Genomic DNA, 144,179 nt, shown 5'->3' with positions numbered 1-144,179 from the left:
ATTTTTTTTAAAGCAGAGGCCCTAGAGAATAAATTGGTGGGTTTTGCAATTTCTTATGTCACACGGTATTTGCTCAGCAGTTTTTCAAACAGAATTTTCGGGGAAAAAATACACTTTTTTACATTTTGGTGCAAAAAACACAATACTTAACTAAAATTTTTGTAAAATATAAAAGGTGACGTTACACAGAGTAAATAGATAACAAATATGTAACGCTTCACCATTGCGCACGCCTCTGCAACGGCGTCAAACAGCGTAAATTTTACTATTCATAGGCGACGCTCAGGTTCCCACTTAAGATTTACAGAGAAGGTCTAGTGCTATAATTACTGCCCATTATCTGACGTTCGTGGTGATACCTCACATGTGTGGGACGATCGCTGTTTGAGTGCATGTGGGAGTGACGTGCGCGTTCGCCTTTTAGTGCTAACATGAGGGGGGAGTGGGCGCTTTATTTTTTATTTTTTTTTATTAATTTATTTTATTTGTTTTTTATTTTTACACTGTTGCTTTAATTTTTTTCTTTTGATCACTTTTATTGTGGCCACAAGGAATGTAAATATCCTTGTGACAGCAATAGGCAGTGGCAGGTCCTCTTTATGCAGAGATCTGGGGTCTATAAGACCCCAAATCCCTCCTCTGCCCTTAAAAGCATTTAAAAGACCAATATCTGTGTTTTTGAATGCTTTCGATTTTTTTTTTTTTAACCACTTCAGCCCCGGAAGGTTTTACCCACTTCCTGACCAGGCCATTTTTTGCGATACGGCACTATGTTGCTTTAACTGACAATTGCGCGGTCGTGCGACACTGTACTTAAATTAAATTGATGTCCTTTTTTTCCCACAAATAGAGATTTGCGTTTATTTTTTGCCCTATTAAAAAAAAGACCAACAAAGAAGGGCAACAAAGCTAATAAAGGGTCTGGAGGATCTTAGTTTTGAGGAAAGGTTGCGAGCACTGAACTTATTCTCTCTGGAGAAGAGACGCTTGAGAGGGGATATGATTTCAATTTACAAATACCGTACTGGTGACCCCACAATAGGGATAAAACTTTTTCGCAGAAGAGAGTTTAATAAGACTCGTGGCCACTCATTACAATTAGAAGAAAAGAGGTTTAACCTTAAACTACGTAGAGGGTTCTTTACTGTAAAAGCGGCAAGGATGTGGAATTCCCTTCCACAGGTGGTGGTCTCAGCGGGGAGCATTGATAGCTTCAAGAAACTATTAGATAATCACCTGAATGACCGCAACATACAGGGATATACAATGTAATACTGACACATAATCACACACATAGGTTGGACTTGATGGACTTGTGTCTATTTTCAACCTCACCTACTATGTAACTATGTAATGTTGAAAAAAAATAATTTTTTTAAAATTTCTGCTTTAAAACATATCCAAAAAAATGTATTCTGCTACTTATTTTTGGTAAAAAAAAATCCCAATAAGTGTATATTGATTGGTTTGCACAAAAGTTATAGCGTATACAAACTACGGGATAGATTTAAGGACTTTTTATTTTATTTTTATACTGGTAATGGCAGCGATCAGCGATTTTTAGCGGGACTGCGACATTGCGGCGGGCAAATTTGACCCTAAGTGACACTTTTTGGGGACCAGTGACACCAATACAGTGATCAGTGCTAAAAAAAAATGCACTGCTCACTGTAAAAAATGGCACTGGCAGGGAAGGGGTTAACACCAGGGGCAATTGAAGGGTTAAATGTGTTCACTGGGAGCTGCTTTCTAACTATGGGGGGGGGGGGTTCCACTGGAGGAAAAGAGAAATCATGATTCAGCTTAGCTGAAACATGAGATCTCTCTTTTCCTCCCTGACAGAGCAACAGTGTGCTTTGTTTACATCGGCACACCACTGCTCCGGTTCTCTTCTGAACGATCGGCGGGTCCCGGCGGCCATCATGCCGCAGGCGGGCCATCCTGCCGCAGTAAATGTACATGGGGCGGTCCGGAAGTGGTTAAAAATGGCGCCTTGACATCCAAGTAAACCAGAAGTGATGTCAAGTTATCGCTTTCTGGTTACCATAGCAGAGAGGCGATCCCGGCTTTGTTCAGCTTCCTGACCGGCTGATTGCTTGGGTCTCCCAGTGGGATGGAAAGCAGTCCAGCAGCTAGTTAGCCACTAGGATTGCTTTTACGAGAGCAGGCTGCCGTCTCTGAAAAATGGTACCAGGATAATGCCTGCAGCTGCAGGCATCATACCGGTATAACCACCCAAAGTCCAAAAGTGGATAAAAAGCAGTGACATAATTTTTTGCACAGTTTCTTCTTAAATCCCCGGGCTCTGGGAGGAGGGACCTCAGAAGCGGCGACGTCACTTCCTGTTAATGTTTGTTACTGCTCACAAAGACTACAAATCCCATCATGCCCTGGGATTTAGAGTCTCGAGTGGGCAGGACCATAGGTGTGTGTTCTGCAGATCATAGTGTTCTACTCATAGAGCTCTGACACCACCCACACTCTTCTCTTAGGGTGCTTTCACACAGAGGCGTCGTATTTTTAGCTGCGCTTTACCATCATTTTAGCGGCGCTATTCGGCTGCTAGCGGGGAGCTTTTAACCCTCGCTAGCGGGCGAAAAAGGGTTAAAACCGCCCGCAAGGCGTCGCTGAATCAGTTCGGCCCCATTGATTTGGTATACACTGCTCCTACAGCGCTGCAAAGATGCTGCTTGCAGGACTTTTTTTTTTCCGTCCTGCAAGCTCACCACTCCACTGTGAAAGCACTCGGCCACCCACACTGGAGTAAGGCTACTTTCGCACTGAGGCGCTTTACAGGCGATACAGCGCTAAAAATAGCGCCTGTGTAGCGCCTGTAAAGAGCCTCTCCTCTTATTCCAGTGTGAAAGCCCGAGTGCTTTCACACTGGAGCGGAGCGCTTGCAGGACAGTCAAAAAAGTCCTGCAAGCTGCATCTTTGTATTCACCGCTCCTAAAGCGCCCCTACCCATTGAAAACAATGGGGTAGCGCTGCCAAACTGCTGCAGCTGCGCTTTGCCGGCGGTTTTAACCCTTTTTCGGGCGCTAGCGGGGGGGGTTAAAACACTGCTAAAACGATGGTAAAGCGGCGATAAAAATAGCCGGGGCCCGACCGCACCAGTGTGAAAGTAGCCTAAGAGGAGAGGCTCTTTACAGGCACTATGCAGGTGCTATTTTAAGCACTGTAGCGCCTGTAAGGGGTCTCAGTGTGAAAGCAGGCTTACTTTCACATTTTGTGGGTGTGACTACACCATACATTATCCCCACAGTGCTGGGTTTTGATGTGATGACATTTTCATAACCTGCAGGCACTAATGTAGGGGGGACAGACCAGGGGTCTCCCGGCTCAACAAACACAGTCATGCAACACTGTGGGCAAATCAGACCGGGCCGCTTGCTTTACTACAGACTACAGAGGGGAATGAACAAGACCGGTGGCTGGGGGCATATCAACAACCGGTATTGTAAACAGGATATGAGGAGAGTAGAGGGTCTTTCATGCATTAGGCCGGGTTACCCCGCATCCAATTCGCATGACAGGAGACTGTGACCAGCTCTCAATAAAGCCGGTTTACACATCTCCGGGGCAGCTTTGGAGCGGATTGCACAGGGGTCCTGTGTGTCTTTGGCTCCATTTCAGGCCTGAATTCAGGCAAAAATTTGGGCCTGATTTGTCTCTGACACAGAGAACAGGGACACACCGGACTGCTGCTGTGAGCCGCACCTGTGAACTCAGCCCTAAAGTAGAACTAAATGATTATTTTTTTCATTTGAGATAGCCCCTGGCAGTTGTTTTTTGCCATCTGTGTCCTACTGGGGAGATTCCCCTTCACTTCCTGTGCCATAGCCCCAACAGGATGTGAGAGGAAATCCCTCAAAAATGAGGGAACTCCTGGTTGTCACAAGAACTAGTGCCCCCTTCAGAAGATTTTCCCTCTGTTCCTGTTCTGGTGACAACCCAAGATTTGGGATTTTCTTTCAATCTTTGTGATAATGGTCTCCTGGACAAACAGAAAGGTTGAATCTCCTTAAAGGAGAAGTACAGCCAAAGCTTGTTTGGCTGAACTTCTCCTGTGGATCACAGGAGTGCAGTTCGTTCTACACTCCTGTGAGCCGTTTTTGACATCACAAAGCCGGTTCAGTCTCAGGCAAGATCGCGACAAGTCGGGATCCGCCCACATGCCTGGACTGGCAACAGACTTAGCCTCTCAGATATCCGCTGGGAGCCTGAGCCGGCCGCTCCCGCCCCCTCCACAGCTCAGCGCTCCAGTGAGTCACCAGCTCTCTGCTCAGGGAGCCCTGAGAACTAAGTGATTGGCAGTGTTTGATCACTCGGTTCTCAGTGTTAGAGCCGGTGGGGGTAGGGTGCCCACGTGTCATGGATTGCCCGGGACATTCCCGCAATTAGCAGGTCTGTCCCAGGTCCCGGGCACCTTCAGTCCCGGAATGAAACTGATGCAGCCGTTCGCGATATTCCATTGACTGCCGAATATCGATGATGTCATCCGGCCGGGCCAGCCCAGTGGTGTAGCTTGGGGTTGGGCAGCCCAAGTGACTTCTTCCAGGCTCCAGCCCCTATTATCACCATACACCTCCAAGGAGGCAGACTCCTCAGCACCCGGGTCTCCCCCCGCCCAGGGACTCCAGTGGTCCAGCTTGCCCTGTCCTCCATGATTCCTAAGGTGTGTGCCACAGGCAGCCCGTGTGTGAGTGAGAGGGGCGATGCTCAGTGCAGGCGAGCGTACAGCGGCTGCTGGCGGAGTTCCCGGCCTGCGGGGGATACCGAGGAGCGATTGGGGGGGATTGGGGGGAGTGAGCTTCCGGCCGGCGCTCCAGACTCTTTCTAGGCGCTTACCATTGATTATCAGCATGTGAGTGCTTTTCTTTTTTGATTTTATAATAAAGTTAGATGATTTTACACTATTGGAGCTTTTCTATTTTATATCACATCCACTCTGTTGAGAGCTCGATGTCCCATTTCCTGTAAATGTGAACACCTCCATCACGGCACCAAGGCCCTTGATGTCCCATCCCAGTGCCAAGCTTCGGTCCTTCAGTGGTGACCCGGATTATCATTTAAAACAGTTTACTCTGACCCTCTGTAGTGGGGGGTCATGAGTTTCTAGTAAGCGGCCAGTCTTTATATATGGTGGTGGATCAAGCAAGCACTTTGCCTTCATACAGCAAGATTTCAGTTCAAATTGATTTTTCATTAATCACTTGGGTGACTCATTTATACTGTATACATATGGACTTTTTTATTTTTCACCATTGCATATGAGTAATGCATACTTGATGGACTATTAACCTGTTATATATTCAGTTCATATTTGTGTTTTCATTTCATTATATATTTTTATAATATATATATATATATATATATATATATATATATATATATATATATATATTCACTAATAAGGTGGATTGATGATCATATGTACGGTCACTGGTCTCCCTCTTACTGCGATTCCATTTTTTTTCCCGACTGGGGGGATAGCAGTCATCTATAGATGATCTTCATGGAGTCCTGGCCTGGAGTGGTGAGTGAAATCCACCGATCTACCTTATGTTTGTGTGGGGGAGTAGTCATTAGAGTGAGTAGTGCAGGAAGGAGTGTAGTGGACCGGGGGGTCAGGTAAGTCAGTGTAGTGGGCAGGTGGGTCAGGGTAGAGGTCAGGTAGCTTATTGTGGTCAGGTAGCTCAGTGTAGTGGGCAGGTAGGTCAATGCAGGGGTCAGTGTAGTGGGCAGGTAGGTCAGTGTAGTGGGCAGGTAGGTCAGTGTAGTGGGCAGGTAGGTCAGTGCAGGGGTCAGTGTAGTGGGCAGGTAGGTCAGTGTAGTGGGCAGGTAGGTCAGTGTAGTGGACAGGTAGATCAGTGCAGGGGTCAGTGTAGTGGGCAGGTAGGTCAGTGTAGTGGGCAGGTAGGTCAGTGTAGTGGACAGGTAGGTCAGTATAGGGGTCAGTGTAGTGGGCAGGTAGGTCAGTGTAGTGGACACGTAGGTCAGTGTAGTGGGCAGCTAGGTCAGTGTAGTGGACAGGTAGGTCAGTTAGTGGGCAGGTAGGTCAGTGCAGGGGTCAGTGTAGTGGGCAGGTAGGTCAGTGTAGTGGGCAGGTAGGTCAGTGCAGGGGTCCGTGTAGTGGGCAGGTAGGTCAGTGTAGTGGGCAGGTAGGTCAGTGTTGTGGACAGGTAGGTCAGTATAGGGGTCAGTGTAGTGGACGGGTAGGTCAGTATAGGGGTCAGTGTAGTGGAGAGGTAGGTCTGTGTAGTGGACAGGTCAGTGTAGTGGGCAGGTAGGTCATTTTAGGGGTCAGGTAGGTCAGTGTAGTGGGCAGGTAGGTTAGTGTAATAATCAGGTAGGCACTTGGATCAAGGGACTTACCCAGCAGGAGCGCAGAAGCCGTGGTCACCAGTAAGATCTGCCCATGCTTACGCTGTGTGTCTGGGGTCCTGCATGGCAGCACATTTCTATATGTCAGCCGGCATCTCTAACGGCCGGCTGCCTCTCACACAGTGCAGAGCGGCTGAACACGCCACCTCCTCCCCCCTGGTTGTGATGCTTTCCTGTACATAAACAGGAGGAGAGACAGGGCTCTTATATGCTGCATTGCTCTGAGGTCTGTGATAAACATACAGCTTACACTAATGAAGAGGCACTGATAGGCAGCACTGATGAAGAGGGACTGATGAGGCTGCACTGATACGCAGCACTGATGGGCAGTACTGATATGCACTGGTTGGCACTGATGGGCAGCACTGATGACGTATGTTGGGGCTGCACTGATTATCAGTGTAGATGTCCTTAAAGGGAGTGCTGCTAATCTCAGCTTGTTACCTGCATAAAAGACAACTGTCCACAGAAGCAATCAATCAGATTACAATCTCTGATCCATGGCCAAGACCAAAGAGCTGTCCAAGGATGTCAGGGACAAGATTGTAGACCTGCACAAGGCTGGAATGGGCTACAAGACCATCACCAAGCAGCTTGGTTAGAGGGAGACAACAGTTGGTGCGATTATTCGCAAATGGAAAAAACACAAAATAACTGTCAATCTCCCTCTGTCTGGGGCTCCATGCAAGATCTCACCTTGTGGAGTTTCAATGATCATGAGTAGGGATGAGCTGAACTCCCACCGGTTCGGTTTGCATCAGAACATTCGAACGGACCGAAAGTTCACGCAAACTTTCAAACCCCATTAAAGTCTATGGGATTCGAATGTGAGAAATCAAAAGTGCGAATTTTAAAGGCTAATATGCAAGTTATTGTCCTAAAAAGGGTTTGGGGACCCCGGTCATGCCCCAGGGGACATGTATCAATGCAAAAAAAAATTTTTTAAAACAGACGTTTTTCGGGAGCAGTGATTTAAAGTGAAAAAATAAAAGTGAAACATTCCTTTAAATATCGTGCCTGGGGGGTGTCTATAGTATGCCTGTAAAGGGACGCGTGTTTCCTGTGTTTAGAACAGTCCCTGCACAAAGACATTTCTAAAGGTAAAAAAGTCATTTAAAACTGCTTGCGGCTTTCATGTCATGTCTGGTCCCAGCAATATGGAAGAAAATCATTGAGAAACCCCCCCAGCCCATTATCAGCCCCTTTGGGTCTTGTATGGATATTAGGGGAAGCTCGCACCCAAATAAAAAAAAGGAAAGGCGTGGGGCCACCAGGCCCTATATACTCTGATCAGCAGTATACAGGCAGTGCCAACAAGACAGGGACTGTTGGTTTGTTCTTAAATAGAATCTGTTTGTAATTTTGAACTAGTACATTTTTTTACGTGTAGCTCCAGCCAAAAAATCTATTTTTAAGCTTTTTGGAAAACATAGGGAAGGGTTATCACCCCTGTGACATTTGTTTTGCTGTCTGTGCACCTGTTCAGAAGATTTCACCTCACTTTCTGTCCCAATGACAATTGGATTTTGAAAATTTGGTGGTTTTAGGGAAACAAGGAACTCTTACAGGAGAGATTTTGCCTTCCTAGGGGTAGATTTCATCTCACTTCCTGTTGTCTCTTTCCGTTTGCAAGTAAGAGTCGTTTGTAAGTTGGATGTTTGAAAGTAGGGGCCTGCCCTATATACTCTGCAGAAATTTGGGCCTTAGGTTTTGGTGTTGCCACAACACTGTAAGCCCTCACAGTTACTCTTGGTGGGCGCAGGAACGGGCCCTGCTGTGAAATATTAGATCAAGAATTGTAATTACATGCCCCCGTTAAACAGGGGCAGAAAAATTGGGCCTTAGGCACTGGTGCTGGTGCCACAACACTGCAACCCCTCACAGATACTCTAGTTGGAGTGCAGGAATGAGCCCTGCTGCAAAGTATTGCATCAAAAATTTTAATTACACGCCCCTGTTAAACAGGGGCAGAAAAATTGGGCCTTAGCCACTGGTGGCAGTGCCCAGAACCAAAAATGTTCTTACAAGCTATCAGCATGAACATTAAGTAGGAAGAGGATAGTCACTCAGCATACCAGGATAGTCACTCAGCATCAGCATAGGCAGTCTTGAAGGGATCTCACATTAAAAAAAAAGTTATTCGGTTACATCAGGATCAGGTGCTTGGTAGCTGGTGATCCAAGACTGATTCATTTTTATGAAGGTCAGCCGATCGACAGATTCGGTGGACAGGCGCACTCTGTGATCGGTTACAAAGCCTCCAGCAGCATTGAATGTGCGTTCCGAAAGAACGCTGGATGCAGGACAGGCCAGTAGCTCAATTGCATACTGTGCAAGCTCTGCCCAGTGATCCATCCTCAAGACCCAGTAACCCAGAGGAATTTCAGTGGGAAAGGTGTCCAAGTCTGATCTTGCCCCTAGGTATTCCTGCACCGTGTAAATCAGACCCTGGCGATGGTTGCTGGAACCGATCATACCTTGGGGCTGCGGACTAAAAAAATTTGTCTGAACGCATCGGTCAGACGGCCACCTTCTCCACTGCTCCTTCTGTGACTGACCACAGCCTCAGCAACACGTTTTCCAGGAGGACCAGGAAATTGTAACCTCCCAGGCTCTGGAAACGCGTTGCACAAACCTTTCTGCAAGGCCTCCCGAAGATGTTTCATCCTCTGCTCCCTCTGCGATGGCAAGATGAGGTCCGCAACCTTACCCTTGTAACGTGGATCAAGGAGGGTTGCCAGCCAGTAATGATCCCTCTCCTTGATACCACGAATACGAGGATCCTTCCGCAGGCTTTGCAGGATCAGGGAGGCCATGCAGCGTAGGTTTGCTGAGGCATTCGGTCCGGAGTCCTCTGGGTCACTAAGGACGACATGATCCTCAGCCACCTACTCCCAGCCACGTACAAGTCCATGGGTTTCTTCGGACTGTAAATGATCCCTTGAAGACTGCTGCTGATGCTGAGTGCTAGGCTCCACCTCCATGCTGACACAATCCTCCTCCTCCTCCTCCTCTTCCTGTGTGATCGGCAGGCACGCAGGAACACTGTCTGGATAAAGGGGGCCTTGAGAGGTAAGGAAGCCCTCCTCTTCCTGCCTCTGTTCTGCCTCAAGTGCCCTGTCCATTATTCCACTCAGCGTGTGCTCCAACAGGTGGATAAGAGGGACAGTGTCACTGATGCATGCACTGTCACTGTTCACCATCCTTGTGGCCTTCTCAAATGGTGACAGGACAGTGCATGCATCCCTGATCATGGCCCACTGTCCTGGTGCCATAGTCACATAGGTACTCATTGATGGCCCTCTGCTGCGTGTGCAGCCGCTGTAGCATGGCCAACGTTGAGTTCCACCTGGTGGGCATGTCACAGATTAGGCGGTTCTTGGGCAGGTTAAATTCCTTTTGGAGTTCAGCCAGCCGAGCACTGGCATTATATGACCGGCGGAAATGCACACAGACTTTCCTGGCCTGCCTCAGGACATCCTGTAAGCCCCGGTACCTGCCCAAGAACCGCTGCACCACCAAGTTAAGGACATGAGCCAAAGGGCACATGGGTCAGTTGTCTCTGTCGGAGGGCGGAGAGGAGGTTGGTGCCATTGTCGCAAACCACCATTCCTGGCTTAAGCTGGCGTGGCATCAACCACCTCTGAACCTGCCCCTGCAGAGCTGACAGAATCTCTGCCCCAGTGTGGCTCCTGTCCCCCAAGCACACCAGCTCAAGCACCGCATGGCATCTTTTTGCCTGCGTGCTTGCATAGCCCCTTGAACACCTACGGAGCACTGCTGGTTTCAAGGACAAATCAGCACAGGAAGAGGCCATGGAGGAAGAAGAAGAGGAGGAGGTGGAGGAGAGAGGTGTGGCAGAATCACCACTAGTAGAATTTTGGAGGCGTGGTGGCGGAACAACCTCCAACACTACTGCACCCTGTCATGCATCCTTCCCAGCTGCCAGAAGAGTCACCCAGTGCGCGGTTAAAGATAAGTAACGTCCCTGTCCATGCCTGCTGGACCATGAGTCAGCGGTAATATGCACCTTACCGCTGACCGCCCTGTCCAGCGAGGCATGGACATTGCCTTCCACATGCCGGTAGAGAGCCGGAATCGCCTTCCGTGAAAAAAAGTGGTGTTTGGGAACCTGCCACTGAGGTACCGCACATTCCACAAACTTACGGAAGGGGGCAGAGTCTACCAACTGAAAAGGCAGCAGTTGAAGTGCTAGAAATTTAGCCAAGATAGCATTCAACCGCTGGGCATGTGGATGGCTGGGAGCGAACTTCTTTCGCCAGTGGAGCAACTGAGGTAGGGAAATCTTCCTGCTAGAATCGGACGTTGGTGTACCGATAGCAGATTTCCCGCAAGTACTTGGCAGTGGCACACCTAATTCTACACCTTCATTCCTCTCAGTGCAGGTTTCTGAGAGAACTGAAGGTATAGTGGGGTTGGAGATCCCAGCTGATGAGGAGGAGCAAGCAGAGGTCCGCCTTGTTCTTTGGTGTGGACCTTTTAGGTAGTGTTGCCAACGGGCTGCATGGGAGCTCGACATATGTCTGATTAAGCATGTGGTGCCCAAGCACTTGCTGTCTAGCCCATGCTTGATACGCTTCAGACATATGTTGCAAATAGCAACGGTGCAATCTGCTGCACATGTCTCAAAAAAGGCCCACACCGAAGAACTTTTGGAATAACGCGTGGAGTCACCAGCGCCCTGCACTTGCGGAGCTCTGCGGTGTGATGCAGTCGGGTGGGCATCCTGCCTCGTTGGAGATGTGCCTCCCCCTCCTCCTCCGCCTCCTACTCCCCTCTCCTATCAGGCACCCACGTAAAGTCAGTGAGCTCATCATCCCCTCCCTCCTTATCACTGGAGCAAACCTGGCAGTATGCTGCAGCTGGGGGAACATGACTGCCAGTTTGTTGTCCTTCTTGGGCAACCCCTTTCTCTGGGCTCACGTTACTGCCTTCCTCAAGCTGGATGCCATCATTGGAGCCTTCAAAACACTGCGCATTCTCCTGCAGCATGTACCAGACACTGTGGGCGAACAGTTCGGGGGACTCCTCCGGTGGGGCTAGGGAAGGAGTAACTGATGATGACCTTGAGTCCAAGGAATAGGCCGCTTTGGCACCTGCATTGGCAGCCAAGGTAGCCTGGGTGACAGAGGATGAGGAGGATGAGGACGGCTTGGTCATCCATTCTACCAACTCTTCGGAATGTTGTGGCTCAACTGCCAAGAAAAAGGACAAACATGCCTCACGGCCACGTGCTGAGGAGGATGCACCGTGTCCACGACCAGCACTGTTGCCTCTAGACACAGAGCCTGCTTGCCCTCTTTTATTGGCCTGTGACTGTCTGCCTCTCCTTGTTGGCCTTCCAGACATACTATCTTTGATGTATTGGAATAGGTACACAAGGAATGGCCTGCAGTGAGATGTAGCTGCACAAAGCTGGGATGTATATATATACTGATTATACTGCAGCTAGCTGAATCGCCTGGCTGCCTGTAGTATTATTAGAAAGAAAACACCAGCAATTGTCTGCAGTTAGCTTTAGTTGCACACTGTTCCCAGAATACAGTACACTAATATAATGCAGCTAGCTGAATTAACTGCCTGCCTTAGGTATTATTAAGAATAGAACACCAGCAATTGTCTGCAGTTAACTTTAGTTGCACACTGCACAGGATACAGTACACTGACTGAAAATACTGCAGCTGCCTGCCTGTAAGTATATTAGGAAGAGAACACCAGCAATTGTCTGCAGTTAGCTTTAGTTGCACACTGAGCGCAGAATACAGTACATTGACTGAAAATACTGCAGCTGTCTGCCTGTAAGTATATTAGGAAGAGAACACCAGCAATTTGCAGTTAGCTTTAGTTGCACACTGTGCGCAGGATACAGTACACTGACTGAAAATACTGCAGCTGCCTGCCTGTAAGTATATTAGGAAGAGAACACCAGCAATTGGCTACAGTTAGCTTTAGTTGCACACTGTGCGCAGGATACAGTGCACTGACTGAAAATACTGCAGCTGCCTGCCTGTAAGTATATTAGGAAGAGAACACCAGCAGTTGGCTGCAGTTAGCTTTAGTTGCACACTGTGCGCAGGATACAGTACACTGACTGAAAATACTGCAGCTGCCTGCCTGTAAGTATATTAGGAAGAGAACACCAGCAATTTGCAGTTAGCTTTAGTTGCACACTGTGCGCAGGATACAGTACACTGACTGAAAATACTGCAGCTGTCTGCCTGTAAGTATATTAGGAAGAGAACACCAGCAATTGGCTGCAGTTAGCTTTAGTTGCATACTGTGCGCAGGATACAGTACACTAACTGAAAATACTGCAGCTGTCTGCCTGTAAGTATATTAGGAAGAGACAGGGGCGGACTGACCATTGAGCCACTCGGGCACTGCCCGAGGGCCCTGGGCCACTAGGGGGCCCCATCAGGGTTGCCAGCCTCAGTAAAACCAGGGACAGTATGTATAAATCTGTGTTTTTTTACATCTGTCTGTGTATACTGTGTGTACATGTATGTGTATACTGTGTGGCCCCATAATCTCTGATTACCTGGGGGCCCCATAATCTCCTATTGCCCTGGGGCCCCATGAGTTATCAGTCCGCCCCTGGGAAGAGAACACCAGCAGTTGGCTGCAGTTATGTTTAGTTGCACACTGTGCGCAGGATACAGTGCACTGACTGAAAATACTGCAGCTGCCTGCTTGTAAGTATATTAGGAAGAGAACACCAGCAGTTGGCTGCAGTTAGCTTTAGTTGCACACTTTACGTAGGATACAGTACACTGACTGAAAATACTGCAGCTGTCTGCCTGTAAGTATATTAGGAAGAGAACACCAGCAATTGGCTGCAGTTAGTTTTAGTTGCACACTGTGTGCAGGATACAGTACACTGACTGAAAATACTGCAGCTGCCTGCCTGTAAGTATATTAGGAAGAGAACACCAGCAGTTGGCTGCAGTTAGCTTTAGTTGCACACTGTGCGCAGGATACAGTACACTGACTGAAAATACTGCAGCTGCCTGCCTGTAAGTATATTAGGAGATAACACCAACAGTTGGCTGCAGTTAGCTTTAGTTGCACACTTTACGTAGGATACAGTACACTGACTGAAAATACTGCAGCTGCCTGCTTGTAAGTATATTAGGAAGAGAACACCAGCAATTGTCTGCAGTTAGCTTTAGTTGCACACTGTGAGCAGGATACAGTACACTGACTGAAAATGCTGCAGCTGCCTGCCTGTAAGTATATTAGGAAGAGGACACCAGCAGTTGGCTGCAGTTAGCTTTAGTTGCACACTGTGCGCAGGATACAGTACACTGACTGAAAATACTGCAGCTGCCTGCCTGTAAGTATATTAGGAAGAGAGTGAGAAATGAAACAGCGAGTACCACAAGAGGTAACACCACATCCCAGATAAATGTTAATAGAGAAAAATGACTTTATTGGTGTATTAAATTTGCAATATTCAAAACATATTAATTCAGAGATTATATTTTGTTAAAACAGAGAACTTTTATTTAACATAATTTAAAAGATTGTATAAGATCAATGAATATACACAGATTTAATAAGGTGTAATAACGCATTATGATAAGAATACCACTTTTCTCAACATGTTTCGCTCGCTAGAGCTTCTTCAGGAGACTTAGCATGTGGCATCATTGTTGTACTAAAGGTTATATATAGAGAAACAAAAACAAGACAAAACAAAACAAAAGGATCAATTAGTTGATTACACCATTGGTTAGGCATAAATACTTTTCAAACATTTAGGCAAAGAAGGAAAATCATAAATATAGAAATATGAACAATATTAGCTATTTTCCAAACATAATGTGAAAAAAACATGGAATTTTCATTTCATTTCATAAAAATATCGGAGGGTCATATACAACTCATGGCCGTTCGCTATCGACAACTAATTGGGTCAGCTTACCACCAGGGCCTAATTAACAAATCCACCTGGGAATTCCTTAATGTTTCTTTTCCACGCACACCTACTTTGTATGCACTTCCCAAAATCCACAAGGATAAAAAAAAAAAACCCAGGCCGCCCTATTGTGTCAGGAAACGGGTGTTCAACCGAAAAGGCAAGTCAAATGGTTGACGACTACCTAAGACCATTTGTGGAAGATTTAGCTTCCTATTTACAAGACACCAGATAACTTCTCAGAGCCCTTGATGGTTTGGCTTTGCCCAGGGAGGCATGGCTGGTATGTCTAAACGTAGAGGCCCTCTACAACTCCATCCCCCATGAGAGGGGGATTGGGGTTGTAGAGGATTTCATTTCACTTAACAGTGAGGTACCCCCAGCCCACAATCAAATTATCTTGGATCTTTTACGATTCATCTTGTATAACAACGTTTTCATTTTTGAATGCTCCCACTACCTCCAGATACAGGGATTAGCTAGGGGGACCAAATGTGCTCCCTCTTATGCAAACCTGTATCTGGGGGGGTGGGAGTGGGACTTATCTTTCAACGATGACTTGCAGCAGTTTTTTGAATTGATACCAATTTAGAGATGATACATTGACGATATTTTCTTTGTATGGAAAGGATCCTGTGATGATCTATCTCTCTTTTTTGAGATTTTAAAATCAAATCAATACAATCTTACCTTTACTATGGAAACCAGCCAAGAAAGGCTGACTTTCCTAGACATACAAATCTTCATCAATGAAGATAGAACCATAGGTACTACACTCTATCATAAACCCTCAGCGGGTAACTCACTCCTCCACGCCACAAGCTCTCACCCTCCATCCTTGATTACCAACATACCCTATGGACAATATCTCCGTCCTAGGAGGAATCGTAGTGAAAACAACCATTTTGAGCAGGAAGCCAGGGCTTTACAAAATCGCTTAAAACTCCGTGGCTATAGCAATAAATGACTAAAAAGGCTTATGCCAGGGCAAAAAAACAAAGTAGATCTGACTTCATTCATGGCTTTCCAACTTCCAAATCTACTTCCAGATTAAGATTAATTACCAGCTATTCAGGACAATATAAACAAATACGCGACGTAGTGCAAAAACACTGGTACCTCCTCATGGGGGACCCACGTGTTTCTAAACATCTAAAAAGCTATCCTGAAATAACTTACAAACGATGACGATCCATTAAAGATAAAATTGTACATGACCACTATGCTCCAGTTTCCAACACCACCAATGCAAACAGAGGCACTCGACCTTGTCACAAGTGTGGCTTCTGCAGGTATATCCATGCAACACGAAGTATCGCTCTCCCAAATGGTTGTACCTACTTTCCCAAATTTTCAGTCACATGTCAATCGGTTGGAATTGTCTATCTAATGACCTGTGGCTGTAACGCTTTCTATGTGGGAAAAACAAAACGCCCATTTTTTCACTGGATCAGAGACCATGTCTCTCTGGTCTGCAAAAAAAAGATGGAGACACCCATCAGTCGACACATGGGCCTCTTCCATCAATTTGATGACACTATGATGCACTTTGTAGGCCTTGAACATGTTCCTCCCGATGTTAGAGGAGGGGATTATGATCAAATCCTCCTACAACGGGAGGCCAAGTGGATTTCAAATTTATGTGCCCTTCAATATCCTGGTCTCAATGACGCTTTCAGTTATAAGCCATTTCTTTAACCAACTCCATGTATCCCCTTCTCCTCCCCTTCCGCTCCTTCCCCTACCCTCCCCATTTTTATATAATTTTTTTTTTTTAGTCTTTTGTTTTGCTTTATGAACCTTACTTAATATCTATTCAGTTTTTAAATATTAACTTCATGCTAAACTTTTGGTTTATATATATATATATATATATATATATATATATATATACACACATATCAGATGGATATTGAATTAAATGTTCTACTTTATACACATCCAATCTTCACTTTAGTTCATTTTATATAACAATTTAATTTTTCATTTACTAATTATCTGATTTTCTCTCCATGTGTGTGTGTCTCCTCCCAGTTTCGGGCCTCTCCCTTTTTTCCAGTTTGCACATCCGATGTTTTTGCCTCAATCAATGATCTCCGTCGTTTGTGCCTTTTGTGTGTCACCTCGCGCATTTTCTCACCCCCCCCCCGGGAGTTTTTCCATCCTTCCGTTTAGCCTCGGGGTCTGATCCCGTGATCGATATGGCTTTCGATACGGTCTCACTCTCTCCTGTGCCTCTCTGCCCCCCTCCCACCATCTATGGGCAAAGTCATTACCAAAACATGGTGATCAGTGACTATGCGCCATTGGCGCAGCCCTGACGTCCTGTCCTCTTGTGCGGGCGCATGCGCAGTGACACCCTTCTCATGTCCGCGATGCGGCGGTGATATCAGACGCCATCACGCCAGAGGTTAATACAAATACGGGGAACTGTTCTCTGTTTCCCCATCATTACTCTGCTGGACACACTCATGATAAGACGGAGGGAGTCTTCCCTCCTTGGTTCTACTCCATCCAATTTTTTTATTCACTGCTTCACTCAGGTAGGTCTATTTTCTGTTATGACAAAGCAGCCGCCTGATCTTTTTCTATTTAACATTGACATTTTCACTTATCAAATCAACCTTTTTAAATGTATTTATTTTGTTTATTACTATGTTCCAGGGTCTGGTTTAGACTGAGCGTTGCCCTTTCCCTTTCCAGATTTTCCTCAACCCCTGGACCCATTACGCTTTATCATTCCCATACATCCTCCTTAGAAAGTGCTTCTGTCCAACCACCACTGTGGATGTGATCACTGGATATGATTGATTCCATTAACTAACACTGAGGTGCTGAGGTAATTCTCAAAACAAATTCCTTTATTTATTTGAGACACAATTAAATATAATAACATTAAAACTATATGTATGTATATGCGGTTGTACATGTATGTGTATATGACATGTGCATGTATGTATATATATATATAATATATATGGTATCTCTGTCCTCAATTTCATTTTTATTGGTCCCTCTCTTGTTAGCTAGGACCCTTTCAATCCTGACTACCTTTGTATTATCTCTGCAAACGTTTTTGTGAGGCCTTGAGCTACTGGGGGAAGGCCATCCATGGAGTAGAATCCACAATATCTAGGACCTCTAGTTCTGAGTGTAACCCATTGAAATGTATTCTTTTAGGTAAGGTTCTCTTTATATAGCAGTTCATTAATTTGCCTCCATATGAAATGAAAATTCCATGTTTTTTTCACATTATGTTTGGAAAATATCTAATATTGTTCATATTTCTATATTTATGATTTTCCTTCTTTGCCTTAATGTTTGAAAAGTATTTATGCCTAACCAATGGTGTAATCAACAACTAATTGATTCTTTTGATTTGTTTTGTCTTGTTTTTGTTTCTCTATATATAACCTTTAGTACAACAATGATGCCACATGCTAAGTCTCCTGAAGAAGCTCTAGCGAGCGAAACATGTTGAGAAAAGTGGTATTCTTATCATAATGCGTTATTACACCTTATGAAATCTCTGTATCTTCATTGATCTTATACAGTCTTTTAAATGATGTTAAATAAAAGTTCTCTGTTTTAACAAAATATAATTTCTGAATTAATGTGTTTTGAATATTGCAAATTTAATACACCAATAAAGTCCTGAGGCCTAATAAGCCTCAAAGCCCATTTTTCTCTATTTATATTAGGAAGAGAACACCAGCAATTGGCTGCAGTTAGCTTTAGTTGCACACTGTGCGCAGGATACAGTACACTGACTGAAAATACTGCAGCTGCCTGCCTGTAAGTATATTAGGAAGAGAATAACAGGAATGGACCTAGCTAAACTGAATACAGTGTATATAGATAGATATAGATATAGATATATAGATATATACACACAACACCTGGGATGCGTATATATACGCAATACACTGACTAACTGACAGCTGCCTGCCTACTCTATCTAACTCAAATGAAATGACACTGTCTCTCTCTCTCTCTCTCTATCTCTCTCTCTCAGCACGCCGGAACACACTACACAAGGCCGACTGCCAGGCGGCCTTATATAGTTTGAGCCGTGTACTAAATCCCCTGAGGCATAATTGGCCAAAGCCACATTGCCTTTGGCCAATTATGGCTCTCCTTTCTTATGATGATGGGCCAAAGCATGCGGGTCATAGTGCATGCTTGGCCAATCATCAGCCAGCAATGCACTGCGATGCCGCAGTGAATTATGGGCCATGACGCGCCACTCGAATTCGGCGCAAACGGCCCATAATGTTCACAATTCGACGAACGGTTGAACGGCCGATGTTCGAGTCGAACATATGTTCGACTCTAACTCGAAGCTCATCCCTAATCATGAGAATGGGGAAGAATCAGCTCAGAAAAACACGGGAGAATCTTATCAATGATCTCAAGGCAGCTGGAACCATAGTTATCAAGAAAATAATTGGTAACACACTACACCGTGAAGGACTGAAATCCTGCAGCGCCCGCAAGGTCCTCCTGCTCAAGAAAGCACATGTACAGGCCCGATTCAGAGGAGAACTGAGTGAAAGTGTTGTGGTCAGATGAGACCAAAATCGAACGCTTTGGCATCAACTCAACTCGCCGTGTTTGGAGGAGGAGGAATGCTGCCTATGACCCCAAGAACACCATCCCCACCGTCAAACATGAAGGTGGAAACCTTATGCTTTGGGGGTGTTTTTCTGTTAAAGGGACAGGACAACTTCACCGCATCAAAGGGCCATGTACCGTCAAATTTTGGGTGAGAACTTCGTTCCCTCAGCCAGGCAGGGCCGTCTTTAGTATTGATGTACAGTAATCTCTAGCAAACCAATCAACAAGCAGAAATCATATGCTTTGGGGGTGTTTTTCTGTTAAAGGGACAGGACAACTTCACCGCATCAAAGGGCCATGTACCGTCAAATTTTGGGTGAGAACTTCGTTCCCTCAGCCAGGCAGGGCCGTCTTTAGTATTGATGTACAGTAATCTCTAGCAAACCAATCAACAAGCAGAAATCATATGCTGTAACCTCTAGCAAATAATCTGTGAGTCGTAATGTGTGCTGGAATCTCTAGCAGCCAGTCAGTGAACGGTTATAATATGCTGTAACCTCTAGCAACCAATCGATTGAGTCTAGTTGCTGTTTATTGTATCTCTCGGAGCAGGTGCAGAGCGAAATTGCATGGAGGGGGGGACCCAAGAAAATGTTTGCCCAGGGTCCAATCAGTATTAACCGCTTCAGCCCCGGAAGATTTGGCTGCTGAATGACCAGGCCATTTTTTGCGATTCTGCACTGCGTTGCTTTAACTGTCAAGTTCGCGGTCATGTGGCGCTGCACCCAAACAAAATTGACATCCTTTTTTCCCACAAATAGAGCTTTCTTTTGGTGGTATTTGATCATCTGCGGTTTTTATTTTTTGCGCTATAAACAAAAAAAGAGCGTCAATTTTGAAAAAAACACAATATTTTGTACTTTTTGCTATAATAAATATCCCCTTTTTTTAAAAACAAAAAGCAAATTTTTTCTCAGTTTGGGCCGATATGTATTATTCTACATATTTTTGGTGATATTGATTGGTTTGCGCAAAAGTTATAGCACCTACAAAATAGGGGATAGATTTGTAGCATTTTTATTATTATATATTTTTTTTTTATTAGTAATGGCGGCGATCTGTGATTTTTATCGGGACTGCAACATTATGGCGGACACATCGGACACATTTTTGGGACCATTGGCATTTATACAGCGATCTGTGCTATAAAAATCCACCGATTACAGTAAAATTGTCATTGGCAGGGAAGGGGTTAACACTAGGGGGCGATCAAGGGGTTAACTGTGTTCCCTCTCTGTGCGCTAACTGAAGAGGGGATGGAACTGTCTAGGGGAGAAGACAGATCGCTGTTCATACTTTGTATGAACACACGATTAGTCTCTACTCCCCTCACAAGTGTCACAAGCGATCACGGGAGCCCAGCGGTCATCGCGCCCGCCGGGCAGTCGCATTGGCTCCGGGGGGTGAGCAGCTGGCTCATGGCCCCTATGGTAGGTTCATAGTGATATCCGACAAGAACATAGACAGGAAGGGATCACATGGCCCCTATGGTAGGTTCATAGTGACCTCCGACCAGGACATAGACAGGAAGGGATCACATGGCCCCTATGGTGTAGGTTCATAGTGATTTCCGACCAGGACATAGCCAGGAAAGGATCACATGTTCCCTATGGTAGGTTCATAGTGATCTCCGACCAGGACATAGACAGGAAGGGATCACATGACCCCTATGTTAGGTTCATAGTGATCTCTGACAAGGACATAGACAGGAAGGGATCACATGGCCCCTATGGTAGGTTCATAGTGATTTCCGACCAGGACATAGCCAGGAAAGGATCACATGTACCCTATGGTAGGTTCATAGTGATCTCCGACCAGAACATGGACAGGAAGGGATCACATGGCCCCTATGTTAGGTTCATAGTGACCTCCGACCAGGACATAGACAGGAAGGGATCACATGGCCCCTATGGTAGGTTCATAGTGATCTCTGACCAGGACATAGACAGGAAGGAATCACGTGCCTCTTATCTTAGGTTCATAGTGATTTCTGACCAGGACATAGCCAGGAAGGGATCACATGTCCCCTAGGGTAAGTTCATAGTAATTACTGACAGGGCAGGCGCTACCACTAGGCAAACTAGGCAGCCACCTAGGTAGCACTGCCGCCTAGGGCGCAGCCACGGCCGCTAGGGGTGTTGAAAATAACCATCTGAGACCAGCGGAATCACTCAGTAACTCCTCAGAAGGCGATCTGCAGGGGGCGGAGTCTTGTTCCGTCCAGATTAGTGGGGGAAGACGAATGAGGAACCCTGAAGGGCGGAGTTGTATGACGTCGTGGAGGAGGTGGGGTCCGGGTTCAGAAAGAGGATGGAGTGTATGGGTGGTAATGGACACCGACCTCAGCTGTCTGCATAATGACTGTGCCCAGTGTGGTGTATTGTACCGCCCCCCCAACTATAGTGATTTCCGACCAGGACATAGCCAGGAAGGGATCACATGGCCCCTATGGCAGGTTCATAGTGATCTCTGACCAGGACATAGAAAGGAAGGAATCACATTGATCACATTGACCCTATGTTAGGTCCATAATGATCTCCGACCAGGACCTAGCCAGGCAGGGATCACATGTCCCCTATGGTAGGTTCATAGTGATCTCCGACAAGGACATAGACAGGAAGGGATCACATGTCCCCTATGGTAGGTTCATAGTGATCTCCAACCAGACCATAGCCAGGAAGGGATCACATGTCCCCTATGGTAGGTTCATAGTGATTGCTGACCAGGACATAGACAGGAAGGGATCACATGGCCCCTATGGTAGATCACATGGACCCTATGTTAGGTCTATAGTGATCTCCGACCAAGATATAGCCAGGCAGGGATCACATGTCCCCTATGGTAGATCACATGGACCCTATGTTAGGTCCATAGTGACCTCCAACCATCACATAGACAGGAAGGGATCACATGGCCCCTATGGTAGGTTCATAGTGATCTCCAACCAGGACATAGCCAGGAAGGGATCACATGGCCCCTATGTTAGGTCCATAGTGATTTCCGATCAGGACATAGCCAGGAAGGGATCACATGGCCCCTATGGTAGGTTCATAGTGATCTCCGACCATAACATAGACAGGAAGGGATCACATGGCCCCTATGTTAGGTTCATAGTGATCTCCGACCAGGACATAGACAGGAAGGGATCACATGTCCCCTATGGTAGTTTCATAGTGATCTCCAACCAGGACATAGACAGGAAGGGATCACATGGCCCCTATGGTAGGTTCATAGCGATCTCCAACCAGGACATAGCCAGGAAGGGATCACATGGCCCCTATGGTAGGTTCATAGTGATCTCCAACCAGAACATAGACAGGAAGGGATCACATGGCCCCTATGTTAGGTTCATAGTGATCTCTGACCAGGACATAGACAGGAAGGGATCACATGGCCCCTATGGTAGGTTCATGGTGATCTCCCACCAGGACATAGCCAGGCAGGGATCACATGGACCCTATGGTAGGTTAGGTTCATAGTGATCAACGACCAGGACATAGCCAGGAAGGGATCACATGTCCCCTATGATAGGTTCTTGGTAATCTTCGACCAGGACATAGTCAGAGAGGAATCACATGGCCCCTATGGTAGGTTCATAGTGATCTCCGACCTGGCCATAGACAGGAAGGGATTACATGGCCCATATGGTAGGTTCATAGTGATTTCTGACCAGGACATAGCCAGGCAGGGGTCATATGGACCCTATGGTAGGTTCATAGTGATCTCCCACCAGGCTATGGCAAGGCAGGGATAACATGACCCCTATGGTAGGTTCATAGTAATCTAAGACCAGGACATAGCCAGGAAGGGATCGCATGGCCCCTATGGCAGACTTATAGTGATCTCCGACTAGGCCATAGCCAGGCAGGGACCACATGACCCCTATGGTAGGTTCAAAATGATCTCCAACCTGGCCATAGACAGGAAGGGATCACATGGCCCCTATGGTAGGTTCATAGTGATTTCTGACCAGGACATAGCCAGGCAGGGGTTATATGGACCCTATGGTAGGTTCATAGTAATTTCTAACCAGGCCATAGCAAGGCAGGGATCACATGACCCCTATGTTTGGGTCATAGTGATCTCCAACCAGACCATAGCCAGGAAGGGATCACTGTCCTATATATATCTCTATATACTATATCCCCCGTATATACACAGATATAGAGGTGTGACATGTGTACTCTCTGTATATACTATATATCCACTGTCCTATATATCTCTATATACTATATCCCCCATATATACCCAAATACAGAGGTGTGATGTGTGTACTCTCTGTATATACTATATATCCACTGTCCTATATATCTCTATATACTATATCCCCCCGTATATACCCGGATATAGAGGTGTGATGTGTACTCTCTGTATATACTATATATCCACTGTCCTTTATATATATATATCTCTATATACTATATCCACCATATATACACAGATATAGAGGTGTGATGTGTGTACTCTCTGTATATAGTATATATTCACTGTCCTATATATCTCTATATACTATATCCCCTGTAGATACCCAGATATAGAGATATGACATGTGTACTCTGTATATACTATATATGCACTGTCCTATATATCTCTATATACTATATCCACCGTATATACCCAGATATAGAGGTACAACGTGTGTACTCTCTGTATATACTATATATCCACTGTCCTATATATCTCTATATACTATATCCACCATATATACCCAGATATAGAGGTGTGTATGGGTGTAATATTCCTGCTGGGGGGGGTATGGGTGTAATATTCCTGCTGGAGGGGTATGGGTGTAAAATTCCTGCTGGGGGGAATATTGGTGTAATATTACTGCTGGGGGGAACATCTGTGCAGGAAGTTCTTGACGTGCGATGGACACGGCGAGGACTTAGGCTCTGTTCACACCTAGGTGTTCCGGATTCCTGAATCACTGCAAAATGCGGGAGACGCTTGTGATCACCTTACTTTCAATATCACCCCAATCGAATCGTGATTTGTCAGGTGACAATATTGTCCCGTGATTGGGGTGCCATTGAAAGTAACGGGATCACAAGCGTGTCCCGTGTTTTGCAGCAAATCGGGAATTGCAGTAATTCCACCCGCGATCTGAAATGCCTAGGTGTGATCGCATCTTCTTTCAGTTGCTGAGTTCACCTTCTATAGATTCTGGGGAAACATCTTCTTCCTCAAACATTCCACACATTCACTTCATTCTTTATTCCACCGCTAATATATACTCAGCATTGACCTTGTATAGTGCTTTTCTCTCTGAGGACTCCCAGTATTGGAGATGGCGTTGGCGAATCGAACCACTCACCACTGCACCACCAACGCAAGGTAGCATGTCTTTGTAGTGTGGGAGGAAACCGGAGCACCCGGAGGAAACCCACGCAAGCACAGGGAGAACATGCAAACTCCATGCAGATAGTGTCCTGGTCTGAATCTGAAACAAGGACCCCAGTGCTGCAAGGCTAAACCCTAAGCCTTTGTGCTGCCCATATGCGGCCTCTGTTCTCTAAGGCCCACCCCCACTGAGTGGGGTACATCAGTTATGTCCACTTAAAGCGCCTCCAGAAGAAATCGAAACTTATCCTAAACCACTATCCATATATATAACACTCCAACACACACTCAAAGAATAATGCACACCTCCACAACATATACAAACTTATCCTAATCTACAATATATAACACTCCTATAATAAAACAGGCCCAAATAACAATAAAGAGGGGTACAGTGGTCCCCAAATTAGCAACACAATGGAGCTAAATATTTCATTCACACTTAGGTCTCATTCACGCGGAGGGTATGAATCTGTACACCATGGGAGGGCCATGTTTACCGGAATGGGGATGCACAGGTGTTCCCAGCATGTAGGCAGTCCCATTGCTGTCAACTGGGGTGCAGTGGCTGTACCCAATGTGACATCTGTGTGGGTGCTGGTGCACGGCCCCGAATGCACCCAGGGTGCGTCCGCGCAACTGCACCCGCATGGATGTCCTTTTTGGGGTTAACGCAGCCCCCACACAGGGTACAGATTCATACTTCCCGTGTGAGTGAGGCCTTGGACTTCTCCATAAAGAACCTCACTTGGGGGAAGAGTTCTCATTTCTCCAGCAGAGAAAGCCTAAAGAAAGCCAGAAAGACTCCTCCTGCCTCTGAAGACAAAAAGAGTTCAAACCTCCCCTCATAGCCGGTCCAACACATGCCTCAAAAACATACCGGCCTCACACCTCCCCTCATAGCCGGTCCAACACACGCCTCAAAAACATAGCGGCCTCCAACCTCCCCTCATAGCCGGTCCAATTGTCTTGCTTGTCCAAATGTAGATATTACCTTTAAGGTTAATCAAAAATCTAACATTCTAAAGGTCAAGGTAGAACAAGGGGGAGGGGGAGTATGGAAGAGGGAGGAAAGGATGGGGGGAAAGGGAGGTTGGATGAAAGAAGGGGCTGAGGGTTTGGGGGAACCCCCACATCCTTTCCTTTCCCCCAACCTCCCCCCACCCCCCTTTCCTCCCTCTCTCCCTCTTCCATACTCCCCCTCCCCTTTGTTCTACTTTTCCCTTTAGAATGTGATATTTTTTATTTAACCTTAAAGCTTAACCCTAAAGCTTCTGCTGAAGCTGCTTAAAAAGGGAAATAGAAGGCTGATGGGAAGACCCTACGGTTAATGAAGTGGCAGCCGCCACCATTGTAGGAACCTGTGTTGGTACAGCCATACCTGGTCCCTGGGAATATTTCTAAGACTTTTTGTTGCGTCTTCTTCTATGAACAGCAAATTGTCCTGTTTGTCCAACTATATTGATAGCTGGTGATTCAGAAGCTGCAGAAAGGGAAATAAAGGGCTGATGGGAAGACCCTCCGGTTACTGGAGTGGCAGCCGCCACCACTGTAGGGTTCTGTGTTGGTACAGCCGTACCTAGTCCCTGGGAGGGTTCCTCAGACCTTTTGTTGAATCTTCTTCTAGGAACAGTCAATTGTCCTGTTTGTTCAACTATATTGATATTGATTCAGAAGCTGCAGAAAGAGAAATAGAGGTCTGATGGGAAGACCCTTGGGTTACTGGAAACCTGTGTTGGTACCTGGTCCCTGGGAGGGTTCCTCAGACATTTTGTTGAGTCTTCTTCTAGGTGCAGCCAATTGTCTTGTTTGTCCAAATGTAGACATTAAGCTTGAAGGTTAATCAAAAATACCACATTCTAAAGGGAAGGGTAGAGCAAGGGGGGAGTATGGAAGAGGGAGAGAGGGAGGAAAGGAGGGGGGGAAGGAAGGTTGGAGGAAAGAAGGGGGTGAGGGTTGGGGGGACCCCCACACCCCTTCCTTTCCCCCAACCTCCCCTTCCCTCCCTCTCCTTTCCTCCCTCTCCCCCTCTTTCATACCCCCCCTCCCCTTTGTTCTACGTTTCCCTTTAGAATGTGATATTTTTGAGTAACCTTAAAGCTTAACCTTAAAGCTTCTGCTGAAGCTGCAGAAAGGGAAATAGAAGGCTGATGGGAAGACACTCCAGTTACTGGAGTGGCAGCCACCACCAGTGTAGGAACCTGTGTTGGTACAGCTGTACCTGGTCCCAGGGAGGGTTCCTCAGACTTTTTGTTGAGTCTTCTTTTAGGCACTGCCAATTGTCTTGTTTGTCCAGCTACATTGATAGTTGGTGATTCAGACGCTCCAAAAATGAAAATGGAGGGCTGATTGAAAGACCCTCTGGTTACTGGAGTGGCAGCCACCACCAGTGTAGGGACCTGTGTTGGTACAACCATACCTGGTCCCTAGGAGGGTTCCTCAGGCTTTTTGTTGAGTCTTCTTCTAGGAACAGCCAGTTGTCTTGTTTTCCAGCTACATTGATGGTGATTCAGAAATTGCCTAGCACCGGCCCTGCAGGTGACATCAGAGCTGAGAAGGGGCTGAACCCTGAGCTCTGTGCATAGTGCTATCCTGAACCCTGAGCTCTGTGCATGGTGCGAAGCGCGCTAATTACAAAGGATTTTCAGTAGATGGAGTTGGCTTTGTAACGTTCCATTTGCTCTCTGTTTAAAAAGGATTCTCTGTAGATAGGAGTGAGGACTTCGCTTTTGATATAAAGGCCTTCTAAATACTCCAGGTACTCCTGGTCATCCACCTCTATCGGAACCCCTTGGTTTTCATAGGCCATAAATTCCTCTACCGTCATTTCAAAATATTCCGGTTCCGTGAGAATCTGGAAAGAGAAAGAGACATTCATCAGTGTCAGATTGATACAGAAAATGGTGGCAAAGCTTGGTGAACCCAACCCCGAATGTGCAGTAGATTACCCTAAGAGGGATCCTTCAACCACAGCTCCCTCTAGTGTTCGGAAGAAGCACTGCGTTAACATACCTTTTGTGTATATATAAACCCAATAACAAAAATGGCATCTATTCCAGCAAGGTCCTTACATGTGGAGGCTGCATTTGTTTTGTTTCTTTCAGGCTAAGTAAATTTTCTGCAAGTACAGAAAAATACCTGTTAATACTGTCAGAAATGCAGTGACCTTGTAAAGTTCCTGTGGCCTCAGCTGAGTTCTCAAAGTTATCAGCTTTCTCAGCTTCTGTCTGTTTACTACAAAGCAACACCCCTCTGTGTAATGGATATAAGGAGAGGTGAACGTGTTTGTAGTTCTAATCAGGCTAGGGTGACAACACTTCTTCTCCATAGATACCATTAGTCAGTGTTGTCACTCCTTCCTCATAACAGGAAGCGTGTTACTGGTGGAATTTCCAGAATAAAGCGGGTCTAAGCTGTGCACCTGACACATACATAATAATTATCACCAATAATAAACAGAATTTCTTAAGACAAGTCCCCAGACCATGTGATTGTGCAGTGACCACAAAATCACTAATGGGAGAATTCTGTACAAAAATACATATTAGATGCTGCTGAAAATTTCCCTTCCCCAATGGACCCCCCTCCGTTATTCATATACTTACCGGTTTTGGTGTAAATGCTGGGGGTGACGTTCCTTTTTCCACCTCAGCCCAGTCAATCATCTCGAAAAATGGGTGCTTTCTGATGTTACGTACCAGGAATGTCCGTGTTTCTTGGTGTCCCCATAAGAGCTGTTAGGAAGAAAGAAATATGATAAGAAACCCGGAGAGAACAATAACAATATGTGACCCATAGGTGTGCGCAGCCTTTTGCATTAGGGTGTGCACCCCAAAGCTGAAACACACAAGAGTGTGCTTATCTATATGTATATATATATATATATATATATAGAGAGAGAGTGAGCGCAGTTTGGCAATGGAAAGTGTCAGTAGAGCAGTTAACGTCAGTAGGGCAGAGATTGGTGTCAGTATTTTATTTTTATTTTTTTTATTACTTACCATTTTGTTTGTTTATTATTTTTGACACTTTTTTTTATACAATTTTTTTTTAGGAGCCCCATTTGGTGAAATATCAGGGGTCTAAACAGCCCCTGACGTCTCACTTTTGAGACAGAGAAAGGGCACACCCTGTACGCACGCCTATGATGTGACCAATAGAACTCCTCATTGTAATATATGATTCTGGCAGTGACATATTTTAGCTTCCTTGATTTTTCCTGTAAACCCGCCACAATGTCATGATTTGATCAGGTTGTAGCATGGTACCTTATTTGTGTCATGTTAGCTCTAAGGATATTTTGCAATGAATTGTTATGAAGAATGTATAAAAATGATCTTTCTATCAAATCTGCACCAGGGGAGTTCTATATGTTGTCTGCATAAGGAAAGTTCCCAGAAATGGAATGTTCTGTACGTGTGATTGGCTTTTCCAATAAAACACACAGAACATGAAATCAAGTCATACACATCCTCTGCAGTGTGGTATTAGGGGACACAAAGGCTGTTTCTTTCCCTACCCATCCTCTGTAATAAAATTTTCCTTTTTGGTGGTGTAATGTGTAAAACTCTTCTACTGATAAGCACTGATAAGCACACAAGGGCTGCTACTTTCCTTATGACAACACTGAGCCTGCTCAGGAGGGCTAAAAGTAAAGGCAGATCCTTCCACTAAGCAGTCCGTGTGATAAAAGTTTTGCTATGACCCACATGAATGTGTGCTGGGAAGAATGTACAGTTGTGTGTTCTGAACTCCTAACAAGGTCCATATAACCTGGGAAGGGTTTTGTCTGTAAAGAGAAGGTAAAGCTCTGTATACTCACCATAGTTATGAGTTCATTGAGGTGAATGTCCACGCTTGTTGGAAAATCCGGGATCTCGGTTATGATTGACATGAACAAACTTTGACTCTGGTTTTCCCTGATCTTTCTGAAGTGATCCAGGCTGACGGACATCTCATACAATGTCACTCCCAAGGAGTAATAGTCCCCTGTGGTGTGGTATCGGTAATATTTTGTGACCTGTAGAAACACAAGGAGAGAAAAAAGGATGAGAAGATTCCTAGGCCAGGCAGAGGACAGAAATGACTCCATGATGGCATACGTCATGTAGGAAGCCTCCCAGAAGTCCTAAAATTGTGCTAAAATACATCAAACTAAGTCGGAGCTTGTGAATATGGGAGGTGGGGCTTAACATTTATATATAGTCAAAACCTTTGTTTTCTAAGTTTTGGATAGAGTACAGAAGGGTTGAGACCCTTGCCAGTTTATTTTTGCTGTCTGTGGGCCATTGGGGAAATTTACTTTCACTTCCTGTCCCTGAGATTCAAGAGGAAGTCAAAGGGATTCTCCCAAAGTGAGGGAAACTCTACTCTTAGGATCTTGTCCCCAAAAAGGTGTCACCGTTGGAAGACTTTCCCTCTATTCCTGTTCTGGGGAGAGCTGAAACATTTTGCACCCTGCTGCGTTTCTTTATCGCTAACAATGATCACCAGTACACATAAAGACTGTGACTTCCCTAATGAGGACACTAATAAAAATCTGAGAGAGGGTCTAACCCCCATACATTTAGGCTACAGTCACACATGGGCGTTTTAAGCTTCACATCACGTGAAGCTTGTCGCCAAAAAAAAAGTTCAGGAGCTTCTTTTGGGGGAACATGCTTCACGCAATGCGGTTTTGCCACAATTGCAGCACACTTTATCATGTGACAATCTCAGCAGAACCGCACTCTGTTTTTAGGTGCGATTCAAATGAACAGTTTGTGAAATGTGCATTGCGTGATTTGTCATTCACACCTGGGCATTTTGGAAGTCTGGTCATAAAGTATACAGGTGCATCTCATAAAATTAGAATATCATCAAAAAGTTAATTTATTTCAGTAATTTAATTAAAAAAGTGAAACTCATATAGCAGTGACCCCACTCTGTGTATATAGCAGTGACCCCGCTCTGTGTATATAGCAGTGACCCCGCTCTGTGTATATAGCAGTGACCCCAGTGTGTATAGTATATATGTGGGTGACATACATTATATTGCATTACATTTCTCTATTATAGTACTTACCAATGGCGTCCTCTTTTGTGAATTCTGGTTGAGGAAAGGGCTGCAGTCTGTGTGCACCTTCCTCCTCCCCCTGCCCATTTGCCCTTTCCCCACCCCTTGGAGGGGCGGTAATCTCAGGCTGGCAGTCCTCTGTTATGGGGTTTACTCTGAGAAGTACAACGTTTTCCTCTTTGTTGGTGATCAGAGGAAACTTCACATTGTATCTTCCCTTCTTCTTCTTCAATAAAACGCACCCTTTTGGGGGGTAGGTATTATGGGCTGGGTGGTAAAACAATGATAAAACATCATTTTATGTCTGTAGACTCAATTCACAAAACTGTCACACCGCATGAGCTGTTCAATTTTTAGCTCTGTAAAGGTCACATTTCAAATCTGTTGGCTGCCAACCATCAATAACTGACACTTTTTTCATTTAAATTTCATAAACACACATCAGTTATTTAGGGGGGGGGCAGGGGTCCCCTATTTCTGGTCATATAGTATACAAGTGCACCTCATAAAATTAGAATATCATCAAAAAGTTAATTTATTTCAGTAATTTAATTAAAAAAGTGAAACTCATATATTTTATAAAGATGCGTTACACACACAGTGATATATTTCAAGCATTTCTTTCTTTTACTTTTAATGATTATGGCTTACAGCTAGTGACACCCCAAAATTCAGTATCTCAGGAAATTAGAATATTACAAAAAAACAATAAAAAAAAGGATTTTAACCACTTAAGGACCAAGCCTATTTCTGACACTTGTTTACAAGTTAAAATCTGTATTTGTTTTGCTAAAAAATTACTTATAACCCCCAAACAATATATACATAAATTTTTTTTAGCAGATACCCTAGAGAATAAAATGGAGATTGTTGTAATACTTAATGTCACACCGTATTTGCGCAGTGGTCCTATAAACGCAATTTGTTTGGGAAAAATATAATAAAAAAATAAGAAAACTATGAAGTTAGTCCATTTTTTTTTGCGTGTAATGTAAAAGATGATGTTACGGGGGGTGTGTCCAAGATGGCGCAGAGAGCGGTCGCTTGTTAACTCCGCTCTCCTCTCCGGCAGTAACATCCTGAGCGAATCCTGGTGTAAAAGGCTCGTCCTGCACGTCCCTTTAGACGGCTGTTCGGGAGGAAGCTCGGGCGATGCCCGCAGGCAGAAAAGCAGGGTCAAAATCGAACGCTGCCACCCCTGTAAGCGCCCGACACACGTCGTGGCCTACTCCACACGAGGCCTCGCACATGGAAACTCAGACAGACCCGCCGCCTGCGGGGGCCATAGAAGCGGGCTCGGCGGCATTTGAGGCCCTCATGACGGCAATCTCCACTTGTCAGGCTGCTCTGACAACAAAGATAGAACATGTTCAGACCGAGACGGCGCTTATCCGCAGAGATATGGATAAGTTTCGGGAACGGGTGACGGAAGTGGAGAGAAGAGTATCAGACACGGAGGACACCCTGAGAGAACAACATGCAGACATCCGAGCGTTACAAATGAAGGTAAAACACCTGGAGAACAGAGCGGAAGACGCCGAGAACCGCAACAGGCGCAATAACCTGAGAGTTCTCGGCCTCCCGGAGGGGGCAGAGGGAGAAGATCCGGTGGGCTTCATGGAGGGCCTACTTCCATCCTTGCTTCCCCGGGCTAAATTTTCCCCACATTTTTCTATTGAAAGAGCCCACCGCATCCCAGCTACCAGAGGACCCCCTGGGAATCCACCTCGCACCTTTATATTCAAGCTGCTACACTACCGGGACCGGGACACCGTGCTGCGGGCAGCCCGACTACAGGGCGAGCTGAAATTTGCAAACGGGAAATTGCTTATATTCCCCGACTATACGGTGGAGACACAGCGCCAAAGAAAAGCATTTGACCATGTACGAGGCATGCTTCGCCAGAAAGGTATAAAATATAGCATGCTTTTCCCTGCGAAGCTACGCATCCAAGATGGGGAACGTGTCCAGTTTTTTACCTCGCCAAGAGATGCCGCGGCGTGGGCTGAATCGCTACCTAACTGAGCCGCCATATGGTACGTTGCAACTTTTGTTTTTATGTTGTACTGCTGGTCTACACTTCAAGCTCCCAAACCTGAACCTGCTCAATAAGCCCCAAGTAAGAGGAAGTTGTTGCACTGCAGGGGTCTTGACAGCACGACTTTGGCGGGGGTATGGCAGATGCACGCCCTTCCCCCCGTTCTCCTGTATTCCTACGGAGGGAGGTGAGACTATGATTTGAGATTAATTCTTTATCAGGACTGCTCTTTGAACTGATCCTCCGGGCAAACATGTTAGTTCGCCCCCGTTCCTTCGGGGGGGGGGAGTCGGTGGCAGCGGCTCCCCTCTGACTTCTCTAAGTGGATGTGCTCCTGCTATGGCCTTTCCTCTTCGCGGGGTGTCGGTGGGGTTCCGGGGGGGGGTCGCTGGTCATGGCCTCTGGACCCTCACGGTTGCCTCCACCCCTTAATAACAACTTTAGCCGCAGCACACTCCCGCCCTGGGATATAGGAGGTCATGTAACCTGGAGAACTTAACTATCTGCTGTGCGCGGTTGGAGGCTGATGGACAGTCCGAATTCATTGCTATGCTTACAATCCAATCCGGGAACTTTAGCCAGAACCAGCAGTACTATTCTGGGGGGAGTCTCTTGACTTTGTTATGTCAGTATGTTTTATTTACCTCCCCCCGGGTCTGAAGAATGAGCCCCCGGGGATCCGGGTGATTTACACAAGTTAATCCTCCCTTTTTTTTTTTTGTTTCTATTTTTTTTTCTGCCGGACTGTTATACGCATATCGGTAAAAAAGGAAGTGCGCCTTTTGCACACTGCCCTCAAGCTGAGCTAGACAGCTCTTGTTTCTAACTGGGGAGAGATGCCCTCCTGCTGTATTGGGGGATGGGCGGGGTGGGGGGGGGGATTTACCGGCTATCTTGGTCTGCCGTTGCAGACCCTGTGTTGGCCCTATTGTTTAAGTTTGTTTCTCGTTTTTTTCTTTTTATGGTATAAGACAGTACGGATCTTAATTACTAATGGCATTGAACTATGGTATTCAGTCTCCTGTGTGAATCCTGACGGGTCTAAGAGCTGGGTCGTGGAACGCTTTTTGCAAATTGGTCCTCCTAACTTACCCACTAATCATTTAGATGTCTTCCCTTAGGATAATCTCCTGGAACACCAGAGGACTCAACTCACCTATAAAAAGGTCTTTGGTATTTCAATTTATTAAGTCCTACCGCCCCCACATCTGTGTGTTCCAGGAGACACATCTGATTGGTAAGAAGACGTTGTCCCTTAAGAAGCCATGGGTGGGCTACCACTACCACTCGACCTACTCCACCTTTTCCAGAGGGGTAAGCATTCTAATCCTTAAATCGCTCCCTTTCAAGCTCCTTGACCTAGCTCTGGACCCTAATGGTAGATTTGTGGTAATTCATGCGCTGATCCATCATATACCCTGGGTGATAGTGGGCCTTTACCTCCCCCCTCCGGCCTCCCTCCAGGTTTTAAACCAAATTACATCGAAGATAGCTGAATTCTCCACTGACAATGTGGTCCTCCTGGGAGACTTTAACCTTGTCCCGGATGCAAACCTGGACAGGCTGTCTCCTGCTGGTACGACCCGAAGGGGGCTTGCGGACTGGGCTGACACATATGGCCTTGTTGACCTGTGGCGATGGAAATTTCCTCAGGATAGAACTTTTACGTGCCACTCTGCTTCCCATAAAACCTTCTCCCGCATTGACCTTGTCTACGCGGGCAGTCCAGTTCTTCCTAAGGTTCGTGAGGTTAAGATCCTTCCTCGGGGTATCTCGGACCACGCTCCACTCCTCCTAGAGTTGGACCTTTCGCTGACCCCCTCAGACAGACTTTGGAGGTTGTCGAGGTATTGGGTCTCGGACGTGGAGGTGGAACCGAAGTACAGAGAGGAACTGGATTCGTTCTGGGGGATAAATGCGGGTACAGCCTCAGCCTCATCCGTATGGGATGCTTTTAAGGCATTCTCTAGGGGACAATACCAAAAAATAATCATCAAGGTCTGTCGTGCACGTAGGGAGGAACTCACTAGCCTAGAAGCAGAGACATCAAGACAGGAGGCATCATACATTAGATCACCGAATCCACAGGCCTATACCAGGCTGCAATCCCTTCTGCGGGACACTCTCCTGCTGAGGACATCTCTCACGCAGAAGAGGCTCCTGCACCAAACACAAAAAATATTCGAGCAGGGGGAAAAAACGGGCCACCTTTTAGCATGGCTCTCTAGGGAGCAGACAGTGGGAATGTCTATAGGTCAAATCTGAGCCCCAAATAATTCACTACTGTCCACCCCAGCTGAAATTAACAAAGAATTCACCTCCTTCTACCAGTCACTATATACCTCTAGAGTGTCTTACGTAAGGGAGGAACTCACTGTATACCTAGATGGGGTTGACATTCCAACTCTCACCCCAACATATGCTGCTAAGCTGGATAGCCCCATTAAAGTTGAGGAAATATATAAGGCCATAAAAATGATGCAGAACGGGAAGACACCGGGACCGGATGGTTTCCCGGTGGAGTTTTATAAACTTTATGCCGAACAACTTGCCCCTAAACTCCAAACTCTGTTTGCCGAATCACTGGAGGAAACTCGCCTCCCAGACTCCATGCATGAAGCAGTAATAATTGTCATTCCCAAGCCCGGAAAGGACCCCACCCTTTGTTCATCTTACCGTCCCATATCTCTACTTAACGTAGACACAAAAATTCTCGCCAAAATTCTGGCAAACAGACTCAATTCGGTCATTACAGCTCTGGTTCATCCGGACCAGACGGGATTCATGCCTGGGAGGGGGACAGACATAAATATCCGGCGCTTACACACCCATATAGCGAGGGCCCCCTCGGATAGACAGGGAGTGGTGGCCTTACTCGACGCCGAGAAGGCCTTCGACTCGGTCGAGTGGGGCTACCTCTGGGAGGTCCTCGGTAGATTTGGGTTCGGTCCCAAATTTTTAAAATGGCTCGGAATGCTCTACTCCCACCCTACTGCCAGAATCCGCACCAATAGGACACTTTCCGAGGCGTTCACGCTGGGGAGAGGCACAAGACAAGGTTGTCCGCTCTCCCCGGCGCTGTTCGCCCTGGCATTGGAGCCCCTTGCGGCCCTTCTGCGGGCGGATGATTCGGTCGGGGGAATACGTGTGGGTCCCCTGATGGAGAAACTTTCATTGTATGCGGATGACTCCCTTTTATACTTGGCGGATGCTTCTGACTCCCTAAAATCGGCCCTAGCAATAATTGACAAATTCGGTTACTTTTCTGGAATTAGAATCAATTGGAATAAGTCAGTCCTCTTCCCCCTTAGTCCAACAACGCCCCTGGTAGAAACTGGCACCCCTTTAAAATGGACACAGGAACTTAAATACCTGGGAGTAAGAGTAGGTGGGGACTCTGCAGGCTACCTCGACAAGAATGTCTTCCCGCTACATTTACAACTCCAACAGAAATGCTCCACATGGAAATCTCTCCCGCTGACTCCAGTAGGGAGGGGAAATCTTCTAAAAATGGTATACCTCCCGAAATTTTTATATTTTTTTAGACACACTCCCGTAATAATCCCCAAGTCATTTTTTCGGCGGTTGGAAAGCATAGTGGTCTCCTTCATCTGGGCAGGAAAAGCCCCGAGGGTTGCAAAGAACATACTTTACCTCCCCCTGTCCAGTGGCGGCCTGGCATTGCCCAATTTCCAGATGTACTATTGGGCCGCTGTATTGGTAACGGTGAGGTGGTGGTTCGCGCAACCCCAACTTAACCCAGCAGTCACCCTTGAGGCAGCCATAGTGGGCTCCTATGCAGCCCTGACTAATTTACCATACAGGGGAGTAAAGGCTGGAGTCGAAGTTACAGGCCCTATGAGAGCCACCATTCAGGTCTGGAGATCATCCAGAGCAGCCCTCATAGGGGAGTCCTCTATTTCCCCGCACACCCCACTATGGGCTAATCCCATGCTCCCCCACCTCCTGACTATCCCAGACCCGGCAAGTTGGGCCAAAAAAGGGATTGTCAAATTAAAACAGGTTATCCGCAGGGAGGGTATAATTCCGTTCCGGGAGCTGAGACTGACCCATGCGTTGCCGCAAACCTTCTTTTTTAGATATAGGCAGCTACACCACGCTCTTAGAGCACAATTCCCCTCCCAGGTAACCCTCGAACCAGACCCGATAGAACGTGTCCTAATTTCGGGAATGCTAGACAAACCTCTCTCAACTCTTTACATGCACCTCACAGTGGCACACGATGTAAAAACAACCAGGTCAATGGTAAAGTGGCAAGCTGATATCCCCTCTATGGGGGAGGAGGAATGGGAGGAGTGCCTGACAACTTTTATCCCTACTATGATAGCAGCTAGAGATAGGTTTGTTCAACTAAAATTCCTCCACAGGGCATACTACACGCCACAAAGGCTGGCTAACATATACCCAGGACTCAGTCCCAATTGTAACAGATGTGGTGTAGAGGTGGGTTCCTTTTTTCACATAGTGTGGTCATGCATTAAGTTACGCCCTTACTGGACCTCAGTGGCGGATATACTAAGCAACATATGTGGAACCAAAATCCCGCTCAACCCCCTTACTATGCTACTGACTCACTTGGAGGACATAGAGGGAGATCGCTATGTTAAACTCTGCCTTACATACTCCCTATTCTACGCTAGACGAGAAATACTCCTTAGGTGGAAACAAAAGGAACCCCCAACTATAGCAGCCTGGGAAAGGTCGATCAATGGTGTACTGCCCCTGTACAGGCTCACCTACGAAAGTAGAAATTGCCCACAGAAATATGACAAAATATGGTCAAATTGGGTAAATACCTGTGGATGACGCTGTCAGGGGTTTATGGCCCTGGTGGGAGAACGAACATTTGTGTTCCAGATAGTATAAGGGGTTGTGGCCTGCGGATGTAGGGCACCTATCTCTGCTAAGGTTCAAGGGGGCTGGGGGGGGGATAGCAGTCGTACTTCTGCAAAAGTGTTGTTATGGAAGGTGTTTTCTTCCCCCTCCCCCTCTCCCCCCCTCGCCGTCATTCCCTTCCCCCCCCCCCCCCCCCCCCCCCCGGTTGTCCCCCCCAACCCCCCCTCCCACATCCCCTCCTATTCCCGCCCAGTTCTCCAAGTTTCCCCTTCCACCTCCCCCTTCTCTCTGCTGGGGACCTGAGGACGTAATACTATCACCTAGGTGGGAACTTCCCGACCCCTCTGTGCCTCGGTTTTCATGTGTATGATTTTGCAGCTACCCCACCTGTATTAGAATGTGTAAACCTCATAGATCCCTTGGATATCCAATAGGATGTTGTATTAACAACTGATTACCCATACGATGAAACATAAACATGTTGTTGCAAATCCTGTATCTGTATTTAGTGATATTCCTTTGTATAACTCCTTCTAAATTTGTATTGTCTTATTGTTCAATAAAACTCTTTTCTGTTAAAAAAAAAAAAAGATGATGTTACGCCGAGTAAATAGATACCTAACATGTCACGCTTTAAAATTGCGCATGCTTGTGGAATGGCGACAAACTTTGGTACTTACAAATCTCCATATGTGACGTTTAAAAATTTCTACAGGTTACCAGTTTTAAGTTACAGAGGAGGTCTAGGGCCAGCATTATTGCTCTCACTCTATTGATCGCGGTGATACCTCACATGTGTGGTTTAAACATTGTTTACATATGTGGGCGTGACTTGCCTTTGCGTTCGCTTCTGCACGCGAGCACGGCGGGAGCCTTCCAATTTCTTATTCTTATTTACCTTACTTTTTTATTTTTACACTGTTCCTTTTAAAGTTGTAGTTGTGGTTGTATATCCTTTTTGTAAATTTTTACTTACAGGTAAGACTATAATAAGGACTATAATAAGGCTTACCTGTAAGGAAAATGAATATCTCCTAAACATGTACAGTTTAGGAGATATTCACTTTGCATGTGGCCGCTGACGTCAGCACCGCATGCGCTGCAAAGGTCCGACTGAAGGTCCGGCGGACGTTGCCGGACCTTGCCGGGAAGAAGACTCCAGCTCGCATGCACGGGAATGACAACATCGCGGCTCCGGCCACTCACAGTGCCGGAGCCGCGAACCCGGAAGACACGCCGAGGGGAAAACGTCAGCTCCTGCGGTGGTGACCGGGATCAGATGCCTTGTTCTAAGGTCAGTATTTAATAATGAGCTAGTATGCAGTGCATACTAGCTCATTATGCCTTTGCCTTACAGGGTCTTTTTTTAATTATATTTTTTGTTGTGTGGGTATACATCCGCTTTAAGGCCAGAGGCCAGAAGTGATGTTTGACATCGCTCCAGTCCTCCAAGGGCATAGAATGGAGTGGGGGCCATCATGCAGAGAAGCCCGGGAGGCGGCGGGGGGTCACCTCTCCTGCCGCACAGAAAAGTAATCTCATGGTGAACCTGCCGCTGAGACCACTTTTATGTGAAAGAGGACCGCCGGCTGTAAACAAAACTACCGGGGTTATGGCCGCTATGTGCGGCCATAACAACGGTATTTAACGTCAGAATAGTGACGTATATCCACGGTGGGCGGACAATTGCGTGGGCGTGCGACGCTGTACCCAAAAAAAGGAAGTAATTTTTTCCCCAGAAAGTAGAACTTTCTTTTGGTGGTATTTGATCACCTCTGCGTTTTTTGTTGTTGTTTTTTTTTTTTTTTTTTTTTTTTTTTTGGCGCTATAAACAAAAAAAGACTGACAATTTTGAAAAAAAAAAAAAAAACGTTATTACTTTTCTGCTATAAAGCATATTCAATAACATTTAAAAAACAATGTAATTTCTTCATTAATTTGGGCCAATATGTATTCAGCTACATATTTTTGGTAAAAAAAAATCCCAATAAGTCTATATTGATCGGTTTGCACAAAAGTTATAGCGTCTAAAAACTATGGGATATACAGTTCCTTGCAAAAGTATTCACCCCCCTTGGCTTTTTACCTATTTTGTTACATTACAGCCTTTAGTTCAATGTTTTTTTAATCTGAATTATATGTGATGGATCAGAACACAATAGTCTAAGTTGCTGAAGTAAAATTTGAAAAATATATACATAAAACTATTTTTCAGAAATAAAAAAATGATAATTGGCATGTGCGTATGTATTCACCCCCTTTGTTATGAAGCCCATAAAAAGCTCCGGTGCAACCAATTACCTTCAGAAGTCACATAATTAGTGAAATGATGTCCACCTGTGTGCAATCCAAGTGTCACATAATCTGTCATTACATATACACACCTTTTTGAAAGGCCCCAGAGGCTGCAACACCTAAGCAAGAGGCACCACTTACCAAACACTGCCATGAAGACCAAGGAACTACAAGTAAGGGACAATGTTGTTGAGAAGTACAAGTCAGGGTTAGGTTATAAAAAAATATCCAAATCTTTGATGATCCCTAGGAGCACCAACAAATCTATTATAACCAAATGGAAAGAACATGGCACAACAGCAAACCTGCCAAGAGACGGACGCACACCAAAACTCACAGACCGGGCAAGGAGGGCATTAATCAGAGAGGCACCACAGAGACCTAAGGTAACCCTGGAGGAGCTGCAGAGTTCCACAGCAGAGACTGGAGTATCTGTACATAGGACGACAATAAGCCGTACGCTCCATAGAGTTGGGCTTTATGGCAGAGTGGCCAGAAGAAAGCCATTACTTTCAGCAAAAAACAAAATGGCACATTTTGAGTTTGTGAAAAGGCATGTGGGAGATTCCCAAAATGTATGGAGGAAGGTGCTCTGGTCTGATGAGACTAAAATTTAACTTTTTGGCCAACAAAGAAAACACTATGTCTGGTGCAAATCCATCACATCACCCAAAAAACACCATCCCCACAGTGAAACATGGTGGTGGCAGCATCATGCTGTGGGGATGTTTTTCAGCAGTCGGGACTGGGAAACTGGTCAGGGTTGAGGGAAAGATGGATGGGGCTAAATACAGGGATATTCTTGAGCAAAACCTGTACTGCTCTGTGTGTGATTTGAGGCTAGGACAGAGGTTCACCTTCCAGCAGGACAATGACCCCAAACACACTGATAAAGCAACACTTGAGTGGTTTAAGGGGAAACATGTAAATGTGTTGGAATGGCCTAGTCAAAGCCCAGACCTCAATCCAATAGAAAATCTGTGCTCAGACTTAAAGATTGCTGTTCACAAGTGCAAACCATCCAACTTGAAGGAGCTGGAGCAGTTGTGCAAGGAGGAATGGGCAAAAATCCCAGTGGTAAGATGTGGCAAGCTCATAGAGACTTATCCAAAGTGACTTGGAGCTGTGATAGCCGCAAAAGGTGGCTCTACAAAGTATTGACTTTAGGGGGGTGAATAGTTATGCACATTGACTTTTTCTGTTATTTTGTCCTATTTGTTGTTTGCTTCACAATAAAAAAAAAAAAATCTTCAAAGTTGTGGGCATATTCTGTAAATGAAATGATGCAAATCCTCAAACAATCCATGTTAATTCCAGGTTGTGAGGCAAAAAAACATGAAAAATGCCAAGGGGGTGAATACTTTTTCAAGGCACGCTATAGATGATTGTGGTGACTAGTTCCAATAGGTAATGACTAAGCGCTAACATTTGTGCGAAGCGCGTTTACCTCTTTGTCCTCTGCTCCATCTGTTAATCACTTGTCATATGAAGCTTCAATAAAAGGATTTTTGGAAGTGCAACCGTCCAGAATTATTTCTTAATGTTACATACACAGCATGTGAGCTGGGCTAGCACCTGACCTGGAGCGGCTTTTCTTGTGTCATTTCTTCAGTGTTGTCACATGAAAAGATATAATAAAATATTTACAAAAACGTGAGGGGTGTACTCACTTTTGTGAGATACTGTATATATGTTATATAATGCTAATAATAGGTAAATATAGATAGATAGATAGATAGATAGATAGATAGATAGATAGATAGATAGATAGATATAGATAGATATCTCTATCTATATATAGATATATATAGATAGATATATATCTATATCTATCTATATATAGATCTATATCTATATATAGATATCTAGATATATATATATAGATATATCTATATAGATATATTAGCTATATAATGTTAATAATAATATTAGATATAGTTATTTATATTTTATTTGTTGATAATGTACAGCACTGGGACAATAACCTGATGATTATTGATCATTCTGCATCCAGGGGCTGTACTATGTTGCAGTGTCACCCTTTAAATGTTTAAATGTTAGCGGGCAGCCAATAGCAGAGCAGCACTCAGCATAGTTTCCCTACATCTGACCAATCAGCCCTTGCCGTCGAGAGCCTTGGTCACATGTGTACACAGCACGCCATAGGCTGCGTCAATTCAACTCTGTCCCGGATATGACCAATGAGGAGCCCGAAAGATTACGCTCGGCCAATCAGCATCCACGTTTGCCCTTGGCGCGGCCGGTTTGATCGCAGTGCCTGAGGATGAGGGAAGATGGCGGCGGAGCGGTGACCCGGTTGTGAGGGGGGAGGTGGGGGTCACCGGAGCCGCCATGACGTCTTCGTACAATGTGGTGTTGTTGGTGGACGCCGCGGACTCGGCTCTGAAGGAGCGGATGAAACTTCTGTCCCTCCGGCTGCTCAACTACCTGACGTGCCGTGTAGGCCTCGGCCAGGTCCGCTGGAGTTACCGCTTCCTGAACTCCTCAGGCGGCCGCTGCCGGCCCCCCCGCCGCTCGGACCTCAGAGAGCTCGGCCCCCGGAGCTGGGATGAGTTCGAGGAGGAGCTGGAGGCCTGCTGGGAGAGAGGACGGAGCGGCCGGGGATCGACTACCGCCACCTGCCGGGCCGCCCTCACCCACACCGCCCTGCTGGAGACTCTGTCCGACTTCCAATGGGACCGACCGGACATCTCCTCCCCCACCAAGCCGGCCCTGGTGAGAGGACGCCGGGGGAGGCTGATCGCTGTGGATGAGCCGATGAAGGCCGAGCCCCAGGCCGGGTGTCATAACGCCGTGTTCCTCCTGTCCCCCGCTCCGCACTCCCGGGACCAACTCCGCCTCTTCACCGGCTCCGCAGGGGAGGAGCCAGGACTACAACCACTGATGGAGCGACTACTCCCCCGAGGACTGCAGGACATCGCCCGGGGGAAGAGGGTCACCCTGTACTGGATGGACGCTTCCCACTGGACACAGGTCAGAGAATCGGACCCCGCGGTGTACTCCTTTCATAGGGCCCTGCTATACCGCTGTGTACTTCCTCCATTGTGCCATCATAGGGCCCCACGGTGTACTCCTATCATAGGGCCCCGCTATACCGCTGTGTACTCCTATCATAGGGCCCCGCTATACCGCTGTGTACTCCTATCATAGGGCCCCGCTATACCGCTGTGTACTCCTATCATAGGGCCCCGCTATACCGCTGTGTACTCCTATCATAGGGCCCCGCTATACCGCTGTGGACTCCCCCCACTGTGCCATCATAGGGCCCCGCCATACCGCTGTGTACTTCCCCCACTGTGCCATCATAGGGCCCGCTGTATATACCTCTCCTGCTGTGTACCCCCCCCCCCCCGCTGTGCCATCACAGGGCCCCCGCTGCGTACTCTCCCCGCTGTGCCATCACAGGGCCCCCGCTGCGTACTCTCCCCGCTGTGCCATCACAGGGCCCCCGCTGCGTACTCTCCCAGCTGTGCCATCACAGGGCCCCCGCTGCGTACTCCTCCCCCCCGCTGTGCCATCACAGGGCCCCCGCTGCATACTCCTCCCCCCCGCTGTGCCATCACAGGGCCCCCGCTGCATACTCCTCCCCCCCGCTGTGCCATCACAGGGGCCCCGCTGCGTACTCCTCCCCCCGCTGTGCCATCACAGGGGCCCCGCTGCGTACTCCTCCCCCCGCTGTGCCATCACAGGGGCCCCGCTGCGTACTCCTCCCCCCGCTGTGCCATCACAGGGCCCCCGCTGCGTACTCCTCCCCCCCGCTGTGCCATCACAGGGGCCCCGCTGCGTACTCCTCCCCCCGCTGTGCCATCACAGGGGCCCCCGTTGCGTACTCCTCCCCCCGCTGTGCCATCACAGGGGCCCCCGTTGCGTACTCCTCCCCCCGCTGTGCCATCACAGGGGCCCCCGTTGCGCACTCCCCCCGCTGTGCCATCACAGGGGCCCCCGTTGCGCACTCCCCCCGCTGTGCCATCACAGGGGCCCCCGTTGCGTACCCCTCCCCCCGCTGTGCCATCACAGGGGCCCCCGTTGCGTACCCCTCCCCCCGCTGTGCCATCACAGGGGTCCCCGCTGCGTACCCCTCCCCCCGCTGTGCCATCACAGGGGTCCCCGCTGCGTACCCCTCCCCCCGCTGTGCCATCACAGGGGTCCCCGCTGCGTACCCCTCCCCCCGCTGTGCCATCACAGGGGTCCCCGCTGCGTACCCCTCCCCCCGCTGTGCCATCACAGGGGTCCCCGCTGCGTACCCCTCCCCCCGCTGTGCCATCACAGGGGTCCCCGCTGCGTACCCCTCCCCCCGCTGTGCCATCACAGGGGCCCCCGCTGCGTACCCCTCCCCCCGCTGTGCCATCACAGGGGCCCCCGCTGCGTACCCCTCCCCCCGCTGTGCCATCACAGGGGCCCCCGCTGCGTACCCCTCCCCCCGCTGTGCCATCACAGGGGCCCCCGCTGCGTACCCCCGCTGTGCCATCACAGGGGCCCCCGCTGCGTACCCCCCGCCCCCCGCTGTGCCATTACAGGGGCCCCCCACTGTCTGTCCTGTAAGCTTACAGTGGGCAATATCTATAAGCTGACTCCGGGTCACATAAGAACAAAAGTAAATCTTCTCCTGTGAACTCAAGAGAAGTAGGACAAAAATAGTTTCCCCACATTTTTATTTTATTGGCACCTTTAGGCCGGGTTCACATATCTGATTTCCCCGCATCCAATGCACATGACAGGCTCTCAATGGAGCCAGTTCACACATCTCCGGGGCGGCTGAAGAGTGCACTGGAAAAGGGTCCTGTGCTTTTTTTTTTTTTTGGCTCAGTTTCAGGTACAATTTCAGGCAGAAATTCGGACCTAATTTGCACCTGAATCGATAAAAGGGGACGCACCGGACCCTTTGCTGTGACCTGCAGACCCAGGTAGTGTGAACCCGGCCTAAAGGGTCCCTGATTGCTTGCAGAACTGTGATCAATCCACTGTGCATAAAGAAGTACAACCAAAGCTATTTTAGCTGTACCTCTATAGATCACAGGAGTGCATTTCGTTCTGTCCTCCTGTGACCCGTTTTCAGCTGACATTGGGCTAAAGCCTCACTCAGTCTGTCCAGGCTCTGAAAACATCCCGACTTGACAGTCAGGATCCACCCATAAGCCTGGACCGGCACCCCCCCACAGAGCCAAGCGCTCCAGTTAGCACTGGAGGGGCAGAGAGATGATAATTTATAGTCACTGTATTTTGCTATGGGAGAACATTGATCAGCGGTAATTGATCGCTCAGTTCTCAGGGCGCAGCTGGGATCAGTGCTGCAGTCATCTAGGTGAGTGGTTTTTTTTTTTTTTTTTTTTTTTTTTTACTTGGCTATTCCCATACTTCTCTTTTAATTAATTGATCTCTTCAGATTGAATAAAAATGCTGGCATATATTTGGGCAAAGGAGAAAAGAAATAAAGTCTTTGATTTAAGAGCCAATACGTTTTTCCTTCTATATACAAAAAAGGTGTACGTTTAGAATGTATCATTTGCATCTCTTTGCATTGTGGTTAAAATAAAACATTTTTTGACAAGTGTGTTTTTTTTTGTTTTTTTTTCCCATCCAGCACAGGGGTAGGGGTTTCTTCATGGATATGTGTTTCTGAGCTGGAAAGCAACTATAGACCAGGAGTCAACTTTAAGTCCACCCTAACACTAAAATCACTACATCTATAGACATCCACAATCTAACACTAACCTATCTAGCCCTGTAAAGAAGAAATCGGTATACATACCTTTTCTGTAGCCGATCTCATGCTGAGCTGACAGCTGCGGCTTCGCTCTGCAGGCGGGTACAGAGGACACAGCCGACAACTGAAGTCCCATAGAAAGTTTATGGGTGACGTCACTCCCCATTCATTTCACAGCTGTTTTTGGCTGTGTCCTCTGCAGAGCTTCCGCTACTGGAGACCGACCGGCTACAAAAAAGGTATGTAAACCGATTTCTTCTTTACAGGGTTGGATCGTTTAGTGTTCGGTCGTAGATGTCTGTAGATGCCGGGATTTTAGCATTAAACTAGATGTACACTTTAACATAGCATGGGTGTGGCCACCAGTTCAAAATATAGAAAAGAATTTTGCATTCCTATTCCTGAACCTAAACTGGAGTTCCACCCAAAAGTGGAACTTCCGCTTATCCTCACCCCCTCCCCCTCCGGTGCCACATTTGGCACCAGAGGTGGGGGGGGATACCTGTCCCCACTTCCGGGAGACCTCGCTGTGGCGAAGTACATCACAGCTTGGGCCCCTCTTCCCTCCCTTTTTGCCGGGCCCAAGTGAGAGCGCTTCGCGCATGCGCGGTAGAGACCCGGTCGTGAAGCCGAAAGGAAACATTAGCTGCGGTGCCAACATTGCTAGACTCCAGGACAGGCAAATGTCCTATTAAAAGTCAGCAGCTGCAGTATGTGTAGCTGCTGGCTTTTAATTTTTGCAGCGTTGGGCGGACCTCCTCTTTAAAGAGTAACTGCAGTCTGCTCACTTAATTTGTAATAAAAAATCTTTGCCATTCTGAAGCTTCCCTCCAACCACATATTATTTTATATATACTGTGATTCTGTACTTGCCAAATATGCTGCAGAAATCTCCCTCCACTGAGTCTGGTTGTAACCATTTTAATTGTGGGCAGCTGAAGCTGCTGCCTGTTCACTTCCTGGATTTACACAGACACACACCTCCAGCTCTGCAGCTCTCATTGGCCCCCTTATGACTCTCACTCCTCCCCCTTCTCCTTCCTGGCAAACTCTCAGGAGAGTGAGAAAGAGAGCTGTGCATGATGTCATAAGCGTAGGCTTTTTACCAGACAAGAAACAGGAAGTGGGCTGTATAAGGCAGGAAAAAAAAATGTTTTACTATCCAAAGTTTAAAACAACAAATGACTGAAGTTCCTATGATAGATGTCTTAATAGAGTTTTAATTGCTGAGCAAATGCCACTGTGGACAGTATCTGGCAGTTCAAAAATAGTTGCTGATTATTTTTTCTGTATAATAATGAAGAAGCCATTTTCTATGCATTTTTATTTATTTTTTTTTTCTGTTGTAGACTTGGGATTCCTGCGATCATTTTGGATACTGGAAAATGGTGGAATTGATGCAGTTGGTTGGTGGTAGAATGTTGCCCTCTGAGTGTTTGTTGGACTCTACATTCCAGCAAGTATCGGAGAAGCCGTACACTCATGGAGCGCCTTTAAAGATTCCTTGTGATTCTGTGCTGAGCTCTCTAATCGGCAATGATTGTGAAATGAAAATTCAGTTCCCTCAGCAGAATGGCACTTTGTATTTCACAGCAGCTGGTAAGTTTTCTCTTTTCGCTTTCAAATTCGACTGAAATGTTACTATATTGCTTAGTGTTTTTAATGGCTGAAGTTTTTTTACCTTAATGCGTTCTCTGCATTAAAGTGGTAGTAAAGTCCCCATTGTTTATCTGTAGGTACAGTAAATATCTTCTAAACAGTTTAGGAGATTGTTATTAGTAGCAGCCGGTGACCTCACCGGCGCACTGTGCCCTTAATGGACGGCGTCTCTAAATATAAACACAGCTAATGGGGAATAGTTCTAAAAGATGATCCAGCACAGACCATTGTACACAAAAAAAAGATACAAGAACTCCCTTCCAGTACACCTTTTAAGACCCCTTTCACACCGAGGCAGTGTCAGGTATTTTAGTGCTAGAAATAGCGCCTGAAAACCGCCTCCCATTCATTTCAGTGTGACTTTTCACACTGGGGCGGTGACGTTAGAAAAAGTAATGGCGGCAATCAGCGATTTTTTTATTGTGACTGCGACATTATGGCGGACACATCGGGCATTTTTGACACATTTTTGGGACCATTGTGATTTATACAGCAATCGGTGCTATAAAAATGCACTGATTCCTGTGTAAATGACACTGGCAGTGAAGGGGTTAACCACTAGGGGGCGGGGGGGGTTAAGTCACTACTAGGGAGTGTTTTCTAACTGTAGGGGGGATGGGCTAGCTGTGACACGTCGCTGATTTCTGCTCCCGATGACGGAGCAGAGATCAGTGACACTGTCACTAGGCAGAACGGGTAGTTGCTGTTTACATCAGCATCTCCCCGTTCATCCTCTCCGTGAGGCGCTCGCGGGTATCCCCGCAGCGATCGAGTCCGCGGGACTCGCGACCCGGCTCATGGAGCTCCCGGCTGGCACGCACTAGAGCTGCACGATTAATTGTATATAAGATCGCGATTTCGATTTTTCCCAGAATCGTGCAGCTCTAGCGCGCTCGCAATGGCACAGTGGGGAATTCAATGCGACTTACCTGTACACCCATTTGCCCAGCCGTGCCATTCTGCCGATGTACATCGGCGTGCGCCGGTTGGGAAAATGATGGTTAAATGAGGCAGGAACCAAAGGGGTAACCGCCTCCATCCCTATCATTCGTTAAAAAATGGAGAGCAAAGGGTGGGACTTTATATGAAGCACATAGCAGCACCAAGAGAAGTCAAGTGACTGGGAAATAATGTTTATTCATATTGTGTAATCTACATATAAAACTTAATGAGCATATAGCCTCCAAAAGCATTTGATCATATTCAACATAAAGTACATGGTAATCCGCAATCATTTAGATAGTCCGGTATTAGAAGTGGAACCAACAATGGATACATAGTAAAAAAAAATTGTAAAAATGAACATGATTCGTATATTGAATAATTATGGATATAGATAGAACTATGGGGAATTTAAGGTGATCCATGGTGTGATGATGGTGAAGGTGAATGGCTCGACACGCTTTTGTGGCCCCAAAGCCGCTCATCAGGAGCAAAAACTATGGAAAATCTCTAAAACGGAGAACATGGGTGTCCTTTTATGAAAGTGCGGTAAAATACCGCTTTTCAGTTCTCAGGCATTCTCAGAGGAGATCGCTCTCTTCTGAGTGCCTGTTTATGAAAGTGTGTAGATCGCTTCTCATGTTGAGTTGAGGAGCGATCTACAAACGCCGGGAACTCCTGAGAATGGCTCCTCTCACTGTAATCTCGTGTGATATAGCGGGATTACAGTATGAGGAACCATAAAATACAAAAGTTTAACACAAATCAGCACACATTATTCCCCAACATATTAATAAAATAATAAAGTTAAATTCCCCCTACACAATATACATTAACCTAATTATAAAAAAAACATTGTTTTTATCAATATTTAAAGATCATACATGTCCCTATTTAAATGTGAATGGTGTATAGTAAATGAATGTAATGCACATATGTAATGCAGCTATACACCATTCATATAAATGCAAAATACATTTATAATCATTAAAAAAATAATTTTAATAAAGTATACAAGTATAAATATTTATTAATAAATTAAAATAAAATATATTTCATTATAGATAAACATAAAAATTGATAAACTGGTGCGATGCGAGAACACTGCGAATTCGCACCGACTCGCATGTCAGTTCACACTGCCATATGCGAATCGCTGGGGAGTGTCAATACATTGTTAAGGACACCCCCAGATCAGCTTGCATATCGCACTGCGAACTGACAGTTCGGACATGAATCGGATCGCATATGTGTGAACACACATGCGATCCGATTCTGGTCCGAACAGAAAAAAGGGTCCTGTGCGTGTTTGCACCGAATGCGGTGCGATATCAGCCATACTATCTGTACAGCTGATATCGCACCGCACAGACATCGCATGTAATGTGAATGGCAGTGTGCTGCAAATAACATGCGATGCCTGTGCGATGTCCGGCATCGCGCAAGTGTGAACTGGGCCTAAAAGTTAACACCCCCAAATCAGTTCACATATCGCAGTGCGATCTGCAAACTCGGACAGTAATCGAATCGCATGGGTGTGAACACCCATGCAATCCGATTCTGCTGTGGACCAATAAAAGGGTCCTGTAAGAGTTTGGTCCGAGGGCAATGCAAATTTAGCAATACTATCTGTATGGCTGAAATCGCATCGCACAGAGATCGGATGTGATTTTGCACTGCGGTGCGAATCACATCCGATCTCGGACACCGCAGCAGTGGGAACTGGCCCTAAATCATATTGCATTTGCACCAAAATGGTACAGGACCCTTTATTTGGTCCGCACTGGAATCGGATCGCATGGGTGTGAACACCCATGCGATCCGATTCCTGCACCATTACATAGTTCGCACTGCGATCTGTGAAATGATCTGGGGGTGTCATTAACTTTACATTGACACCCGCAGTGGTGCGCAGATGTCAATGTAGGTGCGATGTGAAAACCCGCACAGGAATCACGCTGGTTCATGCATCGCACAAGTGTGAACCCAGCCAGAGACGTGAACATCTAAAAAAAAAAAAAAAAATATATATATATATATATATATATATATATATATATATATATATATATAATCTCTATCTATCTCTATATATATGTGTATCTATATATATATATATATATATATATATATATATATATATATATATATATATATATATATATATATATATATATATATATATAGATATATATATACATATACACACTATAAATTCCTATCCTGCTGGTTTTGGGGTGTGTAATGGTGGGGAAGGTGTGCTCTGACTGTTTGGTGAAAGAAAGAATCAAAAGACTTCTTTCTTTCTCCAGAATATCAGCCAGTTTCAGGCTTCTCACTCTGATTCTCCACTTCTGAAATGGTGAATCAGAAAGTGAGAATTCTGTCACAGATCGCCAGTGAGGTGTGGAGATCGCACCTTCATAAACTGGCCGTTTCTGTGAATTCTCACTGTGCTGAGATAATCAGCGGAGAACATGTTCTCCGCTGATTATCTCAGTTTCATAAACTGGTAAAGCGCTGAGATCAGCGGTGAGACTCGGGATCGCCGCTGATCTCAGTTTCATAAAAGGACACCATGGACTCTAAATAGTCTCAAATAATGATTCATTTTTAGATTGTAAGGTAGGGGTACAAAAGGGAACAAGGCAAATTACTAAGACCTAATAAGTATTATGGGAGGGATATCGTAAGGTCGTGTGTCCAACTTACATCTGCACAGCAGCGGTGCGGCATCGAGGGTCCCCAAGACAGCGCAGGGTCTCATCTCTGGGCACCGTGGTCGCCAATGGGGGCGATAACAACCAACACAGACAGATCATAGGCCAGTGAGTGTGGTTAGACAACCCTAGTGTGGGGGGGTTGAGAGTAGTAGTCCTGATGGAGAACCTATGTAGACATTGTATGTATAATACGTGTTCTATGTTATATGTGGAGGATATATGGAGTATAGGTGTATGAGTGAAGTGAGTGATGAAAAATGTGAAAGGGGAGTGGGTAAGAGGGATAGAAACTAGGAGGGGACTACTACTCTCACTAGGGTTGTCTAACCACACTCACTGGCCAAATGCTTTTGGAGGCTATATGCCCATTAAGTTTTATATGTAGATTATACAATATGAATAAACATTATTTCCCAGTCACTTGACTTCTCTTTGTGCTGCTATGTGCTTCATATAAAGTCCCACCCTTTGCTCTCCATTTTTTAAAGACTTAACAGATTGCAGTGGTTAATAAATTACACAGAATAAATAAATTTTAACTGCTTCTATTAACCACTTCCAGGCCACCCTATAGCAAATTTACTGCTACAGGGCGGCCCTCCTGTGCAGAATTGTGTGTGTGTGTGTGTGTGTGTGTGTGTGTGTTATATAGCCGAAACAACTAATCAATTAATCGGCCAGTAACATAATGGGGTTACAAAAAGAGCAAATAATCGCTACTGTAAATTTTACTTTCACTGTTGCACAGTAAAAAAAGGAACCCATTACAATAGTGATTATTTGCTCTTTTGCAGGGCTATTTTTTTTTTTAACCCCATTATGTTACTAAACGTCTTAGGCCTGGTTCACATCTGTGTTTTTTTTTTTGTTTTGTTTTTTTTTTTTGGAGCTTTTTGCAGAAACGCACTACAGTTCATTTAACGTTCACATCTATGCTTTTTTCAGCTGCTGCATATTTGGAAAGGGTCAGGGACTTTTTTCAGACGCAAAACTGTGCTTTTTTGGTTCAATATACTTCAATGGAGAAGCTGCAGAAAAGCATGTAGTGCGTTTTTGCAGCAATTTGTGTTTATTTTTTTTTAATCTGCCCAACAACAAATTGGCCAAAAAAAGGCATAAATAAAATGCAAATCGCCGCAAAATCACGTGCGCAAAAAATCAAAACACACAGCAAAAAGCACTGCAGCAACAGATCAAAAGCAAACTGCATAGGTGTGTACCGAGCCTTATGCTGGCCACACGGATCTATTTTCAGACAAGAATATTCATACGAAAAATCTTTGTACACTCGCTGAATAAAAGAATATTGTTTGAAATTTTCACTTGTTTTTAACATTTCCTTTCACCAAGAAGTTTTCTATTTCTAAATTTTCCAGTCACTGTGGTTGAAAACAAACGTCGATTTGACCCCATTAACGATTAGAAAATCAAACATAAAATTTTTTTTTTTTTGAAGGAAGACATTGTTTTTGTATGACCAGCATATAATATATTACAGTTCTGTTTTGAAAATCAGCAAAACAGTCTAACTTTTTTTTTTTTCTTTTAAATAAAAAAATTTGATCTGAGTCTGATGATATTTACTAGATCCAACCTCTAATAGTATATACAGTGTATATCTCTTCTGTCTGTTATTCTCAGAGTGGATTAAAGATAAGATTTTACTCTCTAACCATATAGTTGGTTGTTTATATTTACCACTGCATAGAGATATTTAACCACTTCAGCCCCGGAAGGATTTACCCCCTTCCTGACCAGAGCACTTTTTACAATTCGGCACTGCGTCGCTTTAACTGCTAATTGCGCGGTCATGCAATGCTGTACCCAAACGAAATTTGCGTCCTTTTCTTCCCACAAATAGAGCTTTCTTTTGATGGTATTTGATCACCTCTGCCGTTTTTTATTTTTTGCGCTATAAACGGAAAAAGACTGAAAATTTTGAAAAAAAATGATATTTTCTACTTTTTGTTATAAAAAAAATCCAATAAACTACATTTAGGCCAAAATGTATTCGGCCACATGTCTTTGGTAAAAAAAATGTCAATAAGCGTATATTTATTGGCTTGCGCAAAAGTTATAGCGTCTACAAACTAGGGTACATTTTCTGGAATTTACACAGCTTTTAATTTATGACTGCCTATGTCATTTCTTGAGGTGCTAAAATGGCAGGGCAGTACAAACCCCCCCCAAATGACCCCATTTTGGAAAGTAGACACCCCAAGGAAATTGCTGAGAGGCATGTTGAACCCATTGAATATTTATTTTTTTTGTCCCAAGTGATTGAATAATGACAAAAAAAAAAAAAAAAAAAAATTTACAAAAAGTTGTCACTAAATGATATATTGCTCACATAGGCCATGGGCATATGTGGAATTGCACCCCAAAATACATTCAGCTGCTTCTCCTGAGTACGGGGATACCACATGTGTGGCACTCTTTGGGAGCCTAGCCGCGTACGGGGCCCCGAAAACCCAGCACCACCTTCAGGATTTCTAAGGGCATACATTTTTGATTTCACTCCTCACTACCTATCACAGTTTTGAAGGCCATAAAATGCCAAGATGGCACAACCCCCCCCCCCCAAATGACCCCATTTTGGAAAGTAGACACCCCAAGCTATTTGCTGAGAGGCATGGTGAGTATTTTGCAGCTAGCTCTCATTTGTTTTTGAAAATGAAGAAAGACCAGAAAAAAATTTTTTTTTTTTTTTCTTTTTTCAATTTTCAAAACCTTGTGACAAAAAGTGAGGTCTGCAAAATACTCACTATACCTCTCAGCAAATAGCTTGGGGTGTCTACTTTCCAAAATGGGGTCATTTGGGGGGGGTTTTGTGCCACCTGGGCTTTCCATGGCCTCCGAAACTGTGATAGGCAGTGAAGAGTGAAATCAAAAATTTACGGCCTTAGAAAGCCTGAAGGCGGTGCTTGGTTTTCGGGGTCCCGTACGCGGCTAGGCTCCCAAAAAGTCCCACACATGTGGTATCCCCGTACTCAGGAGAAGCAACAGAATTTATTTTGGGGTGTAATTTCACAAATCCCCATGGCGTGTTTGAGCAATATAACATTTAGTGACAACTTTGTGCAAAAAAAAAAAAATTTGTCTCTTTCCCGCAACTTGTGTCACAATATAAAATATTCCATGGACTCGACATGCCTCTCAGCAAATAGCTTGGGGTGTCTACTTTCCAAAATGGGGTCATTTGGGGGGGTTTGAACTGTCCTGGCATTTTATGCACAACATTTAGAAGCTTACGTCACACATCACCCACTCTTCTAACCACTTGAAGACAAAGCCCTTTCTGACACTTTTTGATTACATGAAAAAATTATTTTTTTTTGCAAGAAAATTACTTTGAACCCCCAAACATTATATATTATTTTAAAGCAAATGCCCTACAGATTAAAATGGTGGGTGTTTCATTTTTTTTTTTCACACAGTAATTGCGCAGCGATTTTTCAAACGCATTTTTTGTGGAAAAAACACACTTTTTTAAATTTTAATGCACTAAAACACACTATATTGCCCAAATGTTTGATGAAATAAAAAAGATGATCTTAGGCCGAGTACATGGATACCAAACATGACATGCTTTACAATTGCGCACAAACGTGCAGTGGCAACAAAATTAATACATTTTTAAAAGCCTTTAAAAGCCTTTACAGGTTACCACTTTAGATTTACAGAGGAGGTCTACTGCTAAAATTACTGCCCTCGATCTGACCTTCGCGGTGATACCTCACATGCATGGTGCAATGGTGCAATTGCTGTTTACATTTGACGCCAGACCGACGCTTGCGTTCGCCTTAGCGCGAGAGCAGGGGGGACAGGGGTGTGTGCTTTTTTTTTTTTTTTTTTTTTTTTTTTTTTTTTTTTTCTTTATTATTTTTTTGCTTTTTTATCTTATTTTTAAACTGTTCCTTTCATATTTTTTTTTAAATCATTTTTATTGTTATCTCAGGGAATGTAAATATCCCCTATGATAGCAATAGGTAGTGACAGGTACTCTTTTTTGAAAAAATTGGGGTCTATTAGACCCTAGATTTCTCCTCTGCCCTCAAAGCATCTGACCACACCAAGATCGGTGTGATAAAATGCTTTCCCAATTTCCCAATGGCGCTGTTTACATCCGGCGAAATCTAAGTCCTAAAATGCTCGTAGCTTCCGGTTTCTTAGGCCATAGAGATGTTTGGAGCCACTCTGGTCTCTGATCAGCTCTATGGTCAGCTGGCTGAATCACCGGCTGCATTCTCAGGTTCCCTGTTGAGACAGGAGAGCCAGAGAAAAACACGGAAGACGGTGGGGGGGGGGGGGGGCATTCCCTCCCACTGCTTGTAAAAGCAGTCTAGAGGCTAATTAGCCACGAGGATTGCTTTTACATGAAAGCCGACCGCTGGCTGAAAAGAATGATACCAAGATGATACCTAAACCTGCAGGCATCATTCTGGTATAACCACTCAAAGTCGTGAATGGCGTACCTGAAGACAAAAAAATGGTTAACAATAAAGCACAGTAAACGGTAAAGTATAAAAAATTGCATACCTGAAAAGCAAACATGATAAAACATAATAACAATAAAACATTGCAGAATAGAATACAGTAAAAAAGAGCAGAACACCAGAGAGAGAATAGAGAGAGAGAGAACAATAAAACGACAACTATTTTTTTTTATTTTTGTTTGTGTTTTTTTTTTTTTTTTTTACACTTTTTTTTTTTGTAACTGTAACTTTTATAACTGTAACCGGTTCCAGGTTCGGGTCTCTCAAAATGCGATGGCATCTTGGGAGACCCTGTGAAAGTGTGTCCTAGTCTGTGCAATGCTGTACCCTACGCTAATACTCAACTAGTGAATGGTAGCGTTCAAAACATTCACCAATGCAAAGACCAGGATTATCAGGACAGGAGGGACAATAATAGCGGGTGTCACGTCTATATACGCGCTTGCTGCAGACACATCTTTTTTGGGGGGGTTCATTGGGTAGGGGTACTCGGGAGGACATATAAATGCCTCTCATGCAGCCGACTGCATTTGGTTGGGGATGTGAATGGGGGAAATACGGGCGCTGCAGAAGTGGTGGGTTCCCAATTAGGATTGGCGAATGCAGCAGGAAGGGCATTATGGGCACGACGGGCCTGTGTTTGTCTTTTTGGTGGCAGCGGGACACTACTTGTGCTTGCCACCTCACCAGCTTGAACTGCACTTATGGGACTCGCCACGTCACCAAGTGTTACTGCAGTGCTGGTATGACTACGACTGGGGTGTACTAGGCCGCTGGCGCTTGCCAGTTCACCAAAACGCTACAAAAAAAAGTGACAGTGATCGATCGATACTGCACTTGGGTGGGCTGGGCCGGGCGGAGGGGCAAAACGCAGGTGCTAGCAGGTATCTGGGCTGATCCCACTAACACTGCGTTTTTGGGAACCCTAAACTGCTGGGGATGCTAGTATAGATCTGATCGGATCAGATATTGATCCGATCAGATACTATACCACTAAGGGAGGTGTACGGTGCGTGCGTGGGTGTTAGTGGTACTGGCGCTAATCTGACGCTGCTTGGGGCTGGTGCTTGCCAGTTCACCAAAATGCTACCAAAAAAACTGTTAGCGATCGCAGGGATCAGGCCTGACTCTGCGAACGCTGCAGTTATGCGTTTAGTGTTTTGTAAGTGACAGTGATCGATCGATACTGCACTTGGGTGGGCTGGGCTGGGCGGAGGGGCAAAACGCAGGTGCTAGCAGGTATCTGGGCTGATCCCGCTAACACTGCGTTTTTGGGAACCCTAAACTGCTGGGGACGCTAGTATAGATCTGATCGGATCAGATATTGATGTGTTCAGATACTATACCACTAAGGGAGGTGTACGGTGCGTGTACGGTGCGTGCGTAGGTGTTCGCGGTACTGGCGCTAATCTGACGCTGCCTGGGGCGACGCATATCACCGCCGGGCGATCAGGGGGCTAAACCTTTATTCAGTAATAAACGGCGGGTGCCCTGACACTAAAAAAAATAAACAAACTAACCAGCGTCACCCGTAACAGTTATACGGTGATCAGTGGTGAAAGGGTTAACTAGGGGGCAATCAAGGGGTTAAAACATTTATTAGGTAGTATATGGGGGTCCCTGTCGCTATAAAACGCTGACAGCGAACCTAAATATTTACGTTCCTAACTAGCGTCACCAGCGACACTAATACAGCGATCAGAAAAATGATCGCTTAGCGACACTGGTGACAGGGGGTGATCAAGGGGTTAAAACTTTATTAGGGGGGGTTAGGGGGGTACCCTAGACCTACAGGGGGCTAATACTAACTGTCCTACCACTGCTAACTGTCACAAACTGACACCATGCAGTAATCAGGAAAAAAACAAAACAAAACAAAAAAACCTGCTTGCTGTCAGTTTGTGACAGGGGGGGGGGGATCGGGGGTGTTTAGTGTGCCTGGCATGTTCTACTGTGTTGTGTGTGTGTTGTGCACTTACATGTCTTCTCTCCTCGGTGCTGGAACGGAAACTGGCCAGCCGAGGAGAGATGACATCACATCCTCTGCCTCTGTGTACTATACAGAGGCAGGGGATGTTTCTCATTGGCTGGGAGCGATCGCGAGGGGGGGGCCACGATCGGATGGTCTCCCCCTCGTCTCTCAACTCTCCCAGCCAAACGCCGACCGCCGATGGCACCGGGGGGGGGGGGGGTCCGATCGGACCCCCCGCCCGCGGGAAGGCAATCACGTACCAGGTACGTGATTTTGCCTGCCCGTGCCGCTCTGCTCACGTATATATGCGTGAGGCGGTCGGCAAGTGGTTAAGAATAAATTGCCTTTATATATATATATATATATATATATATATATATATATATATATATATATATATATATATATATATATATATATATATATATATATATATATATATATATATATATATATATATCTATCTCTCTATCACACAGGGCTCGACAAACCCCGGGCGCCAGGTCGCATTTGCGACTAGAATTAGCGACCTGGGGCGGCACAGCTGGGGGTATCCTGTCTCTGTGCGGACTCCGTCCCCCCCGTGCGATCGCGCCGGCCGGTAATTGAGGCCGCGGCTTTGCGGCCTTCCTCGGTCCTTCTGGAGTCCTTTTGGAATCTGACGCCATCTTGTGGTGGCCGTTGGTATTACAACCAGCAATGCTAATGCGAAATACCTGCCTGTTTTCACTGCCCGCCCATCTCCTTCCCAAAGTGGAGAAGAGAAGGAAGTGAATGTGGGGATAGCATTTTTTTTTTTTTTCGTAATAGCTTTTATTTTTATTTATTTATATTTATATAAGAACTGTTTATTTTTTTTCCTAATTAAAATTAATTTGTTATCTCCCTGCTTGGCCCCTTTCACACGGGCTGTCTGATCAGGTTCGCCTGTCTGTTTTTCAGGCGGACCTGATCGGACCCTTAGAGCCCTTTCACACCGAGCCGTGGGGGGTGTCGGCAGTAAAGCGGCACTATTTTTAGCACTGCTTTACTGTCGTTTTAGTGACGCTATTCGGGTCTCTAGCGGGGTGGTCTTTCTGTGTAAATTTAAGATTAGTTATTTTTTATATTGAAAATAAAGCTTTGTCGGTCGTTTAAAAAAACCCGGCTCCTAACTTTTTTAGCTGACTCCTAGATTCCAAGCAAATTTGTCAAGCCCTGTGTATATGTGTGTGTGTATGGAAAGGGATGGATTTTGGTTCCCTGCAGGGGATACAATCCATCACTTCCCTTTTAGTAAAAGCAGCATGCAGTCTACACAAAAACACTGGTTAAGCGTGCAGTTAACCCTTTGATCGCCCTAGATGTTTAAACCCTTCCCAGCCAGTGTCATTAGTACAGTGATAGTGCATATTTTTAGCACTGATCACTGTATTCGTGTCACTGGTTCCCACAGTGTGTCAGTTGGTCTGCTGCAATAGCGCAGTCCTGCTATAAGTCGCTGATCGCCGCCATACTAGTATGTATAAACCCCCCCCCATAAATATATACCATAGTTTGTAGACTCTATAATGTTTGCAGAAACCAATCGATATACGTTTATTGGGATTTTTTTTTTTTTACCATGAACTATTAGCAGAATACATATTGGCCTAAATTTATGAATACATTTGATTTTTATAGGCTAAGTTCACCTTTTTTTTTTTTTTTTTTTCTTTCTTTTCTAAATTCCAGCTCCCCTATGTACCAATATAGCATTCATGTACTTATTTTTGCAAAAAAAAAAAAAATCAAAGCTTTCCATAAAAGCTACAGACACCTTTATGTCCTACATCAATGATTACAAACGTATCCATTGCTTCTGTCTTACGTCCTTACAGACTGTAGGTCATAACACAGGAAGGGGTTGACCAGCTGACCTCATTAGCACACGTCCTGCATCATCCACCCTCCCAGCTGCACGTTTTTTAAATGAAATGCAATCAATAAGTGATCACCCTTCTCACTAAATACACAATATACAATCACATTGCTTAATGTATGGCCATTTTTTTACAAGTACATAGGCTGTCAAGCCCCTATCAAATCTCTGCATAGCGGGAGGTGGTGAGGTGTTTTGGAACATTTTCACTCATCACACATAGGGCAGCCAATCCACCTGTATGGGCTGGCCTACATCATCCAGCAATTGCCCTAAAGAAGCTTCAGAACTTTTTTTAAGAGCGGAGCTTGGTGTGTTTTTTTTACTGTGATAGAGATATATTATATATTTTTTTTTATATATATATATATATATATATATATATATATATATATATATATATATATATATATATATATATATATATATATATATATATATATATATTTATATATTATTTTTTTTTTTTTTTTTTTTTTTTTTTTTTTTTTTGGTGCAGCGCATTTCTGAAATGCAAGGAAACGCACAGATGTAAATGGAGCCTCATTGTTGTCATGTTAGCACACCAATTTCAGGCCCCATTCACATCTAGCATAGTGGAAGCGCATGTTTTGTGTTTCGTTTTTCCTGTGACACGCATAGGGCAGCCTGCTGTTTTAAAATTTGTGCTATATGTGGCTTATGGGACATGTTGGTGTTTTGTGGGCTGCGTGTTTTTTACTGTGCGTTTTGCAGCATTTGCCACTCGTTTTTTTCATATGGAAAATGTGTGTTTTGCTTCTGTGTTTGGTGTGCTGTTACCAATTAACCACTTCCCTTCTGCGCATAGTCATATGACGGTGGAAGGAACCCTTTTTCCCTTCCGGCTACCGTCATATGACGTCTTTTCTTCCTTCCCGAGCCTCTAGGGGGCTCTACTGGGCACCCAAAGCACGTGCTCGGCGGCCACGATGTCCGCCAGGCACCCCTGATTGCCCGTGAACACAGCAGGACCGTGGATCTGTGTGTAAACACACAGATCCACATCCTGTCAGAGGAGAGGAGACTGATGGTGTGCTCCCAGTACAGAGGAACACCGATCGGTCTCCTCCCTTTTGTGAGTCCCCTCCCCCTACAGTTAAAATCACTCCCTAGGAAACATAATTTAACCCCTCGATCACCCCCTAGTGTTAACCCCTTCCCTACCAGTCACATTTACACAGTAATCAGTGCATTTTTTTTATAGCGCTGATCGCTGTATGAATGTGAATGGTCCCAAAATAGTGTCCAAAGTGTCCGCCGCAATATTGCAGTCACGATAAAAATCGCAGATCGCCGCCATTACTAGTAAAAAAAAAAAAAATTATAAAAATGCCATAAATGTATCCCCTATTTTGTGCAAACCAATCAATATACGCTTATTGCGATTTATTTTTTTACCAAAAATATGTAGAAGAATACATATCGGCCTAAACTGAGGAAAACATTTTGTTTTTGTTTTAATGGGATATTTATTATGGCAAAAAGTAAAAAATATTGTGGTGTGTTGTGTTTTTTTTTTTTTTTTTTTTTTTTTTCCCCAAAATTGTCGCTATTTTTTTGTTTATAGCGCAAAAAATAAAAACCGCAGAGGTGATCAAATACCACCAAAAGAAAGCTGGGTACAGTGTTGCATGACTGCGCAATTGTCATTCAAAATGTAACAGCGCTCAAAGCTGAAAATTGGTCTGGGCAGGAAGGGAGTGAAAATGCCCTGTATTGAAGTGGTTAATGGAACTGAAAGTGTAACTAGTAATTTTAGGTGTATAAAGGTGGCCATACACTATACAATCTGTACGACCTCCTTTAGATTTACCAAATTTATATAATAGGCGTGTCCTCCTATCTAGCCAATCACTCTATATCCGATCAGGCAGGCCCTTGCACTACATAATTGATGGCATATCTAAAGGAGATTGTACAATCAGATAGGTTCCCAGAACAATCAGGTGGTTCCCAGACTAACGTTAGCATAGGTCATGGAGGACCCAGCTACGATAACAAGTTGTTGACAGATCTTCCCTCCCCCCCTATTTGAAGTTGTGGATACCCGGTGATCCATCTTGCCAGCCCTGGCAGCTAAACAAGCTTTTTGAGACTTGTAAGACGTATGTCGTCTCAAGTCCCCTGCTTCCGGTAAGCCTCCTCAGATGCTTTGGTGATGGTCCTGTCACATACTCAGACGTCTCATTTCATTTGGTGTCTTACCTTCTCACCCACCAGAAATATTCCGTTGCCGTCTTCATCAGTTAACCCTCAGAGACTGTTGGTGGTGGTTTTTGATTTTTATCAGGAACACATTTTCTAAATATTTATGGACTCTTTTGCTTGATTCCTCATCCATTTATAATTTGGTTTTGTTCTCATATTTCACTGGTGTATTATTATCATCATTATATTTTACATGTCATTTTGCAACATATAGCGCACTTTTTGTATTGAGTCACTTTTTATCTAATTTTGAAGTATTCCTTGTTTACTTTCTGGCCATTGAAAGATGGCTCGAGCTTAATCCTTTGTTCTCACATTTTTTATTTATACACATAGCGCTACACTATATATTTTTTGACTTACTTACTTCTATCTTTGTCTTAGAGGTGTGTTAGCCGCTTATTGTGTAACTACCTTTATATCACCATTGGAGCAGCGCTGTACTTACTAACGTTAGCATTGACTGAGCCTGGGAACCATCTGGCATTGGCTGTGTTTTGGCATAGAGATGAGTGATGGCTAGTTGGCCACCGCTCATCTCTATGCCCTTCGAGGACCAACATCACTTCTGATTCTTGAGCCATAAAAAACATCTTTTTTTTTTTTTTTTTTTTTTTTTTTCTTAATGCAAAGGATACAAAACAATTTATTTTTTATTTTTTTTGTAATCTTTTGCTTTTAAGGGTAGAGGACCTATCGTTCTGTATTGTTATCGCAAGGGATGCTTTCATCCCTTGCAATAGCAATAAAAGTGATCAAAAATATATATTTTAAAGGGACAGTTTAACCACTTCAGCCCCGGAAGGATTTACCCCCTTCCTGACCAGAGCACTTTTTACAATTTGGCACTGCGTCGATTTAACTGCTAATTGCACAGTCATGCAATGCTGTACCCAAACTAAATTTGCGTCCTTTTGTTCCCACAAATAGAGCTTTCTTTTGATGGTATTTGATCACCTCTGCGGTTTTTATTTTTTGCGCTATAAACAGAAAATGACCGAACATTTCGAAAAAAAAAAAAACAATATTTTCTACTTTTTGTTATAAAAAAAAAAAAATACAATAAACTCCATTTTAGTCATACATTTAGGCCAAAATGTATTCAGCCACATGTCTTTGGTAAAAAAAATGTCAATAAGCGTATATTTATTGGTTTGCGCAAAAGTTTTATAGCGTCTACAAACTAGGGTACATTTTCTGGAATTTACACAGCTTTTAGTTTATGACTGCCTATGTCATTTCTTGAGGTGCTAAAATGGCAGGGCAGTACAAAACCCCCACAAATGACCCCATTTTGGAAAGTAGACACCCCAAGGAAATTGCTGAGAGGCTTGTTGAGCCCATTGAATATTCATTTTTTCCCAAGTGATTGAATAATGACAAAAAAAAAAATTACGAAAAGTTGTCACTAAATGATATATTGCTCACACAAGCCATGAGCATATGTGGAATTGCACCCCAAAATACATTTAGCTGCTTCTCCTGAGTATGGGGATACCACATGTGTGGGACTTTTTGGGATCCTAGCCGCGTACGGGGCCCCGAAAACCAAGCACCGCCTTCAGGATTTCTAAGGGCGTAAAGTTTTGATTTCACTCCTCACTACCTATCACAGTTTTGAAGGCCATAAAATGCCAAGATGGCACAAACCCCCCCCAAATGACCCCGTTTTGGAAAGTAGACACCCCAAGCTATTCGTTGAGAGGCATGGTGAGTATTTTGCAGCTCATTTGTTTTTGAAAATGAAGAAAAAAAAGAAAAATGTATTTTTTTTTCTTTGTTCAATTTTCAGAACTTTGTGACAAAAAGTGAGATCTGCAAAATACTCACTATACCTCTCAGCAAATAGCTTGGGGTGTCTACTTTCCAAAATGGGGTCATTTGGGGGGGTTTGTGCCATCTGGGCATTCCATGGCCTCCGAAACTGTGATAGGCAGTGAAGAGTGAAATCAAAAATTTACACCCTTAGAAAGCCTGAAGGCGGTGCTTGGTTTTTGGGGTCCCGTATGCGGCTAGGCTCCCAAAAAGTCTCACATGTGGTATCCCCATACTCAGGAGAAGCAGCAGAATGTATTTTGGGGTGTAATTTCACATATTCCCATGGCATGTTTGAGCAATATATCATTTAGTGACAACTTTGTGCAAAAAAACAACAACAAATTTGTCTTTTTCCCGCAACTTGTGTCACAATATAAAATATTCCATGGACTCGACATGCCTCTCGGCAAATAGCTTGGGGCGTCTACTTTCCAAAATGGGGTCATTTGAGGGGGGTTTGAACTGTCCTGGCATTTTATGCACAACCTTTAGAAGCTTATGTCACACATCACCCACTCTTCTAACCACTTGAAGACAAAGCCCTTTCTGACACTATTTATTTACATGAAAAAAATTATTTTTTTTTTGCAAGAAAATTACTTTGAATCCCCAAACATTATATATTTTTTTTAAAGCAAAGGCCCTGGAGATTAAAATGGTGGGTGTTTCATTTTTTTTTTTTTTTTCACAGTATTTGCGCATCGATTTTTCAAACGCATTTTTTGGGGGAAAAACACACTTTTTAATTTTAATGCACTAAAACACACTATATTGCCCAAATGTTTTGATGAAATAAAAAAGATGATCTTAGGCCGAGTACATGGATACCAAACATGACATGTTTTAAAATTGCGCACAAACGTGCAGTGGCGACAAACTACATACATTTTTAAAAGCCTTTAAAATCCTTTACAGGTTACCACTTTGGATTTACAGAGGAGGTCTACTGCTAAAATTACTGCCCTCGATCTGACCTTCGCGGTGATACCTCACATGCATGGTGCAATTGCTGTTTACATTTTCCCTCCCACTGCTTGTAAAAGCAGTCTAGAGGCTAATTAGCCGCCAGGATTGCTTTTACATGAAAGCCGACCGCTGGCTGAAAAGAATGATACCAAAATGATACCTAAACCTGCAGGCATCATTCTGGTATAACCACTCAAAGTCGTGAATGGCGTACCTGAAGACAAAAAAATGGTTAACAATAAAGCACAGTAAACAGTAAAGTATAAAAAATTTCTCTGGCTTTCCTGTCCCAACAGGGAACCTGAAAATGCAGCCGGTGATTCAGCCAGCTGACCATAGAGCTGATCAGAGACCAGAATGGCTCCAAACATCTCTATGGCCTAAGAAACCGGAAGCTACGAGCATTTCATGACTTAGATTTCGCCGAATGTAAACCGCGCCATTGGGAAAGCATTTTATCACACCGATCTTGGTGTGGTCAGATGCTTTGAGGGCAGAGGAGAGATCTAGGGTCTAATAGAGCCCAATTTTTAAAAAAAAGAGTACCTGTCACTACCTATTGCTATCATAGGGGATATTTACATTCCCTGAGATAACAATAAAATTAATAAAAAAAAAAATAAAAATGAAAGGAACAGTTTAAAAATAAGATAAAAAAGCAAAAAAATAATAAAGAAAAAAAAAAAGAGCACCCCTGTCCCCCCCTGCTCTCGCGCAAAGGCGAACGCAAGCGTCGGTCTGGCGTCAAATGTAAACAGCAATTGCACCATGCATGTGAGGTATCACCGCGAAGGACAGAACGAGGGCAGTAATTTTAGCAGTAGATCTCCTCTGTAAATCTAAAGTGGTAACCTGTAAAGGCTTTTAAAGGCTTTTAAAAATGTATTTATTTTGTCGCCGCTGCGCGTTTGTGCGCAATTTTAAAGCATGTCATGTTTGGTATCCATGTACTCGGCCTAAGATCATCTTTTTTATTTCATCAAACATTTGGGCAATATAGTGTGTTTTAGTGCATTAAAATTTAAAAAAAGTGTGTTTTTTTCCCCAAAAAATGCTTTTGAAAAATCGCTGCGCAAATACTGTGTGAAAAAAAAAAATGAAACACCCACCATTTTAATCTGTAGGGCATTTGCTTTAAAAAAAATATGTAATGTTTGGGGGTTCAAAGTAATTTTCTTGCAAAAAAAAAATAACTTTTTCATGTAAGCAATAAGTGTCAGAAAGGGCTTTGTCTTCAAGTGGTTAGAAGAGTGGGTGATGTGTGACATAAGATTCTAAATGTTGTGCATAAAATGTCAGGACAGTTCAAAACCCCCCCAAATGACCCCATTTTGGAAAGTAGACACCCCAAGCTATTTGCTGAGAGGCATGTCGAGTCCATGGAATATTTTATATTGCGACACAAGTTGCGGGAAAAAGACACTTCTTTTTTTTTTTTTTGCACAAAATTGTCACTAAATGATATATTGCTCAAACATGCCATGGGAATATGTGAAATTACACCCCAAAATACATTCTGCTGCTTCTCCTGAGTACGGGGATACCACATGTGTGAGACTTTTTGGGAGCCTAGCCGCGTACGGGACCCCGAAAACCAAGCACCGCCTTCAGGCTTTCTAAGGGCGTGAATTTTTGATTTCACTATTTGCTGAGACGTATAGTGAGTATTTTGTAGATCTCACTTTTTGTCACAAAGTTTTGAAAATTGAAAAAAGAAAAAAAAAATGTTTTTTCTTGTCTTTCTTCATTTTCAAAAACAAATGAGAGCTGCAAAATACTCACCATGCCTCTCAGCAAATAGCTTGGGGTGTCTACTTTCCAAAATGGGGTCATTTGGGGGGGTTTTGTGCCACCTGGGCATTCCCAGCTAAATGTATTTTGGGGTGCAATTCCACATATGCCCATGGCCTGTGTGAGCAATATATCATTTAGTGACAACTTTGTGCAAAAAAAAAAAAAAAAATGTGTCACTTTCCCGCAACTTGTGTCAAAATATAAAATATTCCATGGACTCAATATGCCTCTCAGCAAATAGCTTGGGGTGTCTACTTTCCAAAATGGGGTCATTTGGGGGGTTTTGTGCCACCTGGGCATTCCATGGCCTCCGAAACTGTGATAGGCAGTGAAGAGTGAAATCATAAATTTACGCCCTTAGAAATCCTGAAGGCAGTGCTTGGTTTTCGGGGTCCCGTGCACGGCTAAGCTCCCAAAAAGTCCCACACATGTGGTATCCCCGTACTCAGGAGAAGCCGCTAAATGTATTTTGGGGTGCAATTCCACATATGCCCATGGCCTGTGTGAGCAATATATCATTTAGTGACAACTTTTTGTAAATTTTTTTTTTTTTTTTTTTTTTTTTTTGTCATTATTCAATCACTTGGGACAAAAAAAATAAATATTCAATGGGTTCAACATGCCTCTCAGCAATTTCCTTGGGGTGTCTACTTTCCAAAATGGGGTCATTTGGGGGGGTTTTGTACTGCCCTGCCATTTTAGCACCTCAAGAAATGACATAGGCAGTCATAAACTAAAAGCTGTGTAAATCACAGAAAATGTACCCTAGTTTGTAGACGCTATAACTTTTGCGCAAACCAATAAATATACGCTTATTGACATTTTTTTTACCAAAGACATGTGGCCGAATACATTTTGGCCTAAATGTATGACTAAAATTGAGTTTATTGGATTTTTTTTATAACAAAGTAGAAAATATCATTTTTTTTAAAAAAATTCGGTCTTTTTCCGTTTATAGCGCAAAAAATAAAAACCGCAGAGGTGATCAAATACCATCAAAAGAAAGCTCTATTTGTGGGAAGAAAAGGACGCAAATTTCGTTTGGGTACAGCATTGCATGACCGCGCAATTAGCAGTTAAAGCGACGCAGTGCCAAATTGGAAAAAGACCTCTGGTCCTTAGGCAGCATAATGCTCGGGGGCTCAAGTGGTTAAATAAAAAATTTGATCTGTCTGATATTTTACCAGATTTATATTTGCTACTACATATAGATATTTAGTAATAAATTGCCTTTTATTTTAAACTTTACATAATAACTAAATTACTAAAAAAGCTGATTAATCAAAACAATCAGCCAACTGATCGATTATGAAAAAGCCTTAAAAACATCTTTGCCATTCTGAAGCTTCCCTCCAACCACTTTGCATATTATTTTATATATACTATGATTCTGTATTTGCCAAATATGCTGGAGAAATCTCCCTTCACGGAGTCTGGGTGCAGCTATTTTAACTGTGGGTAGCTGAAGCAGACACAGAGGCACAACTCCAGCTCTGCAGCTCTCATTGGCCCTCTTATGACTCATCCCTCCTCCCTTCCTGGCAAACTCTCAGGATAGTGAGAGAGAGAGCTGTGCATGATGTCTTAAGCCTAGGCTAATGACCAGACAAGAAACAGGAAGTGGGCTGTATAAGGTATTTACTGGCTGAAAAAAAATGTTTTACTATCCAAAGTTAAAACAACAAGGGCAGAAGATTTAATAGATGGAAAGTTGAAAAAATTACTGAAGGCTCGCTTTAAGTATCGTAGTTTGGCGCCATGTGACACACAAAATTTCAGCGACTGCTCTTTTATTCTCTAGGGTCTCTAATTGTCTAGCAAAAAATACTTAAAGCAGAGGGCCACCCTAAAAAAAAAAAAAAAAAAAAAATAGCATTAATATTCTTAAAAAAAAAAAAAAATTTAACTTGCCAGAAACCCCTGTTGCTAGGCGGTCTTCCTAATCTGCCTCTTCCTATTCCGCGGTGCTTCCTCCTCTTCGGCGAGCGGCCCTGTTGCCTTCTGGGACATGTGTGTGTCCCAAAACACAACAGGGCCATTCACAAAGCGCCGCGCAACTCGCACATGCGCAGTAGGAAATGGGCAGTGAAGCCGCAAGGCTCCACTGCCTGTTCCCCTTCGTTAAGATGGCGCCGGCAGCCGATCCGATGGACGGATCAGCCTCAGGGTGGCCGACATCCCGGGCTCGCTGGACAGGCAAGTGTCCTTATTAAAAGTCAGCAACTACAGTGTTTGTAGCTGCTGACTTTAAAAAAAAACAAAACACATCGCGACCGGAACACCCCTTTAAGTGGTTAAAGTGATTAAAGGGGTTGTAAAGGTGTTTTTTTTTTTTTTTAAAAATAACAAACATGTCATACTTACCTTCACTGTGCAGCTCGTTCTGCACAGAGTGGCCCCGAACCTGGTCTTCTGGGGTCCCTCGGCGGCTGTCTCAGCTCCTCCCCGCAAGCATTTACCACCTTCATGCGAGCTCTCTCGCACGGTGGTGAGTGCTTGCGGGCGCGCTCCCGTGATACAGCCGGCGGCTATAGCCGCTCGCTGTATCACTCGGCCCCGCCCCCCGGCGCGCCGCGTCATCGGATGTGATTGACAGCAGCGCGAGCCAATGGCTGCGCTGCTTTCAATCCATCCACTGCAGCCAATCAGCGGCCAGGGTGAGCGGAGGAACAGATGTCGGGAACGCGAAGCTGACTTTCGAGGCGTCAGGTAAGTAAAACGGGGGGCCTGGGGGCGGCGGTTCTGTCAGAAGTTTTTTCACCTTAATGCATAGAATGCATTAAGGTGAAAAAACTTTTACCTTTACAACCCCTTTAAGTTTTGTTTGTTGTTTTTATATTTAAAAAAAAAAAGGTATACTTACCTGCTGTGTGCAGTGGTTTTGTACAGAGCAGCCCAGATCCTCCTCTCAGGTCCCTCTTCAGCTCTCCTGGCCCCTCCCGCCTGCTGAGTGCCCCCACAGCAAGCAGCTTTCTATGGGGGCACCCGAACCGCAGCTCTGTGTATTCATTCAGAAATGGATCTCTCGCGCGCGCTCGCTCGCTCTCTCAAGCAGTGGGAGCCGATGGCGCCGCTGCTATGTCCCAGACGGCCGAGGCGGTCATGCACATCGCTGGACCGAGATGGGGCTTGGGTAAGTGTGTGTGTGTGTGTGTGTGTGTGGGGGGGGGGGGGGGGGGGGGGCTGCTACACACAGAAGTTTTGTTTTTTGTTTTTTATCCTAATGCATTAGGATAAAAAAAAAGTATGCCTTTACAACCACTTTTTAACTTTGAGATGTCTGTGTGACCTCTCAATATAGTTTGTATTAAAAATGTAAAAAGCGGGGGTGATCCGCTGAGCTCAGTTGGATTGTACTGTACACCAGCCACTGTGCTGTAATGCATTGGCTGGTGTGAACCAGCCCTTACAGCTCACAGTTTCTGTTGTTGTTAGTGTTCAGGATAAAATCTCTACACACTGCCAGCTACTCCCAGTGCCCTCATTCATATCTCTCCTCTGTGTAAGACTGAAGGAGCACCGAGACCTGAAGTGTGGTGAGAACAGAGAGAAAACTAATGCAGTGCACTTTTTAGAATATGTAATTTTTTTCAGAGATTTTGTATTACTGTTCACTTGGGTATTGAGCAGCAGCATACTTTTTGTACATATCTTAGCTGGGTTTTATTACTTTGTGATACCACTGCTATTTTGTTAAGACTGAGATTCTTTTGTCATGTATTTATGTGATTGCTGTAAGAGGACTGGTAACATAGCTATATGGGATGCCTTGGGGGGGGTTTCTTACAATGATTGTATGGCTGTTATAGGGCAATGAGAACTACACAACATCTGCTTTATTGCTGATTTCTGTATTTTGGGAAGGTTTGTTCAGGCCTGCAGTTATTTCTACTTGCAAACCATATTCGTTCTCTTCTTCAACTGTGCACCATAATGTACTCTTTAGTATTGCTATTTGGTTATATTTTGGCCCTTCACAAAATGCTTTGTTTTGTAGGTGAAATTGATAATTGGGAATGTGCTGTTACTTTGGAACCTGTTTCTGTAAATCAGAAACACTTCAAGAGTTTGATTAAAATTGGTTTAAAAGGAACCATTCAAAGCTGGAACTGGCGTCAAATGGGTAATTTTGCATTGGATACCTGGATTCTTCAAAATTCATCCAACACTTGTCAAACTCCGTGCCTATTCTTTCAGCAGCTGCTGTCTGCTGCCATGTCAAAAGGGCTACTCTTGGTAAGTAAAATAATGGTCATTTTCTGTGCTGGAGTTCAGTTATCCCGACAGCGCATGTACAGTGTGAACTGACAGGTATGTAACTTTAATACAGAAGAGCAGTGGCATGTCTCTTCTGCATTAAATCCTGCCTGTTCACGTTTTTAGGTAAAGTTCCACTTTATATAAAAAAAAAAAAAAATAACCACACCACAGATATGTGCTCAAATGGACAGCTGCTACTCTAATTATTGAGGGAAACAATAAATAAACCGTTTATAGTGATAGGAGTGACGCTAGTCTGCACATAAACCCAAAAATTCCTCAAGCCAAAATTGTCAGTAATCCGAACATGTATATATAAATAGCACACATAATAAACGTGCAAAAAAAATATATAAAGTGCTAGTGCATATCAAAGCGCAAAGAAAAACTTTTGCGCAATAATATTAAAGTGCTAATTTATAAATTTAAAAAAAATCAAAATCGACAAGTATAAAGAACAAAGTTGTAAAACAAACTTGTGAAAATAAAAGGTCTTTGCTTATAAGTGCATTAAGTGTTCCACCAATGTGTGAATCCTTCACCGCTCTCACTAAAAGGGCCCTTTCACACTGAGGCAGGGGGCGGCGTCGGTGGTAAAGCGCCGCTATTTGGCCGCTAGCGGGGCGGTTTTACCCTCCGCTAGCGGCCGAGAAAGGGTTAAAAACCACCGTAAAGCGCCTCTGCAGAGGAGCTTTGCCGGCTGTATAGCCGCGCCGTCCCATTGATTTCAATGGGCATCAGCGGTGAAGGAGCGGTATACACTCCGCTTCTTCACCGCTCCGAAGATGCTGCTAGCAGGACTTTTTTTTTACCGTCCTGCTAGCGCACCGCTCCGGTGTGAAAGCCCTCGGGGCTTTCACACTGGAATCAAAGCAGCGGCACTTTCAGGTCGGTTTGCAGGCGCTATTATTAGCACAATAGCGCCTGCAAACCACCCCAGTGTGAAAGGACCCAAATGGACTCGCCAGATCGGTATACTAGTGAGATTATAAATCAGCTGGAAGACCACACTCGAAACGATCATCAGTCACCGTATTAAGGTCAGATTTCCCATTCACAGGATGTTGTGAGGAAGCTAAAACAGAAGGAATAGTGTAAAAACCTTTAACAGGCTTGTTAAAAAATCTCTCTATATTCCACTCACAATGCGCCACGGCTCTGTTTCTTATGCATGCATAAAGCAGGGCACGGGAGCGAGCATGCACTAGTGCCATCCCCATAGCAAGCCGCTTACTATTGGGGGCACTGGTCATGGGGGAAGAGCCAGGAGCACCCGGGGGGGGGGGGGGACCTGAAAAGAAGGGGATTGGGGCTGCTCTGTGCAAAACCATTACACAGAGCAGGTACTGTAAGTATACCATTTATTTATCAATATTCTTTTTTTCAAAGCCGGACCTTTAATACCACTTTAACATTTGCCATGTTACATAGTTTTGACAGGTACCCGCTCCGACTTCCGCCCAGATGACTACATTTTTTTTTTTTTTTTTTTTTTTTTTTTTTTGGGGGGGGGGGGAGACTGAAGCTCCTCTCTTTAGCTTTTTAAGGTCATTATATTTTTTACCAATGTTTTATGATTTTAGAATACTTAGGCATATTTTGTATTTGAATTATAGCTTTGGTGGCTCACCATGGCTATATATTCAGAGATCAATTGACAATTTTTCTGCAGACTTACATCTTATTACGATGGTTTGTTTTCATTAAAGAAAATTACAAGTATCTCTCCAAATGCACAGATATCTGTCTGAAGGGGTTTTTTTTTTTTTTTTTTTATTTCCTAGTTTACCTTCTCTGAATTGGTTTACGCTACTAGTTTATTATATTCATTCTTATGGTTATCCTTATATAAAAATATATTGGACAGTGAGTGAATCTGCTGTATTTATCTTGCATGTTTATGACTTTGTGTAATTTATTTTCCTTCAGATTGCTGATGTACTCACAGAGGATGACTTGTCTCTGAATACCGGGGTCCTGTCTCCAATTTCAGGAACTGCAGCAGTTCTTAGTGTAATTAGAAGTGGTGAATCTTTTAAGCTTCAAAGATCTCTTCTTGATGAGAATGAAAAAGAATGCAGTGACGGAACTTCATCTGATCTCTCGGATATCGTGAACAGCGTCCTTCATCATGTTTATAATTTTGATGAGAGTGTTAAGTCACCTGGTAAGTCTACTTTATAAAGTTAGGGACCTAGATGCACCTTATGCATCCTCTACTAGGTGCAATCCCAGAAGTGTAGTAGCTGGCATGTTAGCTCTCCAAAGAGAGTGCTAATATGGAGTTAAATACTGGAGGGTAGTACAGTTGAAGTGATGTGGCCAAACTTTTTCTTGGTTGCTCCTGTCTCACGGGGGTCAAAGTCCATGTAGCTGTCACTAGGATTGACAAGAGGATGGGGGTCGCTATTGTTTCTGAAATGCGGATTTATTTTTTTATTTTTCACAAATGATTGAACCAGTAGGTATTTTTATTTCTGCTAAGGATTTTTTTTTTTTTAGTTTAAATGTACATCTAAGCTTGATTTTTAAATGCATAACGAATAAATGGAAGGGGGTTTATATCTACGTACAATTGCCTACATCTGTGGCGAGTTTTGCTTATTGTAATAGCAACTTTACTTTATTATACATCGTTTATTTTATTTTTATTATTTATTTCAGGTACTTGTATAGCGCCGTCAATTTACACAGCGCTTTACATATACATTGTACATTCACATCAGTCCCTACCCTCAAGGAGCTTACAATCTAAGGTCCCTAACTCACATTCATACATACTAGGGACAATTTAGACAGGATCCAGTTAACCTACCAGCATGTCTTTGGAGTGTGGGAGGAAACGGGAGTACCCGGAGGAAACCCATGCAGGCACAGGGAGAACATGCAAACTCCAGGCAGGTAGTGTCATGGTTGGGATTCGAACCAGCGACCCTTCTTACTGCTAGGCGAAAGTACTACCCACTACACCACTGTGCTGCCCACCAATATCAAATATACTGCCAGATTACATTACTAGAAAGAATATCTGTAAAAAAAATTTAGACATGCCTTTTTCCCCTCACAGATGTTGCTATGCCAGAGTGGATTAAACAAGAATTGTCACAAAGCAGTCGATGGAGTTCCTCAATTATTGAGAGGTGGTACCCCATATCTGGTACCTCTGGGGCTAGCAGCAATTTAATGGAATCCTTTAGGTGAGAAATGTTTATGCATGTTTCTCTGGAATTGATTTCTTTCAAATGTTGTATTTTTCTTTTATGCACTTTTATTATAGTTGTTCAATCTGCATAGCCTCTTTTCATGGCTTCCTCATTGCGGGATTGTTGTCCTTTGGGGTACCCAGCACGTTTGCCCTCAAGGCCCTTGCCATTAGCAAGGAAATTGGCTTTCTCATAACTTTTGCAGTGTTGAGTTGCCTTCCGCTCCGACGTACCTCTTTCACTCATCTCATCTCCTCGCCTCAGCCCCTTACTCTGGTGGTTTGGGTCTAGTTTCTGTGCCGTCTTCCTCTAAGGATTGGGCAGTTCTGGCCTGATCACTCCGTTCCTCCATCATGCAGCTAGTAATGACTTCTCTCCACATCTCCAGGGGGTACCTCTCATTGGTGAGGTGGACTACATTGTGGCTTTCCAGAACAGTTAGTTCCTCCTTTGGTCAGGTTTCATGCTTTGGACACTGCTGAACACCATCTAGGTACTGGTGTGTCTTCAATTAAGGAAGGGAGTGCGTCTTGTTACAGGACAGTTGGTTTGATGCCTTTTATGGTCGGTATTGCGTGTCTTAGGGATTGTTCACATGTGCATCAATACCCTGTGTTTTATGCAGCATTTATTCTCCATTTTTAAAGCCTCATAGCTGCTCAATAATGCCTACCATGAATATTACAATGGCACCACTCAATGCTTTTCACACAGGAGCGATGGTGTTGCCATGTTAAAAATTAATCAGCATGTCCCTTTAATGAGACGTTGTTACTTGTCCGCTGCCTCCATTGATGTCAGTGGTAATGCTCTAGAGCTGCACCTTTAACAGCATGTATTACAGCATGTTTAACCTTAAAGGGGTTGTAAAGGTAAAAGTTTTTTCACCTTAATGCATTCTATGCATTAAGGTGAAAAAACTTCTGACAGAACCGCCGCCCCCAGCACCCCCGTTTTACTTACCTGACGCCTCGAAAGTCAGCTTCGCGTTCCCGACATCTGTTCCTCCGCTCACCCTGGCCGCTGATTGGCTGCAGTGGATGGATTGAAAGCAGCGCAGCCATTGGCTCGCGCTGCTGTCAATCACATCCGATGACGCGGCGCGCCGGGGGGCGGGGCCGAGTGATACAGCGAGCGGCTATAGCCGCCGGCTGTATCACGGGAGCGCGCCCGCAAGCACTCACCACCGTGCGAGAGAGCTCGCATGAAGGTGGTAAATGCTTGCGGGGAGGAGCTGAGACAGCCGCCGAGGGACCCCAGAAGACCAGGTTCGGGGCCACTCTGTGCAGAACGAGCTGCACAGTGAAGGTAAGTATGACATGTTTGTTATTTTAAAAAAAAAAAAAAAAACACCTTTACAACCCCTTTAAACTGCATAGGGAGGTTTTCACTATTAGGGCGGTAACTCATTTCCACAATCGGTGGGGTCAGTGGGAAGTATTGATATTGTCAAACTATATAACTATATGATTTCTTTTATTATTTGGACATGAACACACAGGTTTAATTGGATGGACTAGTGTCTTTATTCAACCCTACCAATTATGTATAGCAATTATGGCGTGTTAGTGAAGCATTTATAAAGTGTTAAAGTGGTTCTAAAGGTTGAAGGTTTTGTACCTTCATGCATTCTTTGCATGAAAAAAAAAAAACCTTCAGTATGCAGCTCCCCCCGCAGCCCCCCTAATACTTGCGGATCGCGATCCAGCGATGTGCATGAGAGTGGCTGCTCTCCCTGGTCTCTGCCTCCTCGTTGACTGAGAGGTCATTGGCTCCCTCTGCTGTCAATCGCAGCCAGGGAGAGGGGTGGGGCTGAGCCCCATTCTGTGTGTTTTATGGACACACAGCAGGGTTCGAGAGTGAGCATGCATGAGTGCCCCCCAGCATGTGGCTTGCTATGAGGGCACTCAGAGAAGAGGAGGAGCCAGGAGTGCCAGCATGTAACCCAAGAGGAGGATCGGGACTGCTCTGTGCAAAATCATTACACAGAGCAGGTTAGTATAACATGATGATTTTTTTTTTGTTTTGTTTTGTGTTTTTTTAACCGTTAACATCACTTTAACTTGGCACTGGGGGGAGAGACAGTGGAGGCTTCTGTATCCCAAAATGGACTGGGCAACAACAAAATACGAGGACAGACCAGCCGCAGCCATTTCCTGGTGGTTCAGAGCACACGTGTTGGTAACGCCATATGCTTCTGTGTACGGGCAAAAGCATCAAGCCAGCCAGCAATACTATAATCCAAAAATAGTGTAGCGCAACTTCAAAATCAATATTATCTCAATGTTGTTGCTGTGCACAACTAAAAATAAAATTAATAAACATATCAAAAATAAAGTGCATAAGTGTCCATGTTTAAATTCATAACAAACTCATTGTTAATATCTTGACAGTTGTCTGTTGGTATAAATGTTCCACCACCGTGTTGACCAAAATAAAAATCACAAAGTGCCTCAAAGTTTATGACCCCCTGCATCACCAGTAGGTCATAATTAACTGTTCCAACCAGGGGATGTAAAACAGTGTAATATTCTATCCCTCCGTATCTCCTATGTCCGCATATCGGCTCCCAGAGTCTCAGATGAGCATAGAGGATGGTATCATAGAGAATGGGAACAGAACACACAGGATTTAGTGTTCTCAGTTTCACAATATTTAATCGATGTGCTAAAAATGTATTACATTCACATAAAAAGCACCTAAGGAGTGCTGGCTGATAAACCTATGTATCGGCTTTACAACCATTTAGCGAGATGGCCACAGGGTGACGTCACATTTTGGGCTCTGCCCCCTATACGCGTTACGTCCCAGCGTGTGGACTTCCCTTACAGCAAATTTTTATCATAGATATGTTTTTCTAATTGAGATTAATATATTTTTTGGAGCAGCCAGCAATAGTGCCAGGTAGGAACACAGGCAATGAGCATTAGTGCCATTGGCAAAGATTTTTGTTTCAGCAACGCTGAACTGGATCAAGCTGAGTGTCAGAGATCAAAGTATATGAATCAATCTTGCAGAGAATTCACAAAAATGTCTGGTGTCACACCATCTAACCACACCCCAAAGTAGAAAATTTCCTCTACATCACTTCCCACTAGAAAAGCAAATACTTCCCACTAGAAAAGCAGCACTTTCATGGGCATTTATCAAGCATTCTTGAAGCTTTTTGAAAGCTTCATAAACACAATAAAAACATGTCAAAAACGCATCATTAATGTTATAGGTGCATTGATGAGCATCGCTTCGTCCTTTATAATAAACACACAAGCCCTTAGTCTTGCTAGCACTGATCCTTTAAGCACCTCCTCCCCACCGTATTGACAAATGACGTCAGGATGCTCTGTTCTGGTACGACGTCATACAACATTGCCCCAGTCTCAACGCGCTCGCGGAAACGCGTCACTGGGACATAATGCGACTCTGATCTTGGTAAAGAGCCAATGACATGGCTCTTTACCCATGTGATCAGCTGTGTCCAATCAAAGCTGATCATATGTAAACTAGGAAATGCTGGTTATTGGCTCTCCTCGCCTCACACTGATAGTGTGAGAGCAGAGGAGAGCCGATCAGCTGCATTTACTCACAGGGGAGATCTGTACAGATAATCAGGGCACTGATCATCAGTGCAACCCCAACAGTGCTCATCAGTGATGCAAGTCAGTGCTACCTTTCAGTGCTAAATATCCGTGCCCATTAGTACCTCCTCACCAGTGCTCTTCTGTGCCATCTCATCAGTGCCCATAAGTGCAGCCTCATTAGCACACATCAGTAAAGGAGTAAAATTACTTGATTACAAAATTTTCTGACAAAAACAAACTTTTTATTTATTTTTTCAAAATTTTCGGTCTTATTTTTTTTTTTTTTTTGGCTAACAATCAAAAATCCAACGGTGATTAAATACCACCAAAAGAAAGCTCTATTTGTGTGAAATAAATGATGAACATTAATTTGGGTACAGTGTTGCATGACTACGTAGTGCTAAAAGCTGAAAATTGGCCTGGGCAGGAAGGGGGTAAAAGTGTTCAGTATTGAAGAGGTTAAAGGGCGATCATCTTGAGGCCAGTCTTTCCTAACTGGTGGCTTCTGTACATGGAGGAGCAGTTGACATACAGTTGTGTGTCTCAAACCCTCTGCATGTGAAGGATGTCTGAGCACCCTGACACGAACAGGGAAAGCATTAATTATTTATTTCAGGTACTTATATAGCGCCATCAATTTACGCAGTGCTTTACGTATACATTGTACATTCACATCAGTCCCTACCCTCAAGGAGCTTACAATCCTAAGGTCCCTAACTCACATTCATACATACTAGGGACAATTTAGACAGGATCCAATTAACCTACCAGCATGTCTTTGGAGTGTGGGAGGAAACCGGAGTACCCGGAGGAAACCCACGCAGGCACAGGGAGAACATGCAAACTCCAAGCAGGTAGTGTCGTGGTTGGGATTCGAACCAGTGACCCTTCTTACTGCTAGGCGAGAGTGCTACCACTACACCACTGTGCCGCCCTAATTACTTTGAGGGACGTGTCCACCTGGGACTCTGTCCCTCTTCTGTGGCTCAGACTGTAAAGAAGGCTTTTCTGGTGCTCTTCCCTGCTTTGGTTTTCCTATAGGCAAATATGTTTTGCTTCCCTCATAAGACTCCTGTCTGTTTTTTCACAGATTCTGCTACTTTTCTGGAGCTGGGGAGTCTGGAACATCCTCAGCCCTGTCATTCTTTGAGGTAAAGAATAGGCAGGATTTTTTCCAGCAGGATCTGTCTTAGGTTTTGCCCCAGAAGTGCCTCTTGTGTCCTGGGGAGTGTGTCAGGCCTGGACCTCGGCTCCATCAGAGTTGTAATCCATCTCGCTGGGTTACGGTTAGTTATTCTGACCCTTGTTTCCTGCCTACACGTGCGGGGTGCTTCCCATGCACCTTTTCTTTTAGTTCATGGAATAATGATTTCATGGAATAAATTTCAGAGTACCCTAGGTGCACTTGGGCGCCTCCTTCTCAGGATTCTCTGGTAAATCTCGCCTTGGTGAGGGCAATCATTTTGAGCACGAAGTCCTCGTTTTATTGAACATTATGGGGTCAAGTGAGTAGAGGCTTAGAGCCTTCCTACTTAATCCAGCTGGTCTTCCTTTTGACAAGGATGTTATTCCTAAGTTAGTTAAGTTAGTCTTGTAGCTGTTTCTTACTAGCAGCTTTGCTTTGGGTGGGTTTGGGTTAACTAAACTTTTTTTTGTTGACAGGTCCCATCTCCCTGTGTTTTTATAATCATGCTCTTGGTATTGCTGGATACAAACTGAGGCATGCAGGGATTAGGAGAGCCATCCTGACCTGGCCCCCATATTTTGCAGAATAACTGACAGTACAGTAGATGACTCCCTGTGTCATTCAACGAGCTCCAAGAAAAACATGTTTACATTCTTTTGAGTCCTGATTAGAATTAGCCTGCCTATGTAACGCCCCTTGTTACCATAAATGTACAATTGTAATATTAATGTGATACCTACGTAATCATGTGCATAAAAACCTTCAATTGCGTCATAATAAAGCAGAACAGTTATTTGGAAAGATGCTGAGCGTATCTTTTGTGTCTGTTCCCTACTGCAGGAGTTATTATTAATTTGGAACCACTAATCAATATGAGGATAGGAGTTGCCTATCATCAATTTAACCAAGTCAGTGGTGAACACAAGAATCCCATTTTGCTTTGCCTGCATGGGGAAAGGGCTGTTTTTCTTTAGAGACATGAGAGCGCTTATAAGTAAACTTGCTCTCAGTATAGTCCTTGCTATATTTTTATTCCATTCCTGGTATTTACTGTGATTTAGGATAGATATCACAATCACATCCCCATTTACTGAAATATTTAAAATGTTTTTACTTGTCAAGGCAATCGAGGATTATTGTGATGGTAATTTTTTTATTTATTTAAGATGATCACAATTTGAGTGCTATGCTGGAGTTGATTCTATAGAAACTAATCAGGATTTTGTTTGATCTTACAAATTAGGCTGATAAGTGCAGAATCTTTTGACCAAGATGAGCAGAGATTTGATCAAGACATAACACATTATTTGTCAGAGTGCTATCAAAAGAAGTCAAGTGAGGAGTCTGGAAGTGTGACCCAAAGCGACAACCAAAAGAAGCGTAAGTCTCCTTTTCATGGTGCAGTTATGGTGCTTTATATTAAAGGACGCTTGTACTGAAGGACTATAGAAGCTGCTATTATTAAAGTGATCTTAAAGCCTTGTTTGAAAAAAAAAAAGAAAAAAATGTTTTACTTACCTGCTTTGTGTAACGGCGTTGCGCAGAGCAGCCCGGATCCTCCAGGTGCCCCACAGCAAGCAGCTTGCTGTTGGGGGCACCTAAGCAGGCGCGCTTCCAAGCCGCGGCTGTGTGGCCATTCTCACACACAGCCGCGTCTTGGCCCTGCACCCTCTGTCTCTTGATTGGCTCACTGGCTGTAGTTGACAGCAGCCAAAAGCCAATCGGGTGAGACGAGGCTCTCGTGGACATCGCTGGATCCAGAGGGGCCTCAGGTAAGTATTTGGGCGGGCTGGGGGGCTGCTGCACACAGGTTTTTTAACTTCATGCATAGAATGCATGAAGGTAAGAAAACCTTGTGCCTTTTACAACCACTTTAATTTCTCATTCTGAAAATGCCTGCCTGTCTTGTTGATCCAGTGTTTTCAGCATTCCATGTTAAAGGGTTTGTTAACCCACATGTGCAAATCATATCCAAGCCCCTCTATTAGAGCTTGGACATAGCACACTGCATAAGTCTTTTCTAAAAACGAGCGTTGTAAATACCCATTTAGGGCTATCTTCAGGCCATTCACATGACTCGTGGCCGCTGTATACATCCGATATATGGCTTCTGCAGTAGGGGACTGAGATCTCCCTCTAACATCAGTCGGGGAGATCACATGGCCAACAGCCCCTCCCACAGTAGCTATGGAGACTGGCAGCGAGTCACGTGACCGGCCTGAAGATTGCGCTAAAACTGTATTTACAATGCTTGTTTTTCTAAAATATTTATACAGTGTGATATACCTAACTATATTAGAGGGGCTGGCAGTGACATTTTGTAAACATTTATTTGTACTAATAGCGGCATGGGTGGGGGGGGGGGTTGGGGGGGCGAAGACAGGCAGGGAGGAGGGGTAGAGGGGAGAGCTGAGAGCAGAGCTGCGGATGACGGAGGGATGTACTCTGACCACGGTGGTCAGGGCTCAGCAGCCCTGATTTTCGTGGTCAGCGCAGAGAGGAGGAAGTGGCAGGTCCAGCTAGGTTTTTTTACAGTTTAGTGGGGGGCAGATTACACAGCACAAGCACTGTGCTGTTTAGTCTGCTTTAACCATATAGCAAAATGACAGCGGCGGCAAAGTGGTTTCAATATCCTGACTGGGCGTCATATGACGTCCTCAGGATATTAAGCCGCTGCGCGCCCCGGGGGAGCGCCTCGCGGTGATCATTGTTGCAGTGTGTCAGTCTGACACACCGCAACTCCGTTCTAGGTATAGAGTCTCTGACGGAGGCTCTTTACCACGTGATCAGCCTTGTCCAATCACGGCTGATCACGATGTAAACAGGAAGAGTCGGTGATCGGCCTTTCCTCACTCGTGTCTGACAAACGCGAGTGGAGGAGAGCCGATCGGCTGCTTTCCTGACAGGGGGGTCTGTGCTGATTGTTTATCAGCACAGCCCCCCCTCGGATCCCGCCCAGGACCACCATCAGGATGGCCATCCACACTGGACCACCAGGTATGCTCCCCCCTAGGCCCCCAGGGAAATGCAAATCTGTGCCCAGGCAGCTGCCAATCAGTGCCCACTCACAATGCCTACCACTGCCAGTGCCACCAGGGATGCCTATCAGTGCCCAGAAGTGCCGCCTATCAGTGCCCAACAGTGCCGCTTATCAGTGCCACCCATAAGTACCCATCTTTGCAGCCTTTCAGTGCCCACCAGTGCCGCATATCAGTGCTCATCGTCGGTGCCCACTCATTGGTGCCACCTCATCGTTGCCGCTTTATCAGTGCCCATCGGTGAAAGAGAAAACTAACTTCTTTACAAAATTTTATAACCAAAGCAAAACTTTTATTTTTTTCAAAAATTTTCAATCTTTTTTTATTTATTTAGCAAAAAATAAAAACCACAGAGGTGATCAAATACCACCAAAAGAAAGCTCTATTTGTGGGAACAAAATGATAAAAATTTAGTTTGGGTACAGTGTAGCATGACCGCGCAATTGTCATTCAAAATGTGACAGAGCTGAACGCTGAAAATTGATCTGGGCAGGAAGGTGCATAAGTGCCCTGTATTGAAGTGGTTAAGGGACCAGGATCTGTAATTTTTTTTTTTGTTAACAAACACTTTAAAATAGTCTAGCTACTTATTGCCCAGTATTGACATATGTTTTTCTGCAGTGTTGCACTGGCCCCCCAGATCTGGAGATTTACTTCAAGAAATACAGTGAGGGGGAAAAAAACATTTGATCCTCTGCTGATTTTGTACGTTTGTCCACTGACAAAAAATTCATCACTCTATAATTTTAATAATAGGTTTATTTTAACAGAGACAGAATAACAACAGAAAAATGCATTTCAAAGTTATTTGATTTGCATTTTAATGAGTGAAATAAGTATTTGATCCCTTATCAATCGGCAAGATTTCTAGCTCCCATGCGTCTTCTATACAGGTAACGAGCTGAGATTAGGAGCACTCTCTTAAAGGGAGTGCTCCTAATCTCAGCTTGTTACCTGTATAAAGGCACCTGTCCACAGAAGCAATCAAACCAGATTCCAATCTCTCCACCATGGGCAAGACAAAAGAGCTGTCCATGTATGTCAGGGACAAGATTGTAGACAAGACACAAGGCTGGAATGGGCTGCAAGACCATCGCCAAGCAGCTTGGTGAGAGGGTGACAACAGTCGATGCGATTATTCACAAATGGAAGAAACATAAAATAACTGTCAGTCTCCCTCGGTCTGGGGCTTCATGCCAGATCTCACCTGGTGGAGTTTCAATCGTGGCCAACTACAAGAAACATCTGACCTCTGTGATAGCAAACACGGGTTTTGCCACCAAGTACTAAGTTTTCATGTTTTGCGAAGGGGTCAAATACTTATTTCACTCATTAAAATGCAAATCAATTTATAACTTTTTTTAAATTAGTTTTTCTGGATATTTTTGTTCTGTCTCACTATTAAAATAAACCTACCACTAAAATTTTATAGACTGATCCTTTTTTTTGTCAGTGGGCAAACGTACAAAATCAGCACAGGATCAAATACTTTTTTCCCTCACTGTACTTCTGCTAGTTGGTCACTTCCTCAGCAGTGTCACTCCAAATCTGTAGGTTTGCTGTGGGAGACGACATTGCAAACACACTGTTTTTCATCTTCTCTGAGGGTTTAGATTCTGGGGGTATTAGACTAGGTCGCAACTGCCAGCCAAAAAAACTTAAGAATAAAAGGCTTAAACCTGGTAAATGAAGCTAAATGAGGGGACAAATGTAAGACTGCATATTTTGTAATGAAATGTAAACCTAGCTGATCTGATTCTTTGCTGGGAGTCAAAAGGATGTCTTCAGAGGTTGTGATTTGCCTATAGATTTGTAGTGCCTCTTTGGTCCAGAAAAGATCTTTTTGTCTTTGGGCACCTCACATTATTTTCCATCCTAAGGTGATATTTAAAAATAGCGTTTGATAATGACATTATATTTAGCCAGGTTATAATCCTTGGTTTTAATAATAAAAAAAAAAAAAAAAAAAAAAAACAGCTAAGATACTAAAAAAAGAGGGGGCAACTTTGACCAGCGAGGCCTGACGAATTTGGGAGCTCAAGGCCCCTGGACTGCACTTTGCCTGCCCCCCCTTTATCCTGCTCATTGTACATATTTAGGATTTTCCAGTTTTGGAAATTTAATATATATATAATAAAATCTTTTTTTGATTTAATAATCATTTTTTTTGTTTTATATAAATATTTGACATTAAGCTACTAATATCGGCTCTGCTGCCTTCGGTCCCCTCCGGGATTGCTTGCTTTTGCAGATCTATCTACATGGTATTGGTCTCCCTCATGTGGACATTTAAAGTTAATGATTTTTATTTCACTTGCTGTGAAATGGTCCACAGCGCCCACACTATTGTGCATATTGCATGATGGTGGCGGGGCGTGGTGACGCCAACACACGCACTAACGCAGTTTTTGGTCATGTGACATGCCGTGACGCGGATGCAGCATGCATTGCGACACGCACAAGCAGCCATTTAATGCCCGGGGGGCGGCGGGTGGCAGCAGATCATTTTCCGATTGAGCCTCTGAAGCAGCCGACTGAGTCCGGTGAAACCGGTCAGGCGATTCTATTGACCACTTCTCATGTTGTGACCTAACAAGTTATATCCTGTGGACCAAAGGCATGGTACATCCTGTGAATGACGAAGTATCCAAGGATGGGTTAAGTACTTTTGCAATATTTTCTCATTTGGAACAGTGATGCTGCACTAGCATGCACATTTTGGATTACAAAACTAGAGGGGCCCATGCGCTTTTTCCTGGCAGTAGTGTGTTATGCGCTATAGACTTTGGATCAACCATACTGTGCGAGGGAGGGAGTCTAGAACATAGAACGTTATTCACAGTTGAACATATGGATTCATGTACCTTTTTGAAGTTTGACCCTGCTCCTGACATCTGAACCTCCTCTTAACCATTGTTATCAATCTACCACACTAAGCCACAGTATTGTTGTCCCCTTGGGTTCCCTCTCTTTTTCTGGCCAATTTTGCATTTGACACTTGGGACTTGATCCTCATTCACTACGTACCCAGGATTTCTCATATACAGTTCTCCTTGCAAGGAGACCTTGCCATTCCACTGTGGTGTCAACCCTCAGTATACCATTTTCCTTATAGGAACCCTGGCATTATAGGAACTATAAGGCATCCATGCATATTTAGAGTACCTATGATCTGGTTCATACAAGAAAAGAGGTGGTTGTGAATTTTAATATTGTACATGTCTTGGGTATGTGTTTGGGTGGTTTTTTAATGCGGTTTTTCTCCATTTCATTTTGATATGATAAAATAAACATTTTTCAACTTTTGATATGAACAGTGAGCTGTATATTTACTAATTCGGGAGACGGTTGAGCTATATCAGGTTTTTTTTTATTCTTGAGTTGCAGAAAGGACCCGCCCAATCCCCTTTTCCCCTTTCTATTTTGTCGTGAGGCTATTTTTACTCTACACCCGGCTTTACCTTGAGGGTCCTTTCTTTTTTCTTTAGTGTTACAGCTAAAATACTAGCTATTAAGCTTTTCTGTCTGTATCTTTAGGTCTTCCTCGTACTCCTGTGAGGCAGAAGATGAAGACCATGCCTCGTGCTCTGCAGATGTTAAATACAGCCAGGTTAAATTCAAAGGCTCAGAAAACACAACCAGAGGGTGCACCTGTTGCTCCAGCTGAGAAGAGTTCACAAGCAAAGAGAAGATCTTCAGAGAAGTCCGAAACTCAGACTAAGAAACCAGCAGGTTACAATTTATCTTTAATACTTCTGTATATGTTTAAAAAGCACTAAGGGCCCATACCAATTTTTGTGGTGTGTTGCATTAAGGCAGTCATTTTGCTACAAGCATCTCCTGAAACCATGCACCTGCATTGCTCTGTTGGAAAGGTTTTATTACTGGCACATCTTATATTGGTTTCCCTATACAAACCTTGTGTTCCCTGCTTCTCGCAGAAGCAAACTGGACTTCACTAGTGCGATACAAGAGTATTGACTGATGGTTTGATAAAAAAGTTTTGTCTGAACCAAATTATTTTGCCCTTGACTAAATAATTTTTAAAGTAATAGTGCTTACTTTGCAAGTATTTGCGTTTTTGGTTTTCAAATGAAACCTGGAGCCCCTTTTTAACTTTAGACCCAAACTGCACACAGGTTCCTGACTTCTAAGGCCCCTTTCACACGGGCTTTCCATTCATGTCTGCCTGTCAGCCTCCATTCACTCCTATGAAGCAGCGGTGACATATCCACTGATAACTGCCGCTATCCGTCCTGATCCTGTTCGTGAAATCCAGACAGATGGAGACCCTATTTTCCATCCATCGATCGGATTTAAACGGACAAGCGGTCTGTTTTCATCTGATCTTTCCATAGAGGAGAGCGGGGCTCTGACAGGTCCATCTCAGCTCAGTGAGCAGACACGGACCTGTCATCCCCTGCTCAGCGAGGGTCAGCGGAGCGATCCCATGCTAAGCAAATTGAAGTCCGCCGGGCAGACCTCCCGTGTGAAAGGAGCCTAATAGAAATCTAGATTAGGCCTCATCTTGGCCCAATCTTGTCATTTAACAGTCAATGGCAAAACTTGGGAGGGGTGGGTTTGCGCTTAGATTGGAACAGTTGACAGATGTAGAGGGGATGGGGCTTAACCACTTCCCTACCGCCATACGTATATGTACACGGCCTGATATGGAAGTGATTATGTCAGGAACATGGTTGAGGCTAAAACCATGATCCCAGTATAATTTTTTTAGCCCCAGTGATTGTCCTTTATGTAAAAGCCATCGGAGTGGCTAAGCAACCGATGGATTACTTTTTACAGGTGGCGGAAGAGGGTCCCACCCCCTCCTGCTGCCACCATCTTTACCGGGCTGTCCTGTGTGATCGCGTAGCCTGGTAAAGATGTGGCCGGAAACATCAGCTCCCACGGACACAGTGGGAGGAATTGATGTCTTTCCCACTTTGTAACATCAGAACACGGAAGCGATGAGGATTTTGGTTCTTTGTTTACTGGCCACTTACCAGCCAGTGAAGCAACTGATCAGACCGATCTGTGTCTGACCGGCTGCATTGGAGACCATAGGAGAGAAATGGGGTATAATAGACCTCAGGTACTTCCATAAAGAGTAGCTGTCGCTGACCATTGCCATGACAAGGAACATTCACATTCCTTGTGACAGCAAAAAAAGTAACCAAAAAAAAAAAGTGTAAAAGAAATAAAAAAAAAAAGTGCCCTCACCTGCAAAGGTGACCGCACACTTTAGTCCTGCACGCATATATAAACAGTGTTTGCACCACACATGAGGTATCGCTGCAAATTTCAGAGTGAGAACAATAATTCTAGCACCAGACCTCCTGTGTAACTCTAAACAGGTAAGCTGTAAAGGCTTTTAAAGTGTCACCTATGCATAATTTAAAATACTGTAGTTTGGCGCCATTCCACGGGCATGCACAATTTTAAAGCGAGATGTCAGAATTGCCCTGGTAGGGAAGTGGTTAATCTTCCCATTTGGTAACAATCACGGCCATTTATGTAAGCCTACCTAAAGTGCTCCTAGACACATTTACTTTTTTTTTTTTTTTTTTTATTCGTTTGAATGTGAATGTGCCTTTTTTAGTTCATAATGTTCAAAATTCCTGATTTTTGAACCAGTAGGTTCAATATAAATTATAGCAACACTTTTTTTTAATTTTTTTATTTCATAAGTAATAAAGCAGCAGCTGAAATGTTGTGCAGGCAGATATATTTTGTCTTTAACTTCCTGGTATGTGAGTCTTCATATTTGCAAACCCTAACCCGCTGCAGCTCTTTCCACATACTACACCTGTGCATTAAACACACAATGAACTGCCTCAGAGTACCTTTCAAAGTTGATGTTGAGTTTGGGCCAACCATTACTTTCTCAAAAGTCAAGATTAGCATAAACTTTGGGCAGGCATACATGTGTGTCTCATTAGACCTCTTATTGTATATCCGATCACTTGTCCTGTATTCTTATATACTCAGTTTTATATGTTGACAAACTTTTTCTTTAACCACTTGCCGACCGCCTAACGTATATATACGTCGGCAGAATGGCACGGGCAGGCAGAATCACGTACCTGTACGTGATCTGCCTCCCGCGGGCGGGGGGTCCGATCGGACCCCCCCCCGGTGCCATCGGCGGTCGGCATCTGACTGGGAGCGTCGGGAGGCGAGGGGGAGACCATCCGATCGTGGCCCCCCCCTCGCGATCGCTCCCAGCCAATGGGAATCCTCCTCTGCCTGTGTATAGTTTCACACAGGCAGAGGATGTGATGTCATCTCTCCTCGGTCTGGCAGTTTCCGTCCAGCGCCGAGGAGAGAAGACATGTAAGTGCACAACACACAAACACACACAGTAGAACATGCCAGGCATACCTTACACCCCCGATCCCCCCCCGATCGCCCCCCGACCCCCCCCCCAATCACCCCCCCCCCCCCGTCACAAACTGACATTAGCAGTATTTTTTTTTTTTTTTTTTTTTTCTGATTACTGCATAGTGTCAGTTTGTGACAGTTACAGTGTTAGGGCAGTGAGTGGTAGCCCCCTTTAGGTCTAGGATACCCCCCTAACCCCCCCTAATAAAGTTTTAACCCCTTGATCACCCCCTGTCACCAGTGTCACTAAGCGATCATTTTTCTGATCGCTGTATTAGTGTCGCTGGTGACGATAGTTAGAGACGTAAATATTTAGGTTCGCCGTCAGCGTTTTATAGTGACAGGGACCCCCATATACTATCTAATAAAGGTTTTAACCCCTTGATTGCCCCCTAGTTAACCCTTTCACCACTGATCACCGTATAACTGTTACGAGTGACGCTGGTTAGTTTGTTTATTTTTTATAGTGTCAGGGCACCCGCCGTTTATTACCGAATAAAGGTTTAGCCCCCTGATCGCCCGGCGGTGATATGCGTCGCCCCAGGCAGCGTCAGATTAGCGCCAGTACCGCTAACACCCACGCACGCAGCATACGCCTCCCTTAGTGGTATAGTATCTGATCGGATCAATATCTGATCCAATCAGATCTATACTAGCGTCCCCAGCAGTTTAGGGTTCCCGAAAACGCAGTGTTAGCGGGATCAGCCCAGATACTCGCTAGCACCTGCGTTTTGCCCCTCTGCCCGGCCCACCCAAGTGCAGTATCGATCGATCACTGTCACTTACAAAACACTAAACGCATAACTGCAGCGTTCGCATAGTCAGGCCTGATCCCTGCGATCGCTAACAGTTTTTTTGGTAGCGTTTTGGTGAACTGGCAAGCACCAGCCCCAGGCAGCGTCAGATTAGCGCCAGTACCGCTAACACCCACGCACGCACCGTACACCTCCCTTAGTGGTATAGTATCTGATCGGATCAATATCTGATCTGATCAGATCTATACTAGCATCCCCAGCAGTTTAGGGTTCCCACAAACGCAGTGTTAGCGGGATCAGCCCAGATACCTGCTAGCACCTGCGTTTTGCCCCTCCGCCCGGCCCACCCAAGTGCAGTATCGATCGATCACTGACACTTACAAAACACTAAACACATAACTGCAGCGTTCGCAGAGTCAGGCCTGATCACTGCGATCGCTAACAGTTTTTCTGGTAGCGTTTTGGTGAACTGGCAAGCACCAGCCCCAGGCAGCGTCAGGTTAGCGCCAGTACCGCTAACACCCACGCACGCAGCATACGCCTCCCTTAGTGGTATAGTATCTGAACGGATCAATATCTGATCTGATCAGATCTATACTAGCGTCCCCAGCAGTTTAGGGTTCCCACAAACGCAGTGTTAGCGGGATCAGCCCAGATACCTGCTAGCACCTGCGTTTTGCCCCTCCGCCCGGCCCAGCCCAGCCCACCCAAGTGCAGTATCGATCGATCACTGTCACTTACAAAACACTAAACGCATAACTGCAGCGTTCGCAGAGTCAGGCCTGATCCTTGCGATCGCTAACAGTTTTTTTGGTAGCGTTTTGGTGAACTGGCAAGCACCAGCGGCCTAGTACACCCCGGTCGTAGTCAAACCAGCACTGCAGTAACACTTGGTGACGTGGCGAGTCCCATAAGTGCAGTTCAAGCTGGTGAGGTGGCAAGCACAAGTAGTGTCCCGCTGCCACCAAGAAGACGAACACAGGCCCGTCGTGCCCATAATGCCCTTCCTGCTGCATTCGCCAATCCTAATTGGGAACCCACCGCTTCTGCGGCGCCCGTACTTCCCCCATTCACATCCCCAACCAAATGCAGTCGGCTGCATGAGAGGCATTTTCTTTATGTCCTCCCGAGTACCCCTACCCAACGAACCCCCCCCCAAAAAAGATGTCGTGTCTGCAGCAAGCGCGGATATAGGCGTGACACCCGCTATTATTGTCCCTCCTGTCCTGACAATCCTGGTCTTTGCATTGGTGAATATTTTGAACGCTACCATGCACTAGTTGAGTATTAGCGTAGGGTACAGCATTGCACAGACTAGGCACACTTTCACAGGGTCTCCCAAGATGCCATCGCATTTTGAGAGACCCGAACCTGGAACCGGTTACAGTTATAAAAGTTAGTTACAAAAAAAAGTGTAAAAAAAAAAAAAAACACATACAAAAATATAAAATAAAAAAAAAATAGTTGTCGTTTTATTGTTCTTTCTCTCTCTATTCTCTCTCTCTATTGTTCTGTTCTTTTTTACTGTATTCTATTCTGCAATGTTTTATTGTTATTATGTTTTATCATGTTTGCTTTTCAGGTATGCAATTTTTTATACCTTACCGTTTACTGTGCTTTATTGTTAACCATTTTTTTGTCTTCAGGTACGCCATTCACGACTTTGAGTGGTTATACCAGAATGATGCCTGCAGGTTTAGGTATCATCTTGGTATCATTCTTTTCAGCCAGCGGTCGGCTTTCATGTAAAAGCAATCCTAGCGGCTAATTAGCCTCTAGACTGCTTTTACAAGCAGTGGGAGGGAATGCCCCTCCCCCCCCAACGTCTTCCGTGTTTTTCTCTGGCTCTCCTGTCTCAACAGGGAACCTGAAAATGCAGCCGGTGATTCAGCCAGCTGACCATAGAGCTGATCAGAGACCAGAGTGGCTCCAAACATCTCTATGGCCTAAGAAACCGGAAGCTACGAGCATTTTATGACTTAGATTTCGCCGGATGTAAACAGCGCCATTGGGAAATTGGGAAAGCATTTTATCACACCGATCTTGGTGTGGTCAGATGCTTTGAGGGCAGAGGAGAAATCTAGGGTCTAATAGACCCCAATTTTTGCAAAAAAGAGTACCTGTCACTACCTATTGCTATGATAGGGGATATTTACATTCCCTGAGATAACAATAAAAATGATTAAAAAAAAAAAAAAAATGAAAGGAACAGTTTAAAAATAAGATAAAAAAATAATAATAATAAAGAAAAAAAAAAAAAAAAAAAAAAAGCACCCCTGTCCCCCCTGCTCTCGCGCTAAGGCGAACGCAAGCGTCGGTCTGGCGTCAAATGTAAACAGCAATTGCACCATGCATGTGAGGTATCGCCGCGAAGGTCAGATCGAGGGCAGTAAGTTTAGCAGTAGACCTCCTCTGTAAATCTAAAGTGGTAACCTGTAAAGGCTTTTAAAGGCTTTTAAAAATGTATTTAGTTTGTCGCCACTGCACGTTTGTGCGCAATTTTAAAGCATGTCATGTTTGGTATCCATGTACTCGGCCTAAGATCATCTTTTTTATTTCATCAAACATTTGGGCAATATAGTGTGTTTTAGTGCATTAAAATGTAAAAAAGTGTGTTTTTTCCCCAAAAAATGCGTTTGAAAAATCGCTGCGCAAATACTGTGTGAAAAAAAAAAATGAAACACCCACCATTTTAATCTGTAGGGCATTTGCTTTAAAAAAAATATATAATGTTTGGGGGTTCAAAGTAATTTTCTTGCAAAAAAAAATTATTTTTTTATGTAAACAATAAGTGTCAGAAAGGGCTTTGTCTTCAAGTGGTTAGAAGTGTGGGTGATGTGTGACATAAGCTTCTAGATGTTGTGCATAAAATGCCAGGACAGTTCAAAACCCCCCCAAATGACCCCATTTTGGAAAGTAGACACCCCAAGCTATTTGCTGAGAGTCATGTTGAGTCCATGGAATAATTTATATTGTGACACAAGTTGCGGGAAAGAGACAATTTTTTATTTTTTTTATTTTTTTTTGCGCAAAGTTGTCACTAAATGATATATTGCTCAAACATGCCATGGGAATATGTGAAATTACACCCCAAAATACATTCTGCTGCTTCTCCTGAGTACGGGGATACCACATGTGTGGGACTTTTTGGGAGCCTAGCCGCGTACGGGACCCCGAAAACCAAGCACCGCCTTCAGGCTTTCTTAGGCCGTAAATTTTTGATTTCACTCTTCACTGCCTATCACAGTTTCGGAGGCCATGGAATGCCCAGGTGGCAAAAAAACCCCCCAAATGACCCCATTTTGGAAAGTAGACACCCCAAGCTATTTGATGAGAGGTATAGTGAGTATTTTGCAGACCTCACTTTTTGTCACAAAGTTTTGAAAATTGAAAAAAGAAAAAAAAAAATTTTTTTTCTCGTCTTTCTTTATTTTCAAAAACAAATGAGAGCTGCAAAATACTCACCATGCCTCTCAGCAAATAGCTTGGGGTGTCTACTTTCCAAAATGGGGTCATTTGGGGGGGGTTTGTGCCACCTGGGCATTCCATGGCCTCCGAAACTGTGATAGGCAGTGAGGAGTAAAATCAAAAATGTACGCCCTTAGAAATCCTGAAGGCAGTGATTGGTTTTCGGGGTCCCGTACGCGGCTAGGCTCCCAAAAAGTCCCACACATGTGGTATCCCCATACTCGGGAGAAGCAGCTAAATGTATTTTGGGGTGCAATTCCACATATGCCCATGGCCTGTGTGAGCAATATATCATTTAGTGACAACTTTGTGCAAAAAAAAAAAAAAAAAAAAAAAATTTGTCACTTTCCCGCAACTTGTGTCAAAATATAAAACATTCCATGGACTCAACATGCCTCAAAGCAAATAGCTTGGGGTGTCTACTTTCCAAAATGGGGTCATTTGGGGGGGTTTTATGTCATCTGGGCATTTTATGGCCTTCAAAACTGTGATAGGTAGTGAGGAGTAAAATCAAAAATGTACGCCCTTAGAAATCCTGAAGGCAGTGATTGGTTTTCGGGGCCCCGTACGCGGCTAGGCTCCCAAAAAGTCTCACACATGTGGTATCCCCATACTCAGGAGAAGCAGCTAAATGTATTTTGGGGTGCAATTCCACATATGCCCATGGCCTGTGTGAGCAATATATCATTTAGTGACAAATTTTTGTAATTTTTTTTTTTTTTTTTTTTTTTTGTCATTGTTCAATCACTTGGGACAAAAAAAATGAATATTCAATGGGCTCAACATGCCTCTCAGCAAATTCCTTGGGGTGTCTACTTTCCAAAATGGGGTCATTTGTGGGGGTTTTGTACTGCCCTGCCATTTTAGCGCCTCAAGAAACGACATAGGCAGTCATAAATTAAAGGCTGTGTAAATTCCAGAAAATGTACCCTAGTTTGTAGACGCTATAACTTTTGCGCAAACCAATAAATATACACTTATTGACATTTTTTTTACCAAAGACATGTGGCCGAATACATTTTGGCCTAGATGTATGACTAAAATTGAGTTTATTGGATTTTTTTTAGAACAAAAAGTAGAAAATATCATTTTTTTTCAAAATTTTCGGTCTTTTTCCGTGTATAGCGCAAAAAATAAAAACGGCAGAGGTGATCAAATACTATCAAAAGAAAGCTCTATTTGTGGGAAGAAAAGGACGCAAATTTCGTTTGGGTACAGCATTGCATGACCGCGCAATTAGCAGTTAAAGCGACGCAGTGCCGAATTGTAAAAAGTGCTCTGGTCAGGAAGGGGGTAAAACCTTCCGGGGCTGAAGTGGTTAACTACAGAATAATAAATGCTGATTATACATAAACTGGGTGCAGGCACCTAATATTCTATCTGCTACTTTACCTGACTTTACAAGAGAGGTTTGCTATGAGGTCATTAGAAGATATTTGGCTTTCTATATATTTACTGAATTGGTAAACTGTAACTTCTTATTTTGCAGGTTTTAAATCAGAAGATGAATTGATTTTCTATTTAAAAGAAGATTATAATGAAGCAGTGTCTGGGGAAGATGCTTTGTTGCTGTCGTGTGCCAGGAATGCCTTCACTGCCATTAAATCTTATTTAAAGACCGTGAGCAGCAAACAAGTAGAGGTAATATTGATAATATGCTTACTTTGTACTCTACATTTCTAACATTATAATAACAACGTTAGAACAACTTTTTTCTTCTGTATTACAGGCTGACTGTGTTGATAAAATCAGGCTTCTCTTAAAGTCCAGCAAAATGATCCGTCAGCTTTATGGACAGAATCTGGACAAAGGAGCCAAGCTCAGAGAGTATGTGCATCGTGTGTTATGTCTTTGGGAAAAAAAAAAACATTTACCATTCTTAACTTGTGAATTTTTTTTATTTAGATGTCAGATTCAAGCTCTGCTCAGAATGGAAATGTGTGTTCAATGTCCTTCAATACAGGCTAATGAAGATGAACTGGAGCAACTTGTTGAAGAGGCAAGTGTCTTTGGTTTATTAAAATCCTGTTCATTTGTACATAACCTGCATTTCATAAAATGGTTCTAAAGGTTTTCTTTTAACCTTAATGCGTTCTCTGCATTGTGGTAAAAACTGAGTGCAGCTCTATGAAGTGTTGGGATAACAAAGGCTTTAACAATCACTTTAAGCTCATACTAAAATGTACTTTAGTATATTTCATATATCACTAGTTTCTCTCTTCTTACAGGTAACTGACATGCTGCGGATTATTTCTCTGACAGAAGATCCTTCCTTTTTGACAAAATTTCTGGCAACTGTCCTCGCAGAGTATGTATTTTAAAAATTGCTTTGAAACATGGCCATGTTTATGCAGGGTTATGAAACCAATTCTATTGGGGCATATAGCTATTTGTGTTTAATAAATGCGCTGCAAAATGCAAGCTGCACTGTGTGCAACCTTAGAGGAGTTCCAGCCTGGGGGAAAAAAAAAATTAAAAGTAAACAGCTACAAATACTGTAGCTGCTGATTTTTAATAGAAGGGCACTTGCCTGTCCAGGGATCCCGCAATCTCTGCACCCCAAGCCGATCCTTCCATAGGCTCCGGGTGCAGGTACTGGCATCTTCACTAAGGGAAACAGGAAGTAAAGCCTTGGGGCTTCACAACCGGTTTCCTACTGCAAATATGCGAGTCCCGCTGGAAGGCTGGAAATTTCTTGCAACTCCACACAATGTTTGCGGCAATTTTACCCGGAAGTGGGAGCGGGTACCTAGTTTTGACAGGTATCCGCCCCCACCCCCAGCGGAGGGGGGTGGGAAGTAAACAAGCGGAGCTTCCCCTTTTGGGTGGAGCTCTGCTTTAAGCTGTGTGTAAGCTGAGTATAACAGAGAGCAGATTGTGATATATGCTTGCCAGTATAAATGAGCCCCTGAGACTGGAGGAGGGAGAGATGGCACTAGGAGCCAATCATGTGCTGACAGGAGGAATGATCAGCATTGTTAACTTTATTAGTGTGCTACTGCTCCTTCATTATCCAATCAGCAGGCAATAGGTGATGAAGTGACGCCACTGTATTTTCAACTCTTAGCACAGCCAGAAGGGAGATGCTGCCTTTTCTGTTATATGGGAGTGGTTGATTAGTCACTAATATCCACATTAGTCACTAATGTGGATAGACAGATCTACAGATTCTTTGGCAAATAAAGTAGTTCATACATACAGTATGTATTTCAGTTGTATTTCTGAAGTTCAGCTTTAATATTTATTCTGTATACCTGGGTGGTGATTGCGACATGTAAACATCACTTCAACTGATATCATTGGCTTAAATATTTTCTACTTTTGACAGGTATATAGAAAGCGTACCCAAAATCCTGTCGGACATATATTTCAGTCTTGGGACACAGATCCCTGAGGAGCTGGCATTAGTTCTTCCTTCAGATGGAGAGGACACTTTCACACATGAAGGGAAAACACCCATGTATTCTCAACCATCCATTTCCAGGGTTCCAAGTGTGCCTCAGGTAGCTAATGAGGAAGATCAGCTTGAAGAGCTTCGAACCAGATCGGCTAAGAAAAGAAGGTTTGATCTTGTTTTAGGTCCATATCTATTTTTTTTCTCATTTTTGTTTTGCTTGTAGCTCTCATGTCTTTTTCTTCAAAGGACAAGTACTTTGGCACGGCACAGGAGTATAGCAGAGTCGTCCCAAACTCTGAGGCAAATTGAGATCCCAAAGAAGCAAAACAATAAGGTAGGAACAGCTATCACAGCTGTAATATTGAGCCGAGATCTACAAAGTATAGCAGCTTCATGTAAGAGGGTTGTCTAAAGCTTTACATGGAACAGGATATGAATAGACTCGTGGGGTGGTAGTTTTATATTCCATGTTAAAATTGATATAATGCACCCGTGCTATGGTAAAGTGCTAAATAGTGCTAATTAAGTGAATAATGATCATAACAAAATACAAATAACCGTGTTAGAGCTGCTGCTGTGGTATGGGGTCAAATAACCTTAGTAGTGAAAGATGAAAGACCAAGCGCTGCTCTTGACATTATTTACATTGTGCTCACAATTTGTAAAATACAATAAATCTAAACCTTTATAAATTCTATTTTAAAATGACTAGTGCTGAAAAAGGTGCTAATATAATCAAGCTTAAAGGAGAAGTATAGCCAAAGCTTGTTTGGCTGTACTTCTCCTACGGATCACAGGAGTGCAATTCGTTTTGCACTCCTGTGACCCATTTTCCTGACGTCACCAATGTGAGTCCAGGCACCGCATCATCTCGACCACGGAGTCTGGATCTCCAGGTGTCTGGACTGACACCCGGCTCAGCCTCTCAGCGAGGGGAGAAGAGCAGAGAGCTGTGACTGACAGTCTACAGCTCTCTGCTCACAGAGCCCTGAAAACTGGGTGATCGGCGATGTTCAATCGCTCGGTTCTCAGCGTATAGTCGCCAGGGGACAGATGCAGCACCCACCGAGGTAAGTATAAATGTGAAAAAAAAATCCTTTGCTTCTCTATTAATAATCAAAAGTTGTAGTGTCCTCATCTGGTGAATGACATCTCCTCTCTCTTTCCATTCAGTAAAGTGATCAAATGTACTTGCAGTGTGTCATATAAAATTACATAGAGCTCTCCATGGCATGATATCGTTTTAACTTTATTAAAATAGGTGTATAAAAGCAATTGCACTTACATTTGCTGATTTACAATGCAGGCATGTAACAAAGATCTGCTTGCCGCCTCAGCGCGAGTTCCTTACACTGGAAGTACGTAACTGTCAATCCCCGTTTGACATGTTTCTCCCCTCCCACTGGGTGTCCTCAGAGTCGGGGAGTGCAGGCGGGGGGCCACCAGTCTTGTCTCTGCCCTCCTGTAGTTCTTACAGCGAGTGGTGGCTCAATTACTTTCCTGCTTGCTGTATTGGGTGGATCCAGAATTCAAGACTCTTGTCTGTACTGCTCACTAGTGCAGCATCATTAGAATCACAGCTAGGGGACTCCTGGTCTGTTGCGCCTCCAATGAGGTCATAGGAAGTGGGACATTCCAGGAGTCTCCTCCTCTCTCTAAGCTCCTCATGCCTGCGATGTGCAGGCTATGTAGATGAACACTATGTGAGGACAGGATCTAATGTGATCCCTGCAATTACACCTTCTCTTAGAACCCACAGAAGCTGGCATTTTTTAAATTACATTGATGACGATGTGAATATTGTAATAGACTTTTCTCCTGTGAGTAATATATATTTATGAACCCCCATTGTTTATGGCTTTATTCAGGTACAGTATATGTACCGATAGTTCATTTTTTTTTTTTTTTTTTTTTTTGGCATTGTGGAGTTCTTCTTTAATGCATTCATTAGCCTTCTCCTCAGTTCTGCAGAACCAATCTCTGGTTTTTAGTGTGTATGTATATAGATATAGAGAGAGATAGATAATCATCAGTTTGTGAGCCATCCTTCCATATTGTGGCCTCATTTAAACCTGACACTTTGCTTCATTTTAGGAGACCACTAATCTCAATCCTGTTATAATGGTGGAGAAGCTAAAGTTACCACTACCAGCACAGCCACATAAAGAAGCTGAAGGTATGATGTACCATGCAATCTTTTCTCTTTGAGAGAGTGTAGGTCCTTACAGTGGGGATAACTAACTTTCAGTAACTGGGTTCCTAAAATGTCACCAGAAGCACAAGGGTGATTTAAATCCGTGGGTTGGTCTCTGGCTGGATATAGGTGCCTGTCTAAAAATTAAAGCTTTAGAGCTTGTTCACACCACACGTTCATGAAAACTGATTGGAAAACTGCGTGGATTTCACTTAGAGAGACATCCATTTCATGTCAGTTTACCTCAATTTTCATGCACATGGACCTCCGTTGTCATATGCGTCTGTTATGCACAGACTGATGCGACACTCGCATACCGGCATCTGTGTCCCTGTATTTGTCCCCCTTTTCACATACCAGCATCTGTGTCCCAGTCTCTGCCCCCCTCTTTACATACCAGTATTGTCCCCATCTGTGTCCCCTGCCAATGGCTCCTGCTGCTATCAATCTATCCAATGAGGACCTGAGACAGCGGCTGTAGCAGCTGTGCTCATCCCCATCGCTGGAACAATCGGCTCAGGTAAGAAGGGGGGGGGGGCTGCTGCAGCACGAAAGGTTTTAGAATGCATTTAGTTGAAATACCATGAGGGTTTACAACCCCTTTAAACGTTCGATCCATAGGGTCGCGTTGAAGTATACGCTTGTCCCAATTCCCTCCTCTAGGATCTGGTGAAATGACTTCAAGGACAAAGGACACCATTTCTATATAGTATTTATGGTGAAAGCCAATATGTCTAGTGACTGGAGTAATACGTTTTCCACTACCTGAGTAATGGGTATGGTCTCCAATCCTTTGTCTGAGCTGTCGCTTCCTCTTGCCGATGTAGAACGCTCTACACTGGCAAGTCAAAATATAATATGACCCCCTGTATCGAGCAGTTTGAAAAAGTACTCGATCTGTGCCACTAGGCAATTAAATGCATGTACTACTTTAACAAGTATGATTATCACATTTAATGACGTGCCTCTTGCATCTCTTCTGACTAAATCAAATCTTTAATAGCTTTAATAAGATTTTTGTACTCGCCATAAAATCCTTTTCTTGGAGTCCTTTGATGGACAGAGGAAGAGTTAAAACATACTGCAGCCTATTGGATTGCTAAAATAAAAACCCGTATGCCATTCCTACTACCAGCATGCCTCTGTTTTTCCATCAGCAACAGCGTAATCATAAACACAGAGAGGTGAGACCTGTGTCCCTCATGCACTCCAAGAAAACCATTTTATCTAAAAAATATTGTTTAATGTAAACGCCATACTGGTCGGGAGTTTCTGTCACCCATGAAGCCTAACCGAAATACTCCCAATGTTTACATTACTACGTCTTGACTTATTTCCAGGACACGGGCTACAACAAAAGGGCTGCTGAGACACCTTCTATGAGGACAACTGAAGTGATAATATCTTTTTAGTTAGCCTTAAAGAAAGGGGCTCAGTGGCTATTTTATTGTTCTCCAATGTGTGAGATGGAAGGGGTTACAGCAATGTCAGAATCTCTTTTGGCACATCTCCACAAGCAGTCTTTGCTGTGATGGGAGAGAGCACACTGTATATGTGCAGCTTTTGCTTGCTACAATGCTGGGGGTGAGTGCCCAATCACTGTCGTGTCCTGAAAATAAGATTTTGGGAGTATTTTGGCCAGGCTCTCCCAGAATCCGACATGACTATAATACGTTTTTCTTTTAAAAGCCACAAAAGCGAGAAGGAATCTATTTGTCCAAGAGAACCGATCACCCACAAGAAGAGGCACTAAGATGCCGAGGAGCCAATCTGTATCCGCAGTAGAAGGATTGAAGCATAAACGTAGCAAGACTCACGATGGCACTAGAGGTAAAAATTATAAATTGTGTGAAACGGACATGAACCATCATATGAATGCAGTTGGTAAAGTGTTACTAAACCCTCAAGTTTTTTTTTTTTTTTTTACAATCAAATCACAAACATGTTATACTTACCTGCTCTGTGTAGCGGTTTTGCACAGAGCAGCCCAGATCTTCCTCTTCTCGGGTCCCATGCCGGTGCCCCCAAAGAAAGCAGCTTGCTCTTTAGGCTCCCGAGCCGTGGCTCTGTGTGTCCATTCACATATGGAGCCTCGGCTTAGCCCCGCCTCCTCTGTCTTCTGATTGGCTCCCGCCAAAAGCCGAGCAAGAGTGCGATATCCCAGAGAGCCAGGGTTCTCTTGGACTTGCTGGATCAAGATGGGGCTCAAATGAGTATTAGGGGGACTGCTGCACACAGAAGGTTTTTTTTTTCCTTCATACATAGAATACATGAAGGTTAAAAACCTTGTGCCTTCACGGCCACTTTAACCAGTAATATCACAGTGCATGAAAAGTTATTTTTCTAGTAATCTCAAGTGTCATTGGCTCTAACTGTATGTAGAGATTCTGCCTAAATGTGAAGTTAATCTGCTTATGTTTTGCTTTCCCCGATTGCCACCCACCCCTCACCCAACAACATGCTGATGAAATTATTACATGGAACCTATCTGTATCATTACACAACTTTTTTTTAGACTCAGTGACCTCATCATCAGATTTTTGTGCTTCTCTCTGCAATGCAGGCAGATTATGATTGGTGGGAGGGGACAGCAGGGTACAGTCAGTTACTTTCTGAAAAGCAGGAAGCTGATGCCCACATGTGATGCTGTGCCACCGTGATTGAAAAAACTCAAAGCCAGCAAATGAAAGGGTAGCGATCATGGACAGGTAGGCTAGGGGTGGCTAAGGGTTAGGTGATGGATGTCTTTCAGCGAGGTTGGAAATGAGGCAAGCTCTATCTGACTTGCCTGAGATTCCGATGTGAAGTGTAATTCTAGGTTCATACCTATGCAGCTGTGTTTGATGCGTTTTTTTTTTTTTAAGGGACTTTTTTCAGTGCATTTTGCGTTTTTAAACCAGCGTCTTTAATGCGTTTTTACTATTTTCTCTTTAAACGCACTGTAGAAAGCTGGTTGCTAAAGAGTCCTTAGCAACCGATGAGTCATCAGCGGGGTTCTCCACTAAAATCTGAATGTCAAATAAAAAATTCACGGAAAAAAGGGCGTAGGGTTCCCCCGGGTCTAGTATGAATTCGGAGCGAACCCCCCATGCCAAAATGTAAAAAAAAAAACTGCGTGGTCCCCACCCCCACCCTCCACCCCCCCCCTGAACCATACCAGGCTGCATGCCCTCAATATGGGGGGGGTACGGGTGCCTTGGGGCGGGGGGGGGGGCCTCTGTCGAATCCATACTAGACCCGAAGGGGGGGGGGGATCCTACGCCGTTTTTTTCCGCTAATTATTTTGCCGGCAAACTTTTATTTATTTATTTTTTTCAATTCAGCTTTCAGCAGGAACTCCGCTGACAGCTGATGACTCATCAGTTGCTACGAATGCGGCGGCCGGATTCCTGGCCCCCTGCTTAGCAACCAGCTATATACAGTGGTAAAAAAAAAACTGCAAAACACATCAAAAATCGCATTACAAACGCACCACTTGCGTTTCTGGTGCAGCTCCATTGAAATCTATTAGCCGCAAATAGCGGGAAAAAGTCCTGACCCTTTACAAAAACGTAAACTACGTGTCCACCTTAGTGTTACTAAATCCACAACAGTAAAATCAGTCTGTATATACAGTAAAGCATGCCTGTTATACTTACTGTAGAACCTAAATGGGGGGGGGGTAGGTTAATCCTGCACAATGTGTAAAAAGGCAATTTTATCTTGTCTTCTCTGGTCCTCCCCTTCTTTTACTGTCCCCAATCCATCTGCTGATAGAACAGAGCCCTAGGAGGCACTCTGCACATGCTCAGTTTGGTGTGCATAGCTAGGTGTTTTCTTTTTTTTTTTTGGGAGGGTGCATGTGATCAGCACAGGGCCAATCGGCACTGTCCAAAGTCAGAGGTCATGCAGTCTCATAGGACAGTCAGAGGAGAATGAAAACTCCTCCTACAAGCTTTAACCAGTGCTCAACTGGACACTGATGGAGGACTGCTATATACTGCTGATGAGAAAAGGTATTTAGCAGTTTACTAAAATAATTGCATTTCTATGTTCTGTTTACTGTGGGAGACCAGATAAAGTGAATGCAGGCTCCTGGGTTTAGTAACACTTTAAGTGCACATGGAATACCTTAACAAAATGTATGTGACCATCTATGAAGATTTTGATCATACAGCGCTTGGCCTCCATAGATCCACCAATAGAAGCTCGGTCACGCACTCCAGCAGTCCCCATAAATCGATGGCATACAAGGGAAAAGCAGTCTCATAGTGTAGTAAACCCAATTCCCAGATTTAATAACCACTTGACCCCCTCCATGAACAGGCAATTTTTTGCTAAACGGCACTGTTTTATTTTAACTGACAATTGTGTGGTCATGTGACGCTGTACCTAAACAAAATTTGCCATTTTTTTTCCCACAAATAGAGCTTTCTTTTGGTGATATTTGATCACCACTGCATTTATTTTTTGTGCTTAATACAAAAAAAGGCTGTCAATTTTGAAAAAAATCTAATTTCTTCATCAAAATGTTACCATATTTTTGGTAAAAAAAAGTGTATATTGATTGGTTTGTGCAAAAGTTATAAGGTCTACAAACTGGGATATATATACTGGTATTTTTATTACATTTTTTAACTTACACTTTGTGGGAACCAGTGACACTACTAAAGTGATCAGTGCTAAAAATATGCACTACCACTGTACTAATGACACTGGCTGGGAAGGGGTTAAACATCTAGGGAAATTAAAGCGTTAAATGTGTGCCTAGCAGAGTGTTTGTATACTTTGTGTGGTGCTTTAACTAGGGGAAGTAATAGATTTTATTCTCTCTTACTTCCCTGCTGACAGGACATGGCTCTGTCTTGTTTACAGCGCCCTCTCCTGTGTAAATTCATGACGATCGCCGGGTGTCGGCGATAAACCATTGTCTGGCACCCGGTGATCGACATCTGCTGTGTTTAATCAGGTCACCTGCAGTGTGCGCGCCCTACCCGGGAGTGTCCAATCACGTACTTGATCTGACGCAGCTGAGCCGCCTTTCTGCTGTATATCCAGGTTATGCGGTCAGCAAGCGGTTAAAGCATGAGTAAACGCACACTCACATAGAAACAAAGAGGCAGTGTCACAAAGCATTACTACTATCCAATCTGCCGCTGTCTCCTCTGTGAAGCCGCTTTTGCTGGCCTCCTTGTAAGGATGTTACAGCAGTTCCAGACCCTGAGCACAGCATTGGTGATTCCTAATGCCTTCTCCTGGCATACCAATTGTGGAATACTCAGGAAAGGAGGGACCGTTTTTTTGGATTCTTGTACTTTGTGCAGTACTGAACATCTTATCTGCAAACCTAGTTTAGAGATTAATTACCAGGCATCTAGTGCTGGTATATTTAAGTTGCCATTCAGCAGGCATGTTTAGCATACATTTTCTCTAAGAGTACTCTCATCCTTTTCCCTTTGTGTAGTGGGGTCTGTTCCTGTCTTCAGCTTTCAGCATGTGTGTGTGCTTTTTTGTTTTGTTTTTTTTTTTTTGCAGAAATTTTGCGTTTTGTCTTACTTAATGAAGCAATATCCGCACATGTAGGACACCTAGCACTAAGGCCTACATCTGCTCAGCGGGGGATCTTTTCTGCTGATCCCTGCTGAGCGTGCGGAAGACAGGTCCCTGGACACGGACACAGCCTGCGGTTCTCTATTGGGTGGTCGGATGGGGGGATGTATATGTGTGTTTGGGGGTTCTACGTGATATTCGATCAAGAAATACTGGTTTAAATTAAAATTAAAAAGTGGCCAAAGGCTTAGTCTTCAAGAGGTTAATTAAAGGCTGCTCTAGAGTGTCTGTTTTCAGAAAAAATAAAATGTTTTCGGGTTTTATGTAATCTTGAGGCCCAAAATGATTTTCAAAAAACGGGAAAAAGCACTCTTGCAGCGAAAAGGTTGAATGCATATTGCAGTCAAGCAAAGGTAAGACTGTGTGCGCCATGGAGCAAGGAAATTTATTAAAATGTATTTAACAAAACAGAGTTGAAAGGTTGATGAATTAGGCTCCATTCACACCTTGGCGTTTCATTTTGCGGGCAGAATCGCTGCGAATCTTCACGCGATTCGGAAATGGCGAAAATCGCGGGACGCCCTTGCGATCCCCGCTATTTTGAATGGCACCAAATCACGGTGCGATTGTTGCCCGCTGAATCACAGTAAAAACACGCAAGCAGAATCGCGGGACGCCCAAAAGAAGTTCTTGTACTTTTTTGGGGCGTCCTGCCATTCTGCACGTTTTTACCTTGATTTGGTGCCACTCAAAATAGCGCGGATTGCAAGGGCGTCCTGCCTTTTGCTGCGATTCTGCCCTTAAGACGGTGAATGGAGCCTTAATGATCTTTCACAAGTTTAGAAGAAAGAATTGTTTCTTGTAGTCCTTGTATTAAAGTACCAGTAGCTGTAAGCCTGTCTTGCCTCAGAAATGACCTTTCATTGCAGAATTACCTGTGTTTTTAACTCTACATAAATGCATTTAAATATTCAATGAGCCATTTCTCCTTTAACTCTTCAAACATGCAAACAAAATAAGATCCCTTTCTTCTCTTATTAGATCATCACAAGCTGCTGACAAAGAAGGTGATGGAGACCCCTGCACATAAGCAGACTGCCAATAGACTTCTCTACAGACAGATTAAAGGCCGGTAAGATAACAATTTAGCCCTGTTACATTATTACAGTTTGACAAGCAGATTTACCTTTTAATTCTATGGATGCGATAATTTGTTATATCACCATTTCTTGGGCTAGGTTTACACTAGTGCAGCTGCGACTTGATTCCGTTTTCAGTGCAATTTTGTAGTGCATTTTTGATGCATTTTTCTTGATGGAAGTTTTTTTTTTATATTTTGGTCGAAACAGATGGATTTTATATAAAAACTCTGCACTAAAAACTCCAGGACATGCATTTTTGGTGTGTTCTTTTGGGCCAAAATCGTATTGCAATCAGACCAAAGTAGCACATGTACCGTTTTCCAAAAACACGCTGTGCTGCATTGATGCAAACGGGCACCAAATAATAATGTAATGTCATTTCCATTGTCGTGCGATTCTCTGCAACTGAAATTTCGCTAGTGTGAACCAGGCCTTAACCATACACTACAGGACACTGAATCACCCTAAAACTAAAATCCCTGCATCTACAGACATCCACATTCTAAGACTAACCTATCCAGCCCAGTAAAGAAATCAGTATACGTACCTTTTTCTGAAGCCGATCTCCAGCGGCGGAAGCTCTGCAGAAGACACAGCTTAACAGCGGCTGTGAAATGAATGGGGAGTGGTGTCACCCATAGACTTACTATGGGGCTTCCGTTGTTGGCTGTGTTTTCTGCACCCACCTCAACAGAGAACCCGCGGCTGACAGCTCAGAGTGGGATCGGGTCGGATCGGCTGCAGAAAAGGTATGTCTAAGGTTTTCTTCTTTACAGGGTTAGATAGGTTAGTGTTAGATTGTGGATGTCTGTAGATGCAGGGATTTTAGTTTTAGGATGGACTTCTACTTTAAGCTAGCTGTACACTATACAATCAGATTGTAAAATCTACTTTATATTTACCAAAGCTACCGTATGTAGTAGGAATACATAAACAATCCATTTAATTTTATCTCGTCAAACAGGTCATTGCACTGCCTAGTTGATAGTAGATCTAAAGGAGATTATACAATTCTATTGTATAGTGTATGGCCAGCTTTAGTCTTGGCTCATGGGTTATGCAGCTACCTTCCAGTAATTGAACACTGGCAAACAAAGCTGTAAGGTCAGATTATATAACCCCGTCCACTTCCAGCAAGCCGTCGTTTTTCTTCTAGCTCTTAGGTGTACAGACATCTTGTCTCTGCTCCAGGAGGTATCTCAAGGTCTAAATCGCAGGTTCCGGGATAGCAGACACTAATCTTCCAGTGTCCAGGTTCAACAACAAAGGACAGATTGGTCACTAGAACCAGAGACCCTTGCTCCAGTGATCCTCCTTGCACGGAACTGGCCCAGTGGGTTGTGGTGCTCAGACCTGCTTATACTCATGGCAGACTTTGTTTGGGGCTGCCCAGATTGTTCAAATGTCTTTTTCCAGGGACCAATGCACCATCCTGTCTCTGAATCTTGAGGGGCTTTGATCAACCTTACGCCCCTAAAAGCTTGGAAATTGACTTCTCACACAGTCTGTCATCTTACCTCGAAGAGGCCTATTTTGTGTGCTGCAAAGAGTAGGAAGTTCCATCTCAGGAAATTCTGACCATCCTTTGGAGAAAAGCTTGGATTCATCCCATCTATATCTTCAATCTGGTCTGGATCAATGTTTGTACCCTCAAGGGTCAATTTTTTGCCCCTGACATTTTTTGCACAGACCACTGGCCTCTCACTTGTTAGTGCAAACCTTTGTGCAGGGTGTTGCTCGCATTCCTTCTGTGCACTTTCCAGTGATACAGTGGGACCTCAGTTTGGTTTTGTCAGTTCTTTAGAAACTGAATGTCAGGGATTTTCTCGTCTTCCTTGGCTCCCAAGGTTGCCTTCCTCATTACTATCACCTGTCGGATGTGTCTGACAGAAAGCCTTATCCTCTGGGAGCACCCTATTTGCAGTAATAGAACCGTTTAAACCGCTGCAACTCAGAAGAAGGTTCCTGCACTATTTCTGTGTGATTTTCAGTGTGACTTGCAGTAACATCTGTTGAATGAAGTCACACAGATGTCAGCAAGCCGCACATGAAATCGCACTGATAGTCAGCTTTGAAGTCGCACTGGTGTGAACCAGGGCTTAGGCCTCTTTTTTTTTTTTTTTTTCTTTCTGGGGTGATTTATACCTTAATTATCCTTCTTTAAAAGATAAGTATGGGTTTTTTTGTTTTTTTTTTTTCAGATTTATACTTGCCTAGGTGGATGCAGCATCAGTCCGATGCTGCATCTGTCCCCCGTTGCCTCTACGCTAAGAACCGACCAATCGAACACTGCAAATCACTCGGTTCTCACAGCTCCCTGAGCAGAGCTGAATACTGTCAGTCAGCAGCTCTCTGATCTTCTCCCTCCTCGCTCACTGGAGCGCTGAGCTGTGGAGGGGGCGGAGCGGCCGGCTCAGGCTCTCAGCAGCTCGCTGAGAGGCTGGGCCAGGTGTCGGTCCAGGGACCTGGCGGATCCCGACTTCCGTTTTCATGATGGCGTGGACCCTAGACCGACTTCTGTGATGCCAGCAGAGAGCGGACTTCAGACCGCTTTCTGCTGAAAACGGGTCACGGGAGTGCAAAATGAATTGATCCACAGGAGTAGTGCAGCCAAACAAGCTTTGGCTATACTTCTCCTTTAACGTTCTTCTGTGAAACAATCCAGGGAGATTTCTGTCCACTGTCTGGAAATGATTTGCTCAGCAAATGCACTCCTTGTTGTTTCTGAATGTCCTCCTAGGGGATATGGTTCCCCTCTCGTTCCACTATTTCCAGGTGGATTAGACAAGTAATCAATTGAGCCCTATAGTTTGAGGGATAACTTTCCCTCTATCCTATTCCACAGGGGTAGGCAACATTGACCCTCCAGCTGTTTTGAAACTACAAGTCCCATGAGACATTGCAAGACCCTAACAATCACAGGCATGGCTCCTAGAGGCATAGACATAATGGGATTTTTAGTTTCACCACAGCTAGAGGGCTGAGGTTGCCTACCCCTAAGGCACACTGTGCCTGATGCAGAAAAGCACATGAAGCATAACAGATCTGGTATCTGTTTCCCAGATTTGTAAGGCTGCCACTTGTCTTTTTTTTTTTTTTTCCATGTTTGTAAAGTTTAACGGAACTTCTAAAGCCAGATTCGGGCATAAGGTTCTTCAGGTTACACTGAGTTCTCTAGCCCTGTATTTGCCTGTTTGTTGCGTGGGCCTAATGGCATGTGTTTGCTGTGTTGCCCACCCTCCAGTTGCGTTGCGCTGATTTTTGGACATCCCATGATGTCCTGTAACGGATGATTACCAAGTGTGCTTATTTGGGCTTGTGTTGGTTATTATAGTAAAATATAAATAACAAACTTGTAGGGTAGAATTTAAATCTTGGATCGTAGGTGAAGTATCGATGCACTTAAAACCCCTGTATCTATAGTAAACTAAATAAGTACTCCCTGCTTGCTTCTACAGGTGCAGCGAGTCTACTTCCGATATCAGCATTGTTGAGGAATCTCCAGAGAAGGAGCGAGGTAAAGTCAAAGTTTCATTATTGTACGTTTTGGTATATCTCAATTTCTACTTCTAATTGTGAACCAGTCATAGTAAGTTTTACAAAAGGTATGCAGCACATGCAAATACATTCCAGTTCACACTACATAAAATATATACATAAGAGATGGCACAAAATTTAAAATTGTAATGTCTGATATGTACACTTTGGTGACATCAACAGCAACTGACATGTCTGGATAATAAGTCCTAGCGTTTGCCTTAAAAAAAAAACAAAAAACACGTGGATTGGTGTCATGCCTGGTTTTAACCGTCTTTTTGTAAGTACCGATTCCTATGCGCATTAAATCAACTTTTATAACAGTACTTCACTATTAGTCCATCCTCTTCATTTCTGGGTGCCTGTATATCCTGTTGAGAGCCTCCTATTGGAATCTATCATCTGATGTTTACACCGATCCACCATCTGATGTTTTGACACCAATCCACGTGTCTGGGATACCATTTACAAGCCTGAAGTGACCCCTGGACTGCAAAGCTGGGGGTCGTCCTGTTCTGGTGAGTGGGGATGCAAAAGGAGGTGTCGCTGTACTCCTGCAAGTTTGTGAAGCATTTTTTGCACCTACTTCATTGTGGACTAACACAGTTGCATTTATTTGGATTTATATTTGGACTTTTTTGTTGATTTCACTTATATTGTGTGTATTTTTTATCCACATTTATCCAAGTGATTAGCACCTTGTCTACAGCAGCTGCATTTCATTATCACTTAGTTGTTTCCATCAGCGCGAGTTTATATTTATGGCCCGTACACACGATCCGAACATTGTACGACTGATCGTACAACCGTTTTCGCTTAATAGTCGCAAGTAGAAATTGAATAGCTAAATAAAGTCATGAAAATTCTCGTACGACAGAAAAAAAAAATCGGAAGTGATTTCATGTGTTGTAATGTATTTGTATTTCGGACGACAACTGCACCAGATTTTACACTCTTCAGTTTTGGTAAATAAAACAGTGTGTACCCATCTTTATTCTGCTTCCCGGTCCACTATTTCAAGGTGGATTCATCAGCTCATTTCTCAGGCCTATGGTTTTATGGGCAAAGTTCCTCCTTTTTGGATTAACCTGTTCCTGTCCGTGCTATAGCTGAAAGACAGCTACAGCACTGGCTTACAATTCCCGAGAGGGCATCCAGCTGATCACACAATGTAAACAGAAGCTGGTTTCATCTTTTTTTTTTTTTTCTTTTCTTTTTTTTTCTCCCACGCCGATAGCGTGAGGAGAAAAGAAGAAAGCTGGTAACCGGCTTCTGTTAAATGGATATTGGTCCAAACATTGCCCACCAGTGCTGCTAATCGCCCTCCAGTGCCACCTATCAGTGCCCATCGTTTATGCTAATCGCCACCTATCAGTGCACATCAGTGAAGGGGAAAAATTTTATAACATGCTATGTAAAACATTTTTTGTTTTTTATTTGTTTTTGGGTTTTTTTTTCCAAACAATTTCAGTCTTTTTTTGTTTAGCAAAAAATTAAAAACCCAGCGATGATTAAATACCACCAAAAGAAAGCTCTATTTGTGTGAAAAAAAAAAGATAATTTCATATGGGTACAGTGTAGCATGACCGCGCAGTCGTCATTCAAAATGTGAAAGATGAAAATTGCCCTGGGCATGAAGGAGGTAAAAGTGCCCAGTAGGCAAATGGTTAAGGCCCGTTGCACCAGGAGAGTAATTTCTTTTTGGGCTATTTAGCATCAAGTTTCAGTTGTTCACATTTGTAAGGCTGCTGCCTGGTCTTCTCTTCACATATTTAGTACGTTCTCCTGGACGGGCATTCGTTTTGGGTGAAAGGTCTTGCAGTTGGCTTTGTGTAGGGGTTTCTCCTTTTTCTGTTTTGGGCATGGTTGGCCTTGTTGCTGCATTGCTCACCAATCATATTCAGTGTTTGGGGTATCCCAAGTAATCATAAATATCAAGTCCTCTATATGCTGAAATATATAAATATAACATTTGGATTTTTGGTTTTCCTGTAAAATCTATTTCTTGGGGTTCATCACAGGACAGTGGTCCATCCCCTATTGTATGTGTTCCTCATTCTGGGCGGGATTCCTGCCCCTCTTCTGGCCGGTATCTATTTGCCTGAAGTTGGCAGTATAACTCAAGTAGTTGTTAACATCAAGTCCTCTGTCCTGTGATGTACTCCAAGAAATAGATTATACTGGGCAACCAAAAATCTAGGGCTGCACCGATACCACTTTTTTAAGACTGAGTACAAGTACCGATACTTTTTTTTCAAGTACTCGTCGATACCGATTACCGACACTTTTTTTTTTTTTTTTTTTAATGTCATGTGACCGTTTTCAAAGCACAATACAGACTAATGATATCTTTGCAGCACTGATAGGTGGCACTGACTGATGGGCACTGATGGCTGGCACTGACTGATGGGCACTGCAGATATGCTGGCTCTGATAGGTGGCACTTATGGGCACTGATAGGTGGCACTTATGGGCTATGATAGGTGGAACTGATGGGCAGGCAGTGGCAATGAAATGCAGCACTGATTGCATTGGCAATTGCTAATTGCTGACAGCCTGGCATGATAAATGAATGGTGAGAGACAGTCAATACTAGTTTAAACTTTCTCCAGTATACAAATGCTGTGACGCCCATCTTGGTACACCCTGCACTCGGCCTCAGTAAGCATCAGTCAGAAGGCAGCAGCGGACATATTGTTACACCCAGCCTATATAGATAGTGAAGTATATGGGCTGGGTGTAACAAGATGTCCGCTGCCGCCTTGTGACTGCTGCTGACTGCAGGGTATACCAAGATGGGCGTTGCGCTGTTCGGAGACCGGGGGCCGTCAATTCCATTAACGAATATGACGGCTCGGATCACCAATGCAGCGATCCACACCCCTTCCTCCTGCCAGCTTAACTTCCGCTGCTGCCAGCCTGCCAGGACTCACTCTCCGCTCCGTCCACTGACTTCTGGGAGCCGCCTCTTCATGCATGCAAAGGTATCGGCTTAGGCATCGGGAGCATTTGCACGAGTACAAGTACTCGGTATCGGCATTGGTGCAACCCTACAAAATTCCTAATATTTTTCCACTTGGTGGGGGTGATGTGCAGTTAAAACCTGAAGAGCAATACCAGACTGCATGGTAAAGTCCAGAATAGGTTGCAACTATAGTGTAGTCATACATTCCAGACAGTTTTCACTCTTGAGATTGTGATTTACAGACATGATGACATGTTTATTTGCCCTGCAGTCTGTTTTATAGCTCCTACATGTGTGGGTAAAGGCTACTTGGAACAAGGGATCATGCTGACCCACATTTTTGCAGCCATCGATTCAGGGGTGTTTTGGGTTTATTTGAAAGAATATAAAAAGTTTTAGCAAGTGAAATAGTTCAAGATGAATATGTGAAAATGAAACAAAATTGTGGAGGGTAGTTGTGTTCCCCCACGTTACTTTATGTGCAAAGTTTAGGTTAGGTGGGAAGCTACTTTATTTTTTTTTCTGCACTCCAGGTCAACAGTTAAAGTGGTTGTAAAGGCAGAAGGTTTTTTATCTTCATGCATTCTGTGCATTAAGATAAAAGAACACCAGTGTGCAGCAGTCCTCTTCAGCCCTCTAATACTTACCTGAGCCGCCTCTTCGATCCAGCAATGTTGCACGAGAGCCTCGGCTGTCCAGGACACTCCCTCCTGATTGGCTGGCTCCCGCTGCTGTCAGACATTGAGCCAATGTGGAGAGGGAGGGGCAGGACCGAGTGACGGTTCTGTATCTAAATGGACACACAGAGCAGCAGCTTGGCTTGGGTGCCCCTATAGCAAGTGGTTTGCTGTGGGGGCAGGAGGGAGGGGCCAGGAGTGCCTGCGAGGGACCAGAGAGGAGGGGGAACTGGGTGCTCTGTGCAAAACCATTACACAGAGCAGGTAAGTAGAAAATGTTAATTTTTAAACAAACAAAAAAAATACTTTATCACTTTAAATATACTGTTTTTACTGTATTTGTAGTATTTGCAAGCCATTCTTATGATGCACACATTTTTCCATGGTGGAAGGATAGAAAATCATATCTATGGACAGGTGACAAAGGAAGCTGAATTACTGAACCAGGAAGATTTGTGGGTAAATCACAAAATTTGCTGTAAAAAATGACAGCTCCTTGTTACCCTGAAAAATCTATATTTAAGATTTTTCATATCTCATAGATATGAGGTGGGTTAAATAAGAGTTCTTTTTGACGAAGAGTGAAAGCTTAAAATATAATAACATTTATTAGGAAGCAGTTGGAAGTCTAGCTAATACACAATCATCTGTCTATCGCCTTACACCAAGGAAGAAAATATTAGGTTGAAATAAAGTATTTACATTAAGGAATACAGGGTATATTCCTCAATACAGTAATCTACACACATATTTAGTTACAAGTAAAAGGGCATTCCTTTCCCATAATTACCCATCCTTACCAAAGCTCCTTTCAGCTTGCTGGTCATCAGAGAGAGAGAGACCCTAGCTCCCCCTTGCCTCTGAGTATATCAAACCAAGCTGATGTCTCATTGGTTGGCCTAGCTTGGATCATTGCCCAAAACGTGAGGTGAGGAGCGCCTTCACCAGCATACAGCAGAAAAAGTCTCAGAGGTTAATATTCTGCAGCCACTCAAAAAGTCTCATCAATAAATAGGATGTTCCATCTATGAACCACACTATTCACCACTGTGTCTTCAGAAACATGCAGTGCGCTTAGATGTAATAGATGGGGGCTTACCGGAGGGTTTGAACCCAAAAACAGCCTATACTGTTAGGGTCAAACCGACTTTTATTGCACCCTGGCAATGGTGAGAAGATCTTGGCAGCCTGGAGATATTGAACGGGGCTGTTCTAATGATGCATCTTCTCCATAGGTATTACTGGATCTCTCCACGCAGGGTTCCTACAGATGCTCATCAAACAAGATATTGTGGTGTAGGAAAAGACCTCTCTCATATACACGAGTATGTCATGGTTATGCAGTAATCTTTCTCAGTCAGCTTACCTCTCCTCATGTGTTCAGACTAAGAGGCCAGCCACTCTCACCTGGCTGTTTTTATAACCTCTATAAGGAGAGGTTATAAAAACAGCTATTAATGGAGATTTCACACAAACTTATAAGGCAACATCCTTTTGGCAGGTATAAACAGAAATAGATTTGCATTACAGCTCTGTATTTAATAACTAGTATTAAACCAAAACCTTAACAACCAATCCTTAGATGTCACATCCACCAACTCCCCCCACCCTTTTTTTTTTTTTCACTTGGTGATCCCGCCACTAACATACTTACTTTACTAGAGTGCCTACACTCTGGAAGAAGAAGCAACTGAGACGCCTTTGGACAGCAGCATTGTCATTCTGGGGAAGGGAAGTGTTTGATGCACTAGCAAATTTAGATATATTGCAGCCAAGCTCCAGTTAACGCTTAAGCAATTGCAGAGAGAGACGGGGTCTTTTTTTTTTGTTTTTTTTTTTTTTTTGTTTTTTTTTTTTTTGGGATAAAGGTTTTGCATAAATTAAAGCTGACCATTTTAAGCACCTGTGTTGGTGGAAAATGGTTTGTCTCAACCCTCTGCTATAGTGCATCCAGAAAGTATTCACAGTTCTTCACTTTTTGTTATGTTGCAGCCTTAGTCCAAAATGGATTAAACTAATTATTTTACTCAAAATTCTACAAACAATACCCCATAATGACAATGTCAAAGAAGTTTGTTTGAAATCTTTGCAAATTTATTAAAAATAAAAAACACAAAAAAAAAAATCACATGTACATAAGAGTTCACGGCCTTTGCCATGACACTCCAATTTAGCTCAGGTGCATCCTGTTTCCACTGATCATCCTTGAGATGTTTCTACAACTTGATTGGAGTCCACCTGGGGTAAATTCAGTTGATTGGCCATGATTTGGAAAGGCACACACCTGTCTATATAAGGTCCCGCAGTTAACAGTGCATATCGGAGCACAAACCAAGCCATGAAGTACAAGGAATTATCTGTAGACCTCCGAGACAGGATTGTATGGAGGCACAGATCTGGGGAAGGGTACAGAATTTTTGCAGCATTGAAGCTCCCAATGAGCATAGTGGCCTCCATCATCCGTAAATGGAAGAAGTTTGCAACCACCAGGACTCTTTCTAGAGCAGGCCGCCTGGCCAAACTGAGCGATTGGGGGAGAAGGGCCTTAGTCAGGGAGGTGACCAAGAATCCCGATGATCACTCTGACAGAGCTCCAGCATTTCTCTGTGGAGAGAGGAGAACTGTTCTTCCAGAAGAACAACCATCTCTGCAGCATTCCACCAATCAGGTCTGTATGATAGAGTGGCCAGACGGAGCCACTCCTCAGTAAAAGGCATGACAGCCCACCTGGAGTGTGCCAAAAGGCACCTAAAGGTCTCTCAGACCATGAGAAACACAATTCTCTGGTTTGATGAAACAAAAATTGAACTCTTTGGCCTGAATGGCAAGCATCATGTCTGGAGGAAACCAGGCACCTCTCATCACCTGGCCAATACCATCCCTACAGCGAAGCATGGTGGTGGCAGCATCATGCTGTGGGGATGTTTTTCAGCGGCAGGAACTGGGAGACTAGTCAGGATAGAGGGAAAGATGAATGCAGCAATGTATAGAGACATCCTTGATGAAAACCTGCTCCAGAGCGCTCTGGACCTCCAGACTGTGGCAAAGGTTCATCTTCCAAGAGGACAACGACCCTAAGCACACAGCCAAGATAACAAAGGAGTGGCTACGGGACAATTCTGTGAATGTCCTTGAGTGGCCCAGCCAGAGCCCAGACTTGAACCCGATTGAACATCTCTGGAGAAATCTGAAAATTGGCTGTGCACCGACGCTCCCCATCCAATCTAATGGAGCTTGAGAGGTCCTGCAAAGAAGAATGGGAGAAACTGCCCAGAAAAATAGGTGTGCCAAGCTTGTAGCATCATATTCCATAAAGACTTAAGGCTGTAATTGGTTCCAAAGGTGCTTCCACAAAGTATTGATTTATCTAAAAAGAACCATTATGGAGGAACAACTCCATTTATTGTTGCCACCATCCCAAATATATTGTATTGTATATAAAGAATAAGTAACACCCCCCCCCCCCCCCTCCGGTACAAAGGGACTTTAAGGGCAAACTTTTAAGACAATATTTTCGAAAAATGTATTTAATAAAAACAGTGTAACGGTCAAGGATAACAACCATACACAAAGTGATACATAATATCCATATATAGTATATAAGAAAATAACACTTCTATGGCCATAGGAGGTGTTCTTTTCTTACATACTATATATGGATATTATGTATCACTTTGTGTATGGTTGTTATCCTTGACCGTTACACTGTTTTTATGAAAGAATACATTTTTTTAAATTTTTCGAAAATATTGTGTCGTGAAAAGTTCGCTCTTAAAGTCCCTTTGTACCGGGGGGTACTTATTCTTTATATTCAACAAAGTATTGAGCAAAGGCTGTGAATACTTATGTACATGGGATTTTTTTTTTTCGTTTATATTTAATAAATTTGCAAATATTTCAAACAAACTGCTTTCATGTTGTCATTATGGGGTATTTGTAGAATTTTGAGGAAAATAATGAATTTAATCCATTTTGGAATAAGGCTGTAACATAACAAAGTGTGGAAAATGTGAAGCGCTGTGAATACTTTCCGGATGCACGGTGTATTTGCAGGACAGCTTGTTCTGTTGAAAAACAGATTTACTGGCACGGTCACCAGGTGAAAATAAAAGCGTAAAGAAAACTAATGCCGCCATCACATCTAAGAAATGTTAAAGTGATTTGTAAAGTCTCATTTAAAAACAAACAAACATGTTATACTTTACCTGCTCCATGCAGTTGGTTTTGCAAATAGCAGCCCAGATCATCCTCTTCTTGGGTGTCTCTTGGCTGCACCTAGCCCCTCCCTCCATTGAGTGCCCCCACAGCAAGCAGCTTGCTATTGGGGCAGCCGAGCTGCAGCTCCGTGTGTCCACTCGGACACGGAGCTGCCATTTGGCCCCATCCCTCTCTCTCCTGATTGGCTAACTAACTTTGAATAATGGCCACGGGAGCTAATGATGCCGCTGCTGTGTCTCAGCCAATCAGGAGGAGCATCCCGGACGGTCCAGGGAATTGTGGAAATCGCTGGACAGAGATGGGGCTTAGGTAAGTATTAAGGGGGGCTGGGGAGGCTACTACACACAGAAGGCTTTTTCTTAATGCATAGACTGCATTAGGATAAAAAACCTACCTTTACAACTCCTTCTAAGCTTCAGTATATTAAATGTTTGCTTTTGTGTTTAATTCCACTTTAATGGTTTGCCTGGGGTTTCACTTTTAATATTTTACAAGTGAAAATGGATTATAGTTGTATGACCTGTTTTACCTTTGTCTACTCTGCTAGATGTCCGTAGGAGCCCCCGAATTAAGCAGCTAGCCCTTTCAAGAAGAAATTCTTCTACTTTCTATGCTTCACAGCCAAAATCCCGTAATCTGGAGAGGGTTCATTCAGTAAGCCAGCAGCTCCTTGATGAAAATAAGAAAGGTAAGAGATTTTTGGGGGTATTTTTATTACATTTTTTTTTTTCTTTGAGTGCAAAAACCCATAAAACAACATTTACAAGAAAATGCACCATTAAATGCCTTCAGACGTAAATATATTGTTATCTTTGTACGCAGGAAGCGTGCTCAGTACTGAGGCAAAAACTCCTAAACGTTTACTTTTTGGAGAGGTGCTTGGATTGACCAGTCCCCCAGCGAGAAAGGCAAGACGGAAGTTGCTGAGTGATCCTGAACATTTGACACAGGAGGTAGTTACAAGTAGTGATGGCAAAAAAGCAAGTTAAATAATTGAATGTGAAAGCGCTTATAGCATGTTAAATACTCACATGCTTCATTCTAGTCATAGGGCTCATGCAGGTGACCTTTGAGCCTTGACAACTACTACTAGATGTTGGGCTAATAGCGCTCTGTGGGGAAATCTCTAAGATTTTAGAGCTGCAGATTGTATTCAAACTATATTTCCACTTTTTATCAACATGGCACACCTGTGAGTGGGTAGGGAAGATTCTGGGTACAGCATGATTCCCACATGTTAATGCATGGTGGCCACAAATGAACTCATTCTGAATTTAGCTTTTCAACACAAAATAAGACAGAGGATGAAACCTGACTGATCACTAGAGGCAACAATTCTTACCTTATTTTCTGTTACCCTGATGTGTTTGTTTTTTCTTTTCAATGAATAGCAATCTGAATTACATAGTAAGGCCGCTTTTCACACGGGTGGACCAATCGGATCCGCCTGTCAAATTTTCAGGCAGACCCGATCGGACCCTCCATTATCCTCTATGGAGCAGCGGGTGTAAACAGACGTGTCCGTTTACACCCACCGACATCCAATCTGCTAAAAACGGTGTAGCATCTAGCGGATCGGATGGCAGTTGGATAGGAGGTCTGTTTACCTCTGACCACCCATAGAGGAGCACAGGCTGTGTCTGTGTCAGCTGTACATAAGCAGAGCGGTCATGGACCTGCTCAGAGGACAGATTTCCCGCTGGGCATGGGGGATTCCTAGCGCAATCTGTCCTGTGTGAAAGGTAAACGGGAAAGTTGAGAGAGGTCGAACTATTGGTGGGCCAACATCCCAAATAAATGTAGAAAAAAATAAGGGTTCCCCCTTACGGGACTTTTAAGCCCCATACACACTATCAGATTTTCTGCTGATTTTTGTCTTCAGATTTACCAAAACCATGTAGTGCAAGGGCCTGCCTGATTGCATACAAATTTAAACTCCTAAGGTTTGACCTCATATTATATGGTTTTGGTAAATCTGAAGGAAAAAATCAGCAGAAAATCTGATAGTGTGTTTGGGGCTTTAAGGCCCAGGTGATTGTGTGTACAGTCACCACATATACATAATCATAGTAAAGAGTAGAAAAGTAGAGAAAAATATATGAAAAAATATAATTTTATTAGAAAAGGATAAAATGCATTGTCAAAATGTACACATAGATGCTAGCTGTGCAAATGCACGTCAAAAAAAGACACAGCAGGGCTGTATATTATTACTAAAGGGTTCCAGACCACCATGATGGAAATCGGAGTCCTCGGACCACACCCTGTCCTGTGGGAAAGGGGCCTTAGTCTGTTTGAAAGAAAAGACACAAGTCCATCCAGTTCAACCCACAGAGGGAAAAAAGGCTCACACACACAAACCTCCGTATCGACCAGGGGTCTCCAAACATTCCATGGAAAGGGCCAGTTTGCTGTCCTTCAGACCTTAGGGTGTCCAGAATGTGCCCAGTGGGAGTAAATAATGGCCAATCGTTGGTATTAGAGGGAGAAATAGTTTGTGTCAGTGGGAGGAATGGTGCCCCATTTTTGTTAGTGGAAGGAATAGTGCCCCGTTGTTGGTGTCAGTGGCAGGAATAATACCTTAAGGGCCGGCTAAAAGTGAGGAATAGGCCATATCTGGCCCCAGGGCCACAGTTTGGAGACCACTGATATACACAATCCTATACCCACAGTTGATCCAGGCAAAAAACCCCAATTAAGCATGAACCAATTTGCTCCAGCGGGGGGGAAAATTTGATCAGGCTGATACTCCCTGGATCAACTTTATCTTAAAATGTTAATATCCAGTTATATTTTGTCCATTTAGGAAAGAGTCCAGGCCTTTTTTTTTTTTTTTTAAACCATCTGCTGAGCTGGCCAGAACTAGCCCTAGTCCACATTTTCACAACTCTTAATGTGAAGACGCCTTTCCGTATGAGGAGGTTAAATCTTTTTTTTTTTTTTTCCCCAGACGTAAAGAGTGCTCCCTTGTCCTCTGTGATGACTTTAAAGCAGAGTTCCACCCAAAAATGGAACTTCCACTAATTTCCCCCCGCCTCCAGTGCTACACTTGGCACCTTTTCAGGGGGGAGGAGGGAACGTGACCTGTTTTTGACCTTACTTCCGGGAGACTGCATTGTCCCTCTAAAGTTCAGCCCTCCTTCCTCCCCCGCTGGGCCAATTAGAAATCGCAGCATGCTTTGCGCATGCGCAGCCAGCTTCACGGTCGGTTTCCCTTAGTGGAGGTGGTGGCGGCAGCATCCGATCCGAAAATGGGCTGGGGTGCCGACATCGTGGGCTTCCTGGACAGCTAAGTGTCCATGTATTAAAAGTCAGCAGCTAGAGTATTTGTAGCTGCTGGCTTTTTTTCCCCTCAGGCGTAACTCTTTAATGTGAATAAGTCGCCACCAAGTTCACTATATGGACCGCTTATGTATTTATACATGTTCATCACATCCTCCTTAATGTATTCTCAAGAGGGAAAATATTAAACAACCCGTTTTATTTTAAAATCAAAATGAAAGATAAAACATTTTTGTATGATATAAAAACCTTGTAAATGCCGTCTTTTTATAAAAAAAAAAAACACATTCCTTCTCTTTCCTCTGTTCTCAGCTGCATAAGAGTTGGGGGGGAGAAGTAGCAACACACTGAGCTTCCCAGCGAATGGCTGTGCAGCGGGGGCGTGTCAGGACAAGTCTGATCATTAGAGGAGAGCACACATAATAGCTAGAGAACTGACCACAGTGTGCTCTCCTGCTTAGTTTGGTCAGGTTTTAATAAAAAAGCAAGGGGACTAGCAGGAACACCAGGGATTTCACATAAAGTAAGCAATACAAAGAGAACAGGATACTTTCTCATATAAGTACATGGGACAGCAGCCACATATCAGGAATATGAAGTGTTGGGGTAATAAACGCTTTACATTCAGATAATTCCTCATAGCTGAGCTCCTCCATGCCTCCTACCAGTTTGGTTGCCCTTCTCTGCACTTTCTCCAGTTCCCCCGATAGCCTTTTTTGCGTAACCCTGTGATCTATAATGAATAGACACAGAATGAACAGGGTGCGTCTACTTTTGTTTTCTGACTAGCTGCAGTGTGACTCCTTTCTCTTTATAGACTGCAGTGTCTTTCCACAGCAGCCTGTTCTTTAATCATGTAATGTTATACCTACCAGGATCTGTACTCTGTAATCAGCAGGCATGAAGAGCTCTGTTAAAGTGGTTCTAAAGGCAGGTTTTTTAACCTTAATGCATTCTACGCATAGAGGTAAAAAAAAATCTTTTGGTTGCAGCTCCCCCTTAAGCCCCCCACCTGAGCACCATCTTGACCCAGCAATGTGTATGAGAGCACCGGCCCTATTCGGTGTCTCTCTGACCTCATTGACTCTGTGACCTCATTGACTCTCACAGCAGCGGGAGCCATTGTCTTCTGCTGCTGTCAATCACAGTCAGTGCACCAATGAGGAGAGAGTGGGGGGCGGGGGCGAGCCATGCTCTGTATGAATGGGCAATGCCCATTCACAGGAGCGGGGCTCGGAAGCTCCCATAGCAAGAGGCTTGCTATTTGGGGGAGCAGCCAGGATCACTGACTGGAGACCCAAAAAGATGAGGATTGTGGCTGCTCTGTGCAGTGGTTTTGCACAGAACAGGTAAATATGACATGTTCGTTTATTTTAATTTTTTTGTAATAAAAATTTAATACATTTGCAATCACTTTAACATGAACAAAAATAAAACTTGCATAACTAAAAATGAATTTCTTGTCAATATCAGCAATGCCCTGATGTGGTGATCTATGTATTTTTCAGATGCCAGCAAAGCACCAAAGGAAGACTCCACGAAAAATGCCGCAAAAAGCTGCTTCAAACTGTGAAGAGTCACTAATAAAGAGAGACTTGCAGAAATCTCCCTGTATACCACACACACATGTACGAACACCCAACAGGCTTAAAACGCCTTCCAAAAGTCCACTGGAAAGGAAAGGTGCCAGAAACTTGGGCAACATTTTCTCACCATCTAAGCAAAAAGAACAATCTACTTTGAAATCTCCTGAAAGAAGAAGTGAGAGATTAGTGCAAATGACGCCTAGGAAAAGCAATTCTCCAATTAAGTGGCTTAGATCTCCCTTAAAGACACTAAACCAACATGTTACACCGCAAAAAGGTAGAGCAGAAAGATCACAAGATGAGCTTTTCAAAAGTCCAGAGAAGACACCTAAAGGACATTCAAACACTAATACCCCTGGGAAGCAGGGACTTCAGGCTTTTTACACCCCAAGGAAATCGCTTAGATTGCAAAGTTCAAATGCAGATTCTGTAACCGTAATCTGTGATCAACTTAAAACGCCACAAAAGTCTGTTGCACAAACACCCACACCAAAGAGATGTGTGGAGTGGAAGAGTTCTGTTGTGTTGCCTTTTGGCAACGGGAATACCCCTAGAAAACATGCAGCCGAAGAGGATTCCCTATCGCCAAAAACCTCTTTCACCTCAAGATATCAGCTTCGTACACCGCAGAAGTCGAATTTAACTGTTCCACAAACACCCACGCCGAAAAAACATGTGGAGTGGAGGAGTTCTGTTGTGCTGCCTTGTGCTACAGAGCACACGCCTACAAAGCATGCAGCTGAAGAGGATTCAATATCACCAAAAACCTCTTTCACCTCAAGGTATCAGCTTCGTACACCGCAAAAGTTACTTTCAGCTGTTCCACAAGCGCCCACGCCGAAAAAACACATGGATTGGAAGAGTTCTGTTCTGCCTTGTGCTACAGAGCACACACCTACAAAGCATGCAGCTGAAGAGGACTCCATGTCACCAAAAACCTCTTTCACTACAAGGTATCAGTTTTGTACACCGCAGAAGTCACATTTAACTGTTCCACAAACGCCCACGTCGAAAAAACACGTGGATTGGAAGAGTTCTGTTGTGCTGCCTTGTGCTACAGAGCACACACCTACAAAGCATGCAGCTGAAGAGGACGCCATGTCACCAAAAACCTCTTTCACTACAAGGTATCAGCTTCGTACACCGCAAAAATTACTTTCAGCTGTTCCACAAACGCCCACACGGAGAAAACACGTGGAGTGGAGGAGTTCTGTTTTGCTGCCTTGTGCCACAGAGCATACACCTTTAAAGCATGCTGCTGAAGAGGACTCCATGTCACCAAAAACCTCTTTCACTACAAGGTATCAGCTTCGTACACCGCAAAAGTTACTTTCAGCTGTTCCACAAACACCCACACCGAAAAAACACATGGAGAGGAAGAGTTCTGTTGTGCTTCCTTTAGCTTCAGAATCTACTCCTAAAAAGTCAGATCACTCTCCTCGAAAGCATATAGCTGAAGAGGATTTTGTATCTCACAAAACCCCCCCTTTCACTACAAGGTTTCACCTTAGAACACCACAAAAGTCCTTTTCACCCACACCAAAGAAATGTGCAGAGTTTAAGAAGGTTTCTTTTCCTGCTGAATATACTCCTACAAAGTCAGTTGGCTCTCTTTCCATATCTCCAAAGACCACACCATCTTTTAAAGCATCTGCTTCAGGCATTCTTTCTATGCCACCGTGCCAGCCAGTGCTTAAAACTCCTACCAAGTCTCAGCCTGGTAATGAGCTGCTTTCAGGTTCAAAAAATGCTAGTAACGTTACCAAAGTGAGTACTAGAGAAAGTCCCACTGGTAGATGTCCTTTAGTTTCTAAACACACTTCACCTGTTCTGTCAAATACCTTGTCAGCTGAGCTTAAAGTTGTATTGCCACGTTTAAAGAGCTCTTCAGCATTCATCTTACCTTCCCCTAGAGGTGATATTGTCGTGTGCGAAAGGTTGGATGGTTCATCTTTGGAAAGCTCTGAAGGTTCAGGATCTTTTGGAAATACCTCACAGACAGATGAAAGTATTGATATAGCTGAAGCCAAAGTTGTGGCATCAGAAACCTGTGATCTGAAAATGAAACTGTTGATTACAAGGAAGCCTTCTGATGCTGGGAGTTTGCCAAGCACACCAAAGGGTGCAGGGAATCTGCAGTGCAGTTCACCATATGGTCTTCGCCACACCGTGGACAGGAGGCAACGAGAAGCTGCGGCACGGCTTGGCACTCCACAAATTCCATCTAAGTTCTCAACTCCAAAAAGTCAGAAGAAAACCATACCTCCCCCAACTTATGAAGTTCAGCTTGAGATGAGGGAGTCTGGTTTGCCTAAGCTTCGTTTTAAGAGGACGGATTCCAACTCTACTGTCGCTATGACAAGTGGGGATAGAGTTGAGGACTCTCCAACCATGTCTTGCACTAGGAAAGCAGAAGATGGTCTTTTCGGTGAGACGTGGTGTAATAAGCATATCAAGTTGGAATCAGGTTGTGCTTCTCCTCGCCTACGGTCTTCCTACAATACCCCTGGGAAAAGTAGTCTGCAGACATTAATCTGCCAGTCTTACACACCAAAAAGGTGTACTTCTACTACTGCATCCCCTACACAAGCCGATGCTGCCAGCCCTTGGACGCCATCACCAAAATACAAGGAAAAAAATGGCAGCGATGTTATTAACTGGCCACGGAAAAAGAAAGCATCTGCTGTGAAAGCTGCGAACATGCCAAAAGGAGACCATATAAGTAGCACTCCGTCAGCAGAAGAAGGAAGTCTAGAACAAGATGCAATTAAGGCTTCTCCTTTAAATGACTTTGTGTTCGATGGAATCTCCAAACTTCAGGAGCATTCTCCAATCATTGACTGGAAAGGTAAAAGTGAAATTGGAGCAATGACTCTTAAATCTAGAAAACGATGCTTTGAATTCTTCTCTCCCTCAAAGGAAGCCCAGCCCAGTAGTAAACGATCTTGTATATCAAGTAATGCTGTTGAAGATCTGGAAGAATGTGTTGTTTCTTCAAGTCGGAGTCTATCCTCAAACTTGAGTTCATCACAGCAAAGTTCTTGTGAAGATGAGGTCTTTAAAATTGCAGGTATTTGATGATTTTCTTCTTTAAAAAATAAAAAATTGCGTTCTCCAAGGTTCATAAAATAAAGAGGGGTTTTACTTCCACTTTTTTTTCCCCCCTGCAGAGTAAAAGCATAATGGGCTAGTATGCATCGCATACTAGCCCATTATGTGGCACTTGACTGAGGGGTGATTCGCTTCTCTAGGTAAAAATTGCCACATCCAGAAAAACATTCATATACAAAAAAGAGATTTCCCCTAAATGGACTTTAAAGGCACTTGCTCACAAGTATTTAGATACCAAATATATATGACAGAGTATAAAGAGTAAACAAATTTTTATTTCAACAAAGTATAGGTTAAAAACATGCTGTATCATTCACTCAACGGAGCATATTACAAAATCATTAGTTTTTTGTTAATCATGAACATGAGTTATGTGGAGGCTCTTTTTTCTTACACTGACGCGTTTCGGAATAAACAATGTTTTTATGTCCTTCAGGAATATAATAGAAAAGAGCAGTTCATTTATAACATGGTTCATTGAAATATTTTTTAAAAAAGGCGTTGAGGCGTTACACAAGCTTGATGCTGGGATGCGTGGCTGGCATATCCTAAACTGAACAAAAACAGGGGTTCCCTCACTTTCAGCCTCAGTATATCGCTTCGGCCTGCATGCATCCGGGAGGGACGGGGGTAGGTGAGACACCTTGCCCCCATACAATGGAACCATTATTAAGTAAATGTGCTTAATATTAACCACAACTGTTCCAATGTAAACAACCTTACCAGCAATAACGCCCTACGCTTTTCCAATTTTGGAGTTTTTTTTTTTTTTTAAATATTTCAACGAACCCTGTTATAAATGAACTGCTCTTTTCTACTATATCCCTGAAGAAGGACATAAAAACATTGTTTATCCCGAAACGCGTCAGTGATGTAAGAAAAAAGAGCCTCCATATAACTCATGTTCATTATTAACAAAAAAGAATGATTTTGTAATATGCTCCGTTGAATGTATGATACAGCACGTTTTTAGCCTATACTTTGTTGAAATAAAAATTTGTTTACTCTTTATACTCTGTCATATATATTTGGTATCTAAATACTTGTGAGCAAGTGCCTTTAAAGTCCATTTAGGGGAAATCTCTTTTATGTGGCACTTGCCTGCAAACAAAGCCTGTGCCATCCCTGCTGGTGGCCGCATCCATCTTCTCCCCTCTTCCTTCAGGGGCCACGTACTCCGGCTCTGTGACTAGCAGGAGTCGCATGATGTCACTCCCACGCATGCCCATGGGAGCCGTCAGTCACGGCACTTGCTAATGAAGGAACGGCACAGAGGGCCGTTTCTTCACAGCGCAAGTGCAGATGGCCGCAACGGTGCACTACAAAGTAAATATCTCCTAAACGGCGCACCTTTAGGAGATATTTACAGTACCTATAGGTAAGCCTAAGGCTTACCTATAGGTACAAGTTGCACAGAGGGGTTTACAACCACTTTAACAAATTGCATTTCTTTTGCAGTCATCACACCACCAGCAAAGGTGCCAAAAAGTTCCTTATCTGCAAGTGGCCTCTTTTCACTTACTCAGTCACCGATGCTGTTTAAAGGAAAAACGCCATCTTCCAAGAGAAAGATGCAAGGTGAGATCTTAATGAACTAAATTGTATAATTAGTTTTATTTATATAGAGCTGCTTAATGGCTTTCTGGCTTCAACAAAATGTTTATGGAAGCAGGAACTTCTTGTGCAATAATGTTTTATAGTTGTCATAACTGCATATACAGGATTAGAAATAAGAAATGGCTCAGGTAAATGATTTAGTGTGTGTGTGTGTGTGTGTGTGTATTTATAAAATGCATGTATATATTTAAAATGGTCCTCTTGTGTTCTGGCTCTAATATGTGGATATTATAAGCGGGTATCAAAAAATGGCAAACTGCAGTCCCAGAACGGACCACATGACAATCTTTTCTGGACCGCGGCTCCGCCACTTAGCAGCCTGAGAGTCCTCTCCCTTGTGACTCCTTCCCCCGGCGCCGCTTTCATCCTTTACAAAGCAGGTAGAAGACAGAAGATGCGGCATGTCCAAGCAAAAGGTGGGCGCTGTTTAACTTTTCAAGTTACAATGCCTGTGATTTGTTGCTAGGGGCGGTCCTAGTAACCAATCATCTGCTTGTTAAATGAAAAGTTGGATAGCTCCCACCCTCTTCTCGGACATGACCTTTCTGTCTTCTACCTGCTTTGTAAGGTAAGGGAGGGGGCTGTGATACATGGAAGGAGGACCTGCAATGCAGATTGGGGGGTTGTGGAGGGAACTGGGATACAAGGAGGGCCTGTGGTGGGGACTGGTATACAAGGAGAGAAGCTGTGGAGGGGACTGGGATACAAGGAGGGAGGCTGTGTGGGGTGGCTGGGATACATGGAGGGCCTGTGGTGGGGACTGGGATACAAGGAGAGAAGCTGTGGTGGGGACTGGGATACAAGGAGAGAAGCTGTGGTGGGGACTGGTATACAAGGAGAGAAGCTGTGGAGGGGACTGGGATACAAGGAGAGAAGCTGTGGAGGGGACTGGGATACAAGGAGAGAAGCTGTGGAGGGGACTGGTATACAAGGAGAGAAGCTGTGGTGGGGACTGGTATACAAGGAGAGAAGCTGTGGAGGGGACTGGGATACAAGGAGAGAAGCTGTGGAGGGGACTGGTATACAAGGAGAGAAGCTGTGGAGGGGACTGGTATACAAGGAGAGAAGCTGTGGTGGGGACTGGTATACAAGGAGAGAAGCTGTGGAGGGGACTGGGATACAAGGAGAAGCTGTGGAGGGGACTGGGATACAAGGAGGGAGGCTGTGTGGGGTGGCTGGGATACATGGAGGGCCTGTGGAGGGGACTGGGATACAAGGAGAGAAGCTGTGGAGGGGACTGGGATACAAGGAGAAGCTGTGGAGGGGACTGGGATACAAGGAGGGAGGCTGTGTGGGGTGGCTGGGATACATGGAGGGCCTGTGGAGGGGACTGGGATACAAGGAGAGAAGCTGTGGAGGGGACTGGGATACATGGAAGTAGGGCCTGGGATGCAGGGAGGAGGGACTGTGTGGAGGGGACAGGAATACATGGAAGGACCTGGGATGCAGGGAGGGGGGCTGTGGAGGGGACTGGGATACAAGGAGGGGGCTTGTGGGGGGGACTGGGATACAAGGAGAGAAGCTGTGGAGGGGACTGGGATACAAGGAGGGGGCTTGTGGAGGGGACTGGGATACAAGGAGAGAAGCTGTGGAGGGGACTGGGATACAAGGAGGGGGCTTGTGGGGGGGACTGGGATACAAGGAGGGGGCTTGTGGGGGGGGGGGGGACTCGAGTGCAAGGAAGAGGGGCTGTAAAGGGGACTGGGATGTGAAGGGGCCTTTGATGCAAGAAAGGGGGGATGAGGACACTAATGTAAAGGGGTCTGTGATATAAATGGGGGGACTTGGATGCAAAGAGGTCTGTGATGTAAAGCGGGCACTGTATTGTAAAGGGGTTCAATGTGAGGTAAAGAAGGGCTGTATTGTAAAGAGGGGTGCTGAGGTGTAAAGGGGGGAATTGATGTAATGTAAGGGGGTGGGGCTGGTCTATGAAGGTTTCAAGTCATAGCACAAACATACAGTGCCTTGGGAAAGTATTCATATTTTAATTCTCCACATTTTGTCAAAAACTTAAATGTATTTTATGTAATAGACCAACACTAAGTGGCACATAATTGTGAAGTGGAAGAAAAATGATAAACAGTTTTCATAATTTTTTACAAATATGTAAAAAGTGTGGTGTGTATTTGTATTCAGCCCCCCTGAGTCAATACTTTTGTAGAAACGCCTTTCACTGCAATTACAGCTCCAACTCTTTTTGGGGATGTCTCTACCAGCTTTGCACATCTAGAGAGTGACATTTTTGCCCATTCTTCTTTGCAAATTAGCTCAAGCTCTGTCAGATTGGATGGAGAGCGTCTGTGAACACCAATTTTCAAGTCTTGCAACAGATTCTAAATTGGATTTAGGTCTGGACTTTGACTGGGACATTCTAACACATGAATATGCTTTGATCAAAACCATTCCATTGTATCTCTGGCTGTATGTTTAGGGTCGTTGTCCTGCTGGAATGTGAACCTCTGCCCAAGTCTCAAGTCTTTTGCAGACTCTATCAGGTTTTCTTCTAAGATTGCCCTGTATTTTTTTTCTCCTTCCATCTTCCCATCAACTCTGACCAGCTTCCATGTTCCCGCTGAAGAAAAGCATTCACACATCATGATGCTGCCACCACCATGTTTTACGGTGGGGTTGGTGTGTTCAGGGTGATGTGCAGTGTTAGTTTTTTGCCACACATAGCATTTTGCTTTTGAACCAAAAAGTTCAATTTTGGTCTCATCTGACCAGAGCCCCTTCTTCCACATGTTTGCTATATCCTCCACATGGCTTCTTGCAAACTGCAAACAAGACTTTTTATGGCTTTCTTTCAACAATGTCTTTCTTCTTGCCACTCTTCCATAAAGGTCAGATTTGTGGAGTGCAGGACTAATAGTTGTCCTGTGGACAGATCCTCCCACCTGAGCTGTGGATCTCTGCAGCTCCTCCAGAGTTACCAGGGGCCTCTTGGCTGCTTCTCTGATGAATGCTCTTCTTGCCCGGCCTGTCAGTTTAGGTGGACGGCTATGTCTTGATAGGTTTGCAGTTGTGCCATACTCTTTCCATTTTCAGATGATGGTTTGAATAGTGCTCCGTGAGATGTTCAAAGCTTGGGATATTTTCTATAACCTAACCCTGCTTTAAACTTCTCCACAACTTTATCCCTGACCTGTCTGGTGTGTTCATTGGCCTTCATGATGCTGTTTGTTCACTAAGGTTCTCTAACAAACCTCTAAGGGGCTTCACAGAACAGCTGTATTTATACTGAGATTAAATTACACACAGGTGGACTCTATTTATTAATTAGGTGACTCCTGAAGGCAATTTTAGTTAGGGATATCAGAGTAAAGAGGGCTGAATAAAAATGTACGCCACACTTTTCATATATTTATTTGTGAAACCTTTTGAAAACCATTTTTCATTTTCCTTCCACTTTACAATTATGTGCCACTTTGTGTTGGTCTAGCACCTAAAATCCCAATCGAATACATTTACATTTTTGGTTGTAACATGACAAAATGTAGAGAATCTCAAGGGGTATGAATACTTTTTCAAGGCACTGTAAGACTCAAATCTCTGCTGGTTGAAAATATTAATGACCAGACCTCCGAGAATTTTAATTCTGTTATAGAACAAGGGTTGTTTTTACTTTGGTTTGCGTTTTGATGAACACGGTGGGGGAACAGAATCTGCGGCAGCTCTGCATAGTAACCAATTGGCTTCTAACTTCAGCTTGCTCAATTAAGCTTTGACATTAAAACCTGGAAGCTGATTGGTTACTATGCACAGCTGCACCAGTTTTAGTAAGGCTAGGGTCACACGTGCGGTGCGAATTTCCCATCCATTTTCACAGAAAATTTCCAAACCAGCTGCAAAGCGGTTCAGATGCGAATTTTCGGAGCCGGCGACCATCAGCGTCTTTACCAATAGCTGGTTGTTAAGGAGCTGGGAAACCCAGGCGCTGTGTCTTTAACAACCGATGACTCATCAGCTGTCACGGAGTTTCCCACTGAGAGCTGAATGTAAACCAAAGATTTGCCGGCACTAACATTTGAGGAAAAACAGCGTCGCTCCCCAATCCCTACCAGGCCCTTCGGCCCCATACCTTTTTTTTTTTTTGGTGTGAGGTTCCCCTTTTAAAATCCATGTTTTTTTTTTGTATTTTTTTTTTTCAATTCGTGATAAAAACTGACGACGTGCTATTCAGATGCATTCCCATAGAAGGCATTGAACCTGGAATTTGCAGCTAAACCGCACTGCAGTGCTCAGAAAACGGACAGGAGTCTGTCTTTTTTTTTTTTTTTTTTTTTTTTTTAATTCGCACTGCCTCTGCGCGGGAGATATATGAACTGGCTCCATAGAAAGCCGGTTTGGTTCATATGTCATGCGAATCGGATGCGGTTCAAAATGCATCCAATTCGCATATATGTGAATGGAGCCTAAATCTCCCCCCAGTATTACCTACTGTACTGCATCTGAACTCTACCACCACCTTTAACCACTTTAAGAAGCGCCTACCGCAGATTTACTGCGGCAGGGCAGCCCCGCTGCGCTGGATCACATGCATGCGTGATCCAGTATGTGCAGGTAGGGGGTGCACGCCCTCCCCCCAGCCTGGCTGTGCAGTCATTCGCTACAGCACAAGCCGATTAGCAGGTCCCAGCCAATGATTTATGGCTGGAACCTGCTGAACGAATGACAGAAGTGAGTCCTGTGTAGGTAAACATCACAGGGCTCTCTAATAACAGCAGCAATGTGCTTTTTTTTTCTTTTTTTTTTTTACCGGCATTTTGCTTCGTAAAAACAGCGCACAGTAATTGTTAAGCACATATTTAACCCCTTGATCGCCCTAGATGTTAACCCCATTTTATAGTATTAGCACTGAGCACTGTATTAGTGTCACTGGTGATGTCAGTGGCAGTTAAGCCTGGTTCACACTGAGTTTTTTTCCATTCAACCCAGCAGGTTGAATGGGAAAAAAAAACCAAAACTGCCTAGTCTAGTTGGAGCCGCTGTACTAACAATCCAACAATTCCACCCGCCCCCCCCCCCCCCCGCCAAAACACCATGATCAGTGGGTAGGCTGCTGATTTTCATGCTTGGCTGGCAGAAGCCGACTTCTGATGGATCGGTTGACATACACACAGGCCGCATGTCGGCCGGCTTTTATTGAACCAGCCGATGTCGCCCGGCATTTGAGCCCATGCTTACCGTGCTTTAGGCTCCGTTCATATATGCTGCGGCCGCAGCTCTCAGCATTGGGTCCGGTGCACCCCCGTTCACCGATTTCAGGTGCGGATCGGGTCTAAATTTTTGCCTGAATTGGACCAGAAGATGCACAGGACCCTTCAATGCGAACCGCGGTCGCCCCAGAGCTGTGTAAACCGGCTTCATTGAGAGCCGGTCAAACTCTCCTGTCATGCGAATTAGAAATGTGTGGCCTTAGTCAGATTCCCCTCAGTATTGGATTGCCTGCCACACTATCGCTGTCCCATTATAGGTCGCCGATCGCTGCCATTAGTAGTATAAAAGTTCCAATATATCCCATAGTTTGGTTTGCATGAAAGTTATAGCATCTACAATCATCAATATACGCTTATTGGGATTTTTTTTTTTTTACCAAAGACATATAGCAGAATACAAAAATGAACAGGTTGCGCTATTAACATCAACAAAATGAGTGAATTAATGTTCGCATGTATAATGCATCAATTAAAATTATTAGAAAACAGTCCATGAATGTTGTGAGAGTGGATCCTGAAAGCAATCTTCACCAACCACCACCGAAGTGATAACAATCGGTGCCTCCACCAATAGTTGTAGGGCCTGCTTACCGGCTCCTATTGATCACTCATTACAAGGGATCAATAACGCTTGTGGTTATAGCCCAGCTGAGGCCTTTACACCGGGTCCAGATGGTCTCCCCACCACGTCACTCTTTAGTACCATGTAGGCTGAGATGATATCAGACTGATGTACACCGTTTGCCCTATTTTGTCAAATGCCAGGTAAGATTTGAGTGTTTTTAGATTGTGGGAAAAAACCAGAGCTCCTTGAAGAAACGTCTGCCAAAGTGTTTTTCTCTTTTGTTTAGCCAGTACAGTGATCTAGACAATTATACAGGAAAGCACAGCCAAATCTTGTCTTCTCTGTGCTCTCTCCTCCTGTCATTCTCTGGGGAAGACAGCACATTCTCTGGGGAAGAGATGTGGCACCAAGATTAAGTATGGGAAGAAGGCAAGTCAGTAGAGGACACTTCATTTTTTTGGCACCCGCACTGTCTGTGTTCTGCTCCCCCTCTCAACCACCCTGCTGTGTTTGTTTTAACATTTAACATGTGGATCCCTCTTTGCTTCCTACTTCTTGTAGTTACTTCATACAATGGTGGTTGGTGAAGATAGCTTTCAGGATCCACTCTCACAACATTCTTGGACACACTTTTATTAATTTTCATTGATGCATTATACATGCGAACATTAATTCACTAATTTTGTTATTAGCGCAACCTGTTGATTTTTGTATGCGATTTACTGTGTATATGTATGTTTATAGCGCAGTTTCTTCTTTTCTTTTATATAGCGGAATACATTTGGCCAAAATTTATTAAGAATTTTTTTAGATTTTTTTATTGATGTTTTATAGCAGAAAGTAAAAAAATTGTTTTTGTTTTGGTCTTTTTTCATTTATATCGCAAAAATAAAAAACCCAGTGGTGATCAAATACCAGCAAAAGAAAGCTCTCCATTTGTGATATATAAAAAAAAAATATAAATTTCATTTGGGTACAGCACTGCATGACCGCGCAATCGCCAGTTAAAGTAGCACAGAGCTAAATAGCAAAAAATGGCCTGGTCATTAAGGGGGTAAAATCTTCACGATTCTAGCAGTGTACTATCATCTTTCACATTATATTAAAAAGGGCTAACTTTACTGTTTAGTTTTTTAATTGATTGAAGTGTATTTTGTGGTTAAACTTCCCTCATCTACAGACATAAGAACGAAAAGATCTAAGAACAAGAATGAAATGTTACAAGGTTTGTAGTCATCTACCAGCATGGACAATGTTGTGAAAGACTTGGCAGGCTGCCCGTTTTTTTCTTTTTGACAGCTGAGTGAGCAGAGAACTCTCCGTGAATGAATCAGGAAATTTTGCTTAGAGATCATGAGGAGGGTTGATTCGAGATAACGATTTTTTAACGAGTATTCGCGCAGCTCTAATAGTGTGTTAACCCCTTGCCATCGAGCGTACGCAGATATGCGGCCTCGGCTTTCGGGGGTTATAACAGGATGATGCCCGCAGCTGCAGGCATCATCCCAATAGCGTTTTTTTAGAGTGGCCCATCAACTATCCAGGGATAACTGATGCGGCTAAAGGCCACTTGGTTGTTATCCCAGAGGAGTGGGAGGGGACCCCCCCTCCTGCCGCCTTCCGCCGCTCTTACCGGGCCTCCCGCCCCACCGGAAGACCCGATCCTTGATCCGCCACTTCTGGCGGCTAGAGACAGACTGGCACGAAGCCCGAAACGGCTTCGTTCCAGTCTTCTCTCTGTAAACACGGAAGTAACGCCACTTCCTGTTTACTCAGCTGCCAATGGCGCCGATTTTTAAAAAAAATATACAGTATTCAGAATCGCCGTTTCCAGTGATCTGAATACTTTTAAGGTCAAAGGAGGGATTTGGGGCCTTTTAGACCCCTGATCCCTCCATAAAGAGTACCTGTCACCACCTATTACTGTCACAAGTAAACAAAGAATGTAAACATTTCTGTGCTGAGAGCACGCTCCCAGCACAGTTGCCAACGGGGATCAGAATGCTCCTGATGCATACTTGTGATTAGGAGCTTTTAGATCATGTGATCACAGCCATCACATGACACAAATGCCCACTTCCCGGCATCTAAAAGCTCTTAAAGGGCCGGGAGCCGGCGGGGGAAAGGAGTTAAACTTTGACAAAAAAAAAAAAACCTGGAAGCTTATTGGTTTCTATGCACAGTTGCACCAGATTTTGAACTCTCCAGTTTTAGTAAATCAACCCCATTGACTGTAAATGTATATCTTTGTTGGTGACAGGGAGCTTGGATCCTAACCTAATGCATTTTGTTAAAATCTCTTTTTTTTCCCATTTCTGCGTTCCAGATTGTGAGTCCCAGCAAAGTACACCGGAGCAGAAAAGACCAACACTTCAATCAATAAACCCCGATGACTCCCCTTTCAGCAGTGCGCCTCAAAAGCGTTCCATCAGCAGAACATATACGCGCAAAAATCTCAGCACAACACATTTATTGTAATGTTGAAATGTAGCTGCTATAATATATAAAAGGTGCTAATGCAGAATATGTTTTATGGAAGCAGTGGTGTTCAAAGTCTGCTTCCAAATGACTGCAGTCCTAACCGGATGCCTTAGATCAACGAATCGCAGCGAAGGTCAGATTTCAGCTTTTGGACAACGCATCAAATGTTGTAACACAAAGTGCAATTGTTCCTTCCTCCATCACCCTGGTTTTCCTTGGCTCAGAACTTTTACATCTACTGATTAAATTTTGCGTTCTGGCTTGAGCAAATAATGGTGATATTCATAGATCACCAGCTGTTTACAAGGGGCATCAGGAGTCGGGGACCCCTTCATGTAGGACGGGGCATTGGATTTTCTTTTTAAGAAAAAATGCTGCCGGGTCTCATAGGCTCTTAGTTGGTACGGGAGGCATTTGTGATTCAGTTGCTGCTGAAGCCTGATTTTATGTGGTCTAACATGCAAAAAGTTTACATTATATCCTCATGGTGAGAGAAAGCAGGGCCATCCACTGGCAGTTTTCCTCATTACTTGCTCTACAGAAGACTGGAAAGTGTGAAAAGCAGCATAACGTAATGTGACCAGCTACTCACCGTAGCCACCCTCGGGGCGCTGCCTGAGGCAAGTTGTCCAATTTAAGTCAGATGTCTTATGTGTATCTACAGAGAAGAATATATTATTGACAATGTGTAAATAGGCAACAGAATGTATGTATGTATAAAGCTTGTTTTTATATCGTTTTTTTTTTTCTTTGTCTTGTCTTTTGTTCACAGCGTTTCAATGTACATAATGTGTAGCTGAGAGATAAAATAATTTTAAAAAGGTACTTTTGTAACAATAAACTATCATTTCACAAATGAATGCCTCTGGTTATTTATAGCTTGTTTTTAACATAGATTGCTCAGGCTTTACATTATCGTTGTTTTAGGTCAGACAAAGCAGTAAAGAAATGGCTTTGTCCACTTGCTGGCTGCATAACTCAGTTATACGGCGGCAGAGTGCCTCTCCTGTGCCGGATCGCTTGCCTAGTATGTGATCCGGCTCTGGAAGTGGGTGCACGCACCTCTTGTGCTGTGATAAGTCGCAGCACAAGCCGATCAGCGGGTTCCGGCCAATAGATGACTGCTGGCACCTGCTGATCAGCAAGGAGGGAGACAGGAAAGAGCTGTCTATGTATACAATGCAAAGCTCTGTCTTGTCAGCGGGTATGTGCTGGATTGTTTCCCTGCAAAGCAAGGAATCAAGTCCAGCACATACCTTAGTGTAAACACTTGGTCGCACAATTACCCCTTTGATCGCCCTAGGTGTTTAACCACTTCCCAGCCGGTGTCAGTACTGTGCATATTTTTAGCAGTGATCACTGTTAGGGGTCGACTGATATAGTTTTTTTCAGGGCCGATACCGATTTTTCGGATGCCTTTAAGGCCGATAGCCAATATCAGGTGCTGATATTCTGTAGATTTAATTTTTTTATTTTTTTTTTTTATTTTTACACTGTCTTTTTTTTTTTTTTTTTATCACTTTTATTGCTGTCACAATGAATGTAAACCTCCATTGTGACAGTAACAGGCAGTGACATGTACTCTTTATGGAGGGATCTGGTGTCTATAAGACTCCAAACCCCTCCACTGCACTTAAAAGTATTAAAAATGCCAAGATCTGCTTTTTTTAAATACTTTCTATTTTTTAAAACTGGCGCCTTTAGGATGGCAGTAATCCGGAAGTGATGTCTTGACATCGCTTATGGGTTACTAGATCCAAGACCCAAACGAAGCAATCTGCTTTGTTCGGGTCTTCGGCCAGCCGGTGCTCAGATTTCTTAGTGGGACGGGAGACCAGGGCTGAGCAGCGGGGGGGGGGGGGTCTCCCACTGATAGTGATAACTGCATTGGTGGTTGTTACAAGAATGCCGACTGTCTACTCTAAAGAATAGTACCAGGGTGATGCCTGCAGCTGCATGCATCGCCTGGTACAACCACTTGAAATAATTATTATTGTTAAGTTTGTTATGGATACCGCTCCTGCAAAAAAGGGAATTTTGGCCGTACCGATAATCGGTCGACCCCCTAAACACTGTATCAGTGTCCGATTTGTCCGCAGCAATATCGCAGTCCCGCTATAAGTTGCTGATTGCCGCTTTTACTAGTATTAAAAAAAAAAAAAAACATTTTTTTAAAATTCCAGTGTATATATATATATCCCATAGTTTGTAGACGTGATAACGTTTGCGCAAACCAATATATACTTATTGGGAATTTCTTTTTACCAAAAATATGTAGCAGAATACATATTGGCCTAAATTTATGAAGCGATTTGTTTTATTATTATTTATTATTGGTTGTGTTTTTTAGCAGAAAGTAAAAAAAAAAATTATTTTTCAGAATTATTTTTTTCTGTTTATAGCGCAAAAAATAAAAACCCAGTGGTGATCAAATACCACTAAAGAAAGCTCTATTTGTGGGGGAAAAAAAGGACATACATTTTTTTTTTTTTTTTTTTTTTTTGGGTGTAGTGTTGCATGACCTTCCGGGAGGCAAGTGGAGTATACAGGAACTACCAGAGTATGTCAAGCTGCACTATAAAGTGGAACTATGGGCAAAATCATAAAAGACCTGAATGATGCAGTCTGTCACAGGCATTTACACAGCAGGTTGTTGTGGTTTTTTTTAGTCCCCCTGTACCATTTTTCTTATTCATTGAGGGACACAGGAAGACATTATCTGTTGGGATAAGCTGCCACCTACAGGAGGATTGTATGCTAACAAACAAGATTGTAGATCAGCCCAGAAAAACCCCAATTACTACCAGCAAAGGATGATTCTTTGTACATCGACCCTTTGTGACTTGGCTCCATGTCAGACGACACATTCTAATAAGTCCCTGAGCACATTCGACTGGAAAAATCCCTGCACTACAGCAAAACTGAAAAACAAGTTGAGATTTAAGTAGGCTTGAGGTAACACGTCCTTACGTTCTTGTCTTGCAAGGACCTCAGACCCCCTTCTCCCTGGATTCATTACTAGCATACTACTGTAAGAAGGCATATTTGCAAAATTTCTAAAAAATACTATCCACAAGAAATAAACATCCAGAAGAAACACGTAGACGTGCAAATAAAGCAAAAAAAAGTCTAATTTGAAGACCCCAAGTAGGAAGCCAACATTGCGAGGGATAAACTTAAAAGGTAACTCGTGGGGAAAAAAATGGCAAATTGAAAAAAAAAAATTGAGCATTTACGATTGCGACATGCAATCATATTGTAATTGAATGTTATTAAAAGTTACCTTTCCTTTTCTGTCTGCAGAGCTGTAATTTTCTGAAAAACGAAATATGGCTACCTGGAGGCCTCCTGTACACAGATTGTGTATGGAATGCCCCCCCCGAAATATAATTTCCTGCTTGTGTTATTGGTTCACTGATTTTCCCAGAAGTCTGCACTAAGATACAAATCAGATTTAGAGCATCCCCTGCAACAAAATGTCATTTTTGGTGAGATACTCCCAAAGGGAAATAGTGTCCAAAGGGATGCAGACACTGACACTTTCCTCATTAGAACCCTGCAAGTGCAGCAGCTGATTAATAATACTAAAACCGCACCTTTCAAAGGCATTGACCCCGGGGGATGCCCATGGGGCGCCTCCCTCTTGGTGGAGGTTAGCTGGAGGCATATGGCCCCCCTCCCGAGGGACCCGCCCGGTGGGCATCTCAGGGGCCTTAAAGCAGGGACGAGACCCCCCCTCCAATACAGAATGGAGGGCTTTTAAGACGGGTCCGGCCAAGAAGTTGCCAGTGCAATACAGTTTGGAGAAGATTTAATCCCTCATCCCCTTCCCCCTCCTTCCCTTACCCCTCCGTTTTATACTCTGACTTGTGATTGGTTTGATAACCTGTTTTTGTCTGGAACGTCTAGGTCTGCACTGTAAGAATTGCACTGTATTGTGGTAAGAATGACCATAGACTATATGTTTGTGTGTTCCTTTTAATATATAAAATAAAAATAAAGATTATAAAAAAAAATAATACTAAAACCGCTCCCATACAGATTCAGTCTGCACATGGACAAACCATTATTTCTTCCGAATAAAAAAAGGTAGGAATCTTCAACAATGTTTGTTAAAATTCTTGTAATGTACATAGATCACCCAGAGGGCAATGTGGGTTTTGTTTTGTTTTTTTTAGAAAAAGTTGCTTCCTTTTAAGTATGTGAGGCTTAGAGAGAAATTTTACGCATGATGGGGAGGACCATGAGAGGGGATATGGTATATTTAGAGCTGTTGACCTGGTTCTCATCTTGGTATTAGATTTGGTCTTTAACCCTTTGTGGTACTAGGCCTAACATCTGGATTTGTCCATGTTTGAGGCTGTTCTCTCTGTCTTCTTTTAAAATGTGATTATACTATATAGATGTTGCTGTTCCAGACAAGGGGAAAAATTCCTGTTCTTCCTGATTAAGTAGGTGCTGACCTGGGAAGCTTGTTGAAAGCAGAAAACCCAGTCTCAATCTTTTTGATAATCAGTTATTGGAACTATCCATGTACAGCTGGTAAAATAAGTATTGAATGCGTCACCGTTTTTCTAGGTAAATCTATTTCTAAATGTGCTATTGACATGAAATTTCCCCTGTTCGTCTTTCAGGACAGCCACCATAGAGACCTTGGCTCCTCCCATCCCAGGAAACGCCACCTTATACTGCAAGATACTCCAGGAAACAATCGGCCTCAGCCTCTCCAGCTGTTCAGCCCCAGCCCCTTAACGGTGTCTCCTGCCGGAGGAAACACCAGAACTGAGGGGCTGGGGATGAACAGCTGGAGAGGCTGAGGCCGATTGTTTCCTGGGGGGGGGGGGGATGAGGGTCTCTCTCTTCTTCCCTGCAGTCTGGTAGGCTAGGGAGCCTGGATGACTGCATCTTGCGCGTGCCCCAGGTTCTCTTGGGGAAGCATAAAGTCTGGTGGAGTCCGCTTTCTTCTGCCCAGGTGGAGGCATTGCGGGAAGTGGATCGAGGCCACCCTGCACTTTGCAGCCAGCGATGGAGCTCCCGGAGCTGGGCCGGGTGAGGGGCAACGTCAGTTCCCGGCAGGGGTGGCGGGCACTTCCGTGGGACCCACGGCTTCTGGTGCCGGCCGCGGGATCTGAAAGGGGGCCGGTGCAGCCTTGTTTCTGCTGTGGGGACAGCGCACGGAGGCAGGAGGGACAACCGATCCTCAGCGGGAACTGTTGGAAACAGAGGCTTCACGAGCATCTCCTGGAGACTCTAGCACCAGCTACTCAAAGGTAAGAGGAACCCTGGGGTGGTGTTCCCTTACCCTGTTCCGGAAGCTCCACGGGTGTTTGTCCCCCTTGGTGGTTGGTGGGGGGGGGGGGGGGGGGATGGGGGCGTGCATCTGGGACCTTGGTGGTGGTTGGTCCTGGGGCAGGCACCCCTGGTGGTCCTCTGTTTTAAGCGCTGGTGGACAGTGCTAGCATTTATTGGCTGCTCTCTCTTTTGGGTCTGTATTTCAGAGCAGCCATGGATAAAGTCAAGTCGACCCAAAATTCCAAGAAGAAATGTCCTTCATGCAGAGTCACAATGGGGGAATCTTGGACCAAGGCACTCTGAGTGCATTGAGGGGTTAGTGAGGGAGCAGTCAGCAGAACAATATAAAGACCTAGCAGCGTCCGTCAAGGAGCTTTCTAGCACCTTTCAGTCTTTTAAGACACTCTTCTCCAGCTTCCAGATTCTGCCACCCCAGGTAATCCTCCACCAATGCAGCAGAGCATTGCACCAAGCCTAGCGCATGCTCCCTTTGTGAGCAGAGAGAGGCCAGGGGGCTCTAGAGAAGAAACGATCCTGACTTCTTTCCCCGTGCTCCTTAAAGGGGTGGCATACATTGTGGACGCCTCAGCTGGTTCGGTGCGCATGTCCGCAAGATCCGCAGCCCTGACCAATTCAGTGAGGAGGATCCTATGGCTTAAGACAGTCAGGGGTCCCTGGACTCCCCGATATTTGTGCTGAGTCAAGTCAAGAGGTCCCTTTGGTGGTGGAGAAAGGCGGCAAATCTGTCACAGAGCCTGGAGTGGGTCCTACTGGTCTCCAGGACTGTCACGACCGATGCAAGCAGCACAGGTTGGGGGGCTTACCTAGATTCCCGCATGGTACCTGGGTGAGAGAGGATGCAAACAAGTCCTCAAACTGGAGGGAGTTGAGAGCAATAGCCTTGGCACTCAGAGCCTTTCAGGGAGAACTCTAGGGACAGCACGTGCAGGTCCGCTCGGACAACTCCTCAGCGGTGGCCTATATCAACAGGCAAGGGGGTACCAGGAGCAGATCCCTGTGGGTCCTGGCGGAAACCATCCTCAAGTGGGCCGAAGCCAACATTCTATCCCTCTCGGCAGTACCTTTCAAGGGGGAACAGAACCGGGTAGCAGACTTTCTCAGCAGGAAAATGCTGAGGGAGGACGATTGGGTTTTGAACCAGGACATCTTCAAGATGGTTGCTCGAAAGTGGGAGGTGGCATGTGTGGACCTCTTCGCTTCGAGGGAGAACACAAAAGCGCGCCTCTTCTCCCTGAACAGATGGGACAAGGCGGTTGGAGTGGACGCACTGGCGGTTCTCCAGGTGTTATGCCTTCCCCCTCCTATACTGATACTAGCAGTATTGAGAAAATTTCAGTTGGAAAACACAACTCTCATTCTAATCGTGCCACACTGGCCCAGGAGGCCGTGGTTCTCTATCTTGCAGGACCTGGCTGTGGAACTTCCCTGGATTCTGCCTATCCAGGAGGTTCTTCTTTCTCAGGGGCCGATCTGTTGTCCCCAGGTGGAGTCTCACAGCCTGGCTACTGAGGAGGAAATGCTGAGGGGCAAGGGTTTCTCAGATCATTTAGTGGCGACTCTCCTAGGTTGCAGAAAAAAGGAGACGCAGGCTATCGACCTAAAGGTGTGGAGACTCTTCAATAGCTGGTGCACAGAAAGCTCCTTCGACGTACGCAGCTCAGTAGCAGTGTTGGAATTTCTGCAGTCAGGAGCGGACAAGGGGTTAGCACTTTGAAAGGACAGCCTTGAAGCGTATTCCTGGAAAAACCGCTAGCGACAGTTCCATGGATAGCCAGGTTTTTTAAAGCCTTAGGCAGGCAGAGACCAGTCAGAACCCCCTTCCCCGTGTGGAATCTCCCCTTAGTGTTACAGGCCCTCACTGGGGAGCCATTTGAGCCGCCGGGGTCCCTTTCTGTTAAAATTGGTCACCCTCAAGACTGTTTTTGGTGGTGATCACTACGGCAAGGAGGGTTAGTGAATTCGAAGCCCTCTCCATAAGGGCACCTTTTTTTTCCGATTTTCCTGGACCGTGTGATTTTTTTTTAAAAAGGGATCCGGCCTTTTTGCCAAAGGTGGCCTCTGAGTTTCATAGAGGCCAGGAAGTTATTTTGTCTACCTTCTGTTCGAGTCCTGTGAGGGAACAGGAACATATATTTCATAAATTGTACGTTTAGAAGGTGTGTCCTTCAGTACAAAACAGTTTAGGAAATCTGATTCCTTTTTTTGTGTTATTTTCAGGGGCTAGGAAAGGGTCCAGAGCCTCTAGACGTACAATAGCCCGATGGTTGAGGTTAGCCATTATTCAGCCCTATGTGGTCAGGAGGTTGGAGCCCCTGGAGGGTATTAAGGCACATTCCACCAGGGCAATGGCGACTTCTCAAGCAGAGTGCACTGGTGCTTCTCCAGAGCAGATCTGTAGAGCTGCAACGTGGTCCAGCTTTGCCACCTTCGTGAAGCACTACAGGTTGGACCTGTTATCAGCTAAAAACCAGGCTTTTGGGAGTAAAGTGCTGCATGCAGTAGTCCCACCCTAAGGTAAGGTGCTGGCTTATCCTCTCTATGGTGGCTGTCCTGAAAGATGAACAGGGGTAAAACAGAGTTAAACTTATTGGTAACATCCTTTTCAGGAGTCTTTCAGGACAGCATCGGTACCCACCCAAATTGTTGGCTATTACTGAGAGCTCATCACATGAGACCGTCGGGTAACATAAAGGTGAGTATGACGTATTCTTGTGTCTCCCCAGCTGGCCAGAGGTACTCTTTAAGAACTGAGGAGCCGGTGAGGCTTAAATCTTGCAGTATAAGGTGGTGTTTCCTGAGATGGGAGGAGCCAAGGTCTCTCTATGGTGGCTGTTCTGAAGGACTCCTGGCAAAGGATGTTATCAGTAAGTGTAACTCTGTTTTTTTACCACATGTCGGTAACAACCCATGCAATCCACACATACAAAGAAACCACAACAAATGTTCAGAAATAAGGTTGTGTAATAAAATGGAATGACACAGGGAAAATAATTAAACGTGAAGAAACGGAGGTGCAAAAAGGCATTGACAGCCAAGACACCAGCTGAAATCTATCATTAATTAGAAAGCAATCCTGCCCCTTGTCAGTGTAAATTATTATCAGCTGGTTCAGTCTCAACTGATGGCCTTTTTTTTTTTAAAGATGTCTCATTACCAAGGTGTCATACAAACATCTCATAATGGGTAAAAGCAAAGCGCTCTCTCAAGACCTTCGCAACCTTATTGTTGCAAAACATACTAATGGCATTGGTTACAGAAGGATTGCTAAACGTCTGAATGTTCCAGTAAATACTGTTGGGGCAATAATCCGGAAGTGGAAAGAACATCATTTCAGCATAAACTGTCCACGACCAGGTGTACTTCACAAGATTTCTGACAGTGAAAAGAATTATCAGAAGTGTTGTCCAAGGACCACTTGTGGAGACCTTTAGAAAGACCTGGAATTGGCAGGTACGGTTGTTTTCAAGAAAGCAATAGGTAATTCACTCAACCGCCATGGCCTGTATGCACGCTCGCCATCAAGACTCTATTTCTGAAGAAAAAGCATGCTGAAGCTCATTTAAAGTTTGCTGCACAACATTTAGACAAGTCTGTGAAATACTTGGAGAATATAGTCTGATCAAATTAGACCAAAATTAAACTCTTTGGATGCTATAATACACACCATGTTTGGAGATCAAATGGCACTGCACATCACCCCAAAAACACCTCCATACCAACAGTGAAGTTTAGAGGTGGGAACATCATGGTGTGGGGCTGTTTTTCAGCGTATGGTACTGACAAACCTCATTTCATTGAAGGAAAGATGAATGCAAAAATGTACCAAGACATTCTTGATAAAAATCTGCTGCCATCAACCAGGATGATGAAGATGAAACAAGGGTGGACATTTCAGAAAGATAATGTGGTTGATTTACTAAAGACAAATCCACTTTGCACTACAAGTGCATTTGGAAGTGCAGTTGCTTTAGATCTGAGGGGACGCTCTGCTGATTTTATTATCCAATCATGTACAAGCAAAAATGCTGTTTTTTATTTTCCTTGCATGCCCCCCTCAGATCTACAGCGACTGCACTTCCAAGTGCATTTGCAGTGCAAAGTGGATCTGCCTTTAGTAAATAAACCCCAATGATCCCAAACTCAAAGCCAAGGAAACTCAATTGGTTTAAGAGAAAGGAAATAAAGCTGCTAAAATGGCCCAGCCAATCATCTGACTTCAATCCAATAGAAAATCTATGGAAAGAACTAAAGATCAGAGTTCATAGAAGAGGCCCACAGAACCTTCAAGACATAAAGACTGTGTGGAAGAATGGTCCAAAATCACACCTGAGCAACGCATGCGACTAGTTTCTCCATACAGAAGCCATCTTGAAGCTGTCATTGCTAAAAAAAAAAAGGATTTTGTACAAAGTATTAAATAAATTTCAGTTAGCGTGTTCAATACTTTTTCCCTGTGTCATTCCATTTTATTACACATAACTTCATTTCTAAACTGTCTTGGTTTCTTTGCATGTACCCTCTGATTCCTCCTGTATTGATTTGTATTGTAAGTGTACTGTCTGCCCTCATGTTGTAAAGTGCTGCGCAAACTGTTGGCGCTATATAAATCCTGTATAATAATAATAATGTACGGATTGCATGGGTTGTTACCGACTGTGTGAAAATTTCATGTCATCAGCACCTTTAGAAATATATTTGGCTAGAAAAATGGTGACGTGTTCAATACTTATTTTACCTGCTGTATATTATAGGTGATGTTTATGTATTAAGAATGTAAACTGCAACTTCAGTAACGTGTGATGATCATCTGTCTTGGTTATATGTTTTAAAATGGATTTTAATTATAATAAAATGTGAGTACTTTTATATAAAAAAAAAAAAAAAAAAAAGTTATTCTGGTACCTTTTAAAAGTCCAGGTATGGATTCTGGTGGTGAAGTATTACCCTAGACAAGTTTATCTAAGAAGTCACGGAGGATGTTTGGGGCAGAGAAGCAGTATTTTTGCCCCAGCAAAATTGCAATCTGTGAAATCCTTTCCCTTCCTGTTTCTAGAAAGAATTCCTTTCATTCTGCACAATTTAAACCTGAAGCTCAGTTACAACACAAGCTTTGTCCTTACAAATCCTCCAAGGTTGCAGTCATGTCCTCTTTACAAACAGGACATCCCCATTTGTTCAGGTAAGAGGATGACAACCAATGGCCTTGGTGAACACCTGGAACCCAGACATTACAAATGGTTGAGTCTAGAATGTAAGCGCTGCAGGTTTCGTTCTCTTCCTTGCCTTGTTTTATGTCCTCAAATCTGACTTCCCCACAGCAAGTACTGTAGATCTCCAAGTGGCTCTAGCTCAGCTTCTTTCAAGGAGAGAAGAGGAAATGTTTCAGGGGTTTTATTAAAATCTGTTTATGGTGCCACAGCCCACCTGTGGCATTTAGCCCATCCTGCATCTAAAGCAGGGGTCTCAAACTGGCGGCCCTCCAGCTGTTGCAAAACTACAAGTCCCATCATGCTTCTGCCTGTGGGAGTCATACTTGTAACTGTTAGCCTTGCAATGCTTCATGGGACATGTAGTTTCACAACAGCTGGAGGGCCGCCAGTTTGAGACCCCTGATCTAAAGGATCTTAACTACTTCATTTGGGTTCAAAATTTCTGTAGGTCATCTACCAGGTCAGTCACCCCTTCCCTACAACCAGGGGACTGCTTGGCTTTGTTGGTCATCAAGGAT

The 144,179-nt window shown here is 44.1% G+C and overlaps 1 protein-coding gene across 1 annotated transcript; it reads left to right on the top strand.

Moving 5' to 3' along the window:
- The first annotated feature begins 41,764 nt into the window (after positions 1–41,764).
- On the top strand, positions 41,765–133,994 carry TICRR (TOPBP1 interacting checkpoint and replication regulator). Its single transcript, XM_073618447.1, has 22 exons — positions 41,765–42,522; positions 46,603–46,852; positions 69,750–69,988; positions 71,942–72,179; positions 73,080–73,209; positions 79,223–79,359; positions 84,555–84,749; positions 93,111–93,262; positions 93,351–93,448; positions 93,527–93,620; positions 93,850–93,929; positions 94,950–95,183; positions 95,265–95,352; positions 97,113–97,194; positions 98,902–99,042; positions 103,783–103,873; positions 107,342–107,400; positions 115,828–115,968; positions 116,103–116,233; positions 120,071–123,218; positions 124,718–124,837; positions 132,984–133,994. Exons 1-22 carry the CDS (start codon positions 41,881–41,883, stop codon positions 133,133–133,135), a joined length of 6,642 nt encoding a protein of 2,213 aa, XP_073474548.1. The 5' UTR covers positions 41,765–41,880; the 3' UTR covers positions 133,136–133,994.
- The last annotated feature ends 10,185 nt before the right edge of the window (positions 133,995–144,179 follow it).

Source organism: Aquarana catesbeiana, linkage group LG03 (assembly GCF_042186555.1).
Source record: "Aquarana catesbeiana isolate 2022-GZ linkage group LG03, ASM4218655v1, whole genome shotgun sequence".
Classification (NCBI taxonomy): domain Eukaryota; kingdom Metazoa; phylum Chordata; class Amphibia; order Anura; family Ranidae; genus Aquarana; species Aquarana catesbeiana.
This window is presented reverse-complemented; position numbering and strand designations above follow the sequence as displayed.

Bases quoted from the DNA above. Each gene is read 5' to 3' on its own strand.
- TICRR (XM_073618447.1), top strand. From the start codon at position 41,881: ATGACGTCTTCGTACAATGTGGTGTTGTTGGTGGACGCCGCGGACTCG. The intron at 93,930-94,949 runs GTATGTATTTTA...TACTTTTGACAG, and splicing joins CTGGCAACTGTCCTCGCAGA to GTATATAGAAAGCGTACCCA. The intron at 95,353-97,112 runs GTAGGAACAGCT...GCTTCATTTTAG, and splicing joins CAAAGAAGCAAAACAATAAG to GAGACCACTAATCTCAATCC.